Source organism: Mauremys reevesii, linkage group 10 (assembly GCF_016161935.1).
Source record: "Mauremys reevesii isolate NIE-2019 linkage group 10, ASM1616193v1, whole genome shotgun sequence".
Taxonomy (NCBI): Eukaryota; Metazoa; Chordata; order Testudines; family Geoemydidae; genus Mauremys; species Mauremys reevesii.
In genome coordinates, this window is record NC_052632.1 from 48,498,880 (window position 1) to 48,643,058 (window position 144,179).

Sequence of the window (144,179 nt, forward strand, 5' to 3'; positions counted from 1 at the left end):
TGATAAAGAATTATACAGGCTAGTATTCTTCAGCCTAGGAAGAAGAGTAGGAGGGGACTTGAAGGAGGTTTATAAAGTTATAGAGTGTAAATGGAAACGTATCTGTTCCTCTTTTAATCACGCACCATAATACAAGAACAAGGAAGACATTGGGGCAGTAACTGTGCTGCAGACAAAAGGAAATGTGCTTTCTGCAATGACAGAGTCAGCCTGTGAAATTCACTGGCTTGATTTAAAAAAGGGCTGGATGAAGTTATGGCCATTTTTAACAGCTGGAGCAGTGGCAGCTCAGACAATGACATGGGGAAATGAAATGCTTTCAAGGTATAATGCGGCTGTGCATGGCAGCCTTCATTTCAAGATCTCTAAGTGCTTCACACACATGAATACATTCAGCCTCACAACCACCCCAGAGAGGAAAGGAAGGATCCTTATCCCTGCTTCACAGATGGGAAAACAAAGGCACAGAGAGGGGGAAGGGGCTTGTCCAGAACCAGGAATATAATCCAGATCTTCTGACTTCTAGTTCTGTACTCTCACCTCTAGGGCCTGGACCAAGCTTCCTGCCATAAACTCACCTTCCATGGATAGAAACTGAAGTGACTTACAGACTCGAGAGCAGTGAGTCTGTTTCAAGTTTATCAGCCACAATGGTACAAAGACCAGAAGCCAATTAGAAATGTCTCCACTAGAGCTCTCACTGGTGGAAATTTGTGTGTGAACATCCCGAGGGCATGGCCTCTGAGAGGAGCTCCCAGAGACTATAGTGTAGGACTGATATGGGATGGTTGACTGCTTAAAAAAACCATTAGTAAAGATCAGTACTATAGAGCACCTGCTAGCTGGGTTTTAGGCATCTCAGGCCAATTCAACTTTGGTTTTCCCCACTTCACACAGTTTGTATGTGTAGGGGCTTGTCTACATGGCAAGTTACTGCACTGCAAGCCAGGTTGTGAATCTGTAGTGCATCAGGTAGGCTGCACTCTGCACTGTACCCAGTGTCTGCATGGGATGCTATTGCTGAGCAAGCTGGTGTGCGGAAGATTCACACCCTGCCTTGCAGTGCAGTAACTTGCTGTGTAGACCTAAATAGCTTGGGCCCCTTTGCTCAGAGATGCATTCCTAGAGCCTCACTCCCTATAGCACAGCTCACTATAAACAGAATGAACAGAGAGCAGCTTGGGGGAAAAGATGCACATGTCCCATGGTCTATATTAAGAGTGTGTTGCTTCTTCCTGAAGGACAGTTTTTTCCAATCAGCTGACCCAGTCAGGATCACATGGGGATAGCCTGATTCTCAGCAAATAGCTCATCATTATTTAATAATGCCTCAGCTCTATATATAAATAAAGGCAATGGTGTTCCACCCATTCCCATGTGACTGACCAAAGACTCCCAGTTCACAGCCTTTGCTGAAGAGATCCTGATAACTCCCTAAAGTTGTAGAGGAATTTCCTGCTTGATCAGGGACAAGTTCTCCTCCCAGTTATGCTGGTGCTGTTCTACTGGAGCTGATGGTGTAACTGGGAAGGCAGGCTGGCCCACTGTAGAAAGCAGACTCGTAATATTCTGTGCCACAGTGTAATGAGCCCAGGTTGAAATGATGGTACTATTATTAACAACAATAGTACCCACTCCATGCTAGTGTGTTCCAGTCACTCAGGAAGGGTGGGTGTGCTCTGGGCAGTTTACGGTCTATCTCAATCTTGTATTTGCCCCCGGCTGGCAGAGACCTAATGCATCCAGAATCCTCTGCTAGTGGAGATGGGCTACAGAGAGAGACTCATCCTGGCCTCCCCAGCAAGGAATTGGGGCAGGATCCTGTGCATTATTTAATAAATGAGGGGCAGGTGTCTCTGGAGGGAGAGTATGACAGAAGTTCAATACTCTCTCTGGCACAGAGGGGATGGGGAAGAGGGGAGAGATAATTAAAGAGAATGGGAAAAGGAGCCAAGTGTATTAGGAAAATTAACACAGCAAAGAGACCATTTCAATCAGCAGGGCTGTTACTGTAGAAGTTCAGCAGGGGGTGCGGTGAAGGATTCTAGGAGGGAATGGAGGAAAATGCCAGCTGGAAGAAAGGCATGTAGTAAACCAATGGAAGGGTGGAGGGCTTAGCATCTGTCTCTGGGACACTGACACACAGGGGCATTATACAGGCAGTGGAGAGCAATGGAGTTTGGAATCAGGCATTGGATCACATCTGCTTCAACCATGCTTTTGTCGACAGCGGTTTGCTGAATACATGGAGACATGTGGGAGCTGATCGTAGCTCCCATCCAAACTATGGCCCCAGAGCCACACACCCCATGACATTCACCCTGGCGCAGAGAGCCAGCACAAAGCGCTACACCTCTGTCCCACTGAAGCCCATACGCTGTGATTGTGCAATGAGCTCGGCTCTGGGGCTTCACTGAGCTGCTCCATATCTCCCCTCACACACTTGCCAAGAGAGATGGTCACTGTGATGGATGAGGAGCTGCTCTGCAATAACAGCTGGACACTGGAATTTGACCTGGTTATTGGGATGTTTAGCGTATGACTGTATTGGGGTTCAGTGTGAAGAAACAAGCCGGAAGGGAAGCATAGCTCAAGATACGACACTCCTCGGCAAACACTTGAGGGTTGTTACGGGACAATGGCAGAGCCATAGGCTGGAGGAGCTGGCTTGTCCTCTGGCTGCGCTATACAAAATGGTTTTAGCAAAGAGGCCAAAGTCCAGGAACAAAGGAACTCTGGCTGGTTTAAAGGGGAGCTGGTCAGGACAACCAGACTGACACAGGAACCTTGGTGTGTCTAAGATGTTGGGCCAGCCTGGTGTCCCACCAGGAACTAGCAGAGAGTTTGTTAAGATAAACATAGGTGTGACTGTTTGTTGTTTTAAAGCCTTTTTTTCTCTTATGCCTTGTTTCTACTATGAGAACAACTACCACTCTGTTTTAAGAAGGCTGTTTGGTCATTATAGTCACTACTGGTCACAGACTCCCAAAGGCAGCAACTGAAGGTGACGAACCAGTAAGCCCAGTGGTTATGCAGGATACTGTAGCCCCAGGGCCTGATCTTATACAGTAGTGGCTGGGTGCGTAGTACTGCATGCTCAGCTAGCATGGGTATAAATAGCAGTTTAGATGGTGAGGCACGGCTTAGGTGCGTAGAGCAGAGAGCCTGAACCCCCTACACACCCAAGCAGTGTCTCCCATGCCCACACCAGTATGTTTAGCAGTGTAGGGTCCCACTGCCTGCCCAATGCCAGCAATGGAAAGCTCTAGCAGCAGGGACAGGCTCTGGCAGGGTGGGGTGCAAGAAGCATTTAGATTCTTTCCCTCCTGCCTTCCCCCTGCCAGTGCCTTCCACTGCTGCTTGTAGCTACGTATTGGAGTGACAAATGTGGATACCAGGACTGCCCGGGGCGGGGCAAGTGGGGCAATTTGCCCCAGGCCCCGGGCCCCACAGGGGCCCCCACGAGAATATAGTATTCTATAGTATTGCAACTTTTTTTTATGGAAGGGGCCCCCAAAATTACTTTGCCCCAGCCCCCCTGAATCCTCTGGGCGGCCCTGGTGGGTACAGCCTGCTTTCACTATGATGTGTAGTTACACATGCAGTGCCTGTACTCTACATGCTGCCATGAGTGTAGCAAGGGCTAAGAGAGGGAAAACTGGAATTCCATCCCAGGAGAGGTAAAGGCATGAGAACTGAGTGTGCACTCAGAGAGACCAGAATGGGACAGAGATACACCCAGCCCTATAACCATGACCGTCTACATGATATTGGGATGCTTTGGGGTTCAATCCAGACAGGTAAGGGGATGTGTCACTGCCTGCCTTGTAATCCTGGCTGCCTCTTTCCTATGCAGCTTTTTCAGAGTCTGGATATCCAGAGCCTGCTTACAGCACCCTGACTTCATCCAGGCTTCCATCAGCCAGCTTACTTCTTGCAGGGTGACAACAGCCTTTCCAGCCCTGAGTTTTCCCCAAACTGTCTTCCCTGGAGTGTTGAGTTCACTGCTCCTAAAGAGATAGCACACAGCAGCCTGTTAGGTTATCTGGGGTTAACACACCCTTCCCTTCAACCATCGCTTGCTTACAGTAAAAGTAAAACAAGTTTAGTAACAAACAGACACAAGTATAAGTGATACCAAGTGGCAGGAATAAGGTTAGAAATGGTTACAAACAAACAAATGAAAATATACTACAGACGCCCCCCAGGTTATGCAAACCCAACTTATGCAAATCCGCATTTATGGAAAAAGTTCCATAAGCTAGAAATAGGGTGTTGGGGTTTTTTGGCATAATGGTGAGGTATGCATTTCCGACTTACGCAAAATTCGAGTTACGCAAGGCATTCTGGAATGGAATGCTTGCATAAGTCGGGGAGCATCTGTACTAAGATTGAAACTCAATTTAACAAACTGGAGTGTTTTGTTCATAGAAGGTGTCTCATCATAGTCATTCTTCCTCCAAAACAGAGGTCAAATCGCTTGGTTTCCTTGTTTCCCTGGGTGAAGGATAACTCAGGGGTTCTCTCTCGTTTCTTTTTATAGTCCAGTAAACCCAGGGGTGGCTCTAGGGAATTTGCCGCCCCAAGCACGGCAGGTGGTTTGCCTGCAGAGGGTCCGCTGGTCCCACAGCTTCAGCAGACCTGCCGCAGGCATGCCTACGGGAGGTCCTCCGAAGCCGCGGGACCAGCAGACCCTCCGCAGGCACACCTGCGGGAGGTCCACCGAAGCCGCGGGACCAGCGGACCCTCTGCAGGCAAACCGCCGGAGGCAGCCTGCCTGCCGCCCTCGCGGCGCTGGCAGAGCGCCCCCCACGGCTTGCCGCTCCAAGACGCCCTTGGCGTGCTGGGGCCTGGAGCCGCCCCTGAGTAAACCACTGAAATGTATTTGAAAAGTAAGCCCAAAGTTTCTCTCTTCTGCTGTAGTGTAGACGCCATGCTATCTTCTCCTTTCCTTGGTAGCTTTGTTTACCTTACATGTAAGTGTACCTTCATCGTCTCTGCCAGATGACCAGGCTGATCAGACAAGCAAAGTCATATTCCTTTGTCTAAGGCAGACAGGGCTTATGCATTGCTTGCCAAACAGTTTAAGAACATAATTCTAGCATATTTATAATTCTGGACACACAATGATTTTTGGGACCAGCATGTTACCTTTTTGTATGATACTTACATGATGCCTTTTAGAGAGCAGATTATAACAACAGTGTGTTAGGTGTAGTGAGTATGTCAGGCCTCACAAGAGTTGCTGTCAGAGCAGTGAACCATGAGTGGGCCTGTGTGTCACAATCAGATGTGGGAAGGGATACCTTTACAAGACAATCCCTCTATTAAGATGTGGTCCATGCTATGAAGCAGTCTGAGAATCTCTGTTAAGCTTCAGTCCTTTCCTGGTTTCCTGTTGAAGGAAGCCTGTCCCAATGTGGCTTGGAGAGGGGACAGTTTGCCAAAAGAGAGGTGCTTTAACTGCCGATAAGCTAAGAAATGAAGATTTAGTTTTCTAGCTCTTCTGTTTCTTCCTCATGCCCATTGCACAAATCAGTGCTTCTCATCCTTGCCCTGAATGTTATTGCGCTTCAGTGTGGTATGTCTCTTTTGCTGGGCTCAGAGTGCGTTTACTTTTACTGAGATTTCATGTCCCTTTGCTTTTTAAAAGCTCAGAGGCAATTGAGCGGGTCATCATTATTTCTGAATTGCGTGAGCACTGACATCAAAAAGTGTTTCTGGGAGTCGCCACTGCTGTCAATCTTCCACTCGCACTTCAGCAGTGCAGGATCATCAGTTAGCAGGAAACTGATTAAATATCAAGCTCCACATACATCCTCTGCCTATAAAACCATTTTAAAGGCAGGAGGGGAACTAGTTGGCATTAGGTGTTCTGTGTTTTTGATTCCTTCTGCTTTGTTTACAAGGAAAGCAGAGATCCAGACCCTGCCAGTAGGTTCTGGCTGGATTGACGAGGACAGGTCATGCTCTATCATTCAGGACAAAAACTCTTTCTTGAAACTTGTGTAGTCTGATTGTTATCTGTCCAAGATCTTGCCTCTCCCTCCTTGCAGAGTTGCTGAGAAGGAACTCACCCCAAACAGCTCGACACCACAGCTCAGGAATAGTGGACATTGACTGGAGGCTGCCCTGACTAATGGCCAGTGAGAGGGCTCAGATAAAATGTCCACTCTATTTGGCTATCAGAGCAGTGCAACTCCCCTCACAGCTGCAAAAATGCTTCTGGTTGGAGGGGGTTCTACCTGAGCACAAAGCAGCACCAAAGGATCCAGAGGATTTAAAAGGCAGCCCAAAATACAGCTACTAGCCCTGCCTGAAAAAATAACCTGACTCTTGCTTGGGAAACTTGCACACCTGACTATGCCCTCCCCACCCTATGGGCCCCGTTAAACACATGCTAACCCAACTTCCCCTGCCAGTCAGTTATTCCCCCATGGCTTCCACATCTGCAATTCCAAAACTCTGTATATGTGAGTCTCCTAGGGAGGGGATGATGTTCTAAAGGGCTGAGTGTTGCTTGGACTAAGCTTTGCCTTGTGGTCTTAAAACTGCTCCCCCTCTCCCCAGAGACCCTTTACAGTGTAGGGGAACAATCATAAGCCTCCACTTCTGTTTGTACAGTATGTTAGGGGGTGGGTTTGACTGAAAGTGAGGCTACGGGCTAGATGGAGGCCAGGACATTTCCTACTCAATGCTGCACACCTTGCCTCCAGTGAATTTAAAATGTCATTGAGTTAAAGGGGCTAGTAAATAAGGTATAAATGAAGTTTCATTAACTAGTGAAGCATGGCAAAGACACTCAACAGACAGCTGCACTGGAATATGTGCATCAGCTGGGTCAGCCACACACCCTTTGCTGGCTTCCCCACAGACCAAGATAAAACAATTATACAAGCAAAAAGCTGCCTTTGTGAATGAATCCCGGGGAAGGGACTATGGTTACTGGCAAGGGTGTTTTTCTTACTAACAACCAATCAGCTGCCCTAGCAGTCTAGGCACAATGCAACATAGCATTAGACTGGGAGTCCAAGGTCAGGTACCACCTCTTGCACCTGTGCACACAGGTAAAGGGGATGGAGAGGGAGGCATATTGCAGAGGAGTAAAAAGGGCATCTTGGTGTTTGGGTGAGAGGGAGAATCCTCCTAACTCTTTGCCTCTTAAACAATATTAATAAAATAGCAGAGATGTCATGAATCTGTGGAATGCACTGATCTCTGGAGAGAACGGAGTTTGAAAACAATGAGCTCAGTGATCGTTCCTATTGCAGAGAAGTACTGTAAGCATTACAGTCAGTAGAGCATCATGGGTATTGAACTAGGGCCTTGTCTACACTACACAGCTTTGTTGGCAAAAGGCAGCTTTTTCAGCAAAACAGTAGAGGTGTACATACTGCAATGCCACTTTTGGTGACAAAACTTTTCAGCTGGCGGATTTGTTTGCCTCAGAGATTCACCATGTGGGTCAGGGAACAGCCCAGAGACCTTCCCCCCGGTAGACACCACAGTCCAGGTCAATTCCTCCTGTGTCTGATTAGGAGTTGGAAGGTTTGGGGAGAACCCAGGCCCGCCCTCTACTCCGGGTTCCAGCAAGTTCCTGCTTGTTCTGGAACTGCTCGTTACCTTACCCAGGGAAAAGGGATCTACTTAATCTGGGACTAATATATCTGCCTTCTAACACTCTCCTGTATCCATCTGGCCTGACCCTGTCACAGCACTTATCAATCATACTTTGTGTATTGTTCCTTGTGCTTCTGCAGATGTGGCCTTTAGAAGCACCCTCTACACACTGGGGGAGCACCTCTGCCAGATAAGACGGAGCCTGAGACGGAGCAAGGACGACATGTTCTGGGAGCTGCTACAACACTCAGATGCAGAAAAGAGAGAACACATGAAATGGAGGGAAATCAAAAGGCAGGACAGAAAAGAAAATGAGGCTTTTGTTAAGGATGCTACTGAGAGGATGATTAAAGTTATGGAGGAGCAAACTCAGATGCTGAAGTCCCTCATAACATTCCAGACTGAGCAGATCAATGTCCGCTCTCCCCTTCAGCACATTCAGAACTCTTTCTCATGCCCCCCACCCCAAACTCCACGCAGTCCTTTCTGCTTTCCTGTTCACTCCACCCCCATGGACACCTTTTCAAATGATGGCTGGACTTACGCACAGCTCTGAAAGTGAGCCCTTTCCTGGTACCTCCTTTCCCACCAAGCATGTGCGTGTGTGTGGCGGTGCAATAAAAGCAGTTTTTGAAAGATAAGTAGTCTTTGTTTCCTACAAATTGTGATAGCAGGTGACAGCAAGACATACACAAGCAGTTTAATCATTTGCTTACTGGAATCCTAGACCACAAAAATCACAAGTGCTTCCTAGCAAAATTTGATTTCATTAAGCATTGCAGACCCGAGCATAGTAATATACAATACTGGTTTTCATTTTCAAAGTGTTGCCTCAAAAACCTCCTTGATTTGAATTACCCCCTGTTGTGCCCCTCTAATAGCGCAGGTATCTGCCTGCTCAAAATCAGCAGCCAGGTGGTCTGTCTCAGCAATCCACCCCGAGCAAACTTTTCACCCTTACTTTCATAAATATTGTGCAATGTACAACATGCAGCTATGACCATAGAAATATGAGGTCTAACCTGCCATAAAAGCATTGCCAGCATGCCTTTAATCTGCCAAACACACATTCTTCAGTCATCCTGCACCTACTCAACCTATTGTTGAAGCACTCCCTACTGCTATCCACGTTTTCCATGTAAGGCTTCATGAGCCATGGCATATGCCGGGTCTCCCAGGATCACTATGGGCATTTCAGCACCCCCCACTTTAATCTTCTGGTTTGGAAAGAAAGTCCCTGCTTGCAGCTTTCTGTACAGGCCAGTGTTCCTGAAGATGCACCTTCCTGGACCACCTCACGCTGACATCAGTGAAACGTCTGCAGTGATCCACAAGTGCCTGCAACACCATGGAGAAGTACCTCTTCCTATTGCTGTACTCAGTCTCAAGGTGGTCCGGTGCCAAAATTGGAGTGTTTGTGCCATCTACCACCCCTCCACAGTTAGGGAAGCCCATTTCTGAAAAGCCATCCACTATTTCATGCACATTTTGCAGAGTCACAGTCCTTCATAGCAGGATGTGATTAATGGCCCTGAACACTTGCATTAATGCGGCCCCAACAGTTGCCTTCCCAACTCTAAATTGATTCGCAACTGACCAGTAGCAATCTGGAGTCGCCAGCTTCCACATAGTGATCGCCATATGCTTCTCCACTTAGAGGCCACCTCTCATTTTGGTGTCCTGCTGCAGTGCTCAGGCAAGCTCCATACACAGTTTCAGGAAAAGTGGCTTTCCTCATTCAAAAGTTCTGTAGCCGCTGCTCTTCATCCTGGACCTGCATGACGATATGATCCCACCACTCAGTGCTAGTTTCCCAAGCCCAAAAGCAACTCTTTCACACAGAGAAGACGGGGCAAACAGCAAACAAGGACCATTGAAAAATGCAGCAAATTGAAGATGGAAGCACATGGGACGGAAAGCAATGCATCATGGGACGTTGAGCCTGGACCCAGGATGTGCTGCGATCCACTCCGCCTTCCCACAAGACCTAGCCACAGAAGGTGGTGAACTGAAGTGTGGGATAGCTTCCCACAGTGCACTGCTCTCACCATCTATGCTAGTGCCCCAAGTGCGGATGTGCTCTGCCGACAGAAGGAGCATAGTGTGAACATGCAATACCAATTTTCTTATAGTGCTTTTTGATCATTGACAAAACTTTTGCTGACAAAACTCTGTCGTGTAGACAAGGGCTAGGATGCAAGAATGCGATTCAAGGCTAATGTTGGGAATGGCATTGGAGCTTGGGTGGTAGTGGGAACCCACAGCTCCCCCACTGTCTCTTAGTGGGCCAGTATTCACTCCTGCCACTGTTAGTATCTATAATTATCAGGATAGCTGCAGCCTGGGAAGCTTTTGTGGGTTCTGTGATATGGGGAAAAAGTGATTAATAGACACTGTGTTGTCTGAATCATCTCAGAGCCAACCGACTGCCAGGATTCAAGACAGAGGCAGTATTTCTAGTGAAGGAATGAACCACATTGTCCTTTACTAAGTGTTCGGTGTGCTGTAGCATTGCTCCTGTCAAACACTCTGAAATTACAGTGGCTCTGCTAAGGAACAGCATATGAGCACAGGCTGAAAGGGAGCACACATCAGCTCCAGCTTTTATCCAGTAGGAGGCACTGGAAAGGTTGGTAAGTAGCACTGCTTGTGCTACAGTCCACAATTACTCCAGACTGCCCCCTAGGAGTCATTCTTGGGAATGGGGTAGGAAAGCTGGGTCTGGAGCAATTCACACATATTCCTATGTTGATGAAGGGTTAAAGTGCATTGATAAAGTGCACCCTTAACAGCAGCATTGCTATAGTCTTTTTAATAGGGTGATCATATTTCCCAAAGGGAAAACAGGACACTGAATGGGGCTTGCCCAAGGCCCCTCCGAGCTGCTGGCCCAAGGCCCTTCCCCCACCATCACTCAGAGCTCCCCCAAGCCCCGTCCTCCGGATGGGGCTGGCCTTAGGGGGCATCCTCCTCCCACACAGGGTTGGCCCAAGCCACTTGGCGTCACTGCACAAACCCCGCCGGGCTGTCATAGCTTCTTGCCCCCCCCAAACGTTCCTCTGCACCCCACTGGGGGCACACCCCCTTTTTTGGCAAAACTGGGCATTTGTCCCATTTGCTCTTGCCAACTGATGATCAGTTGGCAAGAGCAAATGGGACAAATGCCCAGTTTTGCGCATGCACGCGCGCACACACACAGGACAGGGCTTAAAAAGGGGACTGTCCCAGCCAAAAATGGGACATACAGTCACCCTGCTTTTTAAAGATCTTGTCAGTTGGAACAGATATCATTATTGCCTGAGTTACAAGCGCAAAGATCTCTTAAAAGAAGCAGGTGATCAAAGAGTCTGACTTTAAAGCACACTATATTCTATCTTCAGGCGAAGTGTTTGCTACATGGAGTTAACACCCTAAAATGCACGCACACAGCAGTGATGAGGAAGTATGGAATCCCCTGTTCCATTGTCTTTGAATGGCTCATCCTACTATACATTTTTTAGTGTGGGGGAGCGGCTGTTTCTCTTTAAATCACATCTGGGGATGAAGCTGGTATAAGGAAGAGCTTTTGTGGGTTCTGTGATATGGGGAATAAGTGATTAATAGACTCCCTGTTGTCTGAATCACCTCAGAGTCAGCCTACTGCCATGACTCAAATTGACAGAGGCAATCTTTCAATGAAGGAACAAACCACACTATCCTTTACTATGTGTTTGGTGTGCTGTAGCATTGCTCCTGCCAAACACTCTGAAGTTACAGTGTGTCTGCTGAGGATGTATAACTTCCCAACGGTGTAAATTTCAGTGACCATGACAAGGGACAAGATCACCAAGTCACGTGCTGGATAAATGGCTCTGTCTACTCCTGCCAGTGGATCTCAAAACCTGACCGGAGACATGCCCGTGATTTTTGTTCTGAGGTCTCCCTTGAGCAGAGTCTGACAAGCATGTCCATTTTACAGTATGGGTGGGCTATGCTGAGGTCAAACTCATTCCACTTGTGATCTAAACAGAATTCCAATGCAGATGTCCAGCAAGTTCAGTCCATTACCACACTGCATAGCCAGACCCCAGGTGAGTATAAGCAGGGATTTAAAAGCCTGCATCTCTCAGTGGTGGAACGAGAGACGTTTGATGCATTTTGTATGCTGTAGCAACGAGTTCCAGGGAGAAGGGGTTAACGTGTGAGAGGACAAGGATAGGTCTTTGCTACAGAGGCCATTGTGCAGCAGCTGGTGAGAGGCTGACCTACAGGAGAAATGCACCATACCAGAGCAGCAGCCAGCAGGGAAGCACTGCCATCAGCCAGCTCCTTCCGCCAAGCTGGTCAAAACGACACCGGTACTAGCTGGACTAGAGCAGACCCAGCTCTGAGGGTGTGGAGTTTGATTTGTTTATGGTGTGGAGGGTCCGAGTATACATAGGAAGGAAGAACATTGTGATCCCCAGCACGCCTGGCTGCTGTCTGGTTTCATGAAGTCAGCAACCCCAACCCCACTCACGAGGGAGAGCAAGTCAGGGCCAGCTGGAATTACCCTCCTGTTCACTAGCAGGGAGGGGAGGGAGGAGTGGCTGGTGCTGTTAAACTTGAGAGGCTGATTCAGACAGAAAATGAGGCAAAGCCAAGAACAGAGCAGCAGTGCCACAAACTGCACCTAGCACCACTAATGTTTACACTTACAAGGACCAGGTACTGGAATAATAAGGAAGCACCTGTGGCTAAGCCTTGTTTAGACTATAATAGTACAGTTCCACCAGTAGTGGCCAGGGTGGGAGTGCTAGCACAGATCAGGTGCTATCCAGCATCACAGACCTGCTCTGGCCAAGTTCAGGTGACATGGCACACCTGGGGCCTTGTCTAGGCTAGGGCTCCCACACCGTTAGCCATGATGGGACTTATCCAGGAAAAGGACTAGTGCACAGCCTTGGAGCCTTGTCTACATTAGCATAACTAACCTGAGCAATGGGCACTGAGCGGAGTTTGGTCCTGGGCTACATTTGCAATTAGTGTTCAGAGCTGGTTCAATTGCTCCCATTGCGGACATCAGTTGTCAGCAACCAGTAACTCTGCACATGAAGTCAAGGTCCTAGATTCCTGGTTGGCACTTCTGTGTGGAAGTGCAGACTAACGCACCCAGTTCAGCCCTCTGCATGGCTTGAAAACTTGCTAAGAGCCAGCTCAATGTGGCAGGGGGAAGAAACAAGCAAAGAACAGTCAAGAGGCAGCCCGCCTGCTAGCTGGCGAGGGAGTGAGAGCTTGGAATGGGAATGAAACCCCTGCTGGGATGTGTACTAAGGCAAACAGCTTTTCTGTGGCCCTTTGGTCTACCATAACCCTTGATTTGCTGGTGGGAGGATTAGTTTTGTTAGCCGACATTATGAAATGGTGCCAGAATCAACGTCCTACTTCTGTGTGTGACAGAGCTCGCAGCTTCCAAGGAGAATGGGTGTGGGGGGAAGAAGGCGGGCAAAACTAGCATGAAATCTGCATGAAATCTCTAGGAACCCCTACAGGCACAAGCAAGTACAGATCCATCATAGGAGAGCAAGCCTCCAATTTCTGACACTGCCAGTCAAGCATGCAATCTCCTCCCAGTTCCCAAACAGTACAGCTTTAACTCTTACAGCTACTTGCACATAAAGCTCTGTAGCACTGACAGTTGCTCCAAAGCCCAAGATTAGACTTTCTGGGCTAGCTGACCCCAGGTTATTGATCTGTAAAAGCCCCTGCACTAAAGGAGCTTTAGGTTTGGGACATTTCCTGCTACCCAGCACTAGCTTGTTGTGATATCAGAATGACACTTTACCTCCTTAGCTAACCTCAGAGAAACCCCTATTCCTACTGAGACCTCATTAACCACTGATACATTTACACTAGCATCACTGTTTACTAAATCCTGGGCTTTTTGGCTAGTAGAAGCAGTTGTTCTTTTAGCTGGCATCTGTCAAAAGTAACATGCTCATCTCATTTGAGATCAGCTGAAGAGTAGCCTCTAGTGGCCAGACCCTACCTTTACACTAAAGATTCTCCATAGCATTCTTACTCATCACTGCACAGAGATTGGCAGGAGCAGAGCGCTACAGAGATGCTTGTTTCAGTGATCCCTTACAGTCAGTCAGTCCCCCTCCTGCTCTTCACAATATAATTAAAGTGCAGCTTTACCCTAAGAAATGACTGTGTAAAAATGGCACTCTAAGGCTCCACGCTATCTCTGATCTCCATATAAAATGTACTGTTAGCACTGTTTTTTCTAACTGCCAGCTCTAGACTCACCCTTAGTTCAGAGTTTCAAGTGAGCTCTTTCTGTCTCATGCATCATCACCAGTGACTGAGGTTCGGCAAGCCAAATTATGTCATAAGTGACACCGGTGCAACAACACTGTCCAATGATGCCAGTTGCACCTGTGCAAACCCACTGAAGACTAACAAGGCTCTAGATGGCACTGATTGAGAACAATCTGAAGACAATGGGGCTGCCCAGGTGTAAGCGAAGGCACAATGTGCTGTGTAGAACATCACTGAGTGATGACGACACCAGGGGCGGCTCTAGGCACCAGCAGGTGCCTAGGGCGGCGAAATTTAGGGGGCGGCGAAATGACGTGCGTGTATGTGCCCGCTTACCGGAAGAGCGGCGGGAGCTCTTCCCCGGCTGCAGAGGACAGGCCGCTCCTCGGCTTGTCCCCGCCGGTGCACACCAAGAAGCGGCCCCTCCTCTGCAGCCGGGGAAGGGCCGCGCTACCAGCTCCGCCTGGGGAGGGGAGGGGGTTACTTACCGAGGAAAGGCGGGAGCTGGTAGCGCAGCCCTGCCCGGGCTGCAGAGGAGGGCCGCTCCTCCTCGGCTTGTCCCCGCCGGGGCCCCCCCAGCCGCGCCCCCCCCTCTGCTGCTGGGGAGGGGCCGCGCTACCAGCTCCCGCCGCTCTTCCGCAGTAAGCCCCCCCGGCGGAGCTGGTAGCGCGGCCCTGCCCCAGCTGCAGAGGAGGGGCCGCTCCTCAGCTTGTTCGCACCGCTCTCCTGCGGGCAGCGGCCACCCCCCACCCTCCAGACCAACTGGTAGCCAGCTGCGGGCCGCCTCCCTGGGGGGGGGCTAGGGCGGCGCTGCGCTGCTCGGGGGGCGGGGGCTCGGGCTGCGGTCGGCGCCGCTCGGGGGGGGGGCGGCGCTCTTCTTTTCTGCCTGGGGCGGCAGAAAAGCTAGAGCCGGCCCTGGACGACACATAGGAGACTCAGAGTGCAGCTGGACTCAAACCTCATCCAGGAAACGTAACTGAACTGGCAACTGGCACTGAACACTCTTTAACTGCAAGTGCAGCCAAGGATAAACACCTGGAAAGAGGGAAAGGAAGGACGATCTTTTGATTAACACACTGGACTGGGACTTGGGAGATCTGGGCTCAATTCCCTGCTCTGCCACAGACTCCATATGCGACTTGGCCAAGTCACTTAATCTGTGGCCTTCAGTTTCCCATCTGTAAAATGGAGATACCAACTCTTCCTTGTAGCTTTTGAAGGTGGTTATGTCTCATGATGTGGAGTAAGTGCCTACTAGAAAATCTGGCTTTAGAACAAGAAATCTGTACCAGACAGCTTTGGCTGAAAGGGAAAAGCCAACAGCTTGTATATTTAAATTTTATTTTAGTAATTCAACCCAAATTCTGTGCAGTCACATAAACACTCAACACTGATATTAGTGGATGGCATAGTTACATGACCTAGAAAGTCACAATTAGACAGCACTACAATCACCTGGAGAAAAATGTCACTCAGAATATAATTTGCATTCACATCACTTACAAACAGACTGGTACAAAATTCATCTCAAAACAAGAATTGGCTCAGAAGACAGAGCTATTATCACACAGTGATGAGACAGTATCTGAGCCCTCTATGCATTTTGTGCTCTGGGGGATTCCAGATGTGTATTGCAGCAGCTGACTTTTCCCTCTGCCCCAGCTTCAGGTGAGGTCTTGGTCCCTGCCCATTTGTGATATCAGAGTGTAGCTCTGAGGACACAAAAGGCAGTGTAAACTCCGATTCCTCAGGATTAAAACCAAAACTATAAAGAGGTGAATCAGTAGGTACTAGGTTTTCAAACATGCCAATGCTGGGATTAGCAGCTGATTTGATATGCAATAAAATTATTTTTTTGGGGGGGGGGGCTAAAAGATACTTCTGCAAATATAATTTTAACCCTTTCAGTACCATTCAGTCTATTTTCTCCACAGAAGAGAATGTAATACACACGGAGGCTCCTTGTCTGTCACCTCTCTGGTGAGAGGGACAGAAGATGGAAGGTGACTATCACAAAAAGTGCATGATTATCAGAGAGCAATTAGCTTTCCAGAGGTTTCCAGTGACACATCAGTTGGCTTCTGTGCTGTATGTCAGAGGCTATTTACAGTGAGTTCAGCCCATTTTCAGATGCCTAGGGGAGGCGGGAGGTGGTTCTAGTCTTCTCTGGCCTTCCCCATTCCCAGAAACCTTCTAATAGAAAGTTTCAACTCAGAAATGGGTTCCCAGGAAGCCAGAGATGCTCTTAAAGAGAAACAGCTGCATCTCAATAGCCAGAACCTTAGCTCCACACTAACAGCATAAATCAAAGGGCACTGATAATACGCAATACCACACCAAAGGGACATGTCGTCAAAGGCTGTTCAGAATTACAATAAAGTAACTCGTCATACTACACGCTTCCCAGCTGGAGCCCTGATCTCTGAGAAGTCACCCACTCTAGCAGTCTTCTAAAAAACTAGTCTATGTACCCAGCCCCAAGAGCTCTGCATGTAACATAGACAACACCGCTCACTGATTTACATGGACCTGGATGGATTTCTCTTTAACATCAATTTTTAATCACAGACAGAAGATGCATCTTTGCCATTGGAGAGGAAGGGACAGGTCCTCAGCTCATAGTGCCACAGCTCTGAGCTGCCTTAGGCTCACAAAGAGAAATATTATACATGAACATTTACATAGAAAAGGAGCATTAGTTTTTATGGAATAACTACAAAAGGAGAATACGAAAGACAGCTTTATATAATACAATTCCTCTTGCTTGTTTGTTGTGGCTTCTTGGTCAGGTTGGGTTATCCAAGTGCTGGACCTGCATACACTAAATTGGTCTTCTGGGATTTTATTTCTCAAGTACTCACCCTAATGAGATCTTTTAGCACCACATCCTGGTAAAACAAACTGCTGCTGCAATACATTCCTCTTAAGAGTGATATGAACACAGATGGCAGTCAGTAGAGGGGTCACTAGTTACCCCACCCATCTGGGCAAGGGGAGAAATTACTTCTAGCACAGCTTCACTGACTCGTCAGCCAATTTGCTTCCAGTAGTGAGGTTCATGCAGTGGAACCCCCAAATTACCCTGGTGAGGTAGTGTTCGTTCCAAGTCATAAGAGTATCCTCCCCTTCCCTCAAATTGCAAGGCCTATGCCTAGACACAGACTGCCTCATGAGAAGCTACTCACCCCAGACTCCCATTACCCATGTGGTGAGCTCCTTTAACAAGGAAGTAAAGACTCTGCTATGGTCACCTGCAGAAATAGAGTAACAGGCCATCTGCACAGGTTTCTTAGGGTGTGTCTACACTGCAGCTGTGAAGTGTGATCCCCAGCCCAGGGAGACATTTGCACTTGCTCAGCTCAACCATGTGTGCTAAAATTAGCAGTGTGAACACCGGAGAGGTGGTGGCTCAGGCTAGCCACTCAAGTCCAAGCCTACCCGAGCCCGCAGGTCTGAACATGGGTAGATAGTCTGACCTGCTCCCTATGTCACAACATCCACACTGTTATTATCAGTGCACTAGATTGAGCTGGGATACCGCAAGTCTGTCTACATGTGCTGGAAATCACCTCCCAGCTGCAGTGTAGAAATACCCTCGGGGCTTCTTTGTAGGCCCTCCATGTTGGAATGATTAGGGGCATCAGCTACTTCTACAGAATGCAATCCTGGCAAAGGTCAAAACTGGGCTTTTCTTTGCTGCTAAGAGGCAGATGTCCAAGTGCCAGTGACTTTCAGTAGGATTTGGGTGCCTACCTCTCTGAGGGTTCTTTGAAAAACCAGCCTAGTATTCTAAAGCTGAGTTTGCTGTCATCTTCTATTCAAGCAGTTTTCTGGGGTTACGTTTCCACCCTAGCAGTTTGGAGCGAGGATTCTGTAGATGTTATTTGAGGACTGGGGCAGGGCTCAAGTCTAGCATGTGGGAGAGGTGGGGGAAGGCAAGAAAACCAGAATGTGTCTGGATGTGTTTTGCAGACAGACTTTAATGAAGAGATTTGCTTTAATGTGAAAGTCTCCCACTCTTGCCAACCCAGAGCTCAAGGGACAGGTGATATCTTAATTACATGAAAGCTACTGCTAAGAACATCCTGTACACAAGCTGGAAGAATGAGGCAGAGGGGAGAACATATTTAAGAGAACTCCTCCCCGCAAGATACTTAATGCATTTTCTGAATGAATCCTTTGCCCAAGGAAGTTGATAGATGCCATTAAGCATCAAAAGTGATATGACATTTGCTTTTCAATATCCTACAGATAGATGGACACCTGCCAGTTCTTGTAGAAAGCAAGGTACAATCATGCAAGGTTCTTTTCAGCCAACAGCCATTGGTGCAGGTGGATGATATAATCTGTTACAAACTCAATTAATAGACATATGGATAGGAATTACCACTAGTTTCTTTCAGTCTGGAAAGAACTTGCTTTGAGAAACAGGCATGAGAGCTCTGTATGGAAAGTTAAAGGCACTGTAGAGATTTTACAGTGCCAGCTACTGGGAGATGATCCATCCACACCAGAACAGTTAATGAAGTAAGTGTCTACAGATCATGGACCTGAGCTTGTTCTCCAGGGCCTGTGCTCAGCAGCATTGCCATGGGTGCATCAGCAAACTTAACCATCACTCTCAGCAATATGCAAATAGGGACAGCTACAGTGGAACCAGAGCTGCCACACGTAACCCTCTTAGCTTGCTTAGTCTCCCTTTGCAGCCTAGTTACTTTGGTAAAAATGTCAATATTCCATCCTGGCATAGGAAACCTTCCAAACCATGTAGGGCCAGAATCCTCCCTGGAACGGGCAGTTAACTCCTCAGACCAGTTTTGTTATAAGCCATCTGGGATGGAAACTCCTGCTGACTGATCTTAAGGGGGCACTGAAATGAACTATTTTTTACTAACTGAGCCAGTTGCTAATACTGACATTTAAGAATCCCAACGGTGCAACTGTGGGGGTGGACACGTGCCCCACGGCTAGTGCATGCTATCACTTGGAAGATAAAAGGGGCTTAATTCAGTCAATTCAAATCTGAAAACTGACTCTAAGCAGGGGCAAACTTCATTCACTCACCTTCCATGTGCTTCTGCCACGCGCAGAACAGAGTATTGCAAAGTCCACAGCATGTCAGACAGTATGGGCTGTCAGTCAATTGCATCTATCCTCACAGGCACAGGAAGGCCTTCTCAAGGTGAGCAGCAAAACAAGCTGGAACCAAAGCTGCTTAAGATTCTAACAGAATATTTGTTCAGATTTAACACTGACAAATGTATATTTTTCAGACAGAATAGAAGAGTCTGCTCCTGCAGCCATTACTCAGCAAGGTGAGAGCCCAGGATTCTGGGTTAGCCACAACAGCTGCCCTCTCCAAACACATTCAACGCACTGCAAGGATGCACAGGGCAAGGACAATGCTTCCTTGTTCCATCATGAGTGCTTGTGGTGTTACTAGCTCTTGCAGGAGTAAGTGATGCTACTCTTCACCAACAAGCAAAAGATTCTGATTACAGACAGTTTGATGTACATCTATCATTTTAAAAGGGTGCATCCATGATCTGTTACTGACCTGGGTTCTTATGGAAGGGCTTCCAACAATGGTATCTCAAGTAGCTGTTCATCTTCCAGGCTAAGCTTTGCCAGTGGGTTCTTGAGAGGCAGTGCCCTGCCAGAAAGTCACACACCTGTCTGACAGTCCCTTTAGATGTGGCCGGGGCAAGTGAGTTTTAGCCAGCCTCACCTGAGCCAGTGGATTCTGGGGGGATTGTGCCCAGCCTAGTTAAGAGTTGGGCCACTGATCTTCACTGCATATTTAGATCTCCCTTTATAAAAGAAATGCACCTTTAAAAAGGTAATAATCAAGGTTCTCTATTTTAATGCAATTGATGTCACTATGTACCTGGTGACGAAACCGTGCTCTCTCTTCCCTCCATCTGGCTGTAGAACTCCCCCCTCACTAGTCATCAGTCTGCTGAAGTACTCAGAGGAATCTCTCTAACATGTGTTCACACTGATCCTCCGTTGAGATACACAGACTAAGCCAGGAAAGGACAAGTCTCAAAGCTGGACTGCTAACTTCAGTTGTCAGGCAATGGGAAATCACTTCCAGTCACCAAGCGTGTCTGCGGAGAAGTGCTGCCAGAACTCTCAGGCAAGAAGAAATGACTGTGTCACCTGTCCAGCTTGCACCACAAGGCATTACTGGCAAAGCATGGCTGCATTTTACACTGAGAGAGCACTAGTCTCTTCAGTCAATGGGCAGATTCAGGTGCTATAGAAACAGCACCCCCTAAAGCCTGTCTGGGGAACTAGTACATTCCCAGACACAAAACAGAATTGATAGATGTGATCATTTTCTGTCTCTGTAGGTACTCACTCACCCTTATCCATTTCTCTTTGGAGAAGGCATTGTGTTTCTGCATCCAATTGCTAATTTCCTGCCTAGCCAGTTATCATTTCCCAGTGCAAAGTCTCATGTCAGCTTCCAGGAACCACGAAGAAGGGGAAGAGTTTGTGCCCTGCATATAGCCTGCTGGCTTTTAGCTGCCTGAGCCGTGAGTCATAATATTACAATTGGAAGTCACGATTCTGATATGTACTAGGAATGTAAACAGAAAGTCAGCCCTTTGAGGAAGTGCTTTCCCAGACTGGATGCTTCCCACAGGGGGGCAGACTCTGCAAGCAGATGAAGAACACAAGCTTTCAGATGTGGGGAAAAACAACTATTAGTCTTTGTTCCTTTCAGAAGCTTTGCTGACTTGCTCAGGAAAGGGTGCTGAAAATGGATACACGGATCTGCCTGATGGATGGACCCATATGCAAAGTCCACCTTATTCTGCTCCTGCAAGTGGCAAACTGATATCACTGGCATGAGCCAGGCACTGTACAAGCCACACACAGCTCTGCCAATATACCTGCATCCTGATGAGCAACACACTGCTGTTCCAGTCCTGGCCTGAGAGACTGATTGCATATGGATACACGTCCACTCAGGACTAGAATGAGATACCCACATTTCTACTTGTTACCTAAATCAGGGTTTGAACCCAGTTTGCCAGAGGTAAAAGGAGTTAACCAGATGCACCACCTAGTCATTTACATTTTGCATATAAGGAGCAACAGTAAACAACTAAGCCCTGCATTTAGTGTGCTCCTTAATAGCTAAGCTAGAAGGAGCCAGGTGGAATTTTTGTGCTAGCTTGGCTTTTGCATTAGTATTTGTCTTGAGAATTTTGAGATGTCTGACAGGCTCATTGTTTTGATGATGGTTATAGCCTCAGACGTTCATAGTGTCCTTGAAGCCCCACACCTCCATGGCAGAGATCTGGAAGTTTTCAGAGCACAGTGGCTGATTATTGAAAGTATTGCAGTGGCTGGTTCTCCCATGGTTCAGGTCTGCATCAAGGTAGAGGGCCTGGCCATCACCACCTCCTACAGAGAGAGGAAGAACACACACGTTAGGTTGCTTTTGCATTTCTCAGGATGTGAAACTTACAGCTACACAGAGAAGGGGTTTGATGGCCTTTATCTCCAGGAACAGCTGGAATATAGGAAGACCCACCACAACGTTCAGCTGCTCTCTTTTAGCACAAAGGACAACCGTTTCTATGCATGGATTCTAATGAAGCTAGCAGAACTGCAAGTGACCATTTTGGCAAATTCATGGAAGACAACCCAGGCAGACTGGCTCCACACTTGCTTGCCTTCCCGCAGTTTCCATTGGCTGGGAACAGTGAACCGTGGCCACAGGGAGCTGAGGGGCTCCATGCCTGCAGACGCTCCAGGTAAACAAAACGTCCCAACCGGCCAGTGGCTTACCCTGACAGGCCGGGAGCCATTGCCGACCCATTTATTGATGTCAATTCTAGAGCCTTTTAAAGTTGCAAAGGCTTTGTTTAGTGGACTAGATTGGCTTGAAAGGAATACTAAAAGAGCAGTGCTGCAGATCTGCATGACATTTGACTCATGCAGTTCACAAAATGCTATGCCTTACAAGCCAATCAAAAAACATACAATGAACGATAGTACTATAGCACTGGTGTCAGTCCGCTACTGTGTAATTTGATCTCTTCATGCATTTCTACCAATGGACCTCATAAGTCTCGAGCCAATATGAAAATATAATGTGCAGAATCAATGGAATCTCTAATAAAATTGAAATAGACTTTTTACCCCACAGACATGCCAATCTACAGGGGTGCTTTGAAATAAACAAACAACAATAATAATTTGACAGTGATAAAGCAGGTGACATTCCTATATAAAGTCCTACAAAATCTATAACTACAATAATAATAATCTATTTTCATACTAGTATTTAAAATGAACAAGGGTGAAATCAAAAGGAAAAGGTCTGCTTATCACGCAGCGTTCAAACTTAAAGTTGTTGAATATGCAGAAGCAAACAATAATTGTGCCGCTGCTCGTGAATTCTGTAACAATGAGAAGCAAGTAAGAGAATGGCAAAAAAATAAAACAACACTAAAAGACATGCCAAGAAGCAAGAAAAAATGTCCAACAAGGTGCGCTTCATTTCCTGAGCTGGAGAAAGATCTCAATAATTGGGTTGTTGAATGCCGACAAAATGGGTACATTGTCACTAAAACTGGAAGTTGTCTGCATGCTCTGCAAATGTTGAAAGACGACAAATACAAGTCAGTAAAGCCATCAATGTTTGTTGCATCAGCGGGTTGGTGTACTCGCTTCATGAACTGTCATGGTCTCTGTCTTCATCAGCGAACAAAGATAGCGCAAAAGCCACCAAGAGAGCTGGAAGAAAAAAATCAAATCTTTCCAAAGATTTATTATAAAATATCAAAAGGAATATGCATTTGAAATGTCACAAATAGGAAATACGGATGAAACACCGATGACATTCGATCTCCTGAGCAACAGAACAGTGACCGGTGTTGGTGAAAAAACAGTTTTAATTAAAACCACTGAACATGAAAAAATCCATTTTACGATGGTTTTATCGTTTTTGGCAAATAGATCAAAGCTCTCTCCTGTTATTTTTAAAAGAAAAACCTTGCCTAAAAACATGAAATTTCCTGCTGGTGTCATTGTACGTGCACACGAAAAGGGATGGATGGATGGATGAAAGTGGGACTATTGAATGGCTGGAAAAAGAGACCAGGAGCACTTTTCAAGAAACCTGCTTTGCTCACTTGGAACATATTCAGGGCACAGAAAACAGAGGTGAAAAATGTTGCCAAAAATATGAAAACTACTTTGGCTGTAATACCTGGAGGCTTAACTTCAGTTCTACAACCACTTGATGTCTGCCTGAACAAACCCTTTAAAGACAGGCTATGCAAAATGTGGTCTGAATAGATGTGCTCAGGCATGGTGAAGCTGACAAAATGCGGGAATCTTATGAAGCACAAAATCAATCTGTTCGCCCAGTGGATCATTCACGTCCATTCCCTCGGAAATGGTAGAAAATCATTTAGGAAATGCTGTATCAGCAATGCACTCAACGGGTCAGAAGATGATGCCATATTTGATGATGACACAACAGAGGCTGATGATGAGAAGGAATCTGAATCTGAAGACTACACTGCTGATATCTATGATGACAATGCAGGTGCAGCTGTGACTGAAGCGGAGTTTAATGAACTGTTTGGTGAATCAGAGACTGACTCAGACTTTGAAGGATTTTAAGACTTTTTAATGTCTCATATTGTTCTAAGTTACTTGTTTTAAATATCCATTTTCTGATTTTAAATTGACTGTAATTTTGAAGGTGAATACATATTTGTTCAGTTATTATTATAACAACAAGAGGTTTTTCATTAGAGTATATTAAAATAATTCTAGCAAAACTTTTGCGTGTTTCTTGTGACGTCAGCTTTTAAAATATAGCCGGGGCTGGAAAACTTTGGCTCCCGGCCTGTCAGGGTAAGCCGCTGGCAGGTCAGGACGTTTTGTTTACTTGGGGCATCTGCAGGCACAGAGCCCCTCAGCTCTCAGTGGCTGCAGTTTGCCGTTCCCAGCCAATGGGGGCTGCGGGAAGTGGCGTCACTTCCCACAGCCCCCATTGGCTGGGAATGGCAAACTGCAGCCACTGGGAGCTGAGGGGCTCTGTGCCTGTGAACGCTCCAGGTAAACAAAATGTCCAGGCCTGCTAGCGGCTTACCCTGACAGGCCAGGAGCCAAAGTTTTTGCCAACCTCTGAAATACAGGGTCGGCTTATGAACGGGTCATACCTTTTTTGCTATTTTTACCTATCCATCTTGGGGGGTCGGCTTATAAATGAACGGGCTAATGAACAAGTATATATGGTAAATAGAACAAGTGACAAATCAAGATAGAAACCCTCAGACAACTTAATGAGCAATATCAAACTGGGGAGAGAGACAAAGCAGGGTACTAAAAGGGTCTGGTACAATCTTCTAGATCATTGTAAAAGATATTCCAAAGTGTACTGCATGTTGATCACATCTGCAAGAGATCAGACTGACAGAATATTGCACAGATCTTAGAGGGACAAGAAATTCAGTTAAATTAATTTAGATCAATGAAATACACACTTGGGAGGGAGATGACAAAGACTCCCAGCTAAAACAAAATGAAGGGTATTGTCTGAAGAGCAGTTACACAAGAAAGGCAGGTAGATAAGGCACAACATACTGGAGGGCTCAGTGCAGTGGAAATCCTGTTCTGTGTCAGAGACTGGACTAGGCACTAATTCCCACATACTGCTCTGATGCACTAAGATGGATGTGACTAGTACTGCGTCCCTTAACAACAGAGCTTTGTGATGAGCCACGATACACCATCACTGGTCTCCGGTTGTCAAGTGCTCTCTAGCTTTCAACTGAGCTTGTGTTGTGAGCCATTTGGGTTTGGAGCAGGCCAACCCACTGTGGACTACAGTGCACATTACTAAATAGGAATCAGTAGGCACTAGAGGTTACAGCTGAAGTCTTGATGTGGTAACCATTGGACTATATGCTCTCAAAGCAGGTCTCTTCCAACCCTGTTACCAGACTTTAGTAGATGTGCTTTAAAACTGTGGCTGTCAGAAAAAACTGTTCTGGGGAAAACGTCTCAGTACATAACTGTTGTCTGCATTTCCAATCATAACTGACTACTTTACTAGCCAATAGGCTTTTGCCACAGTCAGCAGCACTGTAGACACACTATAGTTGCAGCAGAGCAAGCTGCTGTATTCTAGTTCACCTTGTGCTTCAACACCACTTCATTGTCAGCTAAGTCCTTATTCCAGAATTATTTACCATCATGTGTGCTGCAGAACATAGGTGGAGCTGTGCCTGCAGCATCTAGTTCTTACAATGTTTTCTCTTTAGAAGTGTGATATCCAAGTTTTGATACAAAATTTGGAAGAGCAGGATGTTTTCATAGTCACTTTTCTCACTCTAGCTACAGTAGGAATGGCATAAATACTACAAACAGCTTGATTGATTTTTTGCTGTGATAGGCAGGAAGAGCTGACAGGATAATTGCATGGATCCTGCACAGACTTACCTATGATGATGCACTCATTGCTGCCAGCCATGAACATGGAAGCAGTTTTGGAAGGCAAGTTGAAGTGACGAGCAGCTAGGAAGGGGGAAAGACGATCCGAGGAGTCCGAGGGGATGCTGCTGGAGCACAGGACAGTGGAAACCTGCATGGACTTAGCCCGTGGCTCAGAAGTAGTCATGGCCAGTTCGGGGTGCTTGATTATCACCCACTCATAGCGTTCCACTTCTGGCTGCAGCTATGTGAGAGGCAAAGAGAAGACAGCCAGGAATCAGTTGGTGAGCATCCATTCCACTAAGAGTTCTGAATACAAAGCAGCCCTGGAGCTGCTCAGACACTGCCAGTACCACTGGTGAGTGATTCAGACTAACCCTTTGGCATAATGGACAGGAATGGTGCTGGAAAGACCTCTGCCATGTAGAGGACTGAGAATAAGACTTGGTAATATGTGGTGGTTTCTGAATTAGCTTACTACATATGGCATGCATCCACGCCCAGATCTTGTGAGAATTATTCTGTACTCAGGAGAAAGGCCCTCCCCATAAAGTTGAATAGGAAATCTCCTACCACATCCTTTCATAAGGGATTCCATAGACTTTAAGGCCAGAAGGGCATGGACTGGATCACAAGCTTGTCAGCCCATATATTCCACTCTAAGTGGAAAACGGGTGTTACTGATTAGCTATTAAAATCCAGTCATCTCCATTCACTATTGAGGCAGAGCTGCAATTACTACTTACCCTGAATACAAAGCATTCTCCTGTCCCAAAGAAACTCAGTTTATTCCCTCCTCGCCTGCGCTCACTCCAGTCAGTTGACAAATAAGCGCCACAGACCTAGAGCAAAGGACAAGGTCAGGAGGCTTTTCACCAGTTACTACTAATAAGAAACAGGGTATTTTAAATTCACTGACACCAAAAGGCTTTGGAGCCCACAACTCAAGGTCTAATGTAGTTTAATGTTGAAAGTCTCAAGATCAGTGGATTAAGAGGACACAAGTAATTTAGACCTAAAGCTAGATCTAGATTCTGATCAGCTGGGGAATGGCCTGCAGATTCTAAATTTTAAAAATTATTTTACATCCACCAGTTCTGAGAGGAAGGATGATCCAGTGCATAGACTGCTAGCCTTGGACTCTGGAGAACAAGGGTCAATTCCCTGCTCTGCCACAGACTTCCCATGTGACCATGGGTGAGTGACTTAGCCTCTCTGTGCCCCAGTTCCCCATCTGTACAATAGAGATAATAACCCTGCCTAGCACCAAAGGGGTGTTGTGAGGTGCTCAGATACTATAGCGATGGCAGGGGAGGGGGGCATGTAAGTACCACAGGAAGAAGCATAATAGACAGACCTAGTTGCACGAAAATAAAATTGTGGAAGCCAACTAGCCACTTCCTTGTTTTGGTACCAAAAGCATCAACACTCATATCAGAGCACAAGACTTGGCTGTGCAGCAGCTGCGAACACACAATAATTCCAGAGAACAACAAGCATGTCTGCTGCCTTCAACAATCTCGTCCACAGTAGCAAGTGCAGATGAATTGGTGCTGAGCCCAGTTTAACTGCTAGGATAGCCCAGGACATACACCACTCTAGACTCTGTCAGAAAGCCTGATTTCACACCTTCAGCACAACTCATGCTAGGTTAAGCATGCAGTTAAACCTCCTTCAGCACTCAGTGGTGCTGGGACCTTTTTGATAGTGGGGGTGCTGAAAGCCAGCCTCCTTACCCCTGTCCACACACCACGAGCTGGGGCCGGGACGGGGTAAGGGGGCAAAGGCTGGGGCCAGCAGTCAGGACCCTGGGAGCAGAGCCCAGGAGCAGAGTCCCAGGCACAGGGCCAGTGACCGGGACCCTGTAGCACCCCCCACACCACTAGTTCCCGTGCCTATGTCAGCACCAGCAGAACTTCTCCCACTGCTGACACCCATTAGCAATGAGTAGCTTTGCTAGCATAGAAAAGGCTAATGAAGCTTACATAGAAAGTAACAAAAAGGTGGCCCAATACTGGAATTTGCTCCATTGGAAGTAAGAAAAAAACGAACACAATATCTGAAGGAAATATCTGGGGAAATAAGTAAATTATTTTTTCTAGCTTCTAAGATGCAATTATAAACATGGAAAGTACAAAACAGAAAATAGACAGTGTCCTTTTAGACTATTCGCATTTCTCCCCTTCCTTCCGCTTCTTCCTTATTTTCTGAGGGGTCACATAACAGATCACTATTTGCTTTCTTCATGCAGAGGCCAGCAGCACCTACACAGCTAGAGTTAATAGCACTCTATAAGCCAAGAGGCAAATTAAATTTATGATGGCAGATGCACTCTTTCCCCTTCCTCTGGATATCATGGGCACCACAAGAACCACTTACCTAGCCACTGTGGTCTGAGGATTAGAAACAATGGGAAAAATTCTGCTTTAATTTACTTGCATGCAAACCCAATGAAAATGACCCCTGCGGACTGCAATGGCACTACATGTGAGCAACAAAGCACAATGAGGCCTCCACTGCTGCAGGAGTTTGCACCCAGCAAGGATAAAACCAGAGAGAGAAATCCATAGGCTGCAGCAGGAGCTGAATATATTGTAATGGAATTTTAAAAGCCACACAGTATTTAGCAGCAGGCCCTCACTCTCTGTCACCAGAAGACCTCTACGCATGTGCAGTGGCTCATCTCAGAGCTCTATGAAATTTCACTGCTACTGTGCATTTGGTTTTATACAACCATAAGATCAGCACTCAATTTTTTTTTTGGTGTAATAGGAAACCCAATACTGCTTTCCCTTTTGAGCACTGCTACTGTACCAGGTTATCCTTGAGCAAAAGGAAAATGCCTTCTCTGGATCACAAAAGTCCAGTTCAGCACAATTCCACAGGCTCTCACTTCAGTCCTCATCCTAACAGGGCACATACATAATAAAATGGATGTCAGACGTCTCGTGGAAGTTACTGCAATCTGGTACCATTGCCACCATCTCATACGAACTACAACAAAGGGGATGCCAGACCTGGACCCAGGTTAAAGTATTTAATCTGGTATAAAGTTTACTGGAGGTCCCCCATGGCTAGTGAACAACACAGGGAGTACCTAAGTCAAAAGCCATAAGAAATGAATTTCTACACCATCTCCTTCTTCCTTGCATAATAAACTGTGTAGGACAGGATGGGTTTTAGGCAACCAGGTGGTATGTGGCATCACAAGTTCCTCAGTTACCTTTTACCCTACTTACCTCTTTGGCTGTTGTCTTGATCACGAGGAGCGTTGGTTCATGTCCTTCACTGTGAGAATAGAACCTGGTATGTGAAGAGATGGCTCCTTAAGCAAACATCACACTGCTTACATTAACTGTGGTATGTGATCTGCAGTGCCCGAACTACCTCTCCAGCCTAAGATTTGTTTGCTGGCATGAGGTACAATGATTGCTCGGGGCTGACTGTACCACTGCCAGTGTTTTCAACAATACAAGGCAGAGGATAGCAGCAAGCTCTGAAAAAGACTAGGGGCCTGATTCTCCATTGCCTTGCACCTTGCAGAGACACCTGAGCAGAGTGGGGGGAAGATACTATAGAATCGGAACAGCATCATTTTTCAATCACTTTGCATGGGGTAAATGACTGACTATGCAAGGTACCAGATAGCAGAGAATCAGGCCGTGTGTTGGTGTCATGGTTCATGAAGAGCTTTCTGCCTCTGCAGGCAAATGCTGAGGCTCATTCCTCTCACTGATGTGTGTCACTCTCACAGGCACTCTGTGCTGGAGCAGAAGATGAAGGAACCCACTTATCTGTTTCTTTTTCTTGGTAATTCATTCTTGGCAGCTTCACCTCCCATCCCATTTGTCATTTCTGTGAACACAGGATCAGATCAAGGATAATGCCTTTCATCTGATGCCAAGTTATTGCTATAACAAATTCACTTGTCTTGGGAACAGAGCAAGACTGACATATTTTGACCGTTAATTTTTAGGCTGTACCATTTTAACACATTTCAGGGATAAAAGCGACTTCACAGGAGACAACTGGGGAAAGTGGGTTTTGCTAGGCTATTTTTATTTTCAGGAATTTTTTTTTAAACCACATACCTGGATTTTTAAAACCCATGACAGCTCTCCCCCAAACTAAACTCCTGTCTCATCCTGCATATTTTTAAGTCCACCTTTCCTTTTGCAGCTTATCCTTTGCCTTCTTCTTCCCAAGAGTAGAGATGGGCAACCTCTGCTTATTGTTATCACGTGAAACGCAAAACTTTCAGAGAGCCAGTGTGCATTGCTCCAAAGGGACTGACAAGTTGTGGCTCATCACCTGGGTTTAGACATGTCTTAGGCCTGATCTACACGACAGCGTTAGGTTGACATAAGGCCGCTTATCCCGACCTAATTATGTTAGTGTACACACTACAGCCTTGCTCCTGCCCACGTGCCCTACTACACCGACGTAACTCCACTTCCACGAGAGGAGTAGGGCTTATACTGGTGTAGTTAGGGTGACATGTGTTACTTACATCTATTGGCTATCATTCTTATCATGCAATTGACAAGAAAGCTGGCTCCCGGCTCCCCATCTGGGCTGCTTCCTGGTCTCAGCTCCAAGCTGGGCTGCTGCCCAGGCTCCTGGCTCCCCACTCTCAGCTGGGTTGCCACCTGGGCTCTTGGCTCCCTACCAGACTCCAGCTGCGGATCTCCCTGCTCCAGCTTCCCCCCGTGAGGCTCTCTACTCCCTGCTGGGAATGGAGCTGGCTCCCTGGGCTCTCAGCTCCCTGTAAGAGCTTTGTGAGTGACTGGTCATCATCAACCCAGCCAGTTACAGCAGTTGACATTTCACACTAACAGGCTTAGCATGATTTAAATATTTTCATTAGGGACACAGATAATGAATGGAGAGTAGGGCTTATACAATTTGCAGATGACACTAAGCTGAGAGAGATGGGAAAGTGGCAGATTCACTCATGATGCCCATGGAGCCTGTGCCCAGGGGCCACGGCCAATTTGGGGGCACCTGCAGGAGCACCATAACCTGTGTAGAAGTGTGTGTGGGGGGCCCCATCGGCACTAGAACTATGGTCCTGCTCCTTGCTCCTCCTCTTCCCCCTGGAGGCCATGTCCCCAAGCCAGGCTGGAAGCCGAAGCTGGGCTGTGGTAAGAGCTGCCCAGGGAGCCTGGGCTGTTGTGGGGAGCCCCAGACCCTCCACCTGCCCTGGGTGGGGTGTCAGGGTGCCCAAGAGCAACCCCTGACCTGTGTCCCTGCCCCCCAGGGCCCCAATAAATCTTAATCCACATCTGGGTGGGAAGCACATTGGAGAATAGGATTGGAATTCAAAACAACTTTGAGAAACTGGATATTTGGTCTGAAATAATAGAACTGGAAGGGACTTTGAGAGGTCATCTAGTCCAGTCTCCTGCACTCAAGGCAGGACTAACTATTATCAACAAGATGAAATTCAATAACGTGAAGTACTACACTTAAGAAGGAAAAAAAATCAAATGTACAACTACAAAATGGGGAATGATTGGCTAGGAGATAGTATTGCTAAAAAGAATCTGGGGGTTATAGTTGATCACAAACTGAATATGAGCCAGCAATGTGATACAGTTGGGAAAACAGCTAATATTATTCTGGGTTGTATTAACATAAGTGTTGTATATAAGATATTGGAGGTAATTGTCACACACTACTTGGCAGGGATGAGGCCTCAGCTGGAGTGCTGTATCCAGTTCTGGGCACTACACTTTTGGAGAGATGTGGACAAATTGGAGACAGTCCACAGGAGAGCAACAAAACTAATAAAAGGTTTAGAATACCTGACCCATGAGGAAAGGTTAAAAACCTGGGCATGTTTAGTCTTAAGAAGAGAAAACTGAGGGGGGCTGATGACAGTCTTCACACATGTTAAGGGCTGTTCTAAAGAGGACAGTGATCAATTGTTCTCCATGTCCACTGAAGCTAGAACAGGAAGTAAATCAGCTTAATCTGAAGCAAGGGAGATTTAAATTAAATATTAGGAAAAATAGCTAACTACAAGGATAGTTAAGCTCTGGAACAGGCCTCCAAGGCAGGGTGTGGAATCCCTGTCATTGGAGGTTTTTAAGAACAGGTTGGACAAACACCTGTCAGCACTGGTCTAGGTTTATTTGGTCCTGCCTCTGTGCAGGGGGCTGGACTCTATGAGATCTCGAGGTCCCTTCCAGCCTGACATTTCTATGATTCTATGAATTAACTACAATTCCTAAGGTTGGCACTCAAACAGGGGTAATTCATGACTAGTACTCACACTGAGGGCTTGTCTTTCCTACGGGGTTAAGTCGACCTATGTTATGCTACTCCAGCTACATGAATAATGTAGCTGAGTTGACGGAACTCAGGTTGACTTACCAACGTGACTTCATGGTGCTGAGGTAATAGGAGACACTCTTCAGTCAACTTCCCTTACTCTTCTCAGACAGCTGGAGTACCGGGGTTGATCAAAGAGTGGTCTGCCATCAATTTAGTGGGACTTCACTAGACCTGCTAAATCGATCCCAGCTGCATTGATTGCAGCAGCACTGAGCTTCCCAGTAGTGGAGTCCAGCCCTAATTGGAGGCAGGACCTTAGCCTCTAATTTTGGAAGCTATCCTTGTGGTAGCTGTAACTGAGATGGGGGAGGAGAGATTCAGACTTCCCTGGCATTTGCAATCTGTCACTCCCATAATAGTCTTTGGATGCACATTTTCGTGAGCCATGCTTTGGATGAGGATTTCTGTCCCCAGTTAGCATTGTTTAGCTGTTCTTTTCTACGTGTACAACTGGGAAAGACGAAGTTACCTGTTTAGGCTGCAGCCATGCTCCAAAGTGGTGAAAAGCAATAGGGGCTGGCAAAGTGCAAAGCGCTCTGGGATCCAGGACCAGATGTCTCTCATCTCTTTCACGCTGACGATTTCGGACTTGAAGTTCTCAGCATGCACTGCCAAGTGCACGTTCTGTCTGTGAAACATGGGAGACACCGTTGAGAGAGAGAAGATAATCTGACAAGCAACACACAGAAGGGACAGCTGAATGTGAGAACATGCCTAGGTGGAAGTGCCTCGGTAAGTACCCTGCTCTCTGAAGCTCCAGGCCATGAGGTGAGGACAGTGTGGTTTAATGAAGGAAAGAAACACTGTTGCTGTTTGGTGGAATCCATGATGATTAGTAGCTTTACTGGAGAGAACTTTGCAGCTCTTACTCAGCCATGCTATCAATGGCTGGTGCAGAGGAGCTAAATGTTTGAATGAACAGGGGAAATATCTTAAATATATTAAAAAACAAATTCAGTTAGATCTGCCACTCAAGGATAGTCCCACTAGTACCAGCACTAGAGAGATACAACCCACAGGGGAGAAAATACAGCAAGTCCAGCCAGATATTCAAACACTTGTTTGTCTCTTGAGTCCTGTTTGTATTTGTGGAATTAGAGAATTCCTGCAAATATCCCAGTCACACAAGAGTTACATAGATCACAGAAGCAGCAAAGAGTCCTGTGGCACTTTATAGACTAACAGACGTTTTGGAGCATGAGCTTTCGTGGGTGAATACCCACTTCGTCAGATGCATTTGCCATCTACCATAATTTTATCATGAGTCTCATGATATTTGGTGTTTTCTGAAAGCCCTGGCTTCTGAAATCATGGGATTATTGAGAAGAGGAAGTTACTCACCTGTGCAGTAACTGATGTTCTTCGAGATGAGTGTCCCTGTGGGTGCTCCACTCCAGGTGTTGGTGCATCACTGGCGCCTTCGTTGGAAAATTTTGACAGAAGTACTCATACTGGTCACGCACGTGCAGAGCCTGCCCCACATGCTGAGTGTGCCTTAATAGTACGCGTGCACGACCGGTCTCCTCAGTTCTTTCTCTACAACAGAGGCTACCCCAGCTCTGAATTAGAGAGGAGGAGGGTGGGTAGTGGAGCACCCACAGGGACACTCATCTCGAAGAACGTCAGTTACTGCACAGGTGAGTGACCTCCTCTTCGAGAGAGAGATGTCCCTGTGGGTGCTCCACTCCAGGTGACTGAAAAGCATCTCAAGGAGGTAGGGACTTCGGATCTGGTAGGAATGCGGTAGATAATACAGCTCTGCCCAATCGTGTAAAAGTGAGAGGGCCTTGAGTCAGGGCATAATGCTTAACAAATGTGTGTTCGGAAGTCCAAGTGGCCGCTTTACAGATGTCAGGCAGAACAACTCTGCGTAGAAAAGCCACGGAGGTAGCTAGCTACAGTTCTAGTGGAGTGAGTTCTGATGCAGGCTGGCAGAATTGTCTCCTTTAATTGATAGCATAGGCGGATATAAGCAGAGATCCAGTTGGAAAGTCTCTGGGTGGAAATAGGTGTCCCCTTGGATCATTCTGCAATGGAGACAAAGTCTGGAAGAGTTCCTAAAGCAGACGTGGGCAAACTATGGCCCACGGGCCACATCTGACCCCTGGGACCCTCCTGTCCGGCCCGAGCTCCTGGCCCGGGAGGCTAGCCCCGGCCCCTCCACTGCTGTTCCCCCTCCCCTGCAGCCTCAGCTCACTGTGCTGCCGGTGCAATGCTTTGGGCTGCAATCTCCTGGGGCAGCACAGCTGCAGAGCCGGGGCCTGACCTGGTGCTCTGTGCTGCGCGGTGTGTGGCTTGTTGCAGACAGGCGGCGCGGCTGCCTGTCCTGGTGCAGCTGCGCTGCCAGCCACAGCTGCTCCAGGGAGCATAGTAACGGGGCTAGGGGGGAGGGAGGGAGTGGATAGAGGGCAGGGGAGTTCGCGGTGGTGGTGGTCAGGGGGGTGGATAGGGGTCGGGGCGCTCAGAAGGCGGGGAAGAGGTGGGTTGAATGGGGACAGGGGGGGCAGTCAGGAAGGAGAGAGGAAGTTGGATGGGGTGGCAGGGGGCAGTCAGGGGCTGGGAGTCTGGGGGCAGTCAGGGGACAGGGAGGAGGGGGTGGATGGGACAGGGACCCGGGGCTGTTCGGAATATGAGGCGGGATTGGATGGCGCGGCAGGGGGAAGTCAGGGGTGGAGGTTCTGGGGTGGTCAGGGGACAGGGATCCCGTGGGGAAGTCAGGAAGGAGGGGTTTGGATGAGGTGGTGGGGACAGTCAGGGGTTCCAGGGGAGTCAGGGAGAAGGGGTGGCTGGAGGAGCAGGGGTCTGGGGGCAGTAAGGAAGGAGGGGGGGTTGGATGGGGGGGGCGTTAGGAGCAGGGGGTCCAGGTGCAGGGGGGATGGATGGGCCAGGGGCTGTCAGAGAACAGGTGGGGTTGGATGAGGCAGGAGTCCCAGGGGGGCCATCAGGGGGTGAGAAGCGGGGGGGGGGCAGGGGCTGGGCCACGTGTGGCTGTTTAGGGAGGCACAGCCTCCCCTAACTGGCCCTCCATACAATTTCAGAAACCTGATGCGTCCCTCAGGCCAAAAAGTTTGCCCGTCCCTGTCCTAAAGGGTCTGGTTCTATCCAAATAAAAGGACAAAGACCTGCATACATCCAATGTATGCATTGTGGATTCAAAGGAGTTTGCATGCAGTTTAGGAAAGAAGATTGGTAGGTGTATAGGTTCGTTGATGTGGAATGACTAATGTACCTTTGGAAGAAATCTGGGGTGAAATCAGAGGGTAACCCTATCCTTAAAAAATACTGTGTCGGGTGGGTCCACCATGAGAGCTACTATTTCTTTTGCATGTCTGGTGGAGGTGATTGCCACTAAGAATGCTGTTTTAATAGAGAAGTGTAAGAGGGAACAAGTGGCTAGGGGCTCGAAAGGTTGTTGCTTTAAACAGGTTAGTACTAAGTGAAGGTCTCACAGAGGAGTAGGAGGTTTAATGTCCTAGTATAGGGATTGGAGCCCTTTAAGAACGTGCTTGGTGACTGGATGAGCAAAAACAGAAGTACCCTCGATTTTGTCATGAAAGGTTGCTATGGCAGCTAAGTGGACTTTGATAGAGCTGAAAAAAAGCCAGATTGCTTCAGGTGTAGTAGGTAATCAAGTATGGCTGGAAGATGTGCCGAAGTGGGAAGAATTTGGTTGTTCGAGCACCAGTGTATGAATCGTTTCCACTTTTGGAGATATGTGGTGCGAGTAGATTGTGTTCTGCTATGTAAGAGTACTCTTTGAACCTGTTCAGAGCATGCTAGTTTGCTTTGTGAGAACCACGAAGGAACTAAGCTTTGAGGTGAAACATGGATAGGTTGGGGTGGAGAAATCAGCCGTGTTGTTGCAATAGGAGGTTTGGAGTGAGAGGCAACAAAATTGGTGGACGAATTAACATTCTGGTGAGGAACGGATACCATGGTTGTCTGGACCACGACGGGGCAATCAGAATTACCGTGGCACAATCTGTTCATATCTTTCTCAGAACTCTGTGGAGAACTGGTATCGGGGGAAAAGCATACATTAAGTGTTGAGCCCATGAGATCAGGAAAGCAACTCCTAGGGAATGTTTGCCCAATCCCACTCTGGAGCAAAATTTGGGACATTTCTTGTTCTTTGCAGGTCCAGGGTTGGATAGTCCCAAACACGGAATATATCGCATATGATCATGTCATTTTTCTCCCATTTGTGATCCCAGGGAAAACGTCTCCTTAGCTTGGTATTCAGGGCCCCGGGAAGATAGGCGGCTGATATCCAGATGTTGTTTGCAAAGCACCAATTCCAGAGCTTCATGGCTTCTGAGCAAAGCGAGTGAGATCGAGTCCCTCCTTGCCTGTTGACATAGAACATGCATACGATGTTGTCTGTCATTATCCGAACATGTTGGTTCCAAATGAATGGGAGGAAGTGACGGCAGGCATTGCGTATGGCTCGCAGTTCTAGGATGTTTATCTGTAGGGAGGCTTTGGTGGAAGACCATAGCCCCTGGGCTGTGTGGTGGGACATGGGTACTCATCATTATGAGTGATGGGGAGTCCAAGAGAAAAGAGACTCCTGAGCAGAGGTTGGAAGGAACTGTCCACCATTGGAGGGAGTCTTTGACTCTCAAGGGTATGGATAGAGGCTTGTTTAGAGCGTGTATGTTTGGTCTGTAAACTGTGGCCAACCAAGATTGGAAGCACCTCATGTATAGATGTGCACGAAAGTACACAAGGCCATGCGGCCTAATAGTTGCAGGCAGTCTCATCCTGTGACCGGGGGACTGTTGCAAAGTTTTGTAAACAGGAGTTTTCTGGTGTTGAAATGATCAAGCGGGAGAGAGACGCTATTCCCGTTCGGGGATCAAGGTGCGTTTCTATGAACTCCAATTGTTGGGTAGGAGATAAGGTGGATTTGTTTTTGTTTATTTGTAGGCCAAGGGAAAGGAAGCAAACGACGGTAAGCTGCATGGATTGAAGAGCTTCATTGAGCATTGAGGCTTTGAGGAGACAATCGTTGAGGCATGGAAATATTATAAGCTCCTGTTTCCTGGCTAGGAGTTTGGAGAAAACTCAAGGGGGGTGGGGAGGAGAGTAGATAGGCCGGAGGGCAACACTCTGTATTGAAAATGTGTCTAACCGAGGGTAAAATGAAGAAAACATCTGTGGGCTGGGTGAACAGTCACATGAAAATAGGTTGAGGGATGAAAACCAATTGCCCTGCTCCAGCACTGGGATTATGGTGGTGAGGGTAACCATTTTGAACTTTTGCTTTTTGATAAATTTGCTTAGCTGCCTGAGGTCAAGGATCAGTCGCCATCCCCCGGTTTTCTTTTCTGTTAAAAAGTAATGGGAATAGAAACCTTTCCCTCTGTGTTGTTCAGGCACAATTTCCACTGCCCCCAATTGAAGGAGATGTTGTACTTCTTGGAGGAGCAGTTACTCATGAGAGGGGTCCCTGAAGAGGGATGGGGAGGGTGGGTGGGAGGGAGGCGGGGAGAGGAAAGGGATGGAATAGCCAACTGTGATGACCTCTAAAGCCGACTTGTCGGTGGTAATATTTCGCCATTGATGGGAGAATGGGCATAGGTGGTGACCAAAAATAGGGGCAGGCAGTGTAAGCGCTGAAGTGGGAATATTGTTTTCTATACCCTTGACCAAGGCTTCAAATTTGCTTATTGGTTGGAGGGGATTGAGATACTCCAACCAATTTGGGACAGCGGCGTTGGTATTTGGGTCTCTGGCGTTGTTGTTGTTGCTGTTGCTTGTGAGATCTATGGAATTGCTGGCTGTATGTGGGGTAGCGTGGTCACTGGTAAGGCTGGTATCTATATTGTCGTCTTCTGGTTGTAGGGGTTTGAATTCCTAGAGACCAAAGAGTTGCCCTGGAGTCCTTCATGGAGTGGAGTACGTCATTCGTGGTGGAGGTGAATAGTTTGTCACCATCGAAGGGGAGATCCTCAATGTTACCCTGGACCTCCCAGGGAAAAGAAGAGGATGAGAGCCATGACCCTTAGTGCATCACGATTGCCGTGACAGTGGACCATGCCACAGTATTGGCTACATCAAGGGCAGCTTGAAGAGCAGTGCGGGAGAAGATTTGTCCCTTGGAAACTATGGCTGTAAATTGTTGTTTCTTTTCTTCTGGAACGTGACCAATAAAGTCCATGAATTTATTGTAATTTTTGTGGTCGTATTTTGCTAGAATGGCTGTATAATTAGTAATGTGAAATTGCAACATGGAAGAAGTGTATACCTTACGTCCGAGCAGATCTAATTGCTTACTGTCCTTGGCAGAAGGGGCGGAGCGGGGAAACTGGTGTTTGTTCTTTTGGTTAACTGCGTCTACTACCAGCAAGTTTGGCACTAGGTGAGTAAAAAGGAATTCCAAGCCCTTGGAAGGAATAAAGTACTTCCAGTCTGCTTGCTTACAGGTAGACAGGCTTGCAGTCGGGGTTTGCCAAATGGCCTTGACAGGTTCTAAAAGGGCTGCGTTGATAGGTAATGCAATTCTAGAAAAAGAAGAGGGCTGCAGGATGTCGGTTAGCTCATGCTGCTGTTCAGGGACTTCCCCCAGGTTAATTCGTAGCTCATTGGCAACTCTTTTAAACAGGTCTTGAAATTTTGAGAAGTCGTCTGAAGACGTCGGAGGAGGAGGAAGCAATGCTTCATCAGGTGGAACAACTGGTTCTACTGTGTTAGAGGCAGCCCGTGCTTGCGACATGGCTGCCTGGTGTCTGGAGTCAGTAGCAGGGTTGTCAGCTGGTGGTACCAAGCTGGTCTCACGCCTGGCTGCAGTGGTAAAACGAGTGTGGTCCTGAGTATAAGGAGCCCATGGAGCCCAATATTGCCACTGTGGTGGGAGGGCATGGGTGGTGCCATGCAGGGGTTCACGCACCATGGGACAAGACCCTTGGAGTAGGACCAGACAGCTTTTCTATGACCTCTCTTGATGGCTGTGGATGGGAGATCTGATAAGAAGAAAATTCTCCCTGCAACCCAGATTCCTCATCACTGGAGGAAAGCTGTGCGGACCTTGCCTGAGTGTTTGGAGAGAAGTAGGTGTTAAGTAGGGTGACTGCAAGATAGGTGACACCAGCAGGTCCCTTGAGTGTGTGAACTGCGGTGCCACAGTGCCTCTGTGAGGGGAGCGCTGAGCAAGAGGAATTTGTTGTGAGGTGGGATTCCTCTGCATCGGTGTCCTGAGTGTTCTGTCACTGCTGGTTAGCTCAAAGGCTGACAGTGCCGGGAGAGAGAAGAGGAGCCTGGGGCGGGGTGTGTGTGTGTGTCAGGCAGGCTAGTATGTGTCAGCACCGCTTCCACTGCTGAGAGGCAGGCAACTGAAAGCCTGAAGCCTCGGCACTGGAGGTTAGTGCAACTGCTGCAGCTGCAGGCGGGTTTCGCTCGGCGTATCAAAGGCACTCAGCCTGGGGAGCGCGGGGAGGGAAACAATACCCAGAGAAGTCTTATCCCCGTGAATACTCTGCGGGTGAGAGAGACTGATTTTTTTTGAAGTTTTCTTTTGTCTCTTTGAAGCAGGGGGGCTGTGGTGTATAGCAGAGTTGGAGCCCAGTCTGAGGCTGGTCTGAGAGATTTTTGCAGCAGGAGTAGTTTTAACTGCAGCTCCCTGTCTTTGTGTGCCCTGGATTTTAATTTGCTGCAATTAACACATTTTTGGGGGATGTGGGACTCCCCCAAACATTTAATACATTAGAGTGGCCATCTGAAAGAGGGATGGCGTCATTACAGTTAGAGCAGCACTTAAAACCTGGAGAGCCAGGCATGTCGAAAATGGCTGCGCTGACAGGAAAAAAAAAGTTTTGTTTTTTTTGCTTTAAAGAGAAGAGATAAAATAAGAGGGAAAAGAGTTGAACAAGGGAGAGAAAAAATTATCTAACAAGTCTGCTGAGCTCTGTCTCAGGTCGGGGACGGTAGAGAAGGAACTGAGACGACCAGTAGCGCACGCATACCATTAAGGCGCACACAGCGCGTGGGGCAGGTACGAGTACTGTGGTCAAAATCTCCGAGCGAAGGCACAGGGATGCACCAACACCTGGAGTGGAGCACCCACAGGGACATCTCTCGAAGAAAAATCTCTGCTTTTGTTAAAAAAAAAAAAGTTTTGCATCCTCATGGTTGCAGAGAAAAGCTTGAAAACATGATCCAAGTGCACCCTATAGGCTCAGAAACCAAAAGGCAAAGTAAAAGATCCCCACATTTATTATTTTTTAAAAGCATGATTTTAAAATCCAGTCTCTTGAGTTGTGGGGGCCTGTCTCGTGATTTTTGAACCCTTGGGATTCGCAATACAAAGATCAATACATTTACCCACCCTTTATTACCCTGGGTTAAAGAAGGAATCAATCTACTCAAACCCATGATAACAGAAGTTTTAAAAAGTGTTATTGCATCTGCATCTGATGGTGAAGCCAGTTATCAGTACAAGTGCCACAGCCAAGTAGATCTGGTGGAAGAGACACAAGGGCTCAAACAAGGTGTTAAAGGATTAGATTGCAATCAGCTGGGCCAAGCTCTGGAGAATCAATTTTGCATGCCACGAGGGTGGCCTGAGTGTGGGAAAGGGTCCCAAGTGTTTGCTCGGTTTTACAGTATTTTTATTTCAGCTATTGTTGGTTTCTTTTCTTTCCCCCACAACTTCACTGAATGCAGAGAGGACCTCATAAATAATGCACTGAGTATGTTAGTGTAGCGAGGAGCTCCCTACAGTGTGAAAAATGCTACATCACTTTATGAAAATTTCTACTTGGGAGTCATGCATATGTTTGAGTAGCCAGTCATGCATGTGCAGCATTCCTTACTAACTGCTTGCTAAAGAGAGAGATTGGGAGCTGCCCAAAGTCATCAGTCCTGGGTCACTTAGGGTACGTCTACACTACGGGATTATTCCGAATTTACATAAACCGGTTTAGTAAAACAGATTGTATAAAATCGATTGTGCGCGGCCACACTAAACACATTAAATCGGTGGTGTGCATCCACGGTCCGAGGCTAGCGTCGATTTCGGAAGCGTTGCACTGTGGGTAGCTATCCCATAGCTATCCCATAGTTCCCGCAGCCTCCCCCGCCCCTTGGCATTTCCGGGTTGAGATCGCAGTGCCTGATGGGGCAAAAATCATTTTCGCGGGTGGTTCTGGGTACAGCCTCACCCCTCCCTCCCTCCCTGAAAGCGGCAGACAACCGTTTTGCGCCTTTTTTGCTTGGTGAACTGTGCAGACGCCATAGCACAGCAAGCATGGACCCTGCTCAGCTCAATACCGCAATCGTGGATGTTTTAAACACCTCGCACACTCTCGTGCAGTATATGCTGAACCAGGACCTTCGAACCGAGGCTAGGAGGAGGCGGATACGGCAGCGCGGCGATGACAGTGATGAGGACGTAGACACAGAATTCTCTCAAACCGCAGGCCCCGGCGCTTTGGAGATCCTGATGGTAATGGGGCAGATTCTATCCATTGAACGCCGATTATGGGCCCAGGAAACAAGCACTGACTGGTGGGACCGCATTGTGTTGCAGGTGTGGGACGATTCCCAGTGGCTGTGAAACTTTCGCATGCGTAAGGGCACTTTCATGGAACTTTGTGACTTGCTTGCCCCTGCCCTGAAACGCCATAATACCAAGATGAGAGCAGCCCTCACAGTAGAGAAGCGAGTGGCGATAGCCCTGTGGAAGCTTGCAACGCCAGACAGCTACCGGTCAGTCGGGAATCAATTTGGAGTTGGAAAATCTACTGTGGGGGCTGCTGTGATGCAAGTAGCCAAAGCAATCACTAAGCTGCTGCTACGAAAGGTTGTGACTCTGGGAAACGTGCAGGCCATAGTGGATGGCTTTGCTGCACTGGGATTCCCTAACTGTGGGGGGGGCGATAGATGGAACCCATATCCCTATCTTGGCACCGCAGCGCCAGGGCACCCAGTACGTAAACCGGAAGGGGTACTTTTCAATGGTGCTGCAAGCACTGGTAGATCACAAGGGACGTTTCACAAACATCCACGTGGGATGGCCAGGGAGGGTTCATGACGCTCGCGTATTCAGAAGCACTACTCTGTTTAAACGGCTGCAGCAAGGGAATTACTTCCCAGACCAGAAAATAACAGTTGGGGATGTTGAAATGCCTGTCGTTATCCTGGGGGACCCAGCCTACCCCTTGATGCCATGGCTCATGAAGCCATACACAGGCAGCCTGGACAGTGGTCAGGATCTGTTCAATTACAGGCTGAGCAAGTGCAGAATGGTGGTGGAATGTGCATTTGGCCGTTTAAAGGCACGCTGGCGCACATTACTGACTCGCTCAGACCTCAGCCAAACCAATGTCCCCTGTGTTATTACTGCTTGCTGTATTCTCCACAATCTCTGTGAGAGTAAGGAGGAGACCTTTATGGCGGGGTGGAAGGCTGAGGCAAATCACCTGGCCGCTGATTACGCGCAGCCAGACACCAGGGAGATTAGAAGAGCACACCAGGAAGCGGTGCGCATCAGAGAAGCTTTGAAAATGAGCTTCATCAATGGCCAGGGTACAGTGTGACTGCTGTGTTTGTTGATGAACACCCAACCCCCTTGATTGACTCAGTCCCTGTAAGCAACTCCCCCTCCCCCTTCGAGTACAGCTTACTTATGCAAATAAAGTCACTCTCGTTTAAAAAGCATGAATTCTTTATTGATTCATTATAAAAAGAGGGAGAGAAGTAAGGGTGTGGTTTGGGAGGAGGATAGGAGGGATGGAGAAGGCCATTAAAAAAAAATTCAGAGTAACGACATCCTTCTGGTTGGGCTGTCCACGGGGTGGAGTGGGCGGGTGCAGAGCCTCCCCACGCGTTCTTACACGTCTGGGTGAGGAGGATGTGGAACATGGTGAGGGTTGAGGGTGGTTATACAGGGGCTGCAGCGGCACTCTGTGATCCTGCTGCCGCTCCTGAAGCTCCACAAGACGCCGGAGCATGTCAGTTTGATCACGCAGCAGCCCCAGAGTTGCATCCCGCCACCGCTGATCTTCCTGCCGCCACCGCTGATTTTCCTGCCGGTCTTCCTGCCGCCACCTCTCATCTCGGTTGTCCCTCCTGTCCTCACGTTCACTGGCCTCTTTCCTGTAATTTGAAACCACGTCCTTCCACTCATTCAGATGAGCTCTTTCATTGCGTGTAACTTCCATAATATCCGAGAACATCTCATCTCGCGTCTTCTTTTTCCTCCGCCTTATCTGTGCTAGCCTTTGGGATGGAGTAGGGATGGTTGAAAAATTTGCAGCTGCATGAGGGAGATAAATATTTAGAAAGATACATTTTACAGAACAATGGTTATACTCTTTCACAGTGAACAGCACTATTCACCTAGCACATGTGATTTCCCTACAAGGTCGCATTTTTCATCTTAATAGTGAGTGCTTGCAGCTCTGGAGTTACAGATCTCACAGACACAGGTCCAGGCATCAGAATTCAGCTTGCATGCGGCCATGGTAAGCCACTGTCTTTCGGCTTCTGCAGTGATTTACCCCTCCCCCCCAACGCATGGCTAATACCACGCTAGCTCCCTGCTAATCAACAACCTTCCCCCTCCCCCCTACCCACTGCGTGTCTGGTAGCTTGGGGAAGATCGCCGGTGACCAAACACAGAAAAGATCATCGGCATTTCACTCCTCCTCCCCGCCGCTACGCAAGGGAAAGTGTTTTTTTTAAGCTGCTGCATTCCACGAACCCAGTAGAAAAATGGCCACCCCCCTTACTTAAATTCCTGATTTTTAACCAGGTTATCCTGAACGATATCACTTTGCTGAGGATAACAGAACAAGATAAAGAGCGGATGCTTCTTGAATGCCAGCAGTCACCGGGACCATACGCTGCTATGCTTTGCCACGCAATGATACCTGATTACTTGCTACATGCATGGCATGGTAAAGTGTCCTACCATGCATGGGCGCCAACTTATATGGGCTCGTGGAGCTAAAGCCCCAGGAATATTCAAAATCAGGGGCTCTGCTCCACCAATATTTGGAGCTAGGTTTCGCCCCTTTAAATTCCAGCCGCGGCCGGGAATCAGAAGGCTCTGGGCTGCCCGTTGCTGCGGGGAGCCCAGAGCCTTTTAAATCCCAGCCGCGGCAGGGAATCAGAGGGCTCTGGGCTGCCCGCTGCAGCGGGGAGCCCAGAGCCTTTTAAATCCCAGCCGCAGCTGGGAATCAGAGGGCTCTGGGCAGCCTGCAACCGCGGGGAGCCCAGAGCCCTTTAAATCCAGCCGCGGCTGGGAATCAGAGGGCTCTGGGCTGCCTGCAACCGCGGGGAGCCCAGAGCCCTTTAAATCCCAGCCGCAGATGGGAATCAGAGGGCTCTGGGCTGCCTGCAACCGCGGGGAGCCCAGAGCCTTTAAATCTCAGCCGCAGCTGGGAATCAGAGGGCTCTGGGCTGCCTGCAACCGCGGGGAGCCCAGAGCCCTTTAAATCCCAGCCGCGGCTGGGAATCAGAGGGCTCTGGGCTGCCCGCTGCTGCGGGGAGCCCAGAGCCTTTTAAATCCCAGCCGCGGCTGGGAATCAGAGGGCTCTGGGCTGCCCGCTGCTGCGGGGAGCCCAGAGCCCTTTAAATCCCAGCCGCGGCGGGGAATCAGAGGGCTCTGGGCTGCCGGCAGCGGCAGGGAGCCCAGAGCCCTTTAAATCTCAGCCGCAGCCGGGAATCAGAGGGCTCTGGGCTGCCTGCAACCGCGGGGAGCCCAGAGCCCTTTAAATCTCAGCCGCGGCTGGGAATCAGAGGGCTCTGGGTTGCCCGCAGGGGCAGAGAGCCCAGAGCCCTTTGAATCCCAGCCAGCAGCTCGGAGCCCTTTGAATCCCAGCCCCTGGCCGCTGATTGCCCCCTCCCCAGACCCCTGCCCCAACTGCCCCCCAGGACCCCCACCCCCTATCTAAGCACCACTGGTCCTTGTCCCCCGTTACCCACTCCCGAGACAACTGCCCCTAACTGCCCCTTGGGACCCCAGCCCCTATCTAAGCCTCCCTTCTCCTTGTCCCCAACTGCCCCCTCCTGAGACCCCACCCAACTTCCCTCCAGGACCCCACCCCCTACCTGTCCCCTGATAAACCTCCTAGACTCCCATGCCTATCCAATTGCTGCCTGTCCCCTGACTGCCCCTCCGAACCTCTGCCCGATCCAACCCCCCTGCTCCTTGTCCCTTGACTGGCCCCTGGAACACCCTACCCCTTCTCCAACCTTGTAATCTTGTGGCACTGATGCGTTGTAGCTTCATTTTATATTGGCTTACAGGGCGGGAGTGGGGGGGGGCACCACCATTTTGGGCCCCACCAAAAATTATACAAACCTGCCGCCTATGCTACCATGGTGGGCGGAACAAGGCTGCCTTGCCCAGAAACCTTCTGCAAAGACTTCTGGAGTACCTACAGGAGCGCTTCATCGAGATGTCCCTGGAGGATTTCCTCTCAATCCCCGGACATGTTAACAAACTTTTCTAAGTAACTATACTGTCTGCGAATGCATCCCAAGTCCTCAGGGCAAATCAATCATTAAAAAAGGCTTGCTTAAAAAACAATGTTTGCTATTTGCAAAGGTACACTCACCAGAGCTCCCTTCCATGGCGTCATTGTCTGGGATAGTGGCTTGTGAGGGCTGGGAGGACGGTAATTCCGTCAGGGTGATAAAAAGCTCCTGGCTGCTGGGGCTCACGGAGTGCTGTGTGCTCTCTGCTAGGTCTTCCTCCTCCCCGTCTGCATAATCCTCAGCCATGGCAGAGATTACAACCCCCACCTCGGAATCCACGATCAGGGGTGGGGTACTTGTGGCGCAGCCCCCTAAAATTGCATGCAGCTCAGCATAGAAGCGGCATGTTTTTCGACCTGCTCCGGACCTTCCGTTTGCTTCTTTGGTTTTCTGGTAGCCTTGTCTGAGCTCCTTAACTTTCACTCTGCACTGCACTGAGTCCCTGCTGTGGCCTTTATCCGTCATAGCCTTAGAAATTCTTTCAAATACTTTTTCATTTCGTCTTTTGGAACGCAGTTCTGTTAGCACTGAATCCTCTCCCCAGATAGCGATCAGATCCAGTACCTCCCGTGCAGTCCATGCTGGGGCTCTTTTACGATTCTCAGGAGACTGCATTGTTAACTGTGCTGATGAGCTGTGCGTGGTCACCTGTGATGATGAGCTCTCCACGCTGGGGAAGCAGGAAATGAATTTCAAAAGTTCGCGGGGCTTTTCCTGTCTACCTGGCCAGTGCATCCGAGTTCAGAATGCTGTCCAGAGCGGTCACTGGTGCACTGTGGGATACCGCCCGGAGGCCAATACCGTCTATCAGCGGCCACACTAACCCTAATCCGATATGGTAATACCGATACTAGCGTTACTCCTCTCGTTAGGGAGGAGTACAGAAACCGGTTTAAAGAGCCATTAAAATCGATATAAGGTGCCTCCTAGTGTGGACGGTTGTGGCGTTAAATTGGTTTTACGCTCCTAAAACCGATTTAAACGCCTAGTGTAGACCAGGCTTTACTGTAGCAAGTGGGGCATCGCTAAGCTGCCTTGCTGTCAGCATTCCTAAGGAGGAGGCTGAACATGTAAGGGTTTAGGCACAAGTCGTTTTATGAAGCTCACTAACCTTCCGATAGGAATGTTGAATGAGGCTTCCCACTTGCACTACAGCCCCAAATTCTCATCTAACCATCAAGGTACTTAGATAGACCCCATCAGGGTGGATTTGATTTACATCACTAGTCAGGAAGACTCGATTTAATCATGGATTTCTACATAAAAGTGCATTCTTGTTGGTTGTTATAACCTTAATACATATTCTTCACAACTCAGAGATAGATGTAGGTTTCATTTTTAGAAGGTATACACTTTTTAAAGAGATCTATTTAGAAAACTTTTAAGATAAGTTTTACAGCTATATGAGAAAATGAATGATTGTTTGCTTATTTCATTTATCAAAGGTAATTGAAGCAGATATTTATGAAGTCATTGGGGGGGGGGGTGTACTATCTCCAATTCAACAGGTTAATCATTAATATTTGGAGGATTTTCTTGCCATGCTGCATTAGAAGGAGAACATCACCAGACAGACATTTAAATTGTTTTATTTAACTGAAACAACAACATTATGTATTCTGGATTTTTTTCTTCAACAGCAAACATGTACTATTTTAACAAAACAAGCATATCAATTTCCAAATTTAGTTAAACATTCAATTTTTTAAAAATCAGGTTTGTTTTTGTTAAAATTGCACTGCTCTACAGCCAAAATGCTTCTGAAATAAATGTAGTCAAACTTTACTAATTCTGGGTCACTGAGAACGAAAATGATGCTTAAAATTGTTGATTGGCTCTAGTTTTCAAGGTATGCTATTGGGTCAGTATATACGACCCTTGACTTGGGAATGGCGGAGGATAAGTGAGTTATAAAGGGAAGGGATCTCAATTTAAACCAGAAATGACTAAAATACATCTTTGACTGGATCTATGAATAAATCTATGACTGGCTTTGGACAGTACTTGCTTTTTAGGCAAAACAATGAATGATGCAATCTGAAGCTGGTATTGCGTCATACATGATATGAATTGCATCATGTTATTCCTAGAAGTCATGGATGATGCAATCATAACGAAGCTTACATCACTCTGCTGAACAAATTGCCCTATATCAGCTCTAGAAATCATACAGTGTCGTGCTCTCTTATTTGTCAGTGTTTGATTTTGCAAAGGGACACATTTCTGTTTAGCCAAAGTGAGCAGAGATGCCTCGTACTTGTGTGAACAGTGCAGATAACTTCTGCTATGTTTGTGGTGAAGTGACTTTTGCATCACAAAAGCGCAGTATAACCACTATGGTTAAGAAAGCCTATCACCTTTATTTTGGCTGCAAAATTGGAGACCAGGACAAGAGGTGGGCCCCACACATACGCTGCAACACTTGTGCAACAAATCTTCGCCAGTGGTTGAACAGGAAAAGGAAATCTATGCCTTTTGCAGTGCCAATGATTTGGAGAGAGCCAACAGATCATATCAGCAATTGTTACTTCTGCATGGTGCCTCCAGTTGGGAAAGGTATGTCAAAGAAGAAAAAGTGGACTGTGCATTATCCAAACATTCCATCAGCTATACACCCAGTACCCCACGGAGAAGGACTGCCGGTTCCTGATGCACCAGAATCCATTCTCACTTGAGTCAGACGAGGAAGAGGAAGAGGATGAAACTTCTGGTCCTGAACCATCAATGTCACAGGACCCACATTTTCTCCCATCCTCCTCCTCTGAACCACACCTCATAACACAAGGTGAACTGAATGACCTTGTCAGGGATTTGGAACTACCCAAGAGTAAGGCAGAGCTGTTGGGCTCCAGACTACAGCAGTGGAATCTCCTGGCAGGTGATGTTAGGGTTTCCATGTTCCATGACCGTCAAAAGGATCTTGTCCCATTCTTCTTCAGGGAAGGTGATCTTGTAGCCTGCAACAACATTGATGGTGTGATGGCAGCCCTCAACATCGTTCACGATCCAGATGAGTGGAGACTGTTCATTGATTCATCGAAGACGAGTCTTAAAGCTGTTTTACTGCATAATGGCAATGTTTTGCCATCAATTCCAGTTGGTCATGCAGTCCATATGAAGGAAATCTATGACAACATGAAACAACTTTTGAGATGCATAAACTATGACCAACATCAGTGGCAGCTTTGTGGCTATTTGAAGGTTATTGCTCTCTTGCTTGGTCTGCAGACTGGATACACAAAGTACTGCTGTTTTCTCTGCAAATGGGATAGTCGTGCAAGAGATTCCCACTACATCAAGAAAGATTGGCCACTCCGACAGTCATTGGAGCCTGGAAGGAAAAGTGTTCAGCATCCACCACTTGTTGAATCAAGGAAGATTTTGTTACCACCCTTACACATCAAGCTGGGTCTGATGAAGAACTTTGTCAAGGCCATTGACAAAACACAAGCAGCTTTCAAGTACCTCCTTGGAAAATTTCCAAGGTTAAGTGAAGCTAAGATAAAGGAAGGTGTCTTTGTTGATCCTCAGATTCGTGAACTTCTTCGAGATGATGCATTTGACCATGCACTGTGTGGCAAGGAAAAGACGGCATGGAAAGCCTTCCAGTTAGTGGCAATAAATTTTCTCGGAAACAACAAGGCAGACAACTACAGGTTGTTGGTGGAAAACCTCCTCAAGGCATACAAAAGCCTTGGTTGCAACATGTCACTAAAGATACATTTTTTGCACTCTCATCTAGATTTTTTTCCACCGAACTGTGGAGCAGTGAGCGACGAGCACGGCAAGCGATTTCACCAGGACATTGCAACAATGGAGAAATGCTATCAGGGCAAATGGAGCCCATCAGTGCTTGCAGACTATTGCTGGACAGTGACAAGAGATGCTCCATTTAATGAATACAAGAGACAAGCCAAGAAGCGTCGAGTAAACACTGAATAGGACTAAACTATATACATAATAGTTTTTTGCCTTTTGTTTTATAATAAATTGTAGTTAGATAACCCTTTTGTTGATTTTTAAAGTGTTACATAAACAGGACAGGTGAAATATTATCATGTAAAGCAACCATAAACACATGAAAAGACCTAGGTTTACAATTTATGATTAAAACTCTACTATCTACACAATATACATAGACATAAAATGTAAAAACTTAAATATCTTAGAAACAGTAGCCAGTTGTTTTAATTGTCATATTTGAATTCAGCACATCAAAATACATAATAAATACCACATTTTATCTCTGAAGCAGACGACTTCTCAAATTGTAGACCAGTGTTATTTTTAACTAAAATAGTTAAATTAAGTATTTTAAAAACCCCCAAAATTAAATTGACTATGTCAACCAGATCAACATGAAAAACTTAAAATATTGCCTTCTGTAGCTAACTCAGTTGTCTTCACCTTAATTTTCCTGTTTGTTCATAATCTGGAAAAGAAAAACAAGCTCTCCTGCTTTTTCACATCCCAAATGATTTCTCAATTTGGAATGAGTTAGTCCAAAAGAAGAAAATATTCTTTCTACACCAGCCGAAGAAGCTACTGTTGTTAAAAGTGAGATCATCACTTCAACAGTCTCTGAACCCAAGTATTTAAGTGACATCCACCAGTTCACTGGTGTGACTTTCTTTAAAACAGCAGCAGCAAACATATATTTCTTCAATAGTTCACTCTTACGCTGAAGTTTATTATAGTTGGCATTATGCAGGGATGATTGCTGGTGTCCATGTCATAGCCAACTCCTCTTCTTCAACAGTTAATGTTTGACCCTGGTACTGAGTATTGAGAATATTTGTAAGAAAATGAGCTGGAGATAGTGCTTGTCCCATTCATTTTTTTAATGCTTGTAACTTAACTCTGTCATTGCATATTTCTCTTTTTAAGATCTCACTCAGTTCCTTCCAAATTTCAACAGCGTCGGCAATAATATAGCTATTTCCCTGCATTTTGTTCAAGGCTACAGAAATAGTCTTCAGGGTATTCAGCATGTGTTCAACATTTCTCTTAAGCCCAATGTTGAGAACTTTGGCTGTGACAGTGCCATCTATTTTTTCACGATTTTGTTCACAAAATCATCAGATTAGGCCAGTTCTTGATATAGTGCTCAAAACAGTCCACTACTGAGTTCCATTGCACATGTTGTGGGAGAGTTAGCTTGGTTCCTCCCACTTATTTCAGAGCAGCTGCTGCAAAGTGGTTGTTATGGAAGTATTTTGCAATTTCAACAACATTAGTCTTTATTTCTGGAACACTGAAGTCTTTGGCTAGGAAGTGAATCAAATGAGCACTGCAACTGTGTGTTATTAGCTTTAGACTCTCTTCACTCTCTTATAAATAATTTCTTCTCCTCTTGGATACATTTGCAGAATTGTCTGTGACCAAGCTGTGTACTAGACATTTGAATTTTTTTCCCCACAGTTTAGCTTTTACTGCTACGTCTTGTAAGTATTCTGCTGTGTGTGCATTTCCTGATGTATCAATTGTTTCTGTAAGGAAAACATTCCCATCTTCTGTTGTCACACAAGCACATACAACAGGATCATTGCGGACATTGCTACACCCATCAAGACTCAGGCTAACAATTTTACCCTCTAGACTTTTTACACGCTGCTCAATTTCTCCTTCATAAACTTTATCCAGCAATTTGCCTGAGACATCTGCTCTGTTGGGTGGACTGTATCCTGGTCTTAATGACTGGGGGGGGGGGGTGACCCAAAATAGCAGTGCCTGCCATCGCCTTATCAGGTGAGGATGAGGAGGCGGCCACAGGAGGAAGAGGAACATCTGGGCCCTCTTGGTCAGCTGTGTCTTGGAGTCCTGAGCCCGTGATCTCAGTGTCTGGACTCAGAAGCGGGGTTGGAAGAGGGTGTGGAGCCTGGATGGATGGCACCCCAGTCTGCATGCCCCTCCAGGAGCAGGACAGCTGATGGTGGCCTCTGGCACCCGCAGATCGGAGGGGGCTGAATGAGAAGCCCCTGATGGAGCACCCTGGGCCTGGTGGTACACCCAGGGTGTCCAAAAGGGCCATTGGGTAGACCCTTGGATTGGACCTTGTCCCTGCGCCTGCCAGAGTGCTGTGATCCAAATGGTGGTGGTCAGATAGACGCGACCCCACGTCTGACTCTGTTGAACAAGAGGTGGAGTGCATGGCCACTGTGGTGCCGAGTGGGCCTGTGCCGAGTCGTGCCAACGCGATGGCGATTGGTATCGCGAAGACGGAGAGTGATGCTGCAAGGGGGAGAAGTGCCAGGATCTAGACCAGTGCCGAGATCTGGACCTAGTCCTTGACGGTGATCAGCGTCAGGAGTGGTGTCTGGGCCGAGATCTGCTCCTGGAAAGTGACCGGCATATAGTGCAGTGCCGAGAATGGTGCCAGGAGTATGACTGGCGCCGCGAAGGAGAGTGGTGCTGGGACTGCGAGCGGTGTCAGGAGCGGGAACGGTGCTGAGAGCAGGATCAGTGCCGTGGCTCAACCGACAGTTCCGGGTGGATAAGGGCTGGTTTGCCCCAGGATGGGACCACACGAGCAGGGACCGGTGCGCCTTTGTCTGCGGTCATAGCAATCAGGTCCCTTGCAGCCTCAAATGTGTTTGGAGTCGATGGCAACTGGACTTCAACCACGCTATGCATCAGGGAGTCCAGATGCACCAGACTCAACGGCTCCGCTCTCTGTGCCGGAGTCCATGGTGTCAAAGTCGGCACTTGTGCCCCTGGCTGCTCCTCTATGGGCCGCGGCACCGAAGGTGGGTCCAGGGAGGTTGGCATCTGCTGAGGTGGGCCAGCCTTTTCCGGTCTACGGTGCTGCTTCTGACCAGGCGAGTGGGAGTGGTGCAGGACTGATGATGTCGGCTGCGGTGCCAGGGAACGCTGGTGCTGTGGGTCTCCATCAGAGTCCGACCGCGGTGCAGCTCCTACTGTTGCCGCCAAGGCACTGCGCACCAAACCACTCAGTGCCAGGTCTTGGCGCGGTGCTGGAGGTTGAGGGCTAAGAGCCGCCTCCATGAGGAGCTGTCACAAACGAAAGTCCTGCTCCTTTTTAGTCCGGGGCCGAAAACCTTTGCAGATCCTGCACTTCTTGGTCTGATGAGATTCCTCCAGACACTTTAGGCAAGAGTCATGGGGGTCGCCCATTGGCATGGACTTGGAGCAGGATGCACAGGGTTTAAAGCCTGGAGCCTTGGGCATGAGCCCAAGCTACCGGTGGGGAGGAGGGAAGATCCCTGCCAACCCGCTAAGTAGAACTATGTACACTATAACTATATAAAAACTCGATAACTGTACTAACTATTAACACTGTTGAGAGGAAAAACGCTGGGGAGAATGGAGAGCAGCAAAGCCGAGCTCCACAGTTGCAACGACCATCATGGGTGGTAAGAAGGAACTGAGGGGGTGCTGGGTCGGCTGGGCTATACATCCAGCGCCATGAAGGCGCCACTGCAGGGGGCTCCACGGCTGACCCACCAGGTGATGCTAGGGTAAAAGTTCTCTGATGGCCGTGCACGCGGCGTGCACACACCTAATTGGAATCAATATGAGCAAGCACTAAAGAAGAATTATGCATTCTGAGTTAGTATTCCACCACTAGAAGAAGTTTCTCATTGTCATCTAGGAAGAACCAGTAGTTTATTGAGAAAGCCCATTGAAGATGAATTAGCCATGCAATTGTAATAGCCATTAGTTGGAGCTCACACTGCAAAGCTGCAGCCATTTACCAATTAAAGATTTCTGTCCTTCATTAGAGTTCTTTTTATCCTTCACGTTAGTTTGTTTGCTGAAATCTGCATTGCAATTTTCTATTTAATGTGTTTAAAATACATCACATGCACGGAAAGAAGAACTCTTACTTCTTAATTACCATACCGAAAGTGTAGCATATTCAAATATTACAAATTTGTTTGATTATTTACTGTTTTGGTGGGAATGTGGGTTCTCATTCAGATTCATCACTAAAACTGAAGTGTTTCAAGGCCACCAAAGCTCAGCAAGATCAAGCTAGCTTTCATTTCATGTATCAGCAACAGCCAGTGCAGATACCTTGAATCATTATGTTCATTAATTGCCTTGGAATATATACAAAGTGTAAGTAGCCACTGAATCACCTGTGGCAAAGTTCCTCCTCTCCTCTAGTAGGTCCTGCGCTTATTGGCGGATTTCTTCCCCTTAGTGGTTTTCCCCTTGGATGAAACCCATAGTCTGGATCAACTACTCCTATGTCTGATTAGGAGTAGCAGGGCTGGGGGGAACCCGGGCCCGCCCTCTACTCCGGGTTCCAGCCCAGGGCCCTGTGAATTGCAGCAGTCTCTATAGTGCTACGTGTAACCGCTGCTTGACCGCTACAGCTCCCTGGGCTACTTCCCCATAGCCTCCTTCAAACACCTTCTTTATCCTCACCACCGGATCCTCCTGGTGTCTGATGCTGCTTGATTGTATGGTGTTTTCCTCAATCCTCCAGTAGTACCCCCTCTCAGTTCTTAGTTCCTTGTGTCTCTTGCTCCCAGCTCCTCATGCGCACTTCTTTCCTCTGGCTCCTCCTCCCTAGACTGGAGTGAGCTCCCCTTTTTATACCAGGTGCCTTGATTAGCCTGTCCTGATTGGCTGCAGGTGCTCCAATCAATGTAGCTCTCTCCGGTGCCTTCTAGAAAGTTCTTAATTGGCCCCAGGTGCCTTGATTAGCCTGTTCTGATTGGCTGCAGGTGCTCCAATCAATGTAGCTCTCTCCGGTGCCTTCTAGAAAGTTCTTAATTGGCCCCAGGTGCCTTGATTAGCCTGGAGCAACTGCCATTTTGGTTCCCATGGTACTAGGGATTTGCTTAGCCTGGAGCTAACATACCTGCTCCTCAGTACTTTCCTGTAGCCATCCGGCCTTGCTCCATCACACACCTTTTCTATTTCTCAAGATCTTGTATAGGGTCTGAAATCCCCGAGGACCTGTGGAAGTTTTTAAATCCATGACTTTTTCAAAATCTTCCAGAACTTGAACATGGATGAAAGTGCACTAAGTGACTTAGCACCTAGTGTAGGCATGGACAAGTCATGTTTTAAAATGTTTTCCCTGCTAGGGTTAACAATGACCACATAGCATGTTTTTAAACATGAATATCTATGACCATACTAAGAGGAAAACCAGGTTTATCATGTAAGTTATGACAGATTAGTTTAGTTTTATTGTATTGCAGTAGTCCTGGTCATGGCTAGGCGTTATACAAACATGTTCAGTTAATATGTTTTCTAACATGGTACATTTTTTCAAGTGCAGACAAGATCTAAGGAGTCCAATCACCAACACGAGAATTTCCATCCCAAGAAGATGACCCACATTTATGAATGAAATCTAGGCCTCCTGTGTGGCTGTGCAGAACAATAATGCTAGGTCAGTGAGACGGTCTCATGAACTCTCATTTGAACACCTTTATAGGTTACTTTGAACTAATTTTGCAAGGCCATATTCAGGAACTATTTACTTTGCTGTTTGTTGCTGCAATCAGCACTGCTGCTACCGCCCCAGCATAGCAGGGATGACACACAGCCTTTAAAAACGCAGCCAAGCAAAGACAGAAGAAACGAGCAAAGCACAAACATTCAAAGTTTTTTAACCTACCTTTTAGGAGATGAAACACTGCAAACAGGAGGAGTGCAGCGGCTATGGAATTGACAGAAGAAGAATGCACAAAGAGAAGACATAAAAAAAAGACAGGAAAAGAGGTCAGTGATTTCCTACAACCCCAGAAAAATGCATGGAAGGAGCCTAGGGAGAAACACAGAATAAGGTTTGAACAATGCCCGAAAAAGAAAAGAGGAGGACAGGTTAACAATATTCCTCATTTAGCATCAGTTCTCCTGTTCTCCTGTCAACCCTCAGTCCGTTTCCTTCCTGCTGTGTGGTTAGAGCTATCAGAATGTTAGGGGAACAATTCATATCTGCTGTGTGGCTCACTCACTATCAAGCAAGTTTGGATAAGGGAATCTGAGTTCTCTCAAAGACTTGAGAGAGAGCTTCTGTTGCACCTGCTTTTGCCTACCTAACGTCCAACGTCAAACCTACTCCATGGTCTCTCTTCCAGAGATCATTCAGAGATTATGGTATATCCCAGCAAATGGCACAGAAAAGGTGAAAACTTTTCATTAGCCAGTGACTCTGCTTGTTGCTCTCACCTGGCGATGATCGTACCTTGCTTGGAAGAAATCTAAGACTGCACCTTTGTTGCTCTGGGCTGACTACTGATAAGTCATTTCTTAGCCAGTAGCAGCTCCCGGCTTCTTCACTCCCTAACACACTCTCTCTCTGAAAAACATACACACCAGCTGTCTTAACTCTTTTGCCCTTCCCCAACTGGGAGGAAACCAGTGATATACCTGACTGTCACATACTTAGTGCTTCCAGTGTGGTGCATCAAAAACAGTGGTCTGGAGGCCCTGGTAACTACTAAAGCTGCCCTGTTCAAAGTTTCTAACCAACACTCCAGTAGACAGAAGCCTTGAAAGGTATGCTTAGATTCCATGACAAGGGAAGGTGCTGATTCTTTAGAGATCTGACCAACATGAAGAGGGCACACATCAAGGTCTACAGGAGAAATACAGAAAGGATGTTAACAGGATGTAGGATTCTGAGAACAAGCAGCTGGAAAGGAATATCCGCCTTATGAAGAGATGAATAGCAGCATACAAGAGCACCATCAAGACTGGTGTTATTTCATAGGCCAACATATGACATAAGAACGGCCATACTGCGTGAAACCAAAGGTCCATCTAGCCCAGCATCCTGTCTTCTGACAGTGGCCAGTGCCAAGTGCCCCAGAGGGAATGAAAAGAACAGGTGATCTGTCCCCTGTCATTCATTCCCAGTTTCTGGCAAACAGACTAGGGACACCATTCCTGCCCATCCTGGCTAATAGCCATTGATGGACCTATCCTCCACGAACTTATCTAGTTATTTTTTTAACTCTGTTATAGTCTTGGCCTTCACAACATCCTCTGGCAAAGAGTTCCACAGATTGACTGTGCATTGTGTGAAAAAAATACTTCCTTTTCTTTTAAACCTGCTGCCTATTAATTTCATTGGGTGACCCCTAGTTCTTGTGTTACAAGAAGGCGTAAATAGCACTTCCTTATTTACTTTCTCTACACCAGTCGTGATTTTTTGACTGATGTTGTACACTGAGTTGATGTTTTCAGAAAACTATCCACAATGACTCCAAGATCTCTTTCTTGAGTGGTAAGAACTAATTTAGACCCCATCATTTTATATATATTGTGGCAAAGTTCCTCCTCTCCTCTAGTAGGTCCTGCGCTTATTGGCGGATTTCCTCCCCTCAGTGGTCTTCCCCTTGGATGAAACCCACAGTCTGGATCACCTCCTCCTATGTCTGATTAGGAGTAGTGAGGCTTGGGGGGAACCCGGGCCCGCCCTCTACTCCGGGTTCCAGCCCAGGGCCCTGTGAATTGCAGCAGTCTCTATAGTGCTACTTGTAACCGCTGCTTGACCGCTACAGCTCCCTGGGCTACTTCCCCATAGCCTCCTTCAAACACCTTTCTTATCCTCACCATAGGATCCTCCTGGTGTCTGATACTGCTTGATTGTATGGTGTTTCCTCAATCCTCCAGTAGTACACCCTCTCAGTTCTTAGTTCCTTGTGTCTCTGGCTCCCAGCTCCTCATACGCCCTTCCTTCCTCTGGCTCCTCCTCCTTCACTGGAGTGAGTTCCTCTTTTTTATACCAGGTGCCCTGATTAGCCTGCCCTGATTGGCTGCAGGTGCTCCAATCAATGTAGCTCTCTCCGGTGCCTTCTAGAAAGTTCTTAATTGGCCCCAGGTGCCTTGATTAGCCTGGAGCAACTGCCATTTTGGTTCCCATGGTACTAGGGATTTGCTTAGCCTGGGGCTAACATACCTGTTCCTGAGTACTTTCCTGTAGCCATCCGGCCTTGCTCCATCACAATATAGTTGGGATTATGTTTTCCAACATGCATTACTTTGCATTTATCAACATTAAATTTCATCTGCCATTTTGTTGCCCAGTCACCCAGTTTTGAGAGATCCTTTTGTAGTTTTTGGGATGTAACTGTCTTGAGTAATTTTGTATTATCTGCAAATTTTGCCACCTCACTGTTTACTCCTTTTTCCAGATCATTTATGAAAATGTTGAATAGGACTGGTCCCAATACAGACCTCTGGGGGACACCACTATTTACCTCTCTCCATTCTGAAAACTGACCATTTATTCCTACCCTTTGTTTCCTATCTTTTAACCAGTTACCAATCCATGAAATTCCCTCTTATCCCATGACCGCTTACTTTGCTTTAGAGCCTTTGGTGAGGGACCTTGTCAAAGGCTTTCTGAAAATCTAAGTACATTATATCCACTGCATCCCCCTTGTCCGCATGTTTGTTGACCCCCTCAAAGAATTCTAGGAGATGGTGAGGCATGATTTCCCTTTACTAAAACCATGTTGACTCTTCCCCAACAAATTATGTTCATCTATACATCTGACAATATTGTTCTTTACTATAGTTTCAACCAGTTTGCCCAGTACTGAAGTCACGCTTACTGGCCTGTAATTGCCGGGATCACCTTTGGAGCCCTTTTTAAAAACTGGCATCACATTAGCTGAATAGCAGAATTCCAGTCATTTGGTACAGAAGCTGATTTAAATGATAGGTTACAGACTGCAGTTAGTAGTTCAGCAATTTCACATTTGAGTTCCTTCAGAACTCTTGGGTGAATACCATCTGGTCCTGGTGACTTATTACTGTTTAAATTTATCAATTTGTTCCAAAACCTCCTCTAATGACACCTCAATCTGGGACAGTTCCTCAGATTTGTCACCTAAAAAGAATGGATCAGATTTGGGAATCTCCCTCACATCCTCTGCCATGAGCGCTTGAGTGCATCCTCGTCCTTGAGTGCTCCTTTAGCATCTTGATCATCCAGTGGCCCCACTGGTTGTTTAGCAGGCTTCCTGCTTCTGTTGTACTTAAAAAAAAATTGCTATTACTTTTTGAGTCTTTGGTGAGCTGTTCTTCAAATTATTGTTTGTCCTTCCTAATGCTCCTTTCTATTTTCCAAGAATATGTTTCAGTAACCACAAATACAGGTTCTTCAAGGGTACCGACTCAAGCTCATTGTTCTACATAAGTGGCTGTGAGAAGATACATTAGTTATGTGTACCTCCTGATCCCACAATTTAGAAGTGTGTGAAAGAGTATCTCTCCGGATTACAGCATTCCAGATACTATGCTCACAGGTTTCTATGGAGAGTTTTCCTTGTGAAGGACAGAAGGGCCAGTTAAGCTATTGCTGAACTCTCCAAACCTTTAGATTTGGGAAAAAAACAGCATTTAGGAGAGATTTCCTCCAAACAATTGGCCTTGGGAGAAAAATGTTAATGTGACTGTAGAATTTCAGGATCTGTTTAAAGTTTATCTAAATATGCTTTTATTTCATACATCACTTACCCAAGTCTTATCTTGTTGGGTTTAATATAAATATATCAAACACTGACATAGCTGCCTAGAAAAGTGAGGCATGAAGCTGTACTCCCAGGAATTCTTTATTGCACCTGTTGTATATGCATGAGGCGCTTTCTCAGAAAAGGAAGCTGGTACTGTTCTGTATTTCTTCACCATTCTGAAGCAGCATATCGTATAGTCTAGCCTGGTTAGATAGATAATCTGATCAGTTTGCAAGTTTTCTGGCTGCCTCTTTCCTGTATCTAATGAGAAAGCATGTTCTATAGGTTCATCTTTTGTTCCAACCTATAGCCATTCTGTCTGTGACTGGTTTATTCCAAATCACTCATTTGTAACCAGAGGTGCACTTGTCTATCACAAAACAGACTAAGACTTTACCTGTGAACCTTACAAAGTGTCCTGGGATTTTTTATAAGAGGCTTTTTGACTGTAAAGCTCCTTTTCAAATATCACTTGTAAATAAAGGTCCATTAGGGTTTAAATACTCTCAACTCTCAAAGAAAAACTAAATATGGCTCAACTGCACTATTAAGCAGAACATTCCCACTTTCAGATACTGTTTGCTTCTGTTACAATACATTGGTGTTCAATGCTGCAATTTCAAAACATACACTGAAACCACTGTTTATATAAAAATCACAGTAAAAAATTAAATTTTCACATTTGTTTAGGTGCTGTCCCTCCCAATATAGCTTTGTTCTCAGACTGGTTTTTTTGGTTCACTTTGTTTTAACCTAAAAAAGCCAGAAAAATGAGCACGTCTTAATATTTGTAGTGAACATCTCACTATGGGTAAACCTACACTACCCACTGGATTGGTGGGTAGTGATCAATCTATCGGGGATCAATTTATTGCGTCTAGTGTAGACACAATAAAATCGATCCCCGATTGCTCTGCTGTCAACTCCGGAACTCCACCGCGGTGAGAGGCGGAAGCGGAGTCGGCAGGGGAGCAGCAGCAATCGACTCACCACCATCCTCACAGCCAGGTAAATCGACCTAACATACGCCAACTTCAGCTATGCTATTCGCGCAGCTGAAGTTCCATATCTTAGGTCGACCTCCTCTCCCCTCCACAGTGTAGACCTAGTCTATGTCAATAGTTAGAAGTTTGCTCCTGTGATAACAAACTGTCAAAACTGCTTCATTTCAATAATGGCATAACAGATAGATTATACGTCTTGTTATAATTTCAGCAACATTCAGACAATTTAGTACAAAGATGGAAGCCAGGTTTACATAGCTGCAACCCCAAATGTAGTCATGTCCCCAGAAGAATGACTCCTCTGGGATAAAGATAACATGATGTGCTATCAGAGCATTCAGCCTCCTAACCAACCTTGCAGAGTTGGCTGTCTCCCTCTCTAGAGAGAAAGAGCCTGTTGGTTTTGTTGGGCAGGGCTAAGTAAATAGAGCATCTGGGGGCCTTACCTCTTCTGTTTGACTGTGATGCCTTTCTCCTGTAGGGCCTTCTCATTGGCCATATGCAGAAGCTGGATCTCCTTCCGGGAAAAAAGCCGTATGGCAAAGGCTTTCTCCAGCAGCTTCTCGGGAGATATTGACTTGGCAATGTCCCTAACAAAAGCTCGAATGTCTTGCTGCACATTGTCCGACTCTATGGGCTGCCCGGCTCTCACTTTGTGGAAGACTTTGAGAAGGGCTAGTGCAATCCGATAGAGCACCTTGTAGCCCTCCACTAGGAACACATCGAAGACCCGAGCAACATACACCAAGGGCAGCTCTCCAAAGAGCCACCGCTGCCAGTCAGAGTACACCTCCAGCACGTCCTCAGACACTGCCACCATCAGCTTGTGTGCTGCCTGGCAGTACTTGTTAACCAGGTCACCAAAGGTCATACAGGAGGACTCGAACGCCAGGAATGTCTGGTCAATGAGCCGCTTGGATGGGTCATTGCAAGCAAGGATGCGACAAACCATCTCGAAACACTCTGCCTCATCCTTGCTGTAGTGGAGGAGCAGAGCCACCACAGAAGGCAGCGCTGGGCAGAATGATATGTCAGGGAACTGATTTGCAATGCAGCAGATTATCTTCCTGACTGCCCCAATGCCCTCTGCATTCAAACAGTAATTGGGAACCAGACTGTTATCCACAAATTCTGGCAATGGCAGGGTGCCAGCATTACGCTTGCCAATGATCTTCACAACAATATCCCTGTACACGTTTGCATCTGGTGTCACTGTGCGGCATGGGATGTTCCCAATTAGCTTCAGGTATACTTTGGCTCTCAAAGAGTGATTCTTGGCCCAACAGCCCTGTCGGGCAAGCTGTTTGAACTCCTGGAAATCGGTGCAGATTAGCTCCTTTGAGTCCTGCACCTGGATTGTGGCATCCATCTTGTCCCAATCCACAAAGCGGCTATATTCATCCATGGCTGCAGAGAATGTTTTCACAGAAAGACAGAAGAGTAAAGACCTTATTCAGGCATTAGGGGACTCGTACTTTTTCCTGGAAGAGAAAGAAAAGAATGTTTAGCAGTTTCTCGTGACAGATCATTTCCCATCCTCTTCAGAGCAAAGAAATTCAGGTTGCTCTGTGTTGCTATGAAGATGTGGGTTCCCACTGCAAGCAAGTTCCCAGATGCTGATTTTTGTTTAATATATTTAATCCCATTTTCAAACCACAGCATGTTCTTAATCCACATTTAACTGGTACATTCAAAAATCAGCCCAGTGTAGATTCTAAACACATTCCAACATGCAGTTTCCCTAATACAGCTGTTCTGGCTAGAGACTTCTCTTCATATTTGCACAAGCTCAAGTTATGGTTGCATTAACTGTGTAATGAAGAAGATGCTGCCATCCTACTGATTCAAAGGCAGCCATTGTGAGGTGTTGTCTAATACCAGCCTCTCCCCCTTGATTTTAATGGAAGGTGAAGATTACCTGGACTGTAAGCATTTAGCGTAATGCACTGGCCTGTGGGTTCGTGAGCTTTCATACATACACTTGTATGATCAAGTCACCCTCTAGTGGCTGTCCCACAAAGAGATGACATATTATTAACATCAGAAGAGCTCCTTTAAAAAACACAGATCTTTGCCACATGAGCTAGAGCTGAGCGATCAGGGTTCTAGGCCCCAACTCCTCAGGGAGGGCACACATGCATGAGTTATCTAATAATTACAATTGTGGCCTAAAACAACTGGATTTGTTATGTTTCAGAGTAGCAGCCATGTTAGTCTGTATCCGCAAAAAGAACAGAAGTACTTGTGGCACCTTAGAGACTAACAAATGTATTTGAGCATAAGCTTTCGTGGGTTACAGCCCACTTCATCGGATGCACAGAATGGAACATTCTATTGTTACATTCGGCAGGGACAGTCATTTTACCTCTTCATAGTAAAGCATGATGTACAGCTATGATGCTACACAGCGATGTTAATAAATAAGAGTAAAGATTATCAGTGTTCCAGAAAACAAACGACTCCCCTCTCCATAAATTAGAGTGTTTTAGGAAATTAACATTTACAGAGAAGTTCATTCTCAACAATAAGTTGCATTAAAAATATTTTGAAATGCCTAAGCTAGATACCTTGCCCATGAAAGCTATTCTTTCCCCATTAAAGGGAAGCAAAAACCTTTCCCTACTCAAAGCAAACATGTTTATAAATACACAATCAGTGCTAGCTACAACAACAATAACTCTGATCCAAATAGCTGTAGATCCTACTTGAATATTCATCTGGATATCTTGGAACCATGTCAACTTTTAAAAGAAAGGAGTTATGTTTGAAAGAGCAGTGCGGTAAAAACAAGTAAAAGCATCTCTAAAAGATTCTTAGTAAAGGTTTAGTTTAAATCTGCTTTCTCATTTTGAAATCGGCTTCTGCTTTTTGTATTAAAAATATCAATTTTGGGAGAAAAAAACAAACACCGCTTAAGAGAGTGGATTATGCCACCCTCTGTTCTCAGTCCCATCTTTCTGTTCTAATTCTGAGACCAATTTTCAGTGTGTGGTCGAACTGGGTGGGGCCATGTTCCCACCCCCATTCAAACAGGCAGAATTTCTTTCAGCGTTCGGGAAGGATGAATAATAGAGGTTTAAGTTCTCCTGCGAATTTCTGCTTTGGGGTTTTCACCAGCTTATTCTTGGGGGACGACTATAGGATACTGGTCCATTGCAGAGTGAAGTTCATCAGTTACTAGGAGTTCCAGAACAAAGTAATAATACTTTGTACTTCTCTATCACCTTCCAACCAAGGACCCCAGAAAGATTTATGAACATTAATTAATAGGGTGGATTTGTTTTAAATCAAATTGATTTAAATCATGATTTAAATCACTAGTCAGGAAGACTCAATTTAATCATGGCTTTCTACAAAGAAGTGCATTCTTGTTGGTTGTTATAACCTTCATACATATTCTTCACAACTCAGAGATAGATGTAGGTTTCATTTTTAGAAGGTACGACGATACATTTTTAAACAGTGATTTATCTTGAAAACTTTTCAGATTAGTTTTATAGCTATACTGTATCAGAAAATGAATGATTGGTTATTTTGTTTACCAAAGGTAATTGAAGCAGCTATTTATGAAGTCATTGGGAGGTGAACTATCTCCAGTTCAACAGGTTAATCATTAATATTTGGAGGCTTTTCTTGCCATGCTCTATTAGGAGAATATCCTGGACAGACATTTAAATTGTTTTATTTAACTAAAACAAAGTTATGTGTTCTGGATTTTTTCTTCAACAGCAAACATATAATATTTTAACAAAACGAGCACATGTCCCTTGCTTCTCACATTTATCTCCAGATTTTTTCTCCTTGTCCAGATCTATTCCGCCCCCAACAATCTTCTATTCATTGAACTTTTTGAAATGTTGCACTTTTAGAGAGGTAAAGGATTAACTCTGTGTACACAAATTTGCAGACGGACAATAGAGTTGAGGTCTGTTATTTCTCACCTCTATATATTATTCATTTATTTTAAAATATTTTTGCTGTTAACAAGCATGTTATCTCTGGAGAGACAAACCCACAGTCTGAGAACTGCAAAACTAAGCATCTCTGATGGCATCTTCTAGATTGAGCACTGAGTCCCATTGGGTAGATAGAAAGATTAACCTAAATAATCTATACAGAAGCCCCTGGAACCCCATAAGACTGGGTCCCTAATCCATGAACTATTGGAACTCATTTAAAAATTTTTTCTTAAACATCACATAAATATATTGTCTCATATTATAGAATTAGAATTTATAATCCCTATTCCATGATGAGATATCTTTGAGCTATTATGTATCTTAATTAAAACTATCTTTAGATAGGTTTTTTCCTCAAAGCATTTTATCAAAAAATCTGATTTAAATAAAAAAAATCTGATTTTTTTAAAATCATTGATTTTTATCCACCCTGTTAATTAACCCTCTCCACATTTTTGTGAGGAAGGGAAGTATGATCCCATTTTACTGTGACCTAGACAAAGAAAGGTGACGCATGATGCTTGAGATGATTTCATTGCAGTGCACTTTATGGCTGGAGTCCAGTGCTGCAATGGATTCACTCTCCTGTCTCATTCTCTGGCACATTTATATTGTGTCAGTGCTTTGCCTTAGAGGACAACCAGGGCACAAACACATGAAATTAGTCTTAGTTGGCTATTTCCTGTCCACTTGCCTCTCTCCCCTCCTTTTCATTCAGCCTTCTCTCGTGTATTATTTGCTCTCTTATTTTCCTCCCCTGGGGCCTTGCTCACTGAAGGCCTGAACCAAAACTGACTGAAGCAAGTGGGAAACTCCCAGAGACTTCAGCTTTGGATTAGGCTCCCAAAGGCGGTATGTAGCTAGATGTATATAGGGGTGCTTGTGAGCACAGTCCCATGTGCTTTTGTAAAAATGTCAAGAGAGAGCTGGCTGTATTTTAAAGAATCCTTATTGAGGTTGCAGGAACAAACCATCCCAATGTGTAGAAAGAATAGTGGGGAGCGATAGCTCAGTGGTTTGAGTATTGGTCTGCTAAACCCAAGCTTGTGAGTTCAATGCTTGAGGGGGACATTTAGGGATTTGGGGCAAAAATCTGTCTGGGGATTGGCCATGCTTTGAGCAGGGGGTTGAACTAGATGACCTCCTAAAGTCCCTTCCAACCCTGATATTCTATGATTCTAAATATGGCAGGCAAGCAGCTTTGCTTAACAGTGAAATCCTTGCTGATATTAAACACAAAAAAAAGCAGCTTAAAAGAAGTGGAAGATTGGACAAATGACCAGGGAGGAGCATAAAAATATTGCTCAGGAGTGCAATCAGGAAGGCCAAATCACACTTGGAGTTCCAGCTAGCAAGGGATGTTAAGAGTAACAAGAAGGGTTTCTACAGGTATGTTAGCAACAAGAAGGAGGGCAAGGAAAGTGTGGGCCCCTTACTAAATGGGGAGGCAACCTAGTGACAGAAGATGTGGAAAAAAACTAATGTACTCAATGCTTTTTTTTGCCTGTCTTCACGAACAAGGTCAGCTCCCAGACTACTGTACTGGGCAGCACAGTATGGGGAGGAGGTGACCAGCCCTCTGTGGAGAAAGTAGTAGATCAGGACTATTTAGAAAAGCTGGACAAGCACAAGTCCATGGGGCCAGATGCACTGCATCCAAAGATGCTAAAGGAGTTGGCGGATGTGATTGCAGAGCCTTTATTTTTGAAAACTCATGATGATCGGGGGAGGTCCCAGATGACTGGAAAAAGGCTAATGTGGTGCCCATCTTTAAAAAAGGGAAAGAGGAGGATCTGGGAAGCTACAGGCCAGTCAGCCTCACGTCAGTCCCTGGAAAAATCATGGAGCACATCCTCAAGGAATCAATTTTGAAGCACTTAGAGGAGAGGAAAGTGATCAGGAACAGTCAGCATGGATTCACCAAGGGCACGTCATGCCTGACTAACCTAATTGCCTTCTATGAGGAGATAACTGGCTCTGTGGATGAGCAGAAAGCAGTGGACATGTTATTCCTTGACTTTAGCAAAGCTTTTGATACAGTCTCCCACAGTATTCTTGCCAGCAAATTAAAGAAGTATGGGCTGGATGAATGGACTATAAGTGGATAGAAAGCTGGCTAGACAGTCGGGCTCAACGGGTAGTGATCTAGTTTGCTCCATATCTAGTTTGCAGCTGGTATAAAGCGGAGTGTCCCCAAGGGTTGGTCCTGGAGCCGGTTTTGTTCAATATCTTCATTAATGATCTGGAGGATGACGTGGACTGCACCCTCAGCAAGTTTGCAGATGACAAAAAACTGGCAGGAGCATTAGATACGCTGGCAGGTAGGGACAGGATACAGAGCGATCTAGACAAATTCAAGGATTGGGCCACATGAAATCTGATGAGGCTCAACAAGGACAAGTGCAGAGTCCTGCACTTAGGATGGAAGAATCCCATGCACTGCTACAGACTAGGGACCAAATTGCTAGGCAGCAGTTCTGCAGAAGAGGACCTAGGGGTTACAGTAGACGAGAAGCTGGATATGAGTCAACAGTGTGCCCTTGTTGCCAAGAAGGCTAATGGCATTTTGGGCTGTATAAGTAGGGGCATTGCCAGCAGATCGAGGGACATGATCATTCCCCTCTATTCAGCATTGGTGAGGCCTCATCTGGAGTAGTGTGTCCAGTTTTGGGCCCCACAATACAAGAAGGATGTGGAAAAACTGGAAAAAGTCCAGCGGAGGGCACCAAAAATGATTTATGAGGAGAGGCTGAGGGAACTGGGATTGTTTAGTCTGCAGAAAGAAGAATGAGGGGGGATTTGATAGCTGCTTTCAACTACCTGAAAGGGGGTTCCAAAGAGGATGGATCTAGACTGTTCTCAGTGGTACCAGATGACAGAACAAGGAGTAATGGTCTCAAGTTGCAGTGCGGGAGGTTTAGGTTGGATATTAGGAAAAACTTTTTCACTAGGAGAGTGGTGAAGCACTGGAATGGGTTACCTAGGGAGGTGGTGGAATCTCCTTTCTTAGAGGTTTTTAAGGTCAGGCTTGACAAAGCCCTGGTTGGGATGATTTAGTTGGGGATTTGTCCTGCTTTGAGCAGGGGGTTGGACTAGATGACCTCCTGAGGTCCCTTCCAACCCTGATATTCTATGATTCTATGAAATGCTGCAGAAGCAGAGAAGGGAAGGGAAGCTGGAGCCAGCAGGCTATTGCCTGAGCTGGGGTCTTTGTACGTGAGCTGCTTTGATGGGTGAATGCACTAAGGGCCTGTGTGGGAGCAAGAAGAAAGTGAGAGAAAAGTAAAGAAATGATCAAAAATTGCTGCCTTGCACTTCTCTGGCAAATGTGGGAGCACACTGCTGTTTTGAGTGAGGAGACAAGCAGATGCTTTATAAAGCAGTGAGCAAGTGACCAGGGAGCTTTGTGAACAGGGGCCGCTAACAAGGAGTTTCGAGAGGGAGTTTGGAAGGGGAGTGGGAAGGGGGTGAGGTACACTTGCCATTCTTTAAAACCTTTGAACTAAACTATAATCAAAACTTCTTGATTTAAACAAAAACCCTATAATTAACCTAGGTAGCTGTGGGAGCGAATGCAGACAGAAGCCTAGCAGCAGAGTGATGGCTATCTTGTTTATTGCACTCAGTGTAGCATGTATGGATTACCTGCTCTGTGGGCAGGTGGTGTCTGTGTGCATTCTGTGCAAGGAGCTTCTAGCCCTCAGAGACCACGTATGGGCTTTGGAGGCCAGGGTGGCGGAATTGGAGGAGCTAAGGGAGGCAGAGAGGACACTGTAGATTTGTCCCACCTCCGGTCACTGAACTATTAAGAAGGATGAACGGCTCAGGGAAGGAGAGCAGTCAACAGGAGCAGAGGGAAACCTTCCCATAGGTGGGACCCTTCTTCCAGATGATGTTGGGGTATCCTCTTGCACTGAGGTTACCTCCTGGGGGGAGGGAACTCCAGTCATTAGGAAAAGGCAGGTGTTAGTAATGGGAGATTCAATCATTAGAAACATAGATAGCTGGGTTTGTGATGACTGGGAGAACAGTATGGTGACCTGCCTGCCTGGTGCGAAGGTTGTGGCTCTTTCGAGGCATCTAGATAGACTTATGTGTAGTGCTGGGGAGGAGCCGGTGGTCCTGGTACATGCAGGTACCAATGACATAGGGAAGGGTAGGAGAGACGTCCTGGAGGCCAAATTTAGGCTGCTAGGAAAGAGACTGAAATCCAGGACCTCTATGGTGGCATTCTCAGAAATGCTTCCAGTTCCATGCGCAGGGTCAGGTAGGCAGGCAGAGCTTCAGAGTCTCAATGCATGGATGAGATGATGGTGTAGAGAGGAGGGGTTTAGATTTATTAGGAACTTTGGAAACTTTTGGGATGGGGGAGCCTATACAGGAAGAATGGGCTCCATCTAAATGAAAAGTGGATCCAGACTGCTAGCACTTAACATTAAAAAGGTTGCAGAACAGTTTTTAAACTAAGAAATGGGGAAAAGCCGATTGCTGCAGAGGAGCATGTGGATCGGACAGAGACTTCTCTTAGAGGAGAGTCTATTGATAGAGATTCTCTAGGTTTTAGTCAGGAGGAGAGGATGGAAGAGGATAATGTAAGGGCCAGATCAGATGAGAAACATTATAATAAATAATAATAATAATAATTGGAGATATACCAATCTCCTAGAACTGGAAGGGACCTTGAAAGGTCATCGAGTCCAGCCCCCTGCCTTCACTAGCAGGACCAATTTTTGCCCCATATCCCTAAGTGGTCCCCTCAAGGATTGAACTCACAACCGTGGGTTTAGCAGGCCAATACTCAGAATCTCACACATCAGAAAAGGACAGACAAACAGTGACAAGTTTTTAAAGTACTTGTACACAAATGCTAGAAGTCTAAATAATAAGATGGGTGAACTAGAGTGCCTCGTGTTAAAGGAGGATATTGATATAATAGGCACCACTGAAACCTGGTGGAGTGAGGACAATTAATGGGACACAATCATTTCGGGGTACAAAATATATTGGAAGGACAGAACTGGTCATGCGATGGGGTGGGGGGAGTGGAACTATATGTGAAAGAAAATGAAGAATCAAATGAAGTAAAAAATCTTAAATGAATCCACATGTTCCATAGAATCTATACGGATAGTAATTCCAAGCTCTAATAAGAATATAACTGTTGGGATCTATTATCAATCAACTGACCAAGACAGTGATAGTGACAATGAAATGCTAAGAGAGATTAGAGAGGCTATCAAAATAAAGAACTCAATAATAGCGAGGGGTTTCAATTATCCCCATATTGACTGGGTACATATCACCTCAAGACGAAATGCAGAGACAAAATTTCTCGATACTTTAAATGACTGCTTCTTGGAGCAGCTGGTACAGGAACCCACAAGGGGAAAGGCAATTCTCAATTTAGTCCTGAGTGGTGCGCAGGATCTGGTCCAAGAGGTAACTATAACAAGACCGCTTGGAACTAGTGACCATAATATAACAGCATTTAACATTCCTGTGGTGGGAAGAACACCTCAACAGCCCAACACTGTGGCATTTAATTTCAGAAAGGAGAACTATGCAAAAATGAGGAGGTTAAACAGAAATTAGAAGGTACAGTGACTAGAGTGAAATCCCTGCAAGCTGCATGGACACTTTTCAAAAACACCGTAATAGAGGCCCAACTTAAATGTATACTCCAAATTAAAAAACACAGTAATAGAACTATAAAAGAGCCACCGTGGCTTAACAACCATGTAAAAGAAGCAGTGAGAGATAAAAGTGGAAGTCAAATCCTAGGCCTGGTCTACACTAGGACTTTAATTCGAATTTAGCAGCGTTAATTCGAATTAACCGTGCACCCGTCCACACCAGGAAGCCATTTAATTTAGAGGGCTCTTTAGTTTGAATTCTGTACTCCTCCCCGACGAGGGGAGTAGCGCTAAATTCGACATGGCTATGTCGAATTAGACTAGGTGTGGATGCAAATCGAACTTAGTAGCTCCGGGAGCTATCCCACAGTGCACCACTCTGTTGACACTCTGGACAGCAGTCCGAGCTTGGATGTTCTGACCAGCCACACAGGAAAAGCCCTGGGAAAATTTGAATTCCTTTTCCTGTCTGGACAGTTTGAATCTCATTTCGTGGTTGGACATCGGGGCGAGCTCAGCAGCACTGGCAGCAATGCAGAGCTCTCCAGCAGAGGAGTTCATGTAATCTCTGAATAGAAAGAGGGACCCAGCATAGACTGACCGGGAAGTCTTGGATCTGATCGGTGTGTGGGGCGAGGAGTCTGTGCTTTCGGAGCTGCGCTCCAACAAACGGAATGCAAAGACCTATGAGGTCTCCAAAGCCATGACAGACAGAGGATACAACCGGGATGCAACGCAGTGCCGCGTGAAAGTCAAGGAGCTGAGACAAGGCTACCAAAAAATCACAGTGGCAAACGGATGCTACGGAGCCTGCCACCACTGCCCCACCAGTGACCGTGGACTCTGACGATGGGACAGTGTCGACGGCCAGTTCCTCGGCGATGTTCGCGGACGGGGAAGATGAGGAAGGGTTTGTGGAGGACGAGGCAGGTGACAGCGCTTACAATGCTGGTTTCCCCGACAGCCAGGATCTCTTCAGCACCCTCACGGAGATCCCCTACCAACCCTCCCCGGCCGTTAACCCGGACCCTGAATCAGGGGAAGGAGCAGTCGGTAAGTGCTTTAAACATGTAAACTTTTATTCTTAATATAACAGGAATCTGAAGTATGTGAAAAGGAGGTCTCTATATATATGGGGATAGAACAGAAATCATCCTGGGAGATCTCCACGAAGCTCTCCAGGAGGGAATCGAAAAGCCTCCGCAGGAGGTTCCTGGGGAGAGCTGCCTTACTGGGTGCTCCGTGGTAGCACAATTTTCCGCACCAGGCTTTATTGAGGTTTTCTGGGAGCGTTGCCTCCATAATACTGGCAACATAGGCCCCTGCTTTGTGCTGGCTTTCACGCAGCATGCGCTCTCTATCTCCTTCAGTGACCCTCCTCAGGGCGATCTTGCTCGGCGACTCCTGCATCTAATTAGGAAAATTACCGTAATGTTACGCCTGGTCCAAAGTATTTTTAAAAAATCTCCGGACAGACGGCGTAGCAGAGAGTCAGCACGCTGCTGCATGACAAGTGTAACGGAAAGCCAAAGAATCAAATGGACGCTCATGGAGGGAGGGGGGGGGGGACTGAGGACGCAAGCTATCCCACAGTTCCCGCTGTGTCCGAAAATCATTTGCATTCTTGGCTGAGCTCCAAATGCTTCCAGGGTCAAACACAGTGTCCGCGGTGGTTCAGGGCATAGCTTGTCAATGTACAGCCACCCCCCACCCCCAGAAGGAAAAGGGAAAGAAATCGTCTCGTGACTCTTGTAAATGTCACCCTATGTGTACTGAATGCTGCTGGCAGATGCGATGCTGCGGCACGCTACGGTAACATCCTCGCCCCCCCCCCCCCGCCTCATGGGTGACTGACGATGCAAAATGACTGGTACCCGTCCTCATCATCAGCCTTGCGGTAGATGGTGTAGTGCAATAGGACTGCTACCTGTCCTCATCATCAGCCCATAAGTAGACGGCCTGCTAACCGTCTTCATCATAGCAACAGGGGGCTGAGCTCCATCAGCCCCCGCCCTTCATGTGTAAAGAAAAGATTCTGTACTGCCTGGACTATCATAGCAGCTGGAGGCTGCCTTACCCTCATTTCATTTCCCTAACAAGGCACTGTTTCTTATTCCTGCATTCCTTATTACTTCAGCACACAAATGGGGGGACACTACAACGGTAGCACAGGAAGCCTGGAGAAGGAGGGAAGCAACAGGTAGGGTTGTTGCAGGGGCACCCCCTGTGAATGGCATGCAGCTCGTCATTCCTGCAGGATCTGACACAGAGCAGCTGTGCTCTGTAGTTCTCTGATACACTGCAACCCTAGTACAGTTGCCCCATATTCTAGGCGGGACTGTTTCTATTTTTAGATACCGTAAAGGAGGGATTGACTCGGGGAGTCATTCCCAGTTTTGTCTTTTGCGCCCCCGGCTGATCTCGGCATGGGGCACCTATGACAGCAGCAGAAGGTGTAGTGCAGTAGGACAGCTACCCGTCATCACCTTGCCAATTTACATTGGCATGGTTGATGGTGCAATATGGCTGATAACCATCTCTGCTGTCATGCAAAAGCAAATGAATGCTGTTGTGTAGCGCTGCTGAATCGCCTCTGTCCGCGGCATCTAGTACACATATGGTGACAGTGACAAAGGTCAAAACAGGCTCCATGGTTGCCACGCTATGGCATAGGCCAGGGCAATCCAGGGAAAACGGGCTCGAAATGATTGTCTGGCGTTGCTTTCCCGGAGGAAGGAATGACTGACTACATTTACCCAGAACCACCCGCGACAATGAAATTTGCACCATCAGGCACTGGGATCTCAAACGAGAAGTGCAAGGGTCGGGGGACACTGCGATGGAGTAGAACAGGGGCAGAGTTTATGCTTTCAGGATTGCCTGCTGCAGGAGTGCGGACGAGATAGGTGCTGTGCATGGTGTTGTTCACAGACACAGACTAGACTGCGTTCATTGTTCGCAAAAATGTATCTTTGCAAGGAATTCACTCCCTTTCTCCCATCACACAGCTTCGACTGTCTCCAGTCCTGCCACAGCATCCCCCTCACAGAGGCTGGCAAAGATTAGGCGGCGAAAGAAAAAGACACGGGACGAGATGATCCCTGAAGTTATGGGGTGCTCTCGAGCCGAGGCGGACCAGCAGAGCCAGTGGAGGGAGACCCTCTCTCTGTACCAGCGCTCACACAACGAACGGGAGGAGAGGTGGCGTGAGGAAGACAAGCAGGCGACTCAAACGCTGCTTGGACTAATGAGGGAGCAAACGGACACGCTCCGGCGCCTTGTGGATGTTCTGCAGGACCGCAGACAGGAGGACAGAGCCTCCCCGCAGTGTATCTGCAACTGCCCTCCCCCGCCACAAAGTCCCATACCTCCCGTCACCCAAAGTAACCAGAAGGAGTGGCGCCAGGGGCCGTGAAAACTGTCACTGCACCCCAGCAGAGTGCTCAAGTACCCAAAAGCTCTCATACCCTAATTTTTGAGAATTCCTTCCCTTTCTGACTCACCCAGTTTCATCCCCTGACTGTCTGGTTATTAAAAAAACTTTGCTGTTAATTACTGTTTCCGTCATGCTTTTTTACACAACGCTGTGTTTGAAGGGGTGGGTGGGTTGGTGGGGAGGGGGATAGGGTATTGCATAGGACAGTCACCTTTAGCAGGGTACAGAGACGGGGGCAGGATCAGCAGCAGGTCACACACACAGTGCAGTCAGTAGGCACCCTGGTTGGTATGGGAGGTGGTTTGCAGGTTCTGTGTGGGTGGGGGGGGGGACGTGACTTTGTAGCAGGGGAGGGGGGTTACAGATCTCATGCAACGGTCCCTGTCCTGGACCACAGAGCCACGCAGCAGAGGAATCTGTATCCGTCCTCCCCCGCCACAAGGCCACATAGCCCCCGCACACAGAGTCCCAAAAAGGAAGGATGGCAGGCTCCGTTGAAACAACCAGTCCAGCACTGCAGACCGCTCTGTGAGCAGGAGCCTGTCATTCCTCGAGTTTAGAGGCGGTCTTTACATCACTGCACACCCTACCCAGCACAGTCTGCGTCCCAGTTTCAACCCTTTAATGCAAAGTCATCAATAAAGAAACCTTTGTAAAGTTACAGTGGAACATGTATTTTATTTTTAAACGTGTGTTGGAAGTGGGGGAAGCGGGGTGGATGGGGTATGTAACTGCAGATGCTAGTCAACAGTAACTTGGTAAAGAAACAGGGGCAGGTTCAGCTTCTCTGTAAAGAAACTGAACAGTCACAGGTCACGCTGCTCGCTGGTACTTGAAGAGTTCCTTGTCACTGTGCAAGGCGCCTGCATAGGGCTTCACGAGCCAGAGCATTAGCGGGTAGGCTGGGTACCCGAGGATCGCTATAGGCATCTGCACATCCCCAAGAGTTATTTTGTGGTCCGGGAAGAAACTACCTTCCTGCGGGCGTCTAAACAGAGCAGAGTTCCTGAAAACACGTGTGTCATGAACTTTGCCTGGCCACCCGACGTTGATGTTGGTAAAACGTCCCCCATGGTCCACCAGTGCTCGCAGCACCATTGAAAAATAGCCCTATTTCTCAGCAGCTGACTGTGGAAGAGGTGGACGATAAGGTGCGAGGAGTTGACAACGGCCATAACTGCAGCGGGCTCCGTGCTCGCAGTGCTGTGCCGCCCGCGCTGTCACTGAGCAGAAAAGTGCACGAACAGGCACTTTCGGGGAGGGAGGGCGTGATTGACGGTTCAATGATGACAGTTACCCAAAACCACCCTCGACACATTTTTTTCCCCCAGCATGCATTGGGGGGAAATCCCAGAATCCCAAAGGGCAGCGGGGAGTGCAGGAACTGTGGGATAGCTTCCCACAGTGCACCGCTTCCAAAGTCGACGCTTGCCCCGTTACTGTGGACTCACACAGTCAAATTAGTGTATTTAGTGTGGATACACAAATTCGACTTCATAAGGTCGATTCCACAAATTCGACTTAAGTTGATTCGAAATAGTCTTGTACTGTAGACATACCCCTAGTGCGGTAAATAGAAAAGAGCATAAACACTGCCAAATTAAGTGTAAAAATGTAACAAGAAAAGCCAAAAAGGAGTTTGAAGAACGGCTAGCAAAAACTCCAAAGGTAATAACAAAATGTTTTTTAAGTATATCAGAAGCAGGAAGCCTGCTAAACAAACAGTGGGGCCCCTGGATGATCAAGATACAAAAGGAGCACTTAAAGATGATAAAGTCATTGCAGAGAAACTAAATGAATTCTTTGCTTCAGTCTTCACAGCTGAGGATGTTAGTGAGATTCCCAAACCTGAGCCGTCCTTTGTAGGTGACAAATCTGAGGAATTATCACAGATTGAAGTGTCACTTGAGGAAGTTTTGGAATTAACCGATAAACTTAACAGTAACAAGTCACTGGGACAAGATGGCATTCACCCAAGAGTTCTGGAAGAACTCAAATGTGAAATTGCAGAACTATTAACTATGGTTTGTAACCTGTCCTTTAAATCAGCTTCTGTACCCAATGACTAGAAGATAGCTAATGTAACACCAATATTTAAAAAGGGCTCTAGAGGTGATCCCGGCAATTACAGATCGGTAAGTCTAACGTCAGTACCGGGCAAATTAGTTGCAACAATAGTAAAGAATAAAATTGTCAGACACATAGAAGAACATAAAATGTTGGGCAAAAGTCAACATGGTTTCTGTAAAGGGAAATCATGTCTTACTAATCTATTAGAATTCTTTGAAAGGGTCAACAAACACGTGGACAAGGGGGATCCAGTGGACATAGTGTACTTAGATTTCCAGAAAGCCTTTGATAAGGTCCCTCACCTAAGGCTCTTATGTAAATTAAGTTGTCATGGGATAAGAGGGAAGGTCCATTCATGGATTGAGAACTGGTTAAATGACAGGGAACAAAGGATAGGAATAAATGGTAAATTTTCAGAATGGAGAGGGGTAACTAGTGGTGTTCCCCAAGGGTCAGTCCTAGGACCAATCCTATTCAACTTATTCATAAACGATCTGGAGAAAGGGGTAAACAGTGAGGTAGTAAAGTTTGCAAATGATACTAAATTGCTCAAGAAAAAGAACTTCAAAAAGATCTCACAAAACTATGTGATTGGGCAACAAAATGGCAAATTAAATTTAATGTGGATAAATGTAAAGTAATGCACATTGGAAAAAATACCCTCAACTATACATACAATATGATGGGGCCCAATTTAGCTACAACTTATCAGGAAAGAGATCTTGGAGTCATCGTGGATAGTTCTCTGAAGACGCCCATGCAGTGTGCAGCGGCAGTCAAAAAAGCAAACAGGATGTTAGGAATCACTAAAAAAGGGATAGAGAATAAGATGGAGAATATCTTATTGCCCTTATATAAATCCATGGTACACCCATATCTTGAATACTGTGTACAGATGTGGTCTCCTCATCTCAAAAAAGATACACTGGCATTAGAAAAGGTTCAGAGAAGGGCAACTAAAATGATTAGGGGTTTGGAACAGGTACCATATGAGGAGAGATTAAAGAGGCTAGGACTTTTCAGCTTGGAAAAGAAGAGACTAAGGCGGGATATGATAGAGGTATATAAAATCATGAGTGGTGTGGAGAAAGTGAATAAGGAAAAGTTATTTACTTCTTCCCATAATATAAGAACTAGAGGCCACCAAATGAAATTAATGGGAATAATAAATAAAAATAAAAGGAAGTTCTTCTTCACACAGTGCACAGTCAACCTGTGGAACTCCTTGCTTGAGGAGGTTGTGAAGGCTAGGACTATAACAGGGTTTAAAAGAGAACTAGATAAATTCATGGAGGTTAAGTCCATTAATGGCTATTAGCCAGGGTTGGTAAGGAATGGTGTCTCTAGCCTCTGTCTGTCAGAGTGTAGAGATGGATGGTAGGAGAGAGAACCTGTTAGGTTCACTCCCTCTGGGGCACCTGGCATTGGCCACTGTCAGTAGACAGGATACTGGGCTGCATGGACCTTTGGTCTGACCCAGTATGGCCATTCTTATGTTAGAGCAGGTGTGGGCAAACTCTTTGGCCCAAGGGCCACATCTGGGTGGGGAAATTGCATGCAAGGCCATGAATGTAGGGTTGGGGCAGGGATTTGGGGTGTGGGAGGGACTGCAGGGTATGGGAGGGGTGTGGTGTGCAGGAAGGGGCTCAGGGCAAGGGATTGGGGCAGAGGAGTGGTGTGTGGTGTATGAGGGGGCTCAGGGCAGGGGGTTGGGGTGCAGGAGGGGTGCAGCAGGGGGTTAGGGTGCAGCAGGAGGCTCAGGACAGGGGGTTGGGGTGTGTGGTGCAGGAGGAGTTCAGGGCGTGGGCTCTGGCCCAGTGCCACTTCCCTTGAGTGGCTCCAGGGTGGCAGCAGCGTGCAGCAAGGCTAAGGCAGACTCCCTGCCTGCCCTGGCCCCGTGCTGCTCCTGGCACCACATCCCAGCAGCCCCTGGGGAAACGGGGGAGGCAGGGGAAGGCAGAGGGTTCTGCATGCTGCCCTCGCCTGCAGATACCGTTCCCGGCCAATGGGAGCTGCGGGGGCAGTGCTTGCAGGTGAGGGCAGTGTGCACGAGCCCTCTGCCCCCACCAGCTGCAGGGATATGGTACTGGTACTTCCAGGAGTGGCGCAGGGCCCGCGGCACCATAGGGAGTGGCAATCCCATGGGCTGGATCCAAAGCCCTGACAGGCCAGATCCGGCCTGCGGGCTATAGTTTGCCCATCCCTGATCTCGAGTCACAGACCTTTACCTGCTCCTTGTGGATTCCTGGTGGTTCTTCTCCCATCCTACAAATCTAGTGTGGTGACATTCCTAGGTTGGGAAACTCTGGGGCAGAGCCCTGATGGCAAAAGAGCCCCAATCAGATCATTGCTAAGGTGGCTTTTCCAGGAAGGATAACACGTTTGAACAAAACCATCAGTCTGTAGGTGATTAACATTAGCAAAGGGTTGTAACATTGTCAAGGCTGTCCAAAGCATGCCAGCTCACAGATTGGTCTGCAAAGCCTATGAAATCTGTGTGTTTTTTAAACAAAATTCTTCAGTGCAGTGGTGCCCAGCCAAGTACCTGTGCTGGAACCGGTACTCAAGGCCTTTGTAAGTGACAGTCTAGGTTTTCTCCCACTCCTTAATGAACCATGGTGCATTGCCACTGCATGTCCTACATTCAACGGGGCATATTTTATTCAGCCACAGAACTTGGGCTTTTCCAAACTCCAGTCTGATGAGGTCATGAGCAGCATATGGATCAGCACAGAACCATGGCAGAAGAGCTTCGTATAACCACACAGGAGGCACCACTGTGCCAGAAACTCCGACCCTCAACAGCTGCTGCTTTTCTGTACTACCCATCTCCTCCTACTGCTTCCATGCAAAAGCAAGGGGATGGGATACAGCAGTTGGGGGCAATTCAATGTAGACTTGGTGGAGAAGGAGAAGGTGGGGGGGGGGTCACCAAGATATAGTGGGGACTGGCTTTGGAGTCCCAGACACTTCCTGACAGCCACAAATCTTCCCTTCTGCCACAGCAACCCTGGAGAACCTGACACTCCAACCTAGGAAATTAGCTGGAACTGTAGTATAGGACAGTGTCCTAAACACTAAAGAACTAAAATGCTTGATACCAGTGAGGGCAGGAAAATGCGAAGAGTCATAATTTTTTTCCCCTGTCCATACCATAATGAGATTCAACCCAGAAAAGAGTGACACAGTCCAAAGTGCAGAAAGAAACACAAACCACCTGAGTATTGAATGTAAGAGGAGTAGCTGGAAAGCAGTAATGCCAAGAGACACGTATGGATGGTAGCAGACAGCAAACTAGCAGGGAACTTATTATGGCACGTGACACCAAAAAAGCTGTGATTCTGGGCTGAATATGCAGAAACATGTCATGGAGCCAATAAACCTGATTCACGAAGATTTGACAAGATTGCACCTAGAATACTGTATTAAGTTCTGGGTATCTCAGCAACAGAAAGAGATGGGGTTTAGAAAATAATAAAACTGATAAAGGGGGTGAAGGGAGAAAAGATTAAAACACTATGCATAGTGTGATGGGCTGGATCACAGAGACCCCCTTGGGACTGTCACCTGATGTGCTGAGACTACCTCTGATCCCGTTTTCCCTGGCAGCTTGGGACTTCAGTACCTGTCTTCTTGAGCCAGACACACTAGCCTGCTACAAACACAGACCCATGTCTGAACCACGTCCCCCAAAAGCTGCAGACTTAACTGAAAACAGCTTAAGAAGTGCTCCTGTCTCTAGCACCCAGATACCCAGTTCCCAATGGGATCCAAACCCCAAATAAATCTGTTTTACTCTGTATAAAGCTTATACAGGGTAAACTCATAAATTGTTTGCCCTCTATAACACTGAAAGAGATATGCACAGCTGTTTGCTCCCCCAGGTATTAATTACTTGTTCTGGGTTAATTATTAAGTAAAAAGTGATTTTATTAAATATAAAAAGTAGGATTTCAGTGGTTCCAAGTAACAACAGACAGAACAAAGTAAATTACCAAGCAAAATAAAACAAAAACTTGCAAGTCTAAGCCTAATACAGTAGGAAACTAAATGCACGTAAATCTCACCCTCAGATGTTCCAATAAGCTTCTTTTACAGACTAGACTCCTTCCTAGTCTGGGTCCAGCAATCACTCACACCCCTGTAGTTACTGTCCTTTGTGCCAGCTTCTTTCAGGCATATCTTTGGAGAGGAGAGGCTATCTTTTGAGTCAGACCAAATGGAGCGGTTTCCAGGGCCTTATACAGTCTTTCTTGTGGGTGGAAACCCCTTTGTTCTCCTGTGTAAAATCTCCTCAACAAGATGGGGTTTGCAGTCACCTGGGCAAGTCACATGTCTACATTTTGCACACTAGTGACATAACAATGTACCACGGTTCTGAAATCAACATCATTCATATAAAGTAGCAGAAGTGTCACTGGCTTAACTGACAATTACCTCCTTTCCCCAAACATCTTGCATATAGTTACCCTGATTTGTACTCCACAGTTATTGCTAGACAACTGTCATCAAACTAAATTGCAGCATATATTTTTATAAATATTATACAACATGTTAACAGAAAACAGATTGTCTATTTTCCCCTCCACATAAAGACCATTAGCTAACCTCCTGATGCTACAATGCAGAGCCATTCCCACACTCTCGCTGGTTTCACATTTAGTTGTTTCCTTATCACTTGCTGCAGCATTACTAACCTCTGTCTCCTTTGTGTCCCTGGTATAAAAACCCTCCCCACAACTTTGAGGAGACATAACTTCACATTATCCAAGAGCACTGAGCCATAACTGAGATGTTGATGTTTTATACACCCAGGGGTCTGTGACTTAAAAGGGAATGCAGCAATTTCCTATTGGTACAAAAATACTGTAGAAGCAATGAAGGTCAGCTAATACACACTTGTGCTCTTACTCCCTCAATGTGTTCAATCTCTTCAATCTCTTCTCCAGCTTCTTCTCTACCTCCGTGTAGCAGGGCACTGCTAGGAAAGCCCCTAATCAGCTCCTGCCACCCTGGTACCCGATCAGGGGGAATAGATTGGGGCTGGGTAAATAGCCAGTGCTTGCCTGGAAACTGCCCCCACCTGCAAGCCTCATTAGCAGGAGCTAAAAGGCTGGGAGGAAGTGGAAGGAGGATGAAGACCAGGAGGAGGAAAGCACCTACTAGTCTTGCTGGTCAGGCCTGTGAGAGGCCAAGCCATGTAAATAGCGGGAAACTGGTGGTGGGAACGGACACAAAAAAGAGAGTATGGGCATTGCATCAGCTTGGAGCTTTCCTGAGTCTTTAAGGAGTGGGGCCAAGGGGCCGAATCCAACAGGTCACGGCATGAACCCGTTATACCCCTACATTCATAGCAGCTGACTTAATAAATAATATTTCTACTATATTAATTTGGAAACAATACAGGGACAATAGAAATCAACATATCCTAATCAGAAGAGGATTTTCTTTAGCAAACTTGAGATACAGTACTTACAACTTTAGCTAGCTTCCCTGAATATGCAGATATTTGCACCACAGGGAAAACTGAACATACCATGCTAACACTGGAATCAATTTCTATACACTAGGATGCAGTTAGTCCAGTTAATCTAAGAGATTTATTAGAACGCTTTCTTTCGAGAGCACTGCATGGAGTTCAATGGATTGCCTTAATGAGGTTAAATGCAATTCAATCTCCCTACGAATTGCCCCAGGCTTTGTGTACAGCAGCACCAGCTCTCTCATTGCTTAAATTGGGATTTTGAGCCAGCTTCCTGAGCGTAGATCTGAGTAATGCCCTAATACTAATTTATCCAGTGCCACAGAGAGCTGGGTGATTGCTTTCTGCTCTAGCTTCTCTTATACCTTGGGGACAAAGTTCTATAAGATCTGGAGGTCTACCATAACTAAAATTGCTACACTCCACGTCTCACTTTTACAGCTGGATAAGAGTGCTCAGTAGGATGAGCTGGTTCATAAGCCTTAACCATGTCCCTTGGGACAGCATGCATGGCTACACATGAAGGATAGTAACAGAAAACAGGCATTAGGTCCCTATGCTTTAATTATTAAGGCCGCATTAATTGCATCTTAATGTGATCCATCTACAATGCATTTAATTACCATCAAATGCTCACGAACAGCAGGAGTTAATTCTCCAGTGGTCCAGAGAGATAACTGGCGCTAGAGATTTCTTAAAGAAAACTAGATTTCTTTCTTAGAAAGTGTAGGGTCATTTCCAGAATTTCTCAAATTGATGAAACTAAATATACTGTCAAACTGTATATAGAACATGTTGCTAATAACCAAACACAAAGGATTCCAAATGTTCATGATTCTTAAAACCAGAATCTGCACATAATTTCTGACGCAAGCAATTACATTTACAACAAATGTAAAGTAATGCACACTGGCAGGGAAAATTAAAGCTATTCATATACCTTATAGGGTTCTAAATTAACTAAATCAACTCAAGAAATGGACTTGGGAGTCACAGCAGATAGCTGAATAGAGACTTCCACTCAATGCGCAGTTGCAATCAAAAAAGCAAACAATAATAGGTTGCATAAAGAATGGGACAGTAAACAATACTGAGAATATTATAATGCCATTATATAGATCAGTGGTGTGAATACTGTGTGCAGTACTGGTCACCCCATCTCAAATAGGATATAGTAGAACTAGAAGGGGTCCAGAGAAGGGCAATAAGAATGATCAAGAGCCTGGAAAAACTCCTTTTCAGTCTTTCTTCACAAGGATTGGGATTGTTGTTACTTTAGAAAGAAGAAAAATAAGAAGGGACATGAAAGAAGTATGTCAAATAATGAATTGTGTAGAAAAGGTGGATTGGGACCTTTCTGTTCTGTTCGCTCTGTGTCTTAACACAAGAGCAAGGGACAGTAAATGAAACTGAAAAAGGAGTGAAATTCAAAACTAATGACAGTGTGTAATTAAATGGTGGAACTCTGCCACATGAAATGGTTGAGGCCAAGAATTTTAAAAGACTCAAAAAGGGACTGGGTGTTTATATAAGTATCAAGAATAACTGGAGTTATAATTAATAATGATAAAATTTTTGTGGAAGAACTTCAGAGCTTAAGTCAACCTCTAATTATTAAAGACCTAATGTGTGTGTGTGTGCGGTGGGGGGATACCCCATATGTGCCTACTGCAGGGTTCTTACACATTTCTCTGAAGAATGTAGTGCTGGCCACTCGTAGAGATGGGACACTGAGATAGATGGACCATGGGTGTGATCCAGTCTGGCAGATATGTTCCTATCCAGAGTTTTATTTTTGTACCTGAAAAACACCCCTATATTCACAGGCACAATAACTCAGTGAAAGTGCTCTGGATTGTTACTGCAGTCCCAGGTTTGCCCTCATTTCCTGGGAATGACAGTGCAACAAAGGTAGCCTCAAATAAATATTCTCTGTTGCTAACTACTGGAAAGGTTGCCAAACAAGTAGCACCACTGAGGAGCTTCTTCTTGGTCAGGATACTGACCATAATACAAGGACTTGAGGTTGAAGAGAAACAGAATTTTAACTGTCAAAAATATCTGCAAAATCGTTCTATGTAAGTTACAGTAAAAAAATAGTATGATTTTGATTGATACTGTTATAATTTAATGCAGTGAACACAAAACAGTAGACAATTGTTTTATTCTTGTAGGCTACAGCAGCTGTGGGATATGGAGCTGTAAAACATTGGCAGCAGTTGGAGCATCTCTTTCTAATGAAAAGGAGTACTTGTGGCACCTTAAAGACTAACAAATTTATTTTAGCATTTGTTAGTCTTTAATAGTCTTTAAGGTGCCACAAGTACTCCTGTTCTTTTTGCGGATACAGACTAACACGGCTGCTACTCTGAAATCTTTCTACTGAGAAGGTCACACTGGATGACAGCCTACTATTGCTATCTGCCAATAGAGTTACTCCTTTAGCTCAGGTGGGGTCTGTACTGTGATATCAAGGGTTGCAGTTTCCAACTCTCCTGAAGACCTGCATGCGTATAGGATTGTTTGAGCAGCTCAATTATTTTGCACCCTGGGTAGCAGGTTTTGTCTTTGTCTAACAGGTGTTGGGTAAGCTTTTCAAGCATTGTTCTTCATTACAAAAGATCACAAAGCACTTTCTAAACGATACACAGAGGTCACTCATCAAACACTGAGAAGTGGTGAGCGCGGAGGTAGAATGAGGCAGCCATTTTATACCAACAACTTTTTATTTTAAAGGAAGGAAAGAGCAAAAAATAACTTCTGCTGTCAGAGAGGAGAGGACTCAAGCTGTAGTTTTGTCAGAAAACAAGAGTTATTCTTGCCAGAAGTCCTATTACTAATGAGATATATGGATGCTGCTATAATATCAGCATCTACTAATCGCTGAGGATGGTTAGCACAGTTAAGGAACTTCACACCTATAGCTAAACCATTCCAAATGTGCATGTTTGATGTCAAAGTTGAACCACTGAACTGGTGAAAGTTGCTGGTCAGCCACCTAGAGGACAACTTTGTTGAGGTGGCATTTCCAATTTTTGTCTGCAAATGTCTTTCTTCTATGTGACTAGTTCCAATTTCAGAAAGCCATTGGGAGTAGGAAAGCTAAACTTTCTGCTCCAAGAAATGAATAAAAAAGCAGCAGATGAAAATATTCCATTCATAGAATCACTGTCTACTAAACCAAGAGGGATCAGTGAATTACAACAATCTTTTCAGTTCTCCTATTAAGTTAAAGTACTGAGATTTAGAGAATACCAGCATTCCCTAGAGTCAATGTTTTAAAACTTCTTTAGTGATATTTAATACCATTTAAGCATAAAATCAAAGGTGGAAAATACTCAAATCATCTAGTCCATCCCCCCTTTGACAAAGGAGAATCTCCAGGTTACTCTGTAATGTCCAGAGAAATGAGACTTTCACAACTTTCTTTGGTAGGTTGCCAAAAATAGAGGTCAGTAAGTTTTTTTCTAGTCCATAGACCAAATTTTCCCTTCCTTAATTTTGCACATTTACTGCCTTATGTCATGCTCAACTGCCCTTTCCCTCCCTGGTGTTAATATTCAAGTTCCCAGACAGGTATGTCTCCATCAGCTAAGCAATATCTATTCAGGCTTTAATGTTTCCTTACCACAGTCAGTATCTTCAACCTTTAAAATAATTTTAGTTCTTTCCCAAACACCTCTAGTTTGTCTGCATCTTTCTGATATTCAAATGCCCAGAAAGCACTATTGTATTCTAGATGCAGTAGAGCTTAACTGTCTGCTCAAGGCTATATGATGCAATGGCATATTCATCCTGAAATAAAAATGAATCATTTTACAGCTGTATCATATAGCAAGCTCATCTTCAATTTCCTCTCCACTATCATCCTTAGGTCTCGTTTTTAAAATTAGTAATGGAGAAGATTTCCTATTAAATTGTCTGCACTTTGGATTAGTCTCCCCTAAGATATATTGCTTGCATTTGTCTAGGCTGAATTGCATCTCATTTACTGTCCTTTATCTAACCCCCCTCTCTTTCTATTATTTTCTGTTCTCACTGATGTTCATGCCACCTTGTTTTACTATTATCTGCAAATTTAGATTATGACCAGCATAGAGACAGCAGCAGCTTCATTATAAGCAGCATAGAGACAACAGTAGCTGATAGCATCAGTCAAAGCTTGTAGAGAATTTTTACAAAGTGAGGAAGATTAATAGATAATGGGAATACACTACTAAAACCCAGGAGAGATCATAACACTAAACAATTAAGGTAAATCAGAGGCATCTGAAAAGAAGTGATAAAGTGACTCCATTGTGAGTGCCTGTAGACCACTGTGAGCATTATTATTAATGTGGGCACAATGCTAATGTTGTACCAGTGCATACCTATCAGCTCTGTTCTTCCCACTAATTAATATATAGACAGAAGTGCAGTAACAGTACCACCACACACAAGCCCTTTAGCGATAAATCTGTAGAAAAGGCAGCACTGGTACAACCACTCACATACACCTGACCACTATGCAGTCCAAATCCCAATGCATACAGCCCCACTATAAACATACTCAGTATGACACCAATATGATAAGTGAGTTCCACAAGTAACTTGAATCCCCTTCCTTTACACTCCACATCGACACCAACAGCTGCTGGAATCCATTGTACAGGTTGGCAAAGGAGAAAATTAAAGCTGCTTTAAGGGACCACACCTTTTAGGAAGGTCTCACCCACTTTTTCCACAAGCCATGCGCTAAACCACAATACACTGGCCTTTGATCTTCCAGTCAGAGGCGCCAACTTTTCCTGGTGCCGCTGGGTTCTCAAGGCCTCCGCCCCCATTCCTGGCCCCACCCTGACTCCACCCCTGCCCCGCCTCAATTCCAACCCCTTCCCAAAGTCCCCACCCCAACTCTGCCCCCTCCTTGCCCCTATTGGACCCCTGCCCCAAATCCCCATCCTGGTCCCACTTCTTCCCTGACTCCTCCCCTGAGCATTCCCACTCCTCCCCCCTCCCTCCCAGTGCTTGCCGCGTGAAACAGCTGGGAGGAGGAGAAGCGGGACACGGCATGCTCAGGGGAGGATGCAGAGGTGAGCTGGGGCAGGGCGGGGAGCTATCGGTGGATGCAGAGCCCCGGAGCACCCACGGAGTTGGCGCCTATACTTTCAGTATCATAAAGTAGGATCTTTTTGATGCAATTTACACTTTAAGAGTATTAGTTAAATGTGCACCAGACTGGGATATCAGGTCCAAGAGCTCTGGGCTTCTGAGATGCCCCAGTCACTCACTATTCAAACATAATGCAAGCCAAAAAAAAAAAGTTTACTAACCAAACAAATCTTTCATTTTCTTGCCTTGCCTCACTACACATATTGAAGAACATATGCCTGCATGATAAACTAAAAGGCAAACTCAGTGATGTGTAAAGTGGCAAGTTAAGACTCTCTTACACTCAAATTCCTTGAGAACTATTCATACCCCCTCACTAACAAGCAAAGGTGTCTAACCTGGTGCAATTTAAAAGCCAGAGAGACAGAAGAGGGTGCGACGTCTTTTGCTGCACTCCTCTTCTGGCCCCTTCAAAAGGTGAGCTACATCAGCTTAAACTACCTTACAGCCAATGGGACAAATTCAGAGAGTTACAAGCTGGTCAAGTAGATGCAAGCCACAAATTAGGCCTTATCTACATTAAAAGTTACACAGATTTAACTAAAAGTGTGTTTTTTAATGGATTTAATTAAACCAGTACAAAACATACCTGTGTGGATGCTTAAATCAATTAAAACAGTTGATAAACTAGATCAGTGTAAGCCAGGTTTAAAAATTGATTTAAGAGTGAACAAATTGAGCCAAATCGATTTAAAAACAATATGTGTTTAGATAAGGCCTTAATCTGACAGTCAAAGGAGGTAGATGGTATTTAAATTGGCGCAACATCCAGTCCCATCCATCTGTAAAAATAGTCTAAATTGACATAATTTGAATATCTAATTGTTCTCTTTATCTGGCCCTAAATGTCCACAAGATTTCCTTGGGAAAAGCAAAGACGATTTACAGTATAGGAGAGCACACACTTAAAAAATTAAAGTTGTCATTATATAAACTCTTTATAAAACCAGGTCTATTTCCTCCTCCTCTCACCTTCTCTGATGTTATTGACTCAAACCGTGACCGTATAGATCACTGTTGCAACCAAGGTCCTGTAGTGGCACCAAATCTTGTACAAAGGAGGTCAAGTAAGGTGTCTGTGAAAAGGTTATGATTTGCTGGTTATGATTATGCTATGATGCATGTACAATTTTTGTAAAGAATTGCTCTATACTATTCATATTTCAAACTTGTCCTATGCTTCTGGGTAACACTCCAGACAGTTTGGCATCAGCACTGCCTAGCCTGCTTGATGGCCCATTAAGGACCATCAACTATACAACTGACCCATTGAGAGACGGTAGATACACCTTATGACTCAGCAAGGCATGCAGGGACATGTCTATGGACAGAACTCTAAGGCTTTCAAGCCATGTGCTGGGCAGCTTGTGTTTGAAACAAAGGAAGCACAGGTCACATGGCAAGAGACTATGAAAAGCAACTGCAACTTCTCCATTTTGTCTTCAATCCTGCTTCTTACCTCTGGAGGAACTTTGCTACAAACTGAAGCTCTGAACAATGGACTGAATGACCCATCCAAGCTATGGATGTATTCCAGAGACTTAAGCCAGCAGTTTATTCCAGTGGTCCCCACCTTTTTCGTCTGGCGCCCCCGTGGCGGCGGTGGAGCATCCGCCGAAATGCTGCCAAATTTCTGCGGCATTTTGGTGACGACGCCTCTCGATGACGTCACTCGTCGGCGACAAGCAGCGTCATCGAGAGGCGTCGCCGCCGAAATGCCGCAGAAATTCGGGGGAATTTCGGCGGGTGCTTCACCGCCGGCCAGGATGTGGGCGCATTTAGATGCCTATGCGGGCACCACGTTGGGGACCCCTGGTTTATTCCATCATTGCTACAAGCCTGAACCAAGAACTTTGCCATTACTGTATGTAATTCATTCCATTCAACCAATTTTAACTCTCATCTATATTTCTTTCTTTTTACGAATAAACCTTTAGATTTTAGATTGTAAAGGGTTGGCAGCAGCGTGATTTGTGAATAAGATCTCACTTGAATATTGACCTGGGTCTGGGGCTTGGGATCGGGAGAACCGTTTTTCTTTTACTGGGGTACTGGTTTTCATAACCATTCATCCTCATTCAGAGTGATGCTGGTAGTGATACAAGGGAACTGGAGTATCTGAGGGAATTGCTTGTATAACTTCTGGTTAGCCAGTGGGGTAAAACCGAAGTCCTCTCTGTTTGGCTGGTTTGGTGTGCCTTAATAGTAAAGGACCCCCAGCCTTGGGCTGTGACTGCCTTGCTCTAAGCAATTTGTTCTGAATTGATACTCTCAGTAGTGTCCCGCCAAAGGTCGCTTCGTTACACCCTCCCACCCCCCAAAGTAACAAAACCTAACATGAGATTCTTTGCTGAGTTGCTCAGAAGGGCATCCTTATCGAGGACATCTATACCATATAATTAATGGATAATCCCTTTCCTTAAAAAGCCAATTACCAATAGCAAGTGTCACCAAAAAAGTGACAAAGGATGATCTCTTCACTTTGGAGGACAGCCAGGCACTGGCAAAGAGCCAATATGGTAAATATTGTTCCTCCTTTCATTGTAATTTCAAGGAGCTTGCCAACAATTGCACACAAACACCCTTCAGACAATAAACTGCCACATTTTAGTGTTTTCTTCTCTAGTCTTTCCAAAATTCTGCCCCACTGGTGAAGCTGGAGAGTAGGAACATTCAACAACAGTGTGAGCAAAAAGGTTGCAAATCCTTTCAGAAAAACGTAAGTACAAAATGATCAACACAGAAATCCTTCACCACAAATGACACCTTTGTTGGCAGCCCCCTCAGAAAGGCTAGGGGTACGTCTCAATGCAAAAAAATAAAAATAAATTAAAAAAAAAAGTGCACTTTTTACATCAAGATTGCTACCTAGTGGAGACGAGGAACTATAGTTTTTGACCTTGCCTGCTTAAGTCAAGGTTAACTCCATGCCGGCAGTATGGGGTTGACTTCATAGAATCATAGAATCTCAGAGTTGGAAGGGACCTCAGGAGGTCATCTAGTCCAACCCCCTGCTCAAAGCAGGACCAATCCCCAGACAAGGATCTGGGGCAAAAATTTAAGTGGCCCCCTCAAGGACTGAACTCAACCCTGGGTTTAGCAGGCCAATGCTCAAACCACTGAGCTACCCCTCGCCTAGGGCTGGTGCAACCCGTTAGGCGACCTAACATTTGGGGGGCGGCAGCCGCCTCGGTCGTCGTCCGTATTTTGGGGGTGGGACCGTCCGCCGCCTCTGTCAAGGGCGCCATTTCAGGAGTGGGACCTTCCGCTGCCTAGGGCGCCAAAAAAGCTGGCGGCGCTCCTGCCCTCCCCCCCGTATTGTGGATGCATCAGTATGGTTGTGAGACACAGGTCCAGCAATGATAAACCCAGAGTTACAATGCAGTGTGGCTGCTCAAGCACAGGCTTGGAAACACCTGAGTCCACTAGCCTACATCTCATGGACCCAGGTTTACAATGTGGTGTAGACATAACCTCAGCACTCTCACTAACACCAGGCTGTTTTCTCCTGCTTAGTCTCTCTCCAGTTCATTGCATTTCACCTTGTGCTTACGTGACAGCTGCCACACCAGGGATTGCACTGGGACCTCCATAGCTAAAAGCTAGAGCTGCTACTGCCTGAGCTAAAGAATCCGGGTCAGACTTCAACTATTTACCTAGAAGTAAACTGTCTGTGCCTTGTCTCCAGTGTGATCTTATATTCAGATGTCTCTCATGATTGAAAACACAGTGTTTGCTGCATAAATTATTAGACTATGGGTTGAACCAAAATTGGACTGAATTACCGTCTTACCCCTAAAATGTCTCCCTGCTGAGTAGCATGGAGAAGTCAGTACTGATGTTGTCTCTAGTTTGAAGTACCAAATGAGTGAATTGGGGGCCTGGTTCAAAGACTGTGTAACTGGCACTGTTAAACACTAAATGTACAGTTTTAAAAGGTGTGATTTATACCAAATACCTGCATCTCCTGGCTTCAATCTCCTATAAAGAATAATTGCTATCCAGAATAATTGCACTTGAAGTATATGAAAGCATGAATGAGCAAATGTGAAATTCCCATAAATACAGTATTGTAGTTAATTACTTGCTCTTCCTATCGCTTAGATTGAAATAAGTAGCTCATCTTGTTATTCATATGAGCATGTTCATCATACATACCATGGTGCAATACTTATATGGTGCAATTTGTGGTATCTAAATAATGCAGCTTTAGCTGATGTCCTCTTATTATAGACCGTCCCTGGACTCTCCTCTCCTATTCAGAATGTTGGCCTTACTATTAACAGTAACTTTGTAGAACCCATAACATTACATATAAAGCTTACAGGCAACATAAGGACATCTTTCCTCCATACTTGGGATTGCATAGAGAAGAATTTTTTTCATAGGTGACAGATACTCTAGAAAAGTGGCTCTGAAGTTTGTAATATTTCTCTTTTTAGATTTTGTGCTACCAGTTCCTGAAACCAGAAGAAACGTGTACTAGACTCTGCTATGTGGCGTCAGATCAGCAAATCTGTTGTAGCTTGATGTACCACTCCTGGCACCCTGTGCAGCGTATAGAAAGCTAGCACTAACAACAGCCCTGCTGTACCCGTATTCAGCTATGTTCAATCTAAAGTCTGATGGGTTGAGAAATAAAGAAACCCTTCTTCAGAAACACCTCAAAGACCTGCTTTAGTGGGAACTGATGAGGCAAGAGACTATCAGAGCCGATATCTACAGCCTATGAGTTAAATCATTCTTCAGTTTGTGTTTTTTCTAGGAAACCCAGTAACAGGATGATCCACCACACTATTGTTTTAGTCTATGAAATCTCTTCTTCCTAGGACAGTGGTTCTGAATGGTGATGATCATTTTCCAGCTATCTTTCTAACTACCCTGGGACAGCTCAGCTATCTTTCTAACTACCCTGGGACAGCTCAGCAATTATGCCTATTGGTTTAAACAGCAGAGAGCCAGAAGAACAACAAACATGGAATCGCGAAGTCCAAGAGCATGAAACCTGCAAATAGCCCTCATGTGTCTGAGCAAGTAATTCAAAACATTAGTTAACTCCACGGCTGGACATCACCAGCACATGCTTTGATCAATACACGTGATCCAAGCAAGTCCATCATTAATATAACACAATCAGCCATATCCACTTTTATATTAGTGTGATCAGTTCAGGCAAGTCCAAAAATATTGCATGACTGTAGACTAGCAATTCCTTATTCAAACTGTGAATGTACCACCACCAAGAAGGTGGGAAACTGTTGGGCAAATGGATCAGGACATTATAATGGAACTTATCAGTAAAGTAAGATCTTGGTGAATGAAAACGCCGCTACGCCTGACTTTGGAAATTTAGGATTTCACCTGCCCAAAGGAATGAAAGGATCCCTGCCTTGCAGCCATAGCACAGGGCTGCATATGGAGAATAAACTGCTCTTTGTCTTCCTTCAGGGCACTAATTTCTGCAAGTTATTTACTTCAAATGTTCGGTATTTGGGGAACTTTAACATTTCCTAAAGTTTGTGATTTTTTTTTTTTTAGTTTGTTAGGTTTCCACCTTTGGTTATGAACCAGTGTGACACTCTGTACCTCAAATAGCACCCTGCAACCCTATATTCACCACTGTGATATGATTATGATATGCTTTGTGCAGGTAGCACTTGAGAGGTCATGATCTGTTGAACATTACTATCCTATTGAATTATATGTGTTACCATTGTATTTGAAGTTATGAAGTTTTGCTATCTGTGTGTTATTGAAATATGCTGTGCGTCTAGGAGATGCCCACAGCTAGTCTTTTGGTGGCAGAAAAGGAGCAACTAACCCTTACACACAACCAGATATTGTGCAAAATGTTTATCAGTGAAACAGTCCTGAAATATCACTGCCAATACTTAATTGGTAACTTATGATTTGCATGAGCCTCTATTAAATATAAACTCACATGGTGTTTTGAAGACACTTTGTTATAACTGAGGAGGTAGGAATCAAACCCATAATCTTCAAACCAACCATCTGAAGTTAGAGGTTTTCAGGTTAATTTTTGGAGCCTGGGATTATTTTTATTCCCATTTTGTGTGCACTGTTGCAGAAAAAATGTGGAGTTTTCACTGGATTTAAAACAAATATGTTAAAAAATTAACAAGCACACTTCAATGTTGTTTACACAAGCAGTTCCCATAATCTACAGGATAATGGAAATTTTAATCTAAGAGCAAACAGTCTGCTGCATTAAACCCCACATTACGTGAATTAAAAAAAAACAACAAAAAACAGATCAGTATTTCAAATTTAAATCCATACTTGTCACTTGTGTTTCCAAAACAACAACTCAGTAACCACTAACAATTCAAACTGCTTATGGTGTCAACATCCATGCCAATTGATAGAGGCAGCAGCCAGCAATGCCTGAGCCTACATTTTCCAGATACCACAGAAGCTCCCCAACCTTCCCCATCTTTCCCTAGCTACTCAAAGTTTCCCCACCCCTTGCCCAACTAAAACCTCCAGTCCCCCTTCTCACTATCTGAGACTAAAGGCCTTTCTTCAGTCCCCTTCCACTCTCCCCAATAGCAGAGTGCATCTCACTTTTCAGAACACCATTCCCCATCTTCCTGTGACCCCTGTATACTATGTCACTAGCCATATAGCCATCCCAAGCAGCACCTCTAGACCCACTGAACCCCACTGCTACACTCCAACCCCTGTGCACTTAGATGTACCCCCATCTGCTCACACAACCCAAGCTGTACTCCAGCTCCCATAATGCACTTCACTGCTCCCCCATGGTGCACCCCTACCTCATACAGCACCCCAACCCCATCACACCCATGTCACATCCCTCCTACTCCTTAATACTACACCCCACCCCATCAACCCCAAGGGGCACCCCACTGCTCCCCTATGCGCCAACTCCACCCCATCATCTGCCCCACCCCCACTGGAGCCCTCCATACTGCCCCATAGTCCCCAATGGTGCACCCCACTGTTCCCCCACCCCCATCACAGCCCTCCATGGTACCCCATAGCCCCCAGTGCTGTGCCCCACTGCTCCCCTACCCTCATCATAGTCGTTCATACTGCCCCATAATCGCCAACGGCGCACCCCACTGTTCCCCCACCCCCATCGCAGCCCTCCATACTGCCCCAGAGCTGCACCCCGCTGTTCCCCCACCCCCATCGCAGCCCTCCATACTGCCCCAGAGCTGCACCCCACTGTTCCCCCACCCCCATCACAGCCCTCCATGCCCCCCCCGCAGCCTGGGCCGGGCGTGGCTGGCCGCCCCCTAGGCCCGCTCGCTAACCCTTTCTGGAGGCTGAGCCCCGCCACGCTCCCTTACCCGGCCCGACACCGCCTCCGCCACCCGCTTGGGTATCAGCCGCTCCCCCAAGCCTGACAGGCCGGCGCAGGCGCACACGCGACCTCCCACTCAGAGCCAAAGCGCAGGAGCCAGACACGATCGCCTTCCAACCTCGAGACGATGGGGTAGGCGCATGCGCAAGAGGATGGACTGCTTTGCCTCCGCCTCGGGCAGGCCGCCGCTAGGTATGTTTTGCCTATGCGCAGTAGCCGCGGGAGCTTTTCTCCCTGTCGTTCGGCAGGGAGGAGCCAGTGTGAGCCTAGTACTATACACAGACAGCCCCCCCCCCATGTTCACCTAGGGCCCTCAGCCTCGGGGGTCGGGCTGGTGCTGCCCTCCCAGCTCCAAGGGCCCAGGGGCCTGAGAAATGTCACGCGTGGAGCTGGACAGAACGTGCTCCACTGCGAAGCGAGAGGTTGGCTTCAGGGCCAGGGGGCAGCAGGGCAGCACAGGCCCAGTGCGTTGTGGGGGTGTTTGGCTTCCTCTGAGGCATTAGGTTTTGCAGGCTGCAAGAGGCAAAGTTCTGGCTTGATGGGCCACTTGTCTCAGCTGCTGGCTCATTCCATGCTCCTGACATTTAAGACACAGAAGTGGCCACATCTTGGAGTGGGGCTGTAAGGTGCTCACTGGGTACTGCACAAAGTGGCCAGGGCACCAGGCTGGAAATCAGAAATTCCTGGTTTTGTTCATGGCTGGGCCACTGATTCGCTATGTGAGTTTTGGTAAATCATCTGATAACTCTGTGCCCCAGTTTCCCCATCTGTAAAATGGAGATTGTGCTATTTACCAAGGTCCAGTGGTTAGGGCACTGACCTAGCACTTGCTCTGCCACAGACTTCTTACATGATAATGGGTAAGTCAATTAACCTTTCCAGGCCTCATTTCCTGATCTTATAAATGGAGATAATAGCAGTGCCTTACTTCACAGAGATGTTCTGAGCATAAATAAAATAAAGGTTGTGAAGTGCTTTGAGAGCTGATGGAAGGAGCTATATGAGAGCTAGTGTAGCAAATTTGAAGAACCACCAGCGCAGCGCCTCCTGCTGGTCATCTGGGAATTAGTTCTTTTCCAGCAGAAAAGGTGTCTCTGCAGGCCAGTGTCTCACCTGCCACTGGCCCCATGTCCCTCCCAGTCCCCGGTGCCTTTTACCTCAGGGTTCTGCCCTAGCAGTACCCCCATGCTCTGAGTCTCCCCTCCTAGGGGAACCCCCAACCCTCTAAACCTGCCTTGCCTCAGTGGCTACTGACAGTCATCATCTAACCCCCACTCACTGGAGCAAACTGCAGTCTGTAAAAGGCCACTCATCACTGGCAAGGGGGTCAGACAGCTTCCTCTGCCTAATCCCAGGCTGCAGCCTCTGCAACCCGAGCACCTGTTTTGACCTTTTAGCAAGGCCCACAGCCTGGGGATTTCCCAGGCTGGAGCTCCTCTTGCCTTTCCCTAGCCATACTCCATTCCCTGTTTCCTGAGCTCCTAGGCAGCCAGGTCCTTCTCCCTCCAAAGCTGGAGAGAGAGAGACTCCTCAGCTTTTGGCTCACAGCCCTCTTATCAGGGCCAGTGGGGCCCTAATTGAGCTGGCCACACCTGTGGCTGCTTCCCCAATCAGCCTAGCTTGGCTGCTTTTTAACCCCCGTTCTGTGGGAGTAGGGCAGCTGCCCCACTACAGCTAGGCATTATGATTAAAACTACGTTTTAGTCATGGGCATTTTTAGTAAAAATCATGGACAGGTCACAGGCAGTAAACAAAAATTCACAGCCCATGACTTGTACTTTATACTCCTAACTAAAACTTGGGTTGGGGGGGGCATGGGTGCTGTGGGGGTGGTGGTCCGGGGGTGCAGTGGATGCCAGCAGGGAGGCGGGCAGCAGCACACAGCCCGGGACCCCCACTAGTGCTGGGTGGGGTGGGCAGTGGCATGTGACCAAGGACTCCTGCTGGTGGTGGGATGGGGGACCAGGTGGCGGCATGCAGCCCGGGATCCCCACTGGTGCTGTGGGAGGGGGAAAGGTTAGCGGGGCTGGAAGTCTCTCTATCCAGCTCTGCGTGTCCCTGCAGCTCCTAGGGGAGGGAAGGCCAGGGTGGCTCTGCGCGCTACTCCCTGCCACAAGCTCCAGCACTGCAGCTCCCATTGACCGGGAACCGCAGCCAATGGGAGCTGCAGGGGTGGCACGCGGAGCCTCTGGCCTCTCCGCCTAGGAACTGCAGAGACATGCCGGCTGCTTTGGGGGAACCCCCTCTGAAATAGGTGCTGATTCCATAGGTGCTCCAGGGCTGGAGCACCCACAGGGAAAAATTAGTGGGTGCTCTGCACCCACTGGCAGCCAAGCTCCCCTCACCCCCTGTCCCACCTCTTCCTCCTCCTCCCCCCTGAGTGTGCCGTGTCCCTGCTCCTCCGCCTACCTCCCAGCACTTCCCCCTGGCAACCGCCAAACAGCTGCTTGGCAGCGTGCTGGGAGGGAGCGGGAGGAGCAGGAATGTGGCACGCTCAGGGGAGGAGGCGGTGAAGAGGCAAGGCCAGGGCGGGGATTTGGGTAAGGGGTTGGAATGGGGGCGGGGCAGGGGTGGGAAGAGGTAGGGTGGGACAGGGCCACATGGAAGGGGTGGAGTGGGGGTGGGGCCAGGGGCAGAGGGGGTGTCGAGCACCCAGGGGAAAGCGAGGAAGTTGGCGCCTATGCCCCCTGAGGTAAGCACCACCCCGCACCCCAACGCCTTGCTCTAGCCCTGAGCCTCCTCCCACAACCAAAGTGCCCCAGCAGTGGCCGGTACGGCTGGCCCAGGGGTTGCTTGGTCTGCTTGGTCAGCCCTGGAGCCTGCCACACCAGCCGCTTCAGAGGTCACGGAAAGTCATGGAATCCATGACCTCCGTGACAGACATGCAGCCTTAATTATGATATCCTCAGATGAAAAGCACTATATAAGTACAGAATATAATTATCACTGTGGGTACACTTTAAGATCCGGATAGCTTGCTCTCAGCAACAAAGTCAGTGTCTTTTAGCAAAGCTTGAAGTGGCCAGGACTGAAACCAAGGAAGCCAGGAAGAACTTCCATAATGTTTATTTTGTTTTATTTTATTTGACAACAAAGCTTTCTGTTCACAATTGGATAAGTAACCAGCACACTAAAGATTGATAACCACAGATGAATCAATGACTAATAAAGCACTATTATTAATCTTTTATACAGCACCATATATGTGTACAATTTTGTGATGTGTTGGTAAGTTCCTGCCAAACAGATAACAGAACCCTGCCCTAAAAGGGTTGCAATCTAACTGTGCAGACAAGAAACACAGTGGAAGAGAACATAATAAAAAATACACAGAGCAGGGGGTTGCTGTTGCAGTTGAATGCTACGTGGAATGGGTGGGGTTTTAGGAGTTCCTAGTATTTGTGATATCCACCCAAATGCAACTGGACAGTAAAGTGAAACAAGACAGAAGTTACAGGAACTTCAACACCCAGAAATGAATGGGTTTAGCCATGCACGGAGGTTTACAAACACTGCCACAGTGGTCCATCTCAGCTATCCTGTCTCTGACGGTTGGAAGATGATGTCATAATCTCACTCCATTTCCTTTTGGAAAGAGTGCTGAAGATCCTCTCTGTGACTGAAATTAAAAAATAAACCTGTTAATGTGTGGATGCTTCTGGGGTTGCTTGAGACTCACTGAGTACTGCTGTGGGAAGTTACAAATGTCTGTCATTTAAGTGTGTGATAGAGCCATTTCCAGAAGCTATAGTGAAAAATCATTAAGTGATCAAAGCATTTGCTGACCCTTTTCCAAAGCTGGTGATACAAGAAATATAATTTACTATAATTATATATTTATTTCTTGAGTGTCATACAGAGCACATGAAAAGAGATGCATTCCCTGCCCCAGAGTGAGGAAAAATGAAAGGAGTAGCAAGGAAAGAGGATTGGGAAAAGTGTAGCAGGAAAGAGAGAGGAAACAGGGAGATATGAGGTCAAAGACAGAGGTCGGAGTGAAGTTATGTACAGTGCTTGACAGTGAGAGGCCATGTTTCAGTCTCCTAGGTCAGACTTCTGCCTGCTGAAGCATTCTATATATATCCTCAACTTTCTCTCGCTACTTACCGGGTTTTGGGTCTGCGAAAGATATTCTTGATTAGGCACCCCATAATGGACGATGCTTTTGCAGTACGGGCTCCAAGTTCTTTCTCAATGTCACAACAGAGCTGAGGTTGGTGAAATCACTGACAATCTCAACTGGCTAGTTCCCTGCTAAGTTGCTAGAGTTATAAACTACCAGCTAAAAGAATTTTGGTGAGGAAGGGCAGTGCTATTATCCCCATTGTACACATGGGGAACTGAGGCACAGGGACACTAAGTGTTGAACCTGTTGTGGCTCTTTTCTCAGGGGACCAACAGCACTGAGCGTTGCAAGGAAAGAGGGAACAGACTTTGAGATAGGGCATGAACTGTGGTGCAATTTCTAGTGGAGTAAGAGCCCTAATTAACATTTTGCCAGGGAGTCGTCATTTTCTCATTATGCTTTTTTGCCACCTAGGAATGGAGATGATCTGGCTCAGGACATGGAGCTCCCATTGACTTCAGTGGGAGTTCTGTATACAGACAACTTGTAGACTGTTGTATTGGAAGTGCTACAAAAATGTTCTCTGTCTATCTGAGAGGAAGGATGGTTCAGTGGTCAGTGGCTAGCCTGGGACCTGGGTTCAACTCCCTGCTCTGCCACAGAATTCCTGTGTGTCCTTGGACAAGTCACTTAGCTTCTTTGTTCACCATCCATACAGTGGAGATAATAGCACTGTCCTTCCTCACAAGGATGTTTTGTGGATAAATACATTAAAGACTGTGAGGTGCTTGGATACTATGGCGATGGGAGCCAGAGAAGAACCTTAGGTATCTCCCTGAATTCTTGACATGGAGGTACCTGAACACCTCTCAGGAACAGGAATGACAACACTATTTCTCTTGAGTCCCTCCCTACTGGATGTTGCAGTGGATCATAGCTGTTGTGGGAGGATGTGATCATGGAGAACAGGATAGGGACCAGGGTGGATTTGATTTAAATCACTAGTCAGGAAGACTCGATTTAATCATGGATTTCTACATAAAAATGCAGTTTGTTGGTTGTTATAACCTTAATACATATTCTTCACAACTCAGAGATAGATAAGACCCAAACTGGGTCTCTTTTACAGCCTGCTGCCATTATAGGTTTTCCATTCTTGTGAGAGAATGGTATGGTAGATCTCAAATCAATGAAGGCTACACTCAGAAAGACCTCAAGACTTCTGGAATATGCTGCTCAAACAGTTTCACTTTTGTTTCTACTGCCTGTCCCTCCCTTCTCACATTTATCTCCAGACTTCTTCTCCTTGTCCAGATCTATTCCTCCCCGAACAATCTTCTATTCATTGAACCTTTTGAAACTTTGCACTTTTAGAGAAAGGTAAGGGACTGACTCTGTACACAAATTTGGAAAAGGACAATAGAGTTGAGGTCTGTTATTTCTCACCTCTATATATTTATTTAAAAACATTTTTGCTGTTAAGAAGCATGTTATCTCTGTAGACATAAATCCACAGTTTGAGAACTGCAAAACTAGGCATCTCTGATGGTATCTTCTAGACTTAGCAGAATCCCATTGGGTAGATAGAAAGATTAACCTAAATAATCTATACAGAAGCCCCTGGAACCCCATAAAATTGGGTCCCCAATCCATGAACTGTTGGAACTCATTTACAAAACTTTTCTTAAACATTACATGACTATATTGTCTCTTACTATAGAATTAGAATTTATAATCCCTATTCCATGATGAGATATCTTTGAGCTATAATCTATCTTAATTAAAACTATCTTTAGATAGGTTTTTTCCTCAAAAAGCATTTTATCAAAAAAATCTGATTTTTTTATTTTTTTTAAAATATAATTGATTTTTATCCACCCTGATAGGGACACAGTCCTTCAGGGAGCTAAGGCCAATCTCAAGGAACTCTCTGCAAATCAGGGCACGGATTATTACCAGTGGGGAACCAGCGCAGACATTAGAGCAGTGGGGTGAGATGGTAGATCAGAACAGTATTCTAGGGCTAGGAGAGGTTGGCAAATGATGTTGCAGGGAAATAGCTGACAGGTTGCTGAGTGAAGGCAGCATAGAAGAGGTGGGTTTTGACTTGCTTTTAAAAGGTCTGGAGAATATGTTACTATTCAAGATGAGGGAACTAGATGCTCCAGGAGCCATGGAACCTTTCACCACTAGCTCACCAGGCAAAGCTCAGGTCTAGGCCAGAACATAGTTTGGCAGTAATGGCTAAAAGCAGATAACATCTAACAGTGGTTTGGTGACCAATGGGAAATGAGGTTGAGGACCTAAGACTAGTTCCTATTGGATAAGTGTCTGAATCACAGAAAATTTCCACCATAATTGGGTCCCTTGTTAGCAGCTTTGCAGAAGCCAAGGGATGAGTGGACCATGGAGATTCAACTGTCCTCTAATCCCAGGTCAGGAGTAATGTATGTTGGCCCCAGGGGACAATGGGGGATGTTTGCAGTGCCACTGCCTTTTCTATGGATAAATAAAGGATTTAGGTCAGGCAGCTCTCATGAGCACTAGAAAGGTCACATGACACATGTAAAAGTTTGGTCCAGATGGTGGCTGGCAGAGGTGAATAGGGACTTGGGGGTGGAGAGAGTAAGTGGAAATGAGAAATGGCGGAGTAGATGGAGTGAGTTGGGATATAGAGAGAGTTGTCAACACAGTGGTACATGGGTTTTGAAGCCGAGCATGGGATCTTTAGAATGGATACAGGTAGGGCCGGCTTTAGGCCGATTCCCCCGAAACGGGCCCCGCACCTAAGAGGGCCCTGCTCCCTAAAGAAGAGTGACTAACTTAGGCGGCTTTTTAATTTACTCACCCGGCGGTGGTCCAGGTCTTTGGCGGGACTTCGGCAGCGGATCCTTCACTTGCTCCGGGTCTTCGGCGGCATTTTGGCGGTGGGTCCTCCAGTGTCGCGGAAGACCTGGAGCGAGTGAAGGACCTGATGCCGAAGTGCCACCGAAGACCCGGACCACCGCTGGGTATTCGAATCGGGCCCCACACTTCCTAAAGCCGGCCCTAGATACAGAACTGGGTGAAGCACCAGCAGAGATCTTCCAGGCTGGGCCATTTGGACATATTTGCTGCAGTGCTCTGTACAGATTGGAGCGTGCCCCAGTTTGCGACTGAGCGCCTGGGAGAGGAGCAGTTTGTACAAAGCTAAAGACAATTAGCCAGTCTCTGTAGTGCAGGGATCGACAACCTTTGGCACGCCGGGCCGGTTTGTTTACCTGCTGCATCTACAGGTTCGGCCCATCGCAGCTCCCACTGGCCATGGTTCGCCACTCCAGGCCAATGGGGGCTGCAATGTGCTGGCCGCTATTTCCCACTGCCCCCATTGGCCTGGAGCGGTGAACTGCTGCCAGTGGGAGCCGCGATCGGCCGAACCTGCGGACGCAGCAGGTAAACAAACCAGCCCGGCCCGCCAGGGTGCTTACCCTGGTGAGCCTTGTGCCAAAGGTTGCTGATCCCTGCTTTAGCGTTACAGAAAGCATTGCCTATAGGGCCTGCAGGCTCTGAAACAAGAAAGGCTGCATGCACAGAACTCTCCTTTAACTGGAAGGCAGAAAAATCTGGGGAAGTGTGACCCCCTGTGGGTAAAAGCAGGAACTACAATGTGGATAATGACATTCTTTTTCATAGTGTGCACCACATCTTAATAGAGAACTTGTCTTGTGGGCTGCCTTCACTCTAATCCATGATAGCACAGCAGATCTCTTCTCCTCAGTGACTGGATAACATCCATGTGGCAATTTCAGCAAGGACTTCCATGCAAAATTAAGAAAGCAGGAGTGTATTTTTCACTTCTTTTAATACAGTTTAGCAGCTAGACACAAGGAGGGGCCATCGTCATGTGGCCAGACAGCCAGGTAGCTCTTCATGGATAACCAGCAAGTGCTCCATGGACCACAGTTTGGGAGCTGCTGTTCTAGGTCAGTTGGCCATATTGCAGTATACTCAGGCTAGGATTATATTGCTTGTGTTTCCCATCCCATGCACTTTATTTACTTCTTGCTATCTTCTTCCTCCCTAGGTGTGATGCTATCTGCCTTTCCTCCTGGGAATTTGATGCTAGTTCAGTCCGCACTCCAAGACCCTTTGTGCCACCTGCTCCTCCTGTCATACACATGAGTACTCACTATGAGCATTACTGTTTAGTGACCTCTAGCTTGGATGACCACAGTGCACCTGTGATGCTACTTGTGGCCACTCCCTCGTCTCAGGGCTACGCCAGCTCAATCTTTGCCTTGCAGGTTGACAACAGATGCACACCAGCCCCTGAGTCTCTTCAAAGTGTCCCTATATGGTGTCCAGCCCCTGATCACTGGATAACCACAATAATCCCAGTGAGATGGGTTCCCCCTGGGGTGCCACCAGGAACTGGGGTATCACTGAGCCCTCCGACCCACCATCCCTCTCACACTGTGCTGCTATGAGAAGCTGCAGACCCGCTCCTGGTCCTACACTTGCACTAGCATTCACACAGGTAGGGACACACCCAGCTGCAGTTACATGCAGGTTCTGACCAGCCGCTGCATGAACCAACAATACTACAGCCAAAATAACCACCAGCTTCCCAGTGTAGAACCCCAGAGCGATACCTTCCTGCCCTAGTCCAAACCCCAACCAGTATGAATTTATTATCCAGTTTGCCTCCCCCTCAGTGTGGAGAGGAAATGCAACAGCTCCTACCCCTTGCGCTAAGATTGCCATGTACTTCACTCAAAACTTATTGGTTTAGATTAAAACATAAAATAAGTTTATTAATTACAAAAAAGATAGATTTTAATTGTTTATAACTGATAGCAAACAGATCAAAGCAGATTACCTAGTAATAAACAAAAATGCAAACTAAGCGCAAGATACTAGAAAGATAGACTATGAATTAGTAAATTCTCCCTGTGAGTGATGATACAAGCAGGCTTGCAGAGTCTTAAGGAACAAGCTGCATTTGCATTGCAGCTTAGGATCTGCACCCCCTTTCCAAGTCCTTTTCTTTTGGAGCTTCTCTTAGGTGTTCCATTGTGGGGGAGTGAAGAATAACCAATGATGATGTCACTCCCCGCCTTATATAGCTCTAGCATATGGAGGGAACCCTTTGTTCCAACCTCAGTTCCCAGACCAGCTTGTGGAAAAACACCAGCAACCCAAAATGGAGGCCAGAGTCATGTGGCCTGATCACATGCCCTTGCAAAGTCATAGCAGCCATTACTTGGGCCTTATCTTAACTACAAAGTTTTGTTGGCAAAAGTGATGTCAGCAATCAAAAATTGGCATAATGAAAATCAGAATTTCATGTTCACACTCGCTCCCTCTGTTGGCAGAGTGTGTCCACAGTTGGGGTACTATCATTGACACTGTGCGCAGTGTACTGTGGGTACCTATCCAACAGTCCAGCTCGACATCTTCTGTCGCTAGGTGTTGCGGGATGGCAGAGTGGATCGCAGCGCATGTTGGGACTGGGCTCAATGTCCCATGATGCATTGCTTTCTGTCCCAGCACTCCATGGGCTTTCAGCTTTCTTTTGCGGCATTTTTCAAGGTTCTTTTCTTGCTGTGCATCGCGGCCTCTTTGTGAGAAGGGATGGATCCCACACTGCTCTCCTATGCTCTATTAACTGTCATGACATTGCGGATGGCAGTACAGTTAATCGTGAAGTTCCTAACTGAAGAGGACCCCCAGTCACTTGACATGTTGTGTGATATGGATAAGAGCAACTTTAGATTGGTTTTGGCATTCACAGAACAGCTGCATAGGGTGGACCATCGCTTTTGGGCTTGGGAAACAAGCATTGAATGGTGGGATTGTTTCGTCATGCAGGTGTGAGATGACGAGCACTGGCTACAGAATTTTCTGATGTGGAAAGCCACCTTCCTGGAATTGTGTGCAGAGATCATCCCAGCACTGAGGTGCGCAAGGACACCAGAATGAGAGCTGCCCTATCGGTAGAGAAGCATGTTGCAATTGCAGTGTGGAAGCTGGTGACTCCAGTCTACTACCGGTCAGTCATGAATCAATTTGGAGTTGGGAAGTTGACCATTAGGACTGCAAGTGTGTAGGGCAATTAATTGCATCTGGCTACGAAAGACCGTGACTCTGGGAAATGTGCATGAAATAGTGAATGGCTTTGCAGAAATGGGTTTCCCTAACTGTGGAGGGGCGACAGATGGCACAGATATTCCAATTTTGGCAGCAGACCACCTTGAGACAGAGTACATCAATAGGAAGGGGTACTTCTCCATGGTGTTTCAGGTGCTTGTAGATCACCGTGGGCATTTCACTGACATCAACACGGGGTGGTCTGGGAAGGTACATGACGCATGTATCTTCAGGAACACTGGCCTATATAGAAAGCTACAAGTGGGGACTTTCTTTCCAAACCAGAAGATTAAAGTGGGGGATGTTGAAATGACCATAGTGATCCTGGGAGACCTGGCGTACCCCCTTACAGCTATGGCTCATGAAACCTTACAGGGGAAACCTGGACAGCAGTCAGGAGCAGATCAAGAACAGGCTGAGTAGGTGCTGGATGACAGCTGAATGTACCTTTGGCAGATTAAAGGCACGCTGGCAATGCCTTTATGGCAGGTTAGCTTTAATGAGGATAATATTCCTATGGTCATAGCCGCATTTTGTACACTGCATAATCTCTGTGAAGTTAAGGGTGAAAGGTTTACTCAGGGGTGGAGAGTTGAGGTAGACCACTTGGTTGCTGATTTTGAGCAGCCAGATACCAGCTATCAGAGGAGCTCAGAGGGGGGGCAATTCAAATCAGGGAGGCTTTGAGGCAACACTTTGAAAATGAGAACCAGTAATGAATATGTCTGTGATTGGTGGTGCAATGTTACATTACATACAATTTTTCTATGAAGTAATGGTGACATTTGGGGCCTTACATTCCAGCAAGCACGTGAATAAACTGCCCGTGTAGTTCGTGGTAGTGCCTGCTATCTCAATTTATAGAAAACAAATAAAGATGAGTTACCATTCAAAAACTTTGCTTTTATTGGACAAGAAACAGCCCACATGCACATGCTTGATGAGAAAGGAGGAACCAGGGAAGGGCAGACTTTCAAAGCTGTGTATAGGTCCAGCTATCGTGAAAGTTGTCCGAGGGGGTGGAGTGAAGGGGAAACCAAGAAGTCCCAGAAAGTGGAAAGGACTGTGCTGGCAGAGTTTGCGGGGGCATGGAAAAGAGTTCTGACTGTGCTGCAGGAGAGGGCGGACATGGATCTGCTCAGTATGCAGCATTATCAAGGACTTCAGCATTTGCATTTGCTCCTCTGTTACTTTAATTATCTACTCAGTAGCATCCTTAACAAACCTGATTCTCTTTTCTGTCCTGCCTTTAGGCTTCCCAGCACTCCTTATGTTCCCTTATCTCTGCATTGGAGCCATGCAGTACCTCCCAGAACATGTTGTCTTTGCTGCATCTTGGATGCTTTCTTATCTGGTGGAGTCGCTCGGCCGGTGTGTGTGGAGTGTTCCTGAAGGCCACATCTGCCGAAGCACAAGGGACAATGCACAGAAGCAGAATTGTTAAAGTCACGCACAATGTTGAAACATTTCAGTTAAATACACCTTTTGCAACATAGCAATCACTTTCTCACTGACCCTTGACAAGCACACATCTCTGTGAACACTCAAAGCATGGTGAGTGTTGGCGGGAGAAGGGGCACTCTATCAGTGATGAGCTGCCAAAATCTTAACAACGGGTTCCCTATAAAAAGTTCTGATTTAAGGGATGTTCGTCCACTCATTATATTCAGCAGTTCCTGGAGCTTCATAGAGGACAGAAGATGCTTTTGTGTGGGATTTAAAGCCTATTTCAAACCCTTGGAGGGAGAGCCCTATAGGTCTTGGCTGCAGACTCAGTTCAAATAGGCAAACGGGGATATTTGCAGTAACTGTATAACAGATTGAGGAGGACAACTGGGGAAGCTGAGAAAATAGCAAAATGAGAAACCCTTGGAGACAATGCTGAGGACAGTCTCTGGCTCAATGTCCACCCAAGCAACACCCAAGGAGGAGTCCACTCAGAGTCTGACAGAAAAGGATGTTCCACACGAGCAGCCCTTCTCAGCCTGTGGATTGCTCACCACCTGGAATGAGTTGCGGATTAGCTCCTGGCTGAAATCCACCATTGCACCTTTCACAAAGGCCAGGCTGTCCACATCCACAACAACACGAGCACCACCTTGTTCAAACAACCTGTCATCAGGATTGATAACTGTGTCCAAGGAAAACTTGTACTGGAATCCAGAGCAGCCACCTCCCTCCACCTGCAGCCTGAGAAACTCAGACCCTTCTATAATCTCCAGCAGCCTCTTCACACAGCTGTTGCTGAGGTAGATCTGTCCCTCGCTAGAGTCAGACACTGTTTGCCCTGGCTTAGAAGAGGATGATGCCCACTGCACCCTGATGCTTGGTACATAGGCTCCATTCTGAGAACAGGGTGGTGTTCTCACTAGGCGCAGTAAAGTAGGAGAAAGGCTGCTGCTGCCAACTCCTGGCCCGGCACCGGGCCCTAGCGAGTCCCTGCGCATTATTCCTCTGGCAGGGTCACACTGTGCGGCGGAGCTAACCGCGCCCTCGGCCCGAGCCCTCTCCAGGGGCGCCCCCCCCGGGAACAGCCGGGTCAGGCGCCGCAGCGGGGCTTGGCGGCGCCGCACGCTCTCTGCACGGCAGGGGCCGGGTGCTCGGGCGAGGCTCCAGGAGGGGAGCTGCAGGCGCTCAACAGCCGGGCGGCGCTGGGATGGTGATGCCGCCCCGGCCGTGCGGCGCCCCCCACACGCGCCAGGGATGGAGAGGGGACCCCGGGCTACTGTCCTAGCTCCACCCGAGCCAGTAGGGGGTGGCCTGCGGGGCCAGGCGGCGGCTCTTCTCCCCACCTGGGCAGCGGGACTCGGGAGCAGCCGCTGCTGCAGCTCCCACTGCCGCGGAGGGAGGAAGCGGCCGCTGGCCAGGCTCGGCGGCTGCAGCTCTGGCGCCCACGAACCCCCCGAGTCTGGGCCTGCTGCGGGGACCCAGCGGGCACACCGCGCGCGCCCAGCCCCTGGCCAGTTGCGTCTGGGCTGGCTGCCCAGCTGGTGCAATGCCGCGGGCGGCCCCAGAATAGGGGCAGCAGGCCCCAGCCCCCCCAGGTCCCACAGGGGAACGAACGGGGCTGGGCTGCCGATGCCTCCGCCGCGGGATTGCACCAGCTGGGCAGCCAGCTCAGACGCGACTGGTCAGGGGCTGGGCGCAGCGTGCGCGCTGCTGGGTCCCCGCAGCAGGCCCAGATTCGGGCCCGGGCGCCACGTGCTTGGTCACGTCCTCCCCCCGCGGCAGTGGGAGCTGCAGCAGTGGCTGCTCCCGAGTCCCGCTGTCCAGGTAGGGAGAAGGGCCGCCCCCCTACTCTCCCTCCAGGTGCCAGGCCGGACTCACACTCACCCCGACTCCGTGCTCCCCTGCGTCTCCTGGGCATGGCGTGCTTGGTAAGAGGCGGGGATTTGGGGAGGGAGCCAATGGGGCAGTGAGGGGGTGGGGATTTGGGGAGGGATCCAATCGGGGAAGGAGGGTGCGGAGTCGGGGCAGGGGAGGGTGCGAGCCCTTTCGGGCTTTGCTTGTTTGCCCAGTGTCCCGACCTAACATTGGTCGGGACGCGGGACAAACAAGCAAATATCGGGACGTCTGGTCACCCTATTCGCAATGGTTCGCGCGAACCGTTTGCTAAAATTAGACGCCGGACAGAGAACTTTAGCATCCGGTTCTCTGTCCGGCGTCTAATTTTAGCAAACGGTTCGCGCGAACCGTTGCGAACCATCTGCAGCTCACCCCTGCACTCTATGCACTCTTATGTTATGGTGCAGCCAACTAGGGAAAAAAATTCTAAAATTCTCACACATTTTTCCACAGGCAGGGGTCATTGTAGCAGATATCTCACTGGTAAAGGTAAGCAGGGAAACTAGAGTATATCTACTCCGTGCTTTTGGGTTCCGCCCTGCTTCCTATGCTGCTCGCCTGTGTGTCGCTTTGGTCCCCGCACAAGTGATTGCCGAATGGCACGGTAAAGTTTCCTTCAATGGGGGAAGGAACAAAGCTGGTCTGCCATGGAACATTCGACAGAAGATTACCAAGTACCTCCAGGTAACTTTCCTGTAGATCTCTCTGGAGGATTCCTGTGAGATCTCGGTGTGCATCAACATCCTGTTCTGTCAGACCGATTAGCTACACAGAGAAATGTCCAGCTCACAGAAACGCAGCCAGCCTTCCACATTTCTATACCCTGAACCCACCTCCGCACCACACAAACCACAGCCATTTACCAGGAGTCTCCCCATCTGCTTCTTGCTCCCCAGAGAGCAACTGCTAAGACTGGCTAGACACCTCTGGAGTCGAGGATAGTTCCTGGCTGCCTGCCCCACCAGGTGACCCCACTGGGAGCTGCACATCACCGTCTAACTCCACCTCGCCATCAATGACTTTGTTCTTTGGGTTAGGTCCTCTTTCCACTGCCTCCAGGCCCACTGAAGTGTCCACAGAGCTCTTGGCGGTGGAGATGGCGTTGCCACTGAGGATAGTATCCAGCTCCTTATAGAACCGGCAGGTCTTAGGTGATGCACCTGAGTGACGGTTTGCCTCCCTCGCCTTATGATACACCTGCCTCAGCTCCTTTATCTTTGCTCGGCCCTGCATCATGTCCTGATCATAGCCCTTTTTGCACAAGCCTCGAGAAATGTGCCCATAGGTATCTGTAGCGAAGCAATGACTCGCCAGTGCGGCACCTCTTGCTGGTTGTCTTGGGAATTAGCTCTTCACCAGCTTTTGAGCACCCTCTGCCGGCCAGTGTCTCACCTGCCTTAGGCCCCCTGTTTCCCTCCCGGACCCCAGTGCCCTTTACCTCGGGGTTCTGCCCCAGCAGTACCCTCATGCTCTGGGTCTTCCCTCCCAGGGGAACCCCCTACCCTATAAACCCACCTTGCCTCAGTGGCTACTGCCAGTCATCTCACTGGGGCAGACTGCAGTCTGTAATGGCCACTCATCACTGGCAAGGGGTTAGGACCAACTGCCTCTGCCTATTCCCAGGCTGCACCTCTGCAACCCCAGTACCTCTGTAGGCCTTCACCAAGGCTTGCAGCTTGGTGGTTTACCAGGCTGGAGTTCCCCAGCTCCCTTTGCCCTTCCCCAGCACTGTTCTGCTTCAGGTACCTTGCTCCCAGGCAGCTGGCCCTTCCTATTCCAGTGCTAGAGTGAGACTCCTCCAGTTACTGGCCCCCAGCCCTCTTATCAGGGCCAGCTGGGCCCTAATTGAGCACAGCCACAGCTGTGGCTGCTTCCCCAATCAGCTTAGCTTGGCTGCCTTTCCCCTGTTTTCCAGGAGTGGGGCAGCTGCTCCACTACAATATCCCAATTCTTATGACTCAGCCGCAGCTGGGACTGTACAGCCTCCTCTCCCCACATACTGAACAGATCCAAGAGATCTGCAGTGGTGCAAGAGGGAGCGTGTTGGCTGTGATAACCCACCATGGTCACCTGGGAAGATGCTATGAGACCTCTCCACTCTGAGCCAGCAGGAAATGGAATTTCACAAATTCCTGGGGCTTCTAAGGTGGGGGAGCAGATAGTTGTTTACCTGGCTGCAGGGCAGCAGAGTTCAAACCGCTGACCAGACCGGTCACGATGGGCATTGTGGGACACTTCCTGGAGGCCAATTAAAGGGATGAAATCAAGGGTGGTGTCTACACTGGCACTTTATTGACAAAAATTTAGATGAAAATGACTTATGTCTCTCATCGGGGTGATTGTATTTTGTTGCCAAAACCAGGCATTTTTGCAGACAAAAGTTGTATCGCAGTGTGTATGCATTCACTGTTTTGTTGACAAAAGGCAGCTTTTGTTGACAAAATTCTGTAGTGTAGAAAAGGCCTTATAGGCCAGCCGAAGTGTCCACAGGAAGGTTAAGCTATTCCACAGCCCATTGTCTTTGGTGATGAGCCATTAGCACCGTCTGGCTTCTTCATTGTTGTACCTGAAAGGCTGGCTGTGGGTGGTTTACAGAGTAAGCCCATTTGAAATACAGATCCATAGTCAATATTTATAACTTCAAGTACAAAAATGATACATGCATACAAATAGGATAATCATATTCAGCAAATCATAGCTTTTCAAATGACATGTCACATGACCCATCTTGTACAAAATGCATTATAATTATGGCATAATCATATCATAATAATATCACATATGAAGAATATAGGGTGCAGTGTCACATCCAGAACCTCTGTTTCCCAAGGTGCAGTGTACCACCGTTTACCAGTTTCACCTTAAACCACTGCTCCTGTATCACACACAGCACTTGAGTTCAATTATAAAACAAAATGAAATGTATTTAAGAAAGAACAGAGATTCAAATAAAAGCCAGTGAGAGAGATGGAAACGATTACATACTAAAAAAAATCATAACATGCACTCTAGAAACTAATGTAATTAACGAGGTAACCTCCAGACCCGGTCTACACTATTCACTTATGTTGACATGTGTTGACCTAGCTGTGGAAGTGTCTTCTCTTGAACTTGGCTCCTGCCGATGTACGTGCCTCTCTCCGCCAATTTAGTAACACCACCTCCTTGACTGGCGTAGAGTCACAGTTGATGAGGTCAACACAGTGTCAGTGTAGACATTGACTGTTAGTGGCTTTCAGGAGCCATCCCACAATGCCCCACACTGACAATACAATCGGTACAAGTGCTCTTGGTGAGGACATGCATCGCAGACACAAGGAGCAAGTGTGCACACACACACAAGCAATTTAAGAACTGTGGTGACTGTATGCCAACATAAGTTACGTTGACATAATTTTGTAGCATAGACATGGCCTCAGTCTAAAGACGTTTTCCTCACCCAATGTCCTTCCAGCGTATTTAAGCCAGGTTGGGCTTTGATCTTCCTCTCATGAAGCATGCAACACTGCAGCTTGCCTCCTCCCTGAATGATACAGCCTACTCTCTCTGCCTACAGTTATAGCCCAAAGGTTCATTGTTTTCAGTGGTAAATGGGGTTCCCCTATCCCATTGATTCACTTCTTCCTGTACATTTCCTCTCTTCAGAGATTTCACAATCCTTCATTAGCATTTGGCTCAGACTGTAAATGTGCCCATTGTGAACCCAGCCAATAGTCAATGTACATGTCAACAGATAGGTGGATAAACATAGCATGGAAAATCCTGCTTTTCACCTTTCCAGGTGATCAACTCCCAAGTTGCATAGCTTATGAATGTGATTTTCAGTATAGATGCGTATCTCCTTATACAGTTTCTGTCCATATATTTCATAATTATTAGGGTGACACAGCCTTTCACTAGAGACTTTACATGTCACCCTTTGGTGAACTGTTATGTATACATCAGATGTTATGTATACATTATGTATACCTGGGCATCTCTGTAGCCCTTATGTACCACATCTGTGCCCTTTGCCAGTTGGCATTAAGAGGTTCCTGGGTCACAGCACCCTACAATGAGCCTAATCTTACAGACCACTGAGAAGCTGCAGCTGGCATGGAATGTAGCTACCCATTAGTTTGGTGATGCTCGCATATTACACCAACTATCCACTTTGCTTCCGGGTGCAATTCCAGGTGTTGATATTGATTTGGAGAGGCCCATGTGATTGGGTCTTGTCAGCTCAAGAGTCCACTATTCCATTAGGTTCTGTCTGATCAGCTGAGGCCTTTTGGGCACTCTTGTTAACAGTCCTTAGATTAGAATATCAGGGATGTGGAAGGAAAGTGTTCTTGGGTAGGGGTGGGGGCTCACGCTTTGGAATTTGCCTCCCACAGTTAAATGGCAGTTTTCTGACCTTCACGGTCTCCTGTAAATCCTGTCTGTTTTCTCAAGCTTATGCCTGACTGGGTGATTTTCAGGTAGTTAGGTTTATTCCAAGGGGCAGGAGTACTGTACATACATCCAGAAACCATATGACAGTCACATTCTATACATCAGAATAAATAAATACCACTTGATTTATGCTGTGGATACTCTTTAAAAGCATCCTGGTCTCCTCTAAAACCCTGTATGCCTTGCCATCAACTCAAATCTTTCAGATCTGTGAACATGACCAAGTGTTTAAGGATAAGCTGATTTTGCCAGACAAAGCCAACCTCTTTGGAAATATCAGAGAGAGTTTTTCCTGTGTTAAAAGCTCAGTTTCACTGGCAAGGCTGTATGGCATCACAGTAATGACCAGCAGGGTGTATTGCAAGTCAGGCTGGAGGTGCATTCATGATGGACCAGAAACAGACCAGCCAAGAGTCACCATAGATTACAACTGAGATGCAAGAGCAAGCTAGTGCAATGCCAGTCTGCACCCTGTGGTCTCAGTCTCTTACATTCAGAACTTTTTAACTCTTCAGAAAGCATCAAAGAACTAGAACAATCCAGGGTAAAGTTCCTAGATGGGTCCCGAATGAACAGTACTCATGACTTTCCAAATACAATGGTCAGGCCACACTGATTGGCAGGACCTAGCACTAGAGTCCCACAGCATCAACCTCCATGGCACTGAGCTGCTCTCTGAACTGGCTGTGTTCTCACCTAGCACAAACCAATTACTGTTTCCAAAGGGTGTGAAACAGCAACTGGTCAAATGTAGGCTCCATGGGGGCCCTGACCTGGGCTCCAGTCCCCTCCCAGCCTCTCACATCTGTGCTTGGGAGTGAATTGCTGCTCTGTGCCAGAGCCACCCCCTCCTCCACACACTCTGTTTTCATTAATGTGCTTTCTTGGGCTAAGGATAGTTCTTGTTTCCAGCTGAACAAACAGTTTCCATGGCATGTAAAACTCAGCTCAGTGCTAATAGGCATCCCTCCCCCGTCCCATTGCCACCTTTGTGCAGTTGGCGGGAAAAAAAGTGGCCTTATTACCTGGCTTATTATCGGCACGGGACTGTAATTTATGAAGTATGCTTGGTAAAGTGCCATGTCGAAAACATTTATGGCCCACTTACAGTCCCGCAGGGTGGTGGGGAGGGAGAAAGGCTTAGGAGAGGAAAGCAGTTGTTCCACCCTTAGAAAATGCTGCAGCCCCCTGAGAGCTTTGTCTCTGCTCACGCAGCAAAGTTCTGAAACCCCATTGGAATGGCAATCTCAGCAGCCTCTCATCGCACCTCTGTATGGCCTAGAGGCAGCAGTAGGTAGGAGTGGGCTGCACTGAAGGATGGGTCAAGGATGGTGGCTCCCTTGGTGTATACATTTGTGGGTTCCCAAAATTCTCTTACAATGTGGTCTGCATGATGGAAAAAGATTGCCTCCTGAGCACCTCCCCTCCCACCGGTGATTGCACAGGCCACCTCCCTTTCCATTTGCATCACACATGCTGACAATTCCAGCAATTGCCTGCATGGCAACAGGGTACTAGGTCTTTGTAACTAACTGTCTTCGCTGTGTTAAATGTTAATCACTTTGAGCCTGATTCCTTATTGCCTTGAACCTTATGCAGTCATTTACACAAGTGCAAGTCTGGTGGCACCTTAAAGACTAATAGATTTATTTGGGCATAAGCTATTTTAACCCTTCTGCCCATCAGAGTTGGCAGTAACAAGGGCCGGGTTCAATATCCAGGGGTTCTGTTTCAATAACACAACACAAAACCGGCTCGAGCTCCCACCCAGTGACAATTACATACCACCCCCCTGGGTGCCTCTAAGAGGCAATACTTCCCTCTCGCAAGCACGGAGTCTGAGTGTAGCAAAAGCCTTTTAATAAAGGAGGGAAACAATGCCGCATTATGTTGGGGAAACACCACAAACAGGATTCATAACACAAATCATGAGCAAAAAACCCAATCCCAAGTAAGTGTGGCAGTGTCCTTTTCCCCTCTGGGTCTTAAGTCCAGCAACCCAACAGTCACCCCACCCACAGTTTCTGACCTTGGTCAGTGTAGCCCCCCAGAGTTCAGAAGTTCATCTGCAGAGTTTATCTCCCCCTGCCTGGGTGGAAGGTGGGAGATATGGGGGGTATCTTACATGCTCCGCTGCTCAGGTTGATAGCCGATTGCCATGCCTCTCCGTGGGGTTCTGCTGCAGTCTTCGCCAGCCGCTCCACTGTTGCCGGCTCAAAGGGCCCAAGGCGGAGCAACAGCGGGGGATCGTTGCCCGGTGTGCGTCGCACTAATTAACACACCAGGGTGGAGAAGCAAAACCATGTTTATTTGAGCCCAAATAAGGTGCCAGGGAGAAAAAGCATTCTCAAATCCTGCACACCCGCTCGCAGGCGGGGTCCCAGTATTTATACCCCCCTTGTTTGTGTAAGCCTTTTGTTTGGTTTTCCCCCTCACCCCTCCCGTCCCAACAGCAGTTACTTTAAACATTACATCTCAGCGTGTTAGAAAAGTTCCCATTCGCAAGCTTATCTATGGCCTTCACAGCACAAACGCATACAGATTTTCCTCCCCCCTCTCCCCCTCCTCCCCGCCGCTTTTGCTGTTTCAAACTCCTGCATCTGCAAGCTGAGACAGCTGACAGTTACACATTTTGCTTGCAGTCTGTTAGCATCTTAGGCTGGTTAAAGTTCACAGCATGGAAGACCTCTGGTTAACTCAGGCCTGCAGTCACAACTTTGGTTTACTTAGGCCTAGTGACACCAACAACTCTGCCTCGCCAACTGCCCTGCTATCCGCTTCACCAGCCGTGCCTCTACGCTATCCACCCAGCTATCCACTCCGCCAGCCATGCCTCTCCACTATCTACTCCTCTCTGCTAGCCACTCACCAACTTGTCTTCAGCCCTCCCGCCATTAACACAGCTCTCAGTAACTTCAGTTCTTTAGTGACTTCAGCTGGTAGTAGGGGAGCCTCAGTGCTGGTACACCACTAGCCCAACATAGGTTGAATTCTTAGACCCAGTAATTAGTGATTTCATTACATGTTACAGAGATAAGACTCCTAATGGAGTCAAAATTAGTTCAGTTGTTGTTGCACAGGTGGCAGGAGAGAAAGAAAGGAACAGCCTTAATAGGAACCACACTGCCAGGTACACATACCTGTCCCCAGCTTCTCTCAGTTCAGTGGGTTTTGGAACCTATGTCCTTTGCCTAGCAAGTGCTACTTAGTTGAGGGCGAGTCCCTCTGTCATAAAATGCCAAGTACCGTTCTACTGTCCTTGATTCACATAACCAGGATAACAACACTTTATTACTCCAGCCCCAATAACAAAGAGACTGGGATCCCACAGCAGAGTGGGTGTGCCCATGCAGACGAGATCAGCCCCTGAAGTCATTTTCCACAGCTCACCACCAGATTGTAACTGCGTTTGTGTTGCTGTAGATATAAAGTTTTCATATCTACTAATAAATCATAGACGAAAATATGTGTAACCCCCAAGGAGATTACATAGATTCCTGGGATTCTATCTGCTGGCAGCTCAGGGAGTGGGAACCAAGGGAGACTCAGAGTCCGCCCAGCAACCAATAGGGAGTGACAGGCCCTCCCAGGGAGAAGCCATTTTGTAGTCAGTCTGGAGCCAGCCAGGAAAAGGGCAGGACTGGCTGTGTGGGGAGCTGGTGAGTCCCAGGCCTGCATGCAGGGTTCCCCCTGAGAATAGTCCTCTAGGGACCTGACAGCAGATCCCTCAGCTGGGTTTTTCCTGCCCCACTGATGATTCCCAATTGGTAGCGTTTGCTGGGAAATTTCCCCAGACAGGCTAGGTTCACCCTCCAGCTCCCTAGGTGAGACGAGTCACCACATGGTCAGCTCTGCTAGTCCAGGGAAGCGGCCTGCTGAGTGTGTGACTGGAGGCTGGGTTAGGAGGCTACAGTTTGGATGTTAGTGTAGTTGTATAACCTACACCTTAAGCCCTGCACCCCTTTGTGGTGAGAGGAAATGCTGGGACCGATGCAGCCTGATTCCTGCCTGCGGAGGATCCCTGCCAGCAGACCGCAGCCCCTCTGCAGTGACTGAGGAGTCCAGTGTCGTCTTCGAACCTGAGGATCATTCATGGAGTTTGTGAGTGCACCAGCTTTTAGTTAGTTAGTCAGGGAATTTGTTTTGGGGACCCCCTATTCCCTGAAATGTGTCCTCAAGCCAGGGAGTAAGGGTTTGAGGATTTTATAACCTGCTGCATATTACACCTGTCAGCCACACTGAACCCAGTCAGCCACACTGCTAAACCACTGCAGAGAAGAATTTTGTGGTTATAGGTCATCAAGGGCCCCACAAAGTACATGTACCAACGGGACACTCATTTTACATTTGCTTCATCAAGTCACAGGTGTTTTCAGTGTGAACACCAGTGACCCTAAAAATAGTGTTTCACCCTGTTATGTTGTATTTGTCTCCTGTTTAATGATTGTGTTGAATATATTTTTATGTGTTTGTGTTATTTCTTGGAAGTCTCCAACTATCTGGCAAGTAAGTGGGGATTACTCTGTAGTTAGAATTTTCCGCCCAAGCTGGCCTGGTGACCCTGCCAGGAAGGAGCGAGCTGAGTGGAGGCACCGCCAAATAATTTCATAGAAAAAAGAAAGAAGAGTGGGTGGCGGGATCTAAAAGAACCCAGACCTGTCCATCAAAACCTGTAAGCGGATTGTCATTAAAGGAGGTAAACAGGTTGAGAGGGGGGCTACATATGTTAATTTGAAACCATTTTATAATGCAAACAGGCATAATGCAAGATGTGTTTTATTAGATTATTATTCGATTTTTACAACTTCGCCTTTGTATATATGCAAATATAAAGCTTTTGTGTTTATATGGTCAATGTCCTTTCTGTGAAAATAATACATTTATTTTTATTCTAGGGGGTCTCTTACACTTGACATAGTTTAGGGCCTCAGAATGCCATAATCCAGCCCTGCTTGTCCATATACTTGTTGGCCCCCTCAAAAAATTTTAGTAGATTGGTGAAACATGGTTTCCCTTTACAAAAAACCATGTTGACTCTTCCCTAACAAATTGTGTTCATCTATGTGTCTGATAATTCTGTTTCAACCAATTTGCCTGGTACTGAAGTTAGTCTTAGTGGCCTGTAATTGCCAGGGTCGCCTCTGGAGCCTTCTTTAAAAATTGGTGTCACATTAGCTATCCTCCAGTCATTTGGTACAGAAGCTGATTTAAATGATAGGTTACATATCACAGTTAGTAGTTTTGCAATTTCACATTTGAGTTCCTTCAGAACTCTTGGATGATACCGTCTAGTCCTGGTGAGTTATTACTGTTTAATTTATCAATTTGTTCCAAAACCTCCTCTAATCTGCGAAAGAATGGCTCAGGTTTGGGAATCTCTCTCACATCCTCAGCTGTGAAGACCAATGCAAAGAATTCATTTAATTTCTCCACAATGGCCTTATCGTTCTTAAGTGCTCTTTTAGCACCTCGAGTGTCCAGTGGCAACGTACAGTGATAGAGTGGGGACTGGCTCATAGTGAACTCCAAACCCCCTCGACAGTGCAGGGGAAGCAAAGTCCTCAAATGCCTCAGTGCATCCCAAAAAGTAGATTTCATTTTGGGTTACACAGAAACCTCCTCTTAGTGTGAAACTGTTCAGTGGAAAACCCCCACACCATACACACCTTAAGAGGGTTCACTGTATGTGCACCTGATACAAATCAAAACATGGGATTGACTTTCCTCTCTGCCTGTTTGGCTTTTGGCATGCGTAACTGTACTTTGGCAGGCAGGGTGAATTTCATTCTCCCCAGGGTTGTTAAACAGATCATTTCCCCCTTTAAAGAAAGGGAGGGTGAGGGCACTCAATCAACCAGCAGCCAACCCTGGCCATGCTGCCGCATTCACTTGCAGAGTCCTGACTTTCTCCTTCCCCATCCCCAAGTTCTCTGTGACGTTAGACATATGGGGCTGGATCTGTATGAAAGCAAACACACATCTGGCAGTTCCTTCAGTTAATTGGGCAATTATTCATCCTGCTCTTGCTGGAAGCAACTTGCCATTACCAGGCCAAAACCAACAACAACAGAGTGTGGATTTTCTCCTCCCCCTGGCTTCCGTCCTCTTAAAGTATGTAGGCATGGAATGGAGGGGCCATGGGGGTGAGGAGAAAGAGGAGGAACCAGCTCCAGGCTGCTGATCATGGTGACTGAGACAAATATATTTTTCAATGTGATAGACAAGTGTCTTCGGCAGCTGAAGAACACCAGCATGAGTTTCCCCTGTGGCATGCATGGGTCCATGAGGGGGAAGGAGGCAAAGCCATGGAATGCCAGGAGAATCAGAGTCAACCTGTTTGGGGTTTTATGAGGCAACTTGGCAGGCTATGGCATTGTGGAAGGCAGGGTAGGCCCAACCGGACTGTGTAACATTGCCATGTGTAAGTTGCCATGATTGCTCATAGTCCACCTGAGCAAGGGTGTGAAATCCCTCATCCATCTTCTTCACCCCTAGGTCCCCCTCTTTCTCTATGCCTAGCTTCCCCCATCCTAGTTTGGGGACATGGTCCTCTAGGCAGAAGGACCTCCTCCAAAGCAGGGATTCATGGTGCTTTAGAGTTCAGCTCAGTTCTTGTTGACATAAGCTGTAACACTTTGGTCAAATTTTGGTTGTTGAGTTTAGTATGTGGGTGTTGGTGGCCTTAAACTCTATGACTGCATGATATTGTGGTTTTATCTACCTCCCTTCTCATCTCAAAACTCTCATGTCCTGGGGCACTCCACCACTGCATATTGTTGGGATGGAGTCTGGAGGCCATTTGCACTGGAACAGAGACTGATTGCTCGTTTGAGTGCTCTGTCCTTTCCCTAATTACTGTGTGGGCTTATAGGAAACTTGATCTTTTCCACAAAACCCCCACTGGTTTCACCCACTGGTGGAAAAACTGGCCTTCTCCTCTAGAATTGATCCTACCTCTGCTGGATTTCAATTCTGCACTTAACCTGTCTGTTTCCCCCTTTGATTGAAAGCAGATCTCTGTCGCTCTAGTCTAAGCTATTGTGCAAAACCATGGAAGAGGCTGAAGTGTAAGCAGCATCAGTGTAATTAAAGACAGTGTAATTGCTTCCAAGCAAGCTGCATCAAATCCAGAATTGGAGGTGAATGAGTGGAGGGTTCTACTCTTTCCTTCAATTCCTTGTCTCCTTCTCTTTCCTGATTCAGCTCTTCTCTGCAAGAATCATGGTGCAATTTACTCAAGGTTTCTTTCAGACTAATGAGAATCAGACAGACAGTTTACACTGTTCAAAGACGCAACAAAGGGTTTATGTAGCTAGGCAGACGGATTTCACAATGTTAACACAACCAGCAGTGTTGTTGAAGGGCCTTTGAACAAGTAATTTAATGCAAACAGTTGATCAGGGCACCTGAAACAGAATCGGTCACACATTACTGATTAGTGGCTTCCATCCAGCAACAGATCAATGACTGCTATTTTCTTGTAGGTTGCATGTAGTAGGGTGGCACGTGTGAATTGCTGAGTGAGACAGTGGCTGTCTTGTGCTTCACAGCACCTGGCACAGCATTTCCAAGAAAGTTTCTGGAAGTGAAGGGTGGTGATGGAGCAGACTTCGTTCTGGACGGCACTGGCACTGGGCTCACCCACCCTTCTGGGCAGGGGCGGCTCTAGGAATCAGGCTGCCCCAGGCAGCGCGGTGCGCTGCGCCGCCCTTCCTTGGTCCCGCGGCGGGTCCCCTCTTCCCGCGGCTCCGGTTGAGCTCCCGCGGCAGGTCCACCGGAGCCCCGGGACGAGCGGACCTGCCGCAGGCATGACTGCGGGAGCTCAACCGGAGCCGTGGGACCACGGCACCCGCCGCAGTCATGCCTGCGGCAGGTCCGCGTGAACAGTGGTGAACGGCTGTGGACGGTTCGCGGGTCCTGCCTGCGGCAGGTCCGGTCGTCCGCGGCTCCGGTGGACCTCCCGCAGGCATGACTGCGGCAGGTCTACCGGCCCAGCCTGCCGCCCCCTAGATTTGGCCGCCCCAGGCACCAGCTTGTTTTGCTGGTGCCTAGAGCCGCCCCTGCTTCTGGGTTTCCCTTTACATGCTGTGTTGAGAGCCACCAATTCCCATTGATTTCCTTGGAAGTTGAGGGCACTCAATACTATGCAGAACTGGGCTGTGATTCTTTGACAATGGGATGGTCTTCCAAGAAGAAGGATTGCTAGGCAGAGACGGGCTCCACCTCACGAAGAGAGGGAAGAGCATCTTTGCAAGCAGGCTGGCTAACCTAGTGAGGAGGGCTTTAAACTAGGTTCACCGGGGGAAGGAGACCAAAGCCCCGAGGTAAGTGGGGAAGTGGGATACCAGGAGGAAGCACAAGCAGGAGACTGCAAGAGGGGAGGACTCCTGTCTCAGATCGAGAAAGCGGGACAATCAGCGAGTTATCTTAAGTGCCTATACACAAATGCAAGAAGCCTGGGGAACAAGCAGGGAGAACTAGAAGTCTTGGCACAGTCAGGGAATTATGATGTAATTGGAATAACAGAGACTTGGTGGGATAACTCACATGATTGGAGTACTGTCATGGATGGATATAAACTGTTCAGGAAGGACAGGCAGGGCAGAAAAGGTGGGGGAGTTGCGTTGTATGTAAGAGAGCAGTATGACTGCTCAGAGCTCCAGTATGAAACTGCAGAAAAACCTGAGTGTCTCTGGATTAAATTTAGAAGTATGAACAACAAGGGTAATGCCATGGTGGGAGTCTGCTACAGACCACCAGACCAGGGGGGATGAGGTGGACGAGGCTTTCTTCCAGCAACTAACAGAAGTTGCTAGATCACAGGCCCTGGTTCTCATGGGTGACTTTAATCACCCCGATATCTGTTGGGAGAGCAATACAGCAGTGCACAGACAATCCAGGAAGTTTCTGGAAAGTGTAGGGGTCAATTTCCTGGTGCAAGTGCTGGAAGAACCAACTAAGGGAAAAGCTCTTCTTGACCTGCTGCTCACGAACAGGGAAGAAATAGTAGAGGAAGCAATAGTGGATGGGAACCTGGGAGGCAGTGACCATGAGATGGTCGAGTTCAGGATCCTGACACAAGGAAAAAAGGAAAGCAGTAGAACAGAGACCCTGGACTTCAGAAAAGCAGACTTCGACTCCCTCAGGGAACTGATGGGCAAGGTCCCCTGGGAGAATAACATGACGGGGAAAGGAGTCGAGGAAAGCTGGCTGTATTTTAAAGAAACCTTATTGAGGTTGCAGGAACAAACCATCCTGATGTGTAGGAAGAAAAGTAAATATGGCAGGCGACCAGCTTGGCTTAACAGTGAAATCCTTGCTCGTCTTAAACACAAAAAAACAGCTTACAAGAAGTGGAAGATTGCACAAATAACCAGGGAGGAGTATAAAAGTATTGCTCAGGCATGCAGGTGTGAAATTAGGAAGGCCAAATCACACTTGGAGTTGCAGCTAGCCGGAGATGTTAGGAGTAACAAAAAGGGTTTCTTCAGGTATGTTAGCAACAGGAAGAAAGTCAAGGAAAGTGTGGGCCGCTTGCTGAATGAGGGAGGGAACCTAGTGACAGAGGATGTGGAGAAAGCTAGTGTACTAAATGCTTTTTTTGCCTCTGTCTTCACAGACAAGGTCAGCTCCCAGACAGCTGCACTCTGCAGCATGGTATGGGGAGGAGGTGACCAGCTCTCTGTGGAGAAAGAAGTAGTTCGGGGCTATTTAGGAAAGCTGGACGAGCACAAGTCCATGGGGCCGGATGCGCTGCATCCGAGGGTGCTAAAGGAGTTGGCCGATGAGATTGCAGAGCCATTGGCCATTATCTTTGAAAAATCCTGGCGATCGGGGGAGGTCCCGGATGACTGGAAAAAAGCTAATGTAGTGCCCATCTTTAAAAAAGGGAAGAAGGAAGATCCAGGGAACTACAGGCCAGTCAGTCTCACCTCAGTCCCTGGAAAAATCATGGAACAGGTCCTCAAGGAATCAATCCTGAACCACTTAAAGGAGGGGAAAGTGATCAGGAACAGTCAGCATGGATTCACCAAGGGCAAGTCATGCCTGACTAACCTAATTGCCTTCTATGATGAGATAACCGGCTCTGTGGATGAGGGGAAAGCAGTGGATGTGCTATTTCTGGACTTTAGCAAAGCTTTTGATACAGTCTCCCACAGTATTCTTGCCAGCAAGTTAAAGAAGTATGGGCTGGATGAATGGACGGTAAGGTGGATAGAAAAATGGCTAGATGGTCGGGCTCAACGGGTAGTGATCAATGGTTCCATGTCTAGTTGGCAGCCGGTATCAAGTGGAGTGCCCCAAGGGTCGGTGCTGAGGCCGGTTTTATTCAATATCTTCATTAACGATCTGGAGGATGGTGTGGACTGCACCTTTAGCAAGTTTGCAGATGACACTAAACTGGGAGGAGTGGTTGATACGCTGGAGGGTAGGGATAGGATACAGAGGGACCAAGACAAATTAGAGGATTGGGCCAAAAGAAATATGATGAGGTTCAACAAGGACAAGTGCAGAGTCCTGCACTTAGGACGGAAGAATCCCATGCACTGCTACAGACTAGGGACCGAATGGCTGGGCAGCAGTTCTGCAGAAAAAGACCTAGGGGTTACGGTGGACGAAAAGCTGAATATGAGTCAACAGTGTGCCCTTGTTGCCAAGAAGGCTAATGGCATTTTGGGTTGTATAAGTAGGGGCATTTCCAGCAGATCGAGGATGTGATCATTCCTCTACTCAGCACTGGTGAGGCCTCATTTGGAGTACTGTGTCCAGTTTTGGGCCCCACACTACAAGAAGAATGTGGATAAATTGGAGAGAGTCCAGCGGAGGGCAACAAAAATGATTAGGGGGCTGGAGCACATGACTTATGAGGAGAGGCTGAGGGAACTGGGATTGTTTAGTCTGCAGAAGAGAAGAATGATGGGGGATTTGATAGCTGCTTTCAACTACCTGAAAGGGGGTTCCAAAGAGGATGGATCTAGACTGTTCTCAGTGGTAGAAGATGACAGAACATGGAGTAATGGTCTCAAGTTGCAGAGGGGGAGGTTTAGGTTGGACATTAGGAAAAACTTTTTCACTAGTAGGGTGGTGAAGAACTGGAATGGGTTACCTAGGGAGGTGGTGGAATCTCCTTCCTTAGAGGTTTTTAAGGTCAGGCTTGACAAAGCCCTGGCTGGGATGATTTAGTTGGGTTTGGTCCTGCTTTGAGCAGGGGGTTGGACTAGATGACCTCCTGAGGTCCCTTCCAACCCTGAGATTCTATCTTTATAGTTAATAAATTTGTTTATTCTACCTGAAGCAGTGCGTTTGGTTTGAAATGTGTCAAAGGCTCCCCTTGGGATAACAAGCCTGATACATATCGATTTCTTTGTTAAATTGACGAAGTCATATAAGTTTGCAGTGTCCAGCAGGCATAACTGGACACTGCAAGACGGAGGTTCCTAGGGTTGTGTCTGGGACAGGAGATACTGGCTATTTGCCCAATCCAAGGAGCAGTTTACATGCCAGAGGCTGTGCATGAACAGCCCAGGAGTGGGGGTTCTCACAGCAGAGTAGGGTAAGGCTGGCTCCCAGAGTCAAGGATTGGAGTGACCTAGCAGATCACTGGTCCAGATAACACCCGAGGGGAACATCACAGAAGGTTCTTTGGAAAGATAGAAGGCATAGGATTGGCTGAACAAGCCCATGCTCTAGAAGTAGAAATTTCTCTTTGCCCTCACTGCCCAAAGAACTGGGCATTACCACTGGTCTATCAGCTGGGGACTCTGGGCAGTACCATAATGCAAATAACAGTAACAATGAATAATGACAGGCCAGTGAGAGGGGAAAATGGTCAGTTCGGTTTTCCAAGTGACTGAGCACTCTCTGTTCCAGCTGGAGTTGATGGAAGCTGGGGGTGCTCCACAGCTTTGACAATCAGGCCCCTATTCCACCCTCTCAGTGGAAGAAGAGAGAAAAGGCCAAGTAGGAGTGAAAAGAGGAGCAGTGGAGACCCCAGCCCTGTGGAAAGGGCATTTCTTGTCAGTTAGAGATGGAGACCTGGATTCTCATCCCAAACCAGTGTAACTGCATTGACGTCAGGGGAGCTACCTTTGCTTTACAGTTCTGGGAAAGCAGAGTCATGTCCAGAGAGTCTTGCCTCCAGGGAATTCTGACTTGGTCATCAATGCTGTGGCTGGAAGGAGAGGATAGGCCCAAATTGCCTGGCTTAAGGCAGGAAAACTACAGCCAAACTGAATGCAAAGACAGCCAGGAAGTGGAAATAGAAGGGGGCCTGTTTCTTTTGCTGTTAAGATGCTCCCAGACTGAATTTACTATTTAGACATTTTGTAGGGGGGCGGGGGATTATCCCCCTGTCCAACTGCCACACTAGACTGGGATTCAGCTCTGCCTCCATTTCATTCTGGATCAGCTGGAGTAGTAGTGGCCTGCCAGCCAACAGCTCCCACCCAGCAAGAGGGCTGTGCTGGAAAAAAAATACCCAAAGCCTTGATCTCCACTGGTGTAAATAGGCATAGCTCATTCACTTCAGTGAGGCTAAGATTTCAATCTGGGCATGTGGGGGTGTGAAAGCTGGGAGAGAAGGGGCCCCCCTCCTTTAAAAACACCTTTTTAAAGATTTCAGGCTATAACAGATGTTCTACAAACATGGGGTAGCCACTGCGATGGGTGGGGGTGTGTGAGAGCAATGGATGATTCTTGGGCACCTATATTGCGCACACTAAACTGCAGAGATCCCCTATAGCAGGGGTAGGCAACCTATGGCACACGTGCCAAAGGCAGCATGCCAGCCGATTTTCAGTGGCACTCACACTGCCCGGGTCCTGGCCACCAGTCCGGGGGGCTCTGCATTTTAATTTAATTTTAAATGAAGCTTCTTAAACATTTTAAAAACCTTGTTTAATTTATATACAATAATATTGTAGTTATATATTATAGACTTCTAGAAAGAGACCTTCTAAAAACATTAAAAACACCACTTCTGAAAGGCTGACGACCCCTGCCCTAGAGGATTGTTTGCATGCCATTGCTCCATGCATTTCAGGGCAGATGATCCTGCTTTATCATTCCACCTGCTTTGCATTTTTGGCTCTGGCCTTGTTTGCTTTCCGTGGTGTTTCAGACTGTGCCCTCTTTCCACAGAGATGCTGGAAATGAGCTCACCTCCCAAGGCAAACAGCTTCAGGGGGTGTGTGGCATTTGGGAGGAGAAGTCAGTGTGGAGACTCTCTCCTCCCCCAGAAATGTCCGGGGGAAAATGGTGCATCTTGGCAGTTAATGGTAAGGAAACACAGCATGGGGATGAGTCACCCTCAGAGGCTGCCTTCATAACTCTCAGCACCACCCTCCTAGAATATTCAATAGCACAGCTGTAAACAACTTCTTAGAGTGAGCCAACATCTGGGATAATTAGCTCCCCTAAATCCTGGTACCCACTCTTCCCTCATTCAGGGAGTGCTGTCTATGGGGGCAGGTTATTGCTTATTCACGAGCAGCACTGATTTTCCTCTCCCACCCTCTCTGCTTAGCATTGCTGCTGCCTTGACATCCAGATTCCATCCCCCATCCCTCCACATCCACTGATGTTCGTTACCCTTGGAATCAATTTCAATGTATTTATTGGCCTGACAGCATGAAGCGGTAAATGTTGCCAAAGTCAATGCATCAAGTGTCTGTCTAGGACAGGTCTGGGCTGCCTACTTTGTGTCTCCTGAGCTCCCAAGTCTGTTTATTTAATTTTCTCTCACCTGGTATTAGAAAAACATTAAACTTTTATTAATTTTTTCCCCTCTTCCCATTAGCAGATGAAGTGCAGGAATGGACAAATGAGTCACTTTAAAGCAGATTAAGATTTCTTATGATTTTCCTATTAATGTTTTAAGAAAGCTGAGGAAAAGGACCAGGAAATTGTTACAGTGAAACCTGTTTTAAAGGACCTGAAAATCATCAGCTTTTTTGTTACTAAGGTTCTGACAGCATTGTACAGGTTATGTGTGCTGATTCTTCTGGCTGGTTTCTTTACAACAGAGGCAAGCTCTTGTCTAGAGGTTTCACTATACTTGGTCTGTCAGTTTTTCAAGAGGCTAGTAATCTCTGCCTGGGTTTGAAGACAGTGTCATAAATTGGAATCCGACACATTTTCTGTGATACAAAAGCAGAGGTGGACACGGCCAACTCCACAGTGACTGAGAGCATTGCAGAGGTCTTGAGAAAAATGCTTTGCACTTCTTGGGCGGGATCCTTTGCATGTGCAAATTGGTGTTGTAGTATTGAAGTTAGTGGATTGGTCCTGATTTACAGTAGCTGTGGATCTGGCCCAAGACTACAGCATGCATGGCTCTCAAAGGACTTTCCAAAGCAGGGTATTGTCATTGCAGATGGGGAAACAGAGGCATGGAGATTTACACCAGTAGGAGGGCACAATTTATACTCTTTGGGACAGGGAAAATGTCTTACTTTAGTGTCCCAATTCTACTACCTGGGAGCTCCTCCCACAATGGGAATTGCACCCAGGTACGTGAGAACATGTATGTTTATAGAGTGCCCTTTATGGTGCACATATATGGCTTGTCATAATTATGACAATAATTCCATGGACTTGCTCCTTAATCTTATTTACTGTAAGTCCAAAAATAGGAGTGAGGAAAGGAGTCAGCTTCCAGATAATGAACTCAGGGCTTGGCTACACTTACAAGTTGCAGCGCTGGGAGTTACAGCGCTGCTCATGCAGCTGTGTAAGGGCCAGCGCTGGAGTGTGGCCACACTGACAGCTACCAGCGCTGCAGTGTGGCCACACTTGCAGCACTTTCCAGCGCTGTATTGAGAGGTGCATTGTGGGCAGCTATCCCACAGAACACCTCGTCCCGTTTTGGCGCCGTTTTGGCGCTGAGTATTGTGGGAAGGGGAAGGAAGTGTGCGGGTCATTCCGCTTCCTGTTTGCCAGCGCCCCGTGGTGCATCGCTTCACATCCCAGCATTCATTCCGGCAGCGTTTGGCGCCATTGTGAGTGTCTTTCTGTTACTCTCTGTGAATCGCGATTTCTGTGGCAAATGGAGCCCGATCTGCTGAGGACTCTGCTGATGAGTGTCACCAGCACAACACGTTTGGCAGTCGAGCTATTCCTTCAGCTCCAAAGTGACAGTGAGGAGTCCGACGATGATATCAATATGGATTTGTCTGCCGCGTGTGACACTACAGTGCTTGCGGCATTCACGGAAATGCTCAGCACCGTTGAACGCCGCTTTTGGGCTCGGGAAACAAGCACTGAGTGGTGGGATCACATCGTCATGGAAGTCTGGGATGACGAGCAGTGGCTGCAGAACTTTCGTATGAGAAAAGCCACTTTCATGGGACTGTGTGCTGAGCTCACCCCCACTCTGCGGCGCAAGGACACAAGATTGAGAGCTGCCCTGACGGTGGAAAAGCGGGTGGCTATTGCAATCTGGAAGATGGCAAATCCAGACAGCTACCGGTCGGTCGGGAACCAGTTTGGTGTGGGAAAGTCGACCGTGGGAATCGTTTTGATGCAAGTTTGCAAGGCAATTAATCGCATCCTGCTAAGAAAGACCGTGACTCCGGGGAGCGTGCAGGACATTGTGGATGGCTTTGCACAAATGGGTTTCCCTAACTGTGGAGGGGCGATAGATGGGACGCATATTCCTATTCTGGCCCCCCCCCACCTGGCATCAGAGTACGTTAATCGTAAGGGGTATTTCTCTATGGTTCTCCAGGCGCTTGTGGATCACCGCGGGCGTTTCATTGACATTTACACAGGCTGGCCTGGAAAGGTGCATGATGCACGCATCTTTCGGAACAGTGGCCTGTTCAGGAAGATGCAGGCAGGGACTTTTTTCCCAGACAGGAAGATCACAGTAGGGGATGTCGAAATGCCCACTGTGATCCTTGGAGACCCCGCATACCCGTTACTGCCTTGGCTCAGGAAGCTTGACAGAAGCAAGGACCGGTTCAACTACAGGCTGAGCCGGTGCAGAATGACTGTGGAGTGTGCTTTTGGGCGTTTAAAAGCACGCTGGAGATGTTTGTATGGGAAGCTCGACTTGGGGTAAGCAGCATCCCCGCGGTTATAAGCGCTTGCTGTACCCTCCATAATATTTGTGAAGGGAAGGGTGAAACATTCAGTGAGGCATGGACCACCGAGGTTCAAGTCCTGGAGGCTGAATATGCACAGCCAGAGAGCAGGGCTAATAGAGAGGCCCAGCACAGGGCTTCAAGGATTAGGGATGCCTTGAGGGAAGAATTTGAGGCTGAAAGCCAACAGTAATGTTTGCTGCCTTGCATGGGAGTGAATTGCACTGCTTACACTGTTATTCTATTATCCATAATAATAATATGATTTGCAGTGCCTCTTTCTTTACTGGGCTAAGGTGTCTTTCACTATCTGCTATAATAAAGACTGTTTTCAAAGCCAAGAATTGTTTTATTGAAAAGAAAAAAACTTCCTTGACAGACAGACAGACACACAACATTTCATTAACACAAGAGGGCAAGGGTGTGGGTTGGTGAACTGTACAGTCACAAGTTTGCATATGCCATGTCTGGATTGCTGTTTAATGAATCCTGCACTTCAGGGTGCATATACTGCATGGTGATGGGGGTTGAATGCAGAGGGTAAGGGTGGTGGTAGGTATCAGGGCTGGTTGGGGAACATACAGGTGTTGGAGGCAGCTGGTGGTGGTAAGAGCCTGGATGCTGGGGAAAGGTGGTTGGAGCTGACATTGGGGCACAAGGCACAAAGGACGGGGCGGGTGGGGGAGTAGCACGGTAGTGCTCTGCTTGCATGGCAACGAGTGACTCTATAGACTCCGCTTGGCGCTCCAGGATGCTTAGCAGCCGCTCCGTGCTTTTCCTCTTGGCCACTGCATTTCTCTTGCGGGTCCTGCTTTCTTTCTCTCGCCACTCCTTCAATTCTTTTCTCTCTGTAGCAGAGTGCTGAAGAACAGTTTTCAGCATGTCCTCTTTGCTCTTTCGGGGATTTTTCTCAAATTTTGAAGCCTCTGTGATGTTGAACATCTGGGCAGTCCAGTCAAGGTCACTGTACACACAGAAATGACAACATTTAACACGGGCAGCATTGTATCCACTATCTCCAGACATGAATTGTTACACTGAGGGAGTTCTCACTTGCAAGTTCTCACTTGCATTCTTTATCCCAAAAGGAAAACACAACAGAAGCCACGAAATGGTGAGTGAGGAGTGGGGCTTGAGTGAGAGGGAGCTGGTTGCTTGGGTAATCTGGAGTGCTAGAGGGGTTGAGTGAAGATGCAGATGCAGGGGTGATCTTATCTCCTATCTCTTCACTAAAGAGTCTCCCAACATTTTCCCAGGACTTAATCCTGGAAGATGTTTCCCTACTGCGAGTCACTTGGGAACAGCGGGGGGCTCTTTTAGAGCAATGTGGATTCCGCCCGGGACCCTATGCGGCGTGCCTGTGTTCAGAAATGGTCCCCCCCCCCCGGCCGAAGAGTGGCGCGGACGCGTCACCGTCACTGGGACAAGGGACACAGTGGCTCTGCCTATAAACCTGCGCAGGCATATTGCCCACGCTCTGGATGAAGCTTTGCTGAGATAACTGAAGCAGATTACCGCGACGTGATAGACCACATCAACGGGCTATTCCACATCTAGACGCTGCCATGCATGCATCCATAACCCCCCTTCCTCTCCAGAAACATTTCCACCCAGAAAATAAAAGCCGCTTACCGGTACACCGCTCCTCTGCTTGTCCTTCTGCAACTGCTGGCTGCTGCTGCGATTGGGTACTTTCCTCCTGGCTTGAGAAGAGCTCCTGGCTGCATGCCTCCAGGAATCTGCGGTTTCTTCCCCATCCCAGGAGCTTCACTCGCGGTTTCCTCTCCCCGCAGCCTCCTCCTCCTCCTGTCCCCAGCCTGCTCAGAAGTGTCCATCGTTACCCTGGGATTGGCAGTGGGGTCACCCCAAGTATGTTGTCCATCTCCAAGTAAAAACGGCAGGTCGTGGGGGCGGATCCGTAAATGCGATTACCCTCGCGGGCTTTTTAAAAGCCACTCCGCCGCTCTATAACTTTCACCCTGCATTGTAGTGCGTCCGTTGATGGCCCCTATCCAGCATGTCCCTTGCTATCTGCTCAAAGATATCGTAATTCCTACGGCCGGAGCGCAGCTGTGCCTGAACAGACGCCTCACCCCAAACACTGATGAGGTCCTGCAATTCACCTGTGCTCCATGCTGGGGCTCGTTTGCCGCGTGGAGGCATGGTTACCTGTAACCTGTAACTGATTAACTGATTGCACTCCACACCTGGCTGCAGCAAACAGGAAGGAGATTTTTAAATTTCCCGGGGCATTTAAAGGGCGGGTCACCTGAGGCAAGAGCAGTAGAGTGCAAACTGATGTGCAGAGTGGCTGAACAGGAATTCTGGGATAGCTCCTTATTCCCTGGAGGACAGGTAAAGCGCTGGTGAGTGTCCACACCTGCTGAGCAGCGCTGGTGTCACCAGCGCTGCACTCCTTATACCCCAACCCGGATGGGTTTTCAGCCAGCGCTGCAACCAGGGAGTTGCAGCGCTGGTTGTGCCCTGCAAGTGTGGACGGGGTGTTAATTGCAGCGCTGGAAAGCCTCCACCAGCGCTGCAACTTGTAAGTGTAGCCAAGCCCTCAGGAGGCAGGATCTTCAGGTGGTGTCAACGGGCATTGTCACTGAAGCTATGCTAATTTACCCCAGTTGAGGAGTTGACCCAGGAAAACAGTGATTAATGCAGAAACAAACAAATGCACAACATCTGTGACTAATAATCCAAAGCATCCACATCTGTTATCACCCACACTCCTAAGCCTTACCCACCTGGATTTCTCACATCAGTGCTATCAAAGCCAGCACAGTCAATTCACACAAGCTCAGATTCAACATTACTGACACTGAATAAAAGACTTGAAAGCCTCTGTCTGGGTAGTCATGCACGTGTACACACTTTCCTCATAAGTCACCAAGAAGATTACAACATAAAAAAGCCATTTTGCAAAACATTGGGAAATTAAACTGTAACAACTCATGAGGCCTGCCAGAGGGCAGCACACCCCTGACTCCAGGACAGTCACCTCCAGACAGTAACCCCAAGCTGTATGCAGCAGAATTTCTCAGTACTGCTCATGCATAGCTCTCCACCCAAAGCAAACCCTTGGGCTCCTGCAGTCACTGCCACCAATGACCTACCCACTCCCTCTTCCACTCCCTCCCCAATAGTCTTGCTATACCCAGTGTTCAAAAATAATACATTTTCATTTTCATTTATTTGCCCTGTTGCTTTTGAGCCTTTAGGGTGCACTCATGTGACATTTACAAGCTTTCTTTGCAGCTATGAGAGCTAGAAACTTACCTCTGTAGTGAAAGCTGAAATTCTCCTGCAATCACCTAACTGTAGGAGCTGGGGCTTTAAGAAAAATATCAAAAATTGCAAGAGTTGGCAACACTGTGAACACATCTTGTCAGTGTGATTTCTCTGTCTGTTAAGTCACCTACCAGCTGAGTGTGCCACCCTCCTAACACCCTGTACTAGTGCACTCACCCCTGCAGTACCTCCTGCTGGTTTCCTGGGAATTAGCTCTTTTTCCAGCTCCGAGGCACTCTCTGCAGGCCAGTGGCTTGCTTGCCGCTGGCCCCCCCGTGTCCCTCCCAGACCCAGGTGCCCTTTACCCATGGGTTCTACCCACTGCAGCAACCCCCAATCTGGGTTTCCCCACTCCAGGGAACCCCCAACCCTCTATCCCCACCTCACCTCAGTGGCTACTGCCAGTTGTCATCTAGCCCCCATTCACTGGGGCAGACTGCAGTCTGTAAAGGCCACTCATCATTGGCAAGGGGGGGTTGGACCTGCTCCCTGGGCTGCCCTCTGCAACCCCAGTGCCCTTCTGGGCCTTTGCCAAGGCCTGCAGCCGGGAGGGTGGGGATTTCTAGGCCAGAACTCACCAGCCGGGCCCTTCCCTCTCTACAGGCAAAGAGAGACTATCTGCTCCTGGCCCACTGCCCTCTTATAAGGGCCAGCTGGGCCCGGATTGGGGCGTGGCTCCAGCTGAGGCTGCTTCCCCAATCAGCCTTGGAGCTGCTTGCCCCAGCCACAGCCCTCTCCTGGGCTGTTTTTAACCCCTCCTGGCAGGAGTGGGGTAACCACTCCTCTACACACCCATTTGCTTGCACTGCTCCCATGCCTTTCTGAGGACCAGGCTACGTCTGAGCAACAGTCAGTTACACTGTCAGAAAGGGAAGGGAAAACCTATATGTAACGAGGCAGTGACCCATTAAGAACTTTCCTGCTAGCCCTCTGGTTAAACCCAGCTAGAGCTGGTTGGACATTAACAAAATTTGGATGAAAAATGGCCGGGGGGGGGGAGAATTGGTGAAATTTCTGTTATTTTATTGGTTCTGCTGGCAATCTGCTTTAGGAACTCTGGTGCTCTGGCTCTCAGTGATACCAACAGATGTGCACACAAAGGTACATGAGCATTGTCCAACACATACGCACACACTCCTACCCCCACACATGCACTACACATACACACACACTCCTGCCCCCATGCATGCACTATGCATGTGCACACATCCCTACCCCCATGCATGCACTTCATGCATGCTCGATACCCATCTATATGCATGCACTGTATGCTCACGTGCATGCTCTATGCACATGCACACCCACACCCACCCACCCAAATGCATACATTACGCACATGCACACACCCACGCACATGCATGCTCTGTGCATGTGCACATATCCACATGCACAGAATTCAATATCTTTCACATTTGGACTTCTCCTTTCTGGCTATGGGTCGAGGACTCCAGTCAATCAGTCCGAAGGTTCCTTTCTACCAGCCACATGGCCTACTCAGACTCCTCACATAGAGGCTGTTACTTACACATCTGACATGACTCACCTCACCAAATGTTTGGCCTTTGCTACCAAAACTCATTTGATGAGTACTTGGCATCTTGCCGCATTGGGCTGATGGATGATGCTGTCCTAGGCTGTCTGTTCCATGCTAAGTGCCCTTTGCCTGATCAGGTATGACCTGTAGTGGAAGAGTGTGTGTGGCCTGGCAGAGAGGTGATTCCAGGCATGTCACAGGGTGTGAGTATGTTGGCTACGTGGGGTCATAGGCCATGCTTTTTATTTTTGCAGAGCACCATTCACCCTTATGGTGCCACATAACCATTTCATAACTATCATTATTATGTATCTGACGAAGTGGGTATTCACCCATGAAAGCTCATGCTCCAATATGTCTGTTAGTCTATAAGGTGCCACAGGACTCTTTGCTGCTTTTTATCATCATTATTATTATTATAGCCATGGAACTGGCAGAACATTGCAGGTGTCCCCCAGGATAGTTCTTTGTTCCCTTCTAGTGGCTGCTACTGCCTTCAACGCCGTGAACATGGTCTTTTAGCTCCAGGAGTAGCGATATGTGCTTTTGGATCCCGAGGGGTCCTGGATGCAGTCCCTGCAGATGTATTCCTCTAGATATAGACGTCCCAAAATGTCTTCAGGTTTGAAGCAGTGTCATGGCACGATATCCTAAAGTCATAAGACATGCTGAGTTTGCTAGTTCTTTTGTTCCCCTGCCCAACCAAAGTGAGAGTTGGTGCAGCAGCCAGCAGGGCAACCTCTGGTCCAGCTGCTGCTGCTGAATGTTAAAATGATCTTGTATGTCAGATCTAGGCAAAGTGAGTGACTGGCAGTAACTGCAGAGGTGTCCCTTGAAGGCTATCTGGTTACACGCAAAGCTCCCTTGCTGGATTAGTTACGACTCCTTCAACTGGCCTGTTACAAAGTGTTCATGAGTCCCTCAGAGGCTGGCCGGAAACTGGGCTGACAGGGTCATGGGCAGGTTGTGCAATGATGTCATGGCTTGGCAGACTGTTGCTAGGCTACAAGAGCAACACGGTTTCCCAAGCGCTTGGGGTTGGGCTTGAAGCACACCTAGAAGTAGCCTCAATCTGATGGAAGCCAGGAGGACTGATCCTCTTCTCACTCACAGTGGGGCAAATCGGGGGGTGAGTCCAGTGAAGATGGTGGAGTTACACTGGTATCAGACTGTTATAACTGAAATCAGATGGATGGCCTCGGGGGCCAATGTACCTGGGTGCCTGAAGAAGCAGACAGGTGCCCTACTCCCATGGAAAGACTTGGATAAATCTCTTTAGGGGCCTAATCTGGCCCTGTGTGTTTAACTAGCCTGGAGGAAATGAGTTCATCTCTGCCAAAATCTGCATGGAATTAACAAGGACACAAGGGAGGGATGTGGACAAGGGGAAGAGAGGGACAAGGGGTGCGGGGAATAAAACCTTCTGCTTCAGGGCATGAGCCAATCTATGCTTATTGAGGATCAGGAGGGAACTTGCCCTAGGAGCAGGTTATCACAGGACTGTTGCTGCCGGAAGGGTTTCTTGCACCTTCCTCTGCAGCAGTTTGTCCTGGCCACTGTCAGAGACAACTGCAGTACACGGGCCACTGGTCTGATCCAGTCGGGCAACCCCTAATGATCTTATGGTAGGGAAATGAGGGCGGAGGATAATAGTGACATGGTATGAGGGCAGCAGCTTTGTTGGCAATAGGGAACATGGCCCAGATCTACATCCTGCCCTTGGTGCGTCTTGAAGAGAATACCTGCCTTAGAGGAATCTCCCTGCAGCCAGCTAAACCATTTTATGGCTGTCTAATTGGAGTGCTTTGTAGAGCTGGCTCTCTTTGTAAACTTTTGGGGCCAGATCCTCAGCTGGTGTAAACTGGTATTGCTTAAGTAAAGTCAACGTCAGTACGCCAGGCTGATCTCATGTACCCTAGGTTTGGGATGTGCAGAGAACTGCGTCCAGAATCAGGGAAATGCAGCCACCATCTTTGTGTCCCTGCTCCCCAGCAGAGAATGTGGCTTAGTCAGATCAAGTGGGGGAGGGATAGTGTTATATCCTTGGGGGCAGCCGGTTTAGGAAGAAATCACTTGAGGCCAGACAGCAGACAGCTTTCTGTATCTTTTCCAATTCCAATATATCCTTTTTGAGATGGGGTGACCGGATCTGCACGCAGTATTCAAGATGTGAGTATACCATGGATTTATATAGTGGCAATTTGATGAAAGCCATTCCTTTCTTAATGATTCCCAACATTCTGTTAGCTTTTTTGACTGCCGCTGCACATTGAGCGGATGTTTTCAGAGAACAATAAGTCCCAGATCTCTTGAGTGGTAACAGCTAATTTATAGCCCATCATTTTATAGGTATAGTTGGGATTATATTTTCCAATGAGCATTACTTTGCATTTATCAACATTGAATTTCATCTGCCATTTTGTTGCCCAGTTACTCAGTTTTCTGAGATCCCTTTTCAGAGTAGCAGCCGTGTTAGTCTGTATCCGCAAAAAAAACAGGAGTACTTGTGGCACCTTAAAGACTAACAAATTTATTTAAGCATGAGCTTTCGTGAGCTACAGCTCACTTCTTCGGATGCATAGAATGGAACACAGATCATTTATGAATATGTTGAATAGGACTGGTCCCAGTACAGACTGTTGAGAGACCCCACTATTTACCTCTCTCCATTCTGAAAACTGACCATCTTTCCTACCCTTTGTTTCCTATCTGTTAATCAGTTACTGATTCATGAGAGGACCTTCCTTCTTATCCCATGACAGCTTACTTTCTTAAGAACAGGCAGAAGCGGATTAGGGTTTTGTGGGGCCCCTGGGCCAGAGCAAGTGGGGGCAGTGATGGGTTGGATCACAGAAACCCCCTGGGAGCTGCCACCAAGACTACTTTTACCCTTGCTTTCCCTGCCAGCTCAGGACCCCAGCACCCTGTCTTGCTGAGCCAGACACTCCCGTCTGCTCCTACAAAGACCCAGGGTCTGAATTACTTGCACCAGAGCTGCAGGTTTACCTGAAAGCAGCTAACAGAAGTGTTCTTGTCTTTAACATTCACATGCCCAACTCCCAGTGGGGTCTAAACCCAAATAAATCCATTTTACCCTGTATAAAGCTTATACATGGTAAACTCATAAACTGTTCGCCCTCTATAACACTGGTAGAGAGATATGCACAGCTGTTTGCTCTCCCAGGTATTAATGCATACTCTGAGTTAATTAATAAGTAAAAAGTGATTTTATTAAATACAGAAAGTAGGATCTAAGTGGTTCCAAGTAGTAACAGACAGAACAAAGTAAGTCACCAAGCAAAATAAAATAAAATGTGCAAATCTATGTCTAATCAAACTGAATACAGATAAGATCCTCACCAGTTCCAGAATGCTTCCTTTTACAGACTAATCTCCTTTTAGCCTGGGTCCAGCAATCACTCACACCCCTTGCACACTGTCCTTTGTTCCAGTTTCTTTCAAGTATCTTGGGGGGTGGAGAGGCTCTCTCTTTAGCCTGAAGACAAAATGGAGGGGTCTTCCAGGGGTTTAAATAGACTTTCTCTTGTGGGTGGAAACCCCCTCCTCACTCCTATGCAAAGTCCATCTCCAAGATGGAGTTTAGGAGTCACCTGGGCAAGTCACATGTCCATGCATGACTCTCAGTTTTTACAGGTAGCATCCATTGTTTACATGCTACCTTGAAGGTCCTCAAGTAGACTTCTTTTGTGGATTGGAGCATTCCAAGATCCATTGTCCTTTAAGTGTTTCTTGATTAGGTACTTAATTTCAACATTCCTTTCTCCAGGAACTGACCAAATGCTTTAAGGTTATTTAGAAATCAAGCCAGTACACAGCCAACATTCATAATATTCATAACTTCGAATACAAAAATGATACATGTGTACAAATAGGATGAATACATTCAGTAGATCATAACCTTTGAGATATGTTACATGGCATATGTAGCATAAAACACATTCTAAGTATATTTCCATAAAGCCTTATGGGAGGTACCATCACAGGGGCCTTTCCCCTCCCTTTCTGCCTGCAGTCCCCCTCCCCCTCAGCACTCCTGCCAGGGAGTGGAGCAGGGCTGGCTTTAGGCCGATTCCCCCGATTCCCTGGAATCGGGCCCCGTGCCTTAGGAGCCTTTTAAATTTTTAAATTTATTTTACTCACCCGGCGGTGGTCCGGGTCTTCGGTCGCACTTCGGTGACAGGGAAGACCTGGAGCCCCGGAGCGAGGGAAGGACCCGCTGCTGCCAAAGTGCTACCGAAGACCCGGACCACCACCAAGTATTCGAATCAGGCCCCACAGTTCCTAAAGCCGGCCCTGGGCTGGAGTGCCGGGTGGGTGGAGCCAAGCAAGCCCCCGTACCCCAACCCCACTCCCTGGCTGGAGTGCCGGGAGGGCGGGCGAAGTGAGCCAACCCCCCACAGTCTGACCCTACTCCTCGGCAGGAGCACTGGGTAGGTGGAGAGTCAGGGTGTGGGGGCACCCATTTTTCCGTGGGCCCCCCAATTGGCCAGGGCCCCAGGGCATGGGCCCCATTGGCCCAGTGGCTAATCCACCATTGGGTACAGGGTCTGAGCTGCTCTTCCTTGCCTCCAGGCATGGCCCCTGTGTTGAACTAACAGAAGGAATGCTGTAGTACTGCAAAGCTTCTGGAATGGATCTGAGAATAGGTTCCTCTCCCATTTAAATCTGGGGGCTGTCAGCTCCAGCAACTCAACTAATCTCAGCTGCTGGATGAGAGTGAAAGGAGAAAGTGATCGCTAAGGTAGCCAAGGCCCAAGCACTAAGGGCTTTAAAGATCAAACCTAACAGCTTGATTTGCAGTTGGAAATGAACTGGAAGCCAGCACCGCCTCTGGAGAGTAGGGGCCATGTGCTGTCTGCGAGAAGCACTGCTCAATCCATGCTAGCCTGATGTGAATCTTCCAGCATGGCCTGCTAATTCCTGCATTTCTGCTTTCCCAATTCCTGTGTGACCCTGGGTGCCTCCCAGGTGAATGCAGTGTGAAACAATGGGTGCATGTTCTGAGTCCTGGAGTGATATGGTATTTGTGTCTGCTCTAGGGCTCCCCTCCCAATGGTACAAAAGGGCACCTGGGCTGTGGAAAATTCCTACAAGTACTACATAATATACAATCTGTCATGCTCAAGAGTACCTTTTCCACACCTGAAGAAGAGCTCTGTGGAGCTTGTAAGCTTGTCTTTCTCACCAACCAAGGTTGGTCCAATAAAAGGTATTACCTCATCCACCTTGCCTTCCTGAGACCAACACAGCTACAACACTGCAAACATATCTATCTATCTATCTATCTATCTATCTATCTATCTATCTATCTAGACTCACAGATATGTATGCATATGTAACATGTATATATACATAAACTATAGTGTATGAATTACACTTATTTTACATATATATATCACATACACACATCTAATCTAATTTATGATTTTATAAAATACAAAAATACATTTTTAATTTCACCTCATCCCTTTAATTGGAAGAGCTTTAAGATGTTCAGATATATGTGAACATAATGATATGTTCTTACTAGTAATCATATTATATTATATTTTATATTTATTTTTGTTGCCCATATTGAGAGATGCCAAAAGCAAACAAACATCACATATTTTGAAAAGTAAATCAGATTTTTAAACTTTCTTGCACTGAATTCATTAAAATGGCAACACATCTGGGCATTTGTCTTTTTTCTAAAATTGGTGACTTTGAACGTGACAGCATCTGGTTGAGCTTTGCCAGTCACTTCCTGTGGATGAACAGGAGAGGGTGCTGTTCCTCTTCGTGGCGAATGACCCAGGGTGCCTGGGCTCAGGCTTGCCTGTGGTCTGTCGGTAACTGAGGAGGAAGCCTGTGTCTTCTTGAAGCAGATGTGATTCCGTCTTGACTGCAGCAAGTTGGAAAATGGAGGGGAAAAATATGCATTTCCGTTCTTTACAGTGGAATTTTCCAACCAGCTCAGCCATGGCAGCAGGTGAGACTTGCACATGCCAGACAGTCTTGTTTTCACAGGATCCTGTGTGTTTCCACCTTCTCTTGCTGCCTCTCATCCTCCCCAAATCTCCCTGGCAATTATTATAGGGTTGTAGTAGCACCAACAGGGGTCTGCTGTGCTAGGTGCCTGGGACCCTGTTCTCTGGAATACCAGTGAAGTCAGTGGAAGTCAGAGGGAGAATCTGGTCCTAGGGTGTGTATTTCTTTCATCCATTCCTCCTCCCTGGCTCCCGCTATCTCTACACTGCAGCTGCAGTGAGCCTCCCAGCCCGGGTAGGCAGACTCATAGCAGGGCTAAACACAGCTGTGTGCTGTTATGGCTTGGGCGGAGACGTAGCTACTGTGCTCAGACCAGGGACCGGGTGGGCTCTGAGCTGCCACTCAAGTTCAAGTAGCCACATGGTTATTTTTAGCGTGCTAGCTCAAGCCCAGCTAGCATGAGTCTGTCTACCCGGGCTGGGAGGCTCGCTACCAATGTAGGCAGACCCTGTCTGTCTGTCTCTGCACCTGTCTGTCTGTGTCCATTGCCTTTCCTGTCCCTCATGTGCCCCTTTCCTTTTCTCCAGCAGGCTGTGTCCTGTTGGGAGGCCAGGTGGAACAGGAGGTTCAATCCTGCTCTGCCCAGACCTTAAAATCAAGAACCCCAGCTCAGGAAGCTCTGCCACTGCCCTGCGCCCTTGGCCAGGTCCCTTCACTGCTAGGTGTTTCCCATGCTATAGAACAGGGTCCCTTCACCGCTAGGTGTTTCCCGTGCTATAGAACAGGGATACTTCCACTCCTGTGTGCATCATGGGAGGAAAAGCGCTAGCCAGTCTGTGTGAGAGGAAGCCTGCTTCACCATGTGACTGTCTAGAATTTCAGCGTTAGTTTCTATAAACAACCTTACCTCTACCCCCTCCACCCTGACCTTCCTATACCTACCTCCCAGAGACATCCATCTAGCCACACACCAGGCCTTTCACCATATTTCTATTAGCCACATACCCCCAATGGAACATCGCAGAAGGCATTCTGAAATTTCCCAGAAGCCACTGCTTCAGGGAGTTGTGCCTGGTACCACTTGATCGGTACCGAGAATGCAATACAACCACAGTGTAGTCGACAGTCGGCATGGACACAGGGTAAAACTGCACCTGGACATACTGCTCCATGGGTGCTTCTGCCGGGGCTGACCCACCAGTTCAGTTACCAATGGCTCAACTCTGTGGTGCAGATGTTGCATGGTATTAACAGCACTCAGCTCTCACTGGGGTCCAGAGCACTCAGCACTTTTCAAATAAGGCCTGTTGTTTCACACCCTTTGGGCCAGTCCCCAGCTATCTCACCCACTTTGCTATGCACAACCCTCGATCCAGGCCAAAGAGGGTCTTGTACAAGTCTGAGCATGGGTCTCTGGGGGAAGGGAATGAGATGAGCTCCTGTGACTCCGGGGAGATGTGGCAGCTGAGTCTGTGCTGGAGTTTGAGATCTGAGGCAAGAACTGGTTTCATGATGCTGGGGAGGGCGGTTGGTCTGGGAGAAGCTTGGAAGAATGGGGCTGCTCAATGCTATGGAAGATGGAACAGGTGACGTTTAAATCCCTTCTGGCATCTGCACGGTAATTAATGTTTCTCCTGGAGAGGGTCAAACTGCAGCATGGACAGCAACTGGCATTCAGCTCAGAGAAGGCTGCTGGCACTAAGCACACCACTGACATGGGCCTCAGCTTTTAGGAGAACTGGGTTTAACCCCTGTTTCCCTCTTATGTGTAAGTGACAGATAGGTACAGCTCCCTAACCATCTGGGAGGCAGGTACTGTCCCATCCCCCATGTTAGAGACGGGGAAACAGGCACAGAGAGGGGACAAGATCACAGAACAAGTCAGTGGGAGAACTGGGAATAAAAGTGCCTGTTCTAACCACTAAACTACACTGCTCACTAGGGAGGCAGAATGAGGACGATGACCTTGTCTCTTGCCTGTTTCAACAATTTCCCAATCGCCAGGGCTGCTAAAACCACTGATACTGGTTCCATGGAATACGTTTATATTTTAAATAGCAACATATGGTAACAGGAGGCTGGCTTGAAAAAAAAATCAAATCCCAAGTACAGCAACTAGGTTACTCTGGCCGGGGTTGATTCACAGCATAGAAGCTCCAAGGGGTGGGGGATAGGGTACGGAGCTGGACAATCCATTTAACATCTTGGGGCCTCAGTGTGAAAGATCCTGCAGAGGTGTGAACTGGGATAGCTTCAATGCATTTCATGGATTAAGGCCCACAGTCTGCAGCTGAAAGAGGCCTCTGGGGAGGTGGAATGTAAAGGTGGGGGTGGGAGGTGCCATAGGACCATAGCTTTATATCTTACCAGTAGAAGAATGGGGATCCTTCTAGACCACCCTGATTATCTCCCCAGGACTCCCTGGAAGTAGTTGTGAAGGAGCTGTAAACAGATTACTCTCTCCACCAGAAGATCTGCTCATCAGCCCAGCACTCTGCAGCTCCATGGTCTTCTCCTTCTTCCCATGCCACTTCATTTGAGTGTATGGTTTTGGTAGCAGCTTATCACAGAGCAGCCATCTCTGTTTTCAATGCACAAATCCAGCCAAGCTGTACATGCTTCTTGTTTGTTTGTTGTTTCAATTTCATTTTCCGCAGGCAGCTGGAGAAGATGATTCCACAATGACCACAGGGGTGAAACCTAACCACCCCAGCCATGCTACATGCAGGATGGGGCCAGCCAAGACAGCTGCAGTGGCAAGAGGCAGCAGCCATAACAAAAAGACTGTTTGTTTACCCTGGGCCACTAGCACACTCACAGAGGAGACCAGGGGCACGTGCCAAGCCACAGTGTCTGGCAAATAAACCACTAGAGTAAGGAGCACACAGGAATTGGGATCTGTGGCTTCTACAGAGCAAGGCAGTCGGTGCATGAGCGAGGCTGCGTCTCAGAGGAGAGACAGCTCCTGGCATCAGAACAGAGGCATGTCAGAGTCCCTGGTTTAAAGGAGGGGGCCGGCTGCTTCTGTTTGAGTTTCCACATGTTGGGCCGGAGTCACGGCTCACTTACATGAGCAGGACCCAGCTGAATCTCCAGTGGTGCTGTCCTGGGGGTGGTGATTAGAATCAGGCCCACAGGCTCCCGTGATTTACGAGGGTGTGTCTCCCCTCAGTAATGTTATCCAGACCCACTGGCGGACCCATGGGGGTGAAGCCCAGCGGTGAATGGCTGAAGGGGCCCAGTTTTCAAATGTGGGTGGTAAAGGAGGATCTAGGAGTCCTACCTATGGGTGCTTAGCCCATGTAGGCTAGTGCTACTCGGTGGGTGTGGGGTGTGTCTATACTGCCAACGGTTTGTGAGTGGAGCATGTGAAGGCACCCGTACCCCCACAGTCCACACGCACAGCCTTAAATGCACGCCTGGGGTAGTAGATTCCAGGCTGGAGAGTTCATCTGGCACATGTGGTCAGATGCATGGCTTGAGCTGTGACCTGCCCCTTGTTGACCATGTTGCAATGTGGTGATAGCAAAAGCACAGGTACTTGGGCTGAAGTGTAGACAGTCCTCTACTGCTTTTCCCACAATTCCCTGTCCTTGTATCTTCTGGGGCTTCTTCATACAAACTTCCCACGTGCCCTCTATACGCTGGCAGCTACCTTGGCATTTAACCCTTTGTTTCCCACACGCTCCACTCTCTTGTCATTCTCTGACATGTGTGCTGCTAGCTAGCATGCTGCTAGCTGGCCAGAGTAGCAGTGGGTGAACCTCAGGCAGGAGTATGCATGGGGACAGGATTTTCCCAAGAGCCCAGAAAGGCTGGGGGGTGGCCATGCACCAGTCTGCAGTGGATTGAGCACCTCACAAGTTGAATTGCAAAGCCATGCGTACAAACCACAAATCTGGCAGTGAGCCCTCCCTGTGACCCTGCAACTCAGAAATCGAACAGGCACTGCCCAAGCCCAGAGCCACCATTGCCCAGTGTGTCAGCCTGAACCTGACCTGTTTGATTATCAGGTCCAGTGGGTGACACCGTGGTGGAGTCTCAGGAAGAGGATCAGACCGCGGACCTGGAAGCTCAGGGTCAGCCTATTCATCTGGTTGGGCTAGCGGGTGTCCTGGGGCTATTTTCCAAGGACCTGCTTGGGGATGAAGCTGAGGAAGAGCTTGGAGAGATTCCTGGCCAGGGATCTGATCCCAGCCTGGTAGGTGCCACCCACTATGTCTGTCATTGTACTGGGGGGAACTGGATCTGTAAAATGGAGGGATTTCCAGATTATGGCCAATGGAATTATTGTCATGGAGGATGTGCCATGTGTTGGGGGTGGTTAGCTTTGGTTTAAGGTGGAAGCCATGTCATTCCCTTGGCCTGTTCTTCTTTCCTCCCTGCCCCGGATCACATGTGATCCAGAACAGGCGTCGAGAAGAGAGAGAGAGAGAGAGAGAGAGAGACCTAGTACCGATTCCTTAAAACACCCTTTGCTCTTTGAAAAGGAATAACTGGCTCCCAGGCTGGCTGAGCTGGCTGAGTCCTCAGTGGGCAAATCTCCTAAATCTCCCCTTGGCCTTTTGGTCTGGTTGAGAACAGATGGACTTAAAAGATCCCAAATGCTGGGCTTGGCCATCTTATGTGTCCAGTGAGTCCCTAATGGGGACCCCTGTGCCAATTATAACAACACTGGGCATCTAGTGCCCTCTGCCAAGGAGTTGCCAAAGGCCAGGCATTGAGTTAGGGGCCCATACCTCTGGGGTGGGGACAGGCCTGCGCTCCTTGTTTAACCCACAGCCCAAATTCCCTTCTGACGTTTTCCAGGGAGGGGCAGGCCAGTGAGGCCAGGGTTAATGCTCAGGGTCAACTGAGGCAACAATGTGAGAATTCCAGGATTCATTGACTCTGGAGGCTGAATTACTCTCGTGCTCCAGGTCAAGGCCCCAATGCCCCTAGAGGTCAGGGCTGCCTCTCTGTCCTGGTGCCGGGTGGTGGGTGGGATGAAGTGCCCATGATTATGCAGCAAAGAGGCATGCTGATCCCTGGGTGCTCTGCTATGAACCAGAGCTCCTGGCCGTGATCGTTCATTCCCTAGACCGGCGTGAGGGCATTGGTAGAGATCCTGGAAGACTAAACATTTCTCTAGGAGTCCAAGTCCATGATAGCTCTGCTGGTTAAGCCAGGGGCTCAGCCTGGCAGGAGAGCAATGGGGAAGTGACTGGCCATATGCAGAATGGCCCAGTGGGTCTGTGAGGGTGTGTATATGAGGTAGGATGCATAGAGACAGGTCTGGAGAGATCTCCTCCCCTACCCTCCACAAAGACTTGGATGTGAGAAAGTAACAGGCAGGGAATAGGCTACCCCTGAGCTCTGCGCTGACTCGGGATCATCTTGGAAGGCCAGCTCCTCTCCCAGCTCACTGCCCTCCCCAGCAGCAATGCCAGGGCTCTTACCTGAGGCCGCAGTCACATAAGGGGCAGGAGACTGAAGTGGCTTCAGTGCAGTTGGCTGCTGCTGTTGGTTACATCCTCCCCTGTCTTTGTGCAGACTGGGCCTTCCCGAGGACGCCCCCTCCTCTCTCCCAGCCCCCACTGCTCTGGTATCTCCCAGCCCCTTCCCAGGTTGGCTCTCTTGGCCTGGGGAGTTGGTGTCATCTGCAAATATGATCCTGGTTGAATTTATACCACGTGGCAAAGAAAAGCGCGTGGGCAGCTGCCATGCATGGAACAGGGAGAGGTTTGGGGTGCTGGGTAACTGGTGGAAGAAGTCTCTGGGAACTACTGGAGAGCCCTGGACTGCGCTACAACCAACATGGCACCTCACTGCTTGTTAACTAAAATGCTTCACTGCTGGGGCAGTGGGGGTGCCGCAGCCCCTCTGGAAATGCCCCATGAACGAGAACCACTAGGCTGCTATACAGCTCCTGCTACACCTCTTGATAGGCTGGCCCCTGATGGGTATCACATGCCTTGCCTCTCTGTACGATGCACAGCAATAACAACAAGGCAATGCCTGCCACCTCCTCACCACACCCGCCAGCCCTGGAGCACTGTCACCCTGACCCATGCACCAAATTCACCTGGCTGGGGAATTCAACGGGCATTGCTGGGATGATACCAGGGCTGAAATCACCCCAGGGCAGGGAGAACGTACTGCATGGAACCCAGCTGCTGCTTGGCACACAGCAGAGGTCTCACAAATGCCCATCTATGTGCCCAGCATATCGGTTGGTCCCCCCAATCTACCTATAGTGTCTGACAGCTGGCCCGTCTGATCCTGGCAGTCTACTTACAAATTGGTATTAGTGGCAATAATAAAGTAGTTAATGTTGTGACTAGAAATCCACCTTATTTCCAGTCACCAAGGATTCCCGCAGAAGTACAACAGACCATTGGAACTCTCCCCTTCCAGGCCATGTCTTACTTGCCTCGAAGACAGACGAAGCACCACATGCATTAAAAGATTCTAGGGCACTGTTGAAATCCCTGGGCCCATGTACATGCCTAAAAAAGCAAAGACCAGTCACCAGTCAGTTAAGGGCTTAATTGCCAGGGAAGCTATTTCTTCTCTCTATCAGGCTGCTA

At 47.4% G+C, this 144,179-nt stretch overlaps 2 protein-coding genes across 5 annotated transcripts; both read right to left on the reverse strand.

The window, feature by feature from the left end:
- Window positions 1-15,194: 15,194 nt before the first annotated feature.
- TBC1D24 (TBC1 domain family member 24) lies at window positions 15,195-92,909 on the reverse strand. 4 transcript variants are annotated; one of them, XR_005585647.1, is made up of 8 exons: window positions 92,719-92,909; window positions 60,097-61,131; window positions 32,180-32,338; window positions 28,611-28,674; window positions 26,118-26,213; window positions 25,381-25,615; window positions 18,967-21,321; window positions 15,195-15,614 (listed from the first exon to the last, which is right to left on the reverse strand). XR_005585647.1 is itself a non-coding variant. In XM_039492414.1 (7 exons), the coding sequence occupies exons 2-7, from the start codon at window positions 61,053-61,055 to the stop codon at window positions 21,167-21,169; spliced, it is 1,668 nt and encodes a 555-aa protein (XP_039348348.1). In that variant the 5' UTR covers window positions 61,056-61,131; window positions 92,719-92,909; the 3' UTR covers window positions 15,195-21,166. The 4 variants fall into 4 exon arrangements, 3 of the variants coding, with proteins under 3 accessions (XP_039348348.1, XP_039348351.1, XP_039348350.1); XM_039492414.1 differs by having other exon boundaries at window positions 15,195-21,321; XM_039492417.1 differs by having other exon boundaries at window positions 15,195-21,321; window positions 92,851-92,891.
- Window positions 92,910-104,590: 11,681 nt separating this feature from the next.
- On the reverse strand, window positions 104,591-107,508 carry LOC120373442 (iron-sulfur assembly protein IscA-like 2, mitochondrial). The gene is made up of 2 exons (XM_039491841.1): window positions 107,265-107,508; window positions 104,591-105,505 (listed from the first exon to the last, which is right to left on the reverse strand). Exons 1-2 carry the CDS (start codon window positions 107,506-107,508, stop codon window positions 104,865-104,867), a joined length of 885 nt encoding a protein of 294 aa, XP_039347775.1. The 3' UTR covers window positions 104,591-104,864.
- Between the last annotated feature and the right edge of the window lie 36,671 nt (window positions 107,509-144,179).

Coding starts and splice junctions, on each gene's coding strand:
- LOC120373442 (XM_039491841.1), bottom strand. CDS start 107,508: ATGATGCAGGGCCGAGCAAAGATAAAGGAGCTGAGGCAGGTGTATCAT. Junction 105,506..107,264: donor TGGCGAGGTGGAGTTAGACG/GTGATGTGCAGC, acceptor CCTGCCGTGCAG/AGAGCGTGCGGCGCCGCCAA.
- TBC1D24 (XM_039492414.1), bottom strand. CDS start 61,055: ATGGATGAATATAGCCGCTTTGTGGATTGGGACAAGATGGATGCCACA. Junction 32,339..60,096: donor ATCACAGTCAAACAGAAGAG/GTAAGGCCCCCA, acceptor CATGTTTCACAG/ACAGAACGTGCACTTGGCAG. Junction 28,675..32,179: donor CATGGCTGCAGCCTAAACAG/GTAACTTCGTCT, acceptor TTCACATACCAG/GTTCTATTCTCACAGTGAAG.